At 43.0% G+C, this 108,910-nt stretch overlaps 1 protein-coding gene across 2 annotated transcripts; it reads right to left on the reverse strand.

Annotated features, from left to right (window-relative positions):
• Window positions 1-23,803: 23,803 nt before the first annotated feature.
• ldlrad3 (low density lipoprotein receptor class A domain containing 3) lies at window positions 23,804-96,581 on the reverse strand. 2 transcript variants are annotated; one of them, XM_062390229.1, is made up of 6 exons: window positions 96,382-96,581; window positions 70,423-70,569; window positions 60,053-60,178; window positions 58,335-58,466; window positions 26,966-27,368; window positions 23,804-26,305 (listed from the first exon to the last, which is right to left on the reverse strand). In XM_062390229.1, the coding sequence occupies exons 1-6, from the start codon at window positions 96,425-96,427 to the stop codon at window positions 26,107-26,109; spliced, it is 1,053 nt and encodes a 350-aa protein (XP_062246213.1). In that variant the 5' UTR covers window positions 96,428-96,581; the 3' UTR covers window positions 23,804-26,106. The 2 variants fall into 2 exon arrangements, with proteins under 2 accessions (XP_062246213.1, XP_062246212.1); XM_062390228.1 differs by having other exon boundaries at window positions 58,335-58,469.
• Between the last annotated feature and the right edge of the window lie 12,329 nt (window positions 96,582-108,910).

The raw sequence follows: 108,910 nt of genomic DNA on the forward strand, positions 1-108,910 counted from the left end.
TACCTTTCACAACTTGTGGACCATTGTGATGCAGCCTGGTTTTCCCCCAGTGCAGACTCTTGCCAACTTCAGTTAGTTTCAAGCAAATAAAAAAAACATCATAACAGCCACTCGAAAAACAGTCTTTCGAAGGAAGGCAATTGAGACGAAAGGAATCATTCATTATTGTTGATGCTACTCGGCTGTTTGATTGACTGAACCACTTTGATCCAGCCTTTATGCAGAATGTGTAAGGGGCAAACTGTGCCACTGTGATTATATACATTAGGATGGGTGTTTACTGCTTGTGTACTTAGACATGCCAAAGAAAAAAATATATAATTATCATCTATTCAGAGATTGTGTTTTATACCAATGGTTCACTTTTGGGCTCCTCTTGTGCAGTGGTATGCTATTAACATGACATATCAGAGCATGGTGTCAACATGTGGCACATTAGCGTATGCAGCTCCTCTCTCCACCTCCCTCTTGCCCTCTGCGGTTGATGGAGGTGATGTGAAAGTAGACAGATGGGGTTGGCAGCCAGACAACAGGCCCTGATCCTCTGCGTCTGTCACTGGCCTCTCTTCTCTCGCTCCCATTTTCCCCAAAGTGAAGCTTATTCTCCTTATTATCTCCTCGCATTTCCCCGTTTTCTCCTAGCTCTCTCGTTTTTTTACACCCTTTCCCTCGCTCCCGTCACTTACGTTTTTTTAATGCATCGATATTTAGTGTCAACATATTTCCCCTAATTTCTTTACCGTCCCCTCTATTTCACCCCCTTCCCCCCCACTCTCCATTCTTTTACCCAGCGCCATTATGGCCTCATGCTCACGGAGGCCTTCATTAAATGTCAATTATACACCAGAGACCACACAGTGGAAGGAGAGGACACAATGATTTCTGACCCCAAAAGGTCAGTGTCCTTACGTGCATTCAGCTCGTGTTCAACAGTCTGTCGACTCTGTGGTCGTAAAAGACTTGCAGGGATCTGCGATAAAGCCATGGACAAATAACACATCTATGCAAAATGTAAAAAAAAGTGTCATAGTGTTCTGCTTGTGAGGATTATACACAAGAAACACAGAAGGTGCACAGCAGCAAGAGGAAAGAAGGGCTGGATTTTCATGTTGTGCCAAAAGAAAAGGCATTGTGTCTCCATATGTGCACGGGCATGGGAATATTTCGATCGCACATCTGTGCACTCGTTGTGCTCCCTCGCGTGTTGCTGTGCGCGGGTCTCACACCGTGAGGAGGACCAGGCCAGATGGTGAGAGTTGGAGGAGGCGGGGGAAACCACATGTTGTGAGTCTCCATTCAGACAAGCTGTGTGGTGTGGACATGCCCCCAGCTCTAAATAAACCTGTGGCAGCACCCAGGGTGGAGCCTGTGTAGCCCCATGTGCGGCTGATAGGAGGCTGAGATGGAGGATTGAAGTGAGTGAAGGGATTTCACAGGGGACCACATAACAAGGGCCTGTGTGTTGTTTCGGGTGGACACTGTGTGTGCTGTCATTTATATTGTCCTGAGCTCCATGTTGCTCTTTTGTTTAGTTTTTACCTCGTTGCACAGAACAGCACGGCCCTGCAGTTCTGGACATCAAGACTGAAGGTGATGGGGCTTTTGTGGTCAGGGCCCCTCGGCTCTGGAACTCGCTGCCCAAGGATGTAGGACACAATCAATAACTTCCTTTAAATCAAGTCTTAAAAAATATATTTTTTTTAATTGCCTTTCATTAACTATAGCACATGCACACAATGCACAGATGTGTTATTATAATTTTTTGGTTTATCATTGTTGGAGGCTTTCTTCCTTCTATTCCTCTTTGTATCTGATCTACTGTTTTGTTTATTGTTCATTATTATTATTATTATTATTATTATTATTATTATATCTACATGACCACCCCCATCCCTGACCCTGCCTCAACCATTTCTCCCTTCTCTTTATTATAAATCCAAACGAGATGAGAATATTTGCACAACACTTTATATGTTTGACTGAAACGGGGGGGAAGTGGTTTGCATTCGCAGGGAGACAATAAAAGTGAGGAAGCGATAGAAAGATGCCATCTGGCAAATTTTAACTGGCTGCTATGACAAAAAAAGGGGGAGCAAAGACAAATTCTGTGCACAGCCCTGAATGAGTGTAGGGTATTTCTGAAGGAATGCAAACCATGAGTTTCACTTAATTTCTGCCACAGCAGGCCGTATCTAGATAAGAGGACCTCTATCACAGGAAAGAAGTTCCGTTGGGAGGTTATTTCTTTTTTAAGCGAAACTTCCTGGGGCACATGCAAAACCAACCGGCACAGCAGTTTTATCTTTTCCCCCTCTTTCCAGGGAAGGGCTCCCAGTTTGCTAATGCATCTCCCTGTCAGCTAAGGGCTGGAAATAGGTGAGCACTGACCCATTTAATCAGACTTGTGCTGACCCCTAACTGAGGTGAGAGCAAACGTTTGGTCCGGAGCTTCAGCGGCAGCGGCTCGGATCGCATGTGCCCCGTGGTCTTCCATCTGAAATTAAAGGCAGGCGAAAATCACAGGTAACATGCGAATGGGGGCTGGTTGACTTTGGGATAATCTAATGTTTCAACAGAGAGGTCATGGTATCCCCTTTTTCAACACTTTCCCACCCGCGCTGCTCGTTTCAAGGTAGATCGTTTGTCCTGCTAACTGGTTTAGCGTTGGCTGAAAGGTGGACAGAGAGTGACAGAGGGCCAGATTCTCGTGGGAGACTGATGGTTAAGTTCAGCTGGCTCGTTGACCCACGTCCACCCTCGGTATCTTCCCCTGTGTCCTGCTCGATGCCCCTTTGTGGGCCCCCCCCCGGCCGTCACCTCTGGTCCTCTGGCCCCTGACGTCCACCCCCAGTGTGCTCCTGTCCACCCACTGTGTCCCCCTTAAAGAGCCCCGGGGTCAAAGCGGCAGCAGCGAAGGTGAAAATGCAATCGCTTCCCTGGCCTGTTTGTTCAAGGCTGCCATTATGCGGTGAGTGATCAAGCAACCCAAGTTCAGCTCCAAGATAAAAAACCCTCACCCCCACCATTATACTCTGTGTATCCCCAGGGAAATACACCCCCAGTGTCTTCTCTCTTTCATTGCAGCCCATCTCTGGCACTGGACCTGCTCCCCATTTATTCTCTTTTCAATACCCCCTCTTTTGTATCATCCTTGCAGTTGCTCTTATGCCACCACGCTCTTTGCGCTGTACTTTTTCTCATAACCCTCAGCTCTTCCTCCTCCTCTTTTCTCCCCAATTTTATTTCGGCATGCCTCTTTATTTCCCTTCTGGTCTTTTATCTTAAGTCTTCTGTCCCTCTATCTCCTCTCTGATCTTCTCTCCACCGTCCATCTCTCTTTCAGTGTGGCCCGAGACGCACCACAGTCTGGAAACCGGCCCATCCCAGCCCTGCCCCTGAGGCCCTCCGCACGGCCCCGTGGGTAATGGGCATTGTGTATTCCCACTGATCCCTGACGGGGCCATATTGTGCCTCGGCGGGATGTCAGGAGCACAAAGCCAACCGGCCTGCCACATTGTCTCACACTCCAAATGAAGAAGTTCCTCCTCTGGCTCGCAACACAGCCTTGAAATGTCAGCGGACAGGGAGGCGGTGTCGGCTGCTGGTGCTGGTGGTGCTGGTGGTGGTGATGGTGCTGTGTGTCTGTGAGGGTTTTTGTTCGAGATGAGGGTTTGTATGTTACTCATTAATGCACCAACACTCCACTCATTTGGATCCAAATCCCACAGTCAACCCCAAGACAAACACACACACCCACACACACTGATCCACACACACACCCACACTCCCACACATGTAAAGGCTTACGTACATGCAAATGTCCACATGCACACACATGCACAGGCTTTAATTCATGAATGGTACTAGTTTCTTCTGCTTTGCAAATGTTCACGTTAAAAAAAAAAACAGCGCATTTTCTTTCCACCCGATTGGTTTTTCCTCTTGAACTTGAGTCGCAAGTTCATTGGCAATTTGTCTGCTCCCTCCACACAGACCCGCTGGGCTGTCACACTGACATACACTCACTATCTGCTGGAGGATTCTGATGCTGATGTGCCGCTAGATAAATAGAGATAAGGAGCTTCCCAGGCAGGTCTTCACCTTCCCAGCTATCATGGAGCAGGAGTGATTGGGAAGAGACGTGCCGATCGGCCTTTCCCTTTACGCCTGTTTACGTGTCTGTCGAAAAAGAGGTCAATATTACTTGTCTGGAGATAAACTGCCGCTTCAACACGGCCCCTGATTCTAATTTCCTGTAGCTTTTATACGTGTGAACTAATTTTTCCTTGAACCAGATTACGTTCATCATTCACTGGGGCACAAACATTATTTCACTGTCATACATGGGCTTTATAATGAGCAGATCTTATTGAAGCCCATCAGCCTGTGATTGGTACTAAGAGTCAATTTGTACTTGTATCTTTAACCCATGAAGACAATCGACCCCTAAGTCATCAAGGAGCTTCTGCTGTTTAAAGGATTCCTTCTCTCAAATCAAACACAAAGAACCCCCAAAAACAGATAACCTCTCTATGAAATTTGGGTTAAAGTAAAAAATATGTTCTCTGTGACTTTATGATAGAATAATTTGGTAGATATTACTTCCAGGCAAGAGTAATCTAAGATCTTAATTTTTTCTTTTCCATAAATGTTTAGGTTTCAGAACATTCTTTCTAAACAAAAACAAAAAGCATTAAAGTACAATATAAAAGTTTATGTTTCCACTCTGGAGCTTTCAGTCACAAGCCAGGGGTTGGGGACAATCACAGGATAGATTTGAAAATACCAATTTATGTGTAAGCATAAAAATAACACAAATGTATATACAAGATACAAGATACAAGGTACATTTATTGTCCCACACACATGCACACACACACGACATGCAAGGGGGGAAATTTGTTTTCTGCTATGACCCATCTGGTGTACACAGGATGACACACAGAGCAGTGGGCAGCCATGGGGAGTAGGATGCCTTGCTCAGGGGCACTTAGACAGTGGGGAACAGATCCAGGTGTTGTCCGTCCAGGTATGTTGTTTTTGTTGTCACTCCGTGTGGATGCTTGATACTACACTTCAATTCATTGCTACTTCTTAAAATCTCTGAACAGAAGACGAGAAGCTTTTTGAGAAGCTACTGATGAAGAACATTTATAGCTGATATACACTGAGAAAAAAAAAGTCATCTTAATCACATTTTCCTTTATTCAAAATGTACATGATATATCTCTCCAAACTATACATGTCCATCATTTGTATGTAATGAAATCTAATTTCTACTCATTTTATTGTCAGTCCCATGAAACCATATATGAACCTCTATTAGATAAAATCTCACATGTACTGGTTCTATGTCATTTAAATAACTTCCAGTATTGTAGGAAGAGATTAACTCTGCTCTGGAGCTTCATGTCTTTTACTTGCCTGAGTGCAAAATCAGCAAAGCAGCCTCTTAATCAAATTATAGCTGCCTTGTTGACATTGCACTTTGCTCTGCACAGGAATGTTGATCTCACTTAAACATACTCTCACATACTTACCATAGTTACATTCCAATTAGTCAATTAGTCACTTAAACAGGGCTGATGTTTGTGTGTGGACGTACGTTCCTTGTGCGTGTTTGCGTAGTCTTAGTAAAATCCCTGTCGTAGTTAACCAAACCAAAAGTACATGTGTGTTTGTGTTTGTGTTGCAAAGTGCTCCCAGCATAGTGTTTCAAGCAGCTTGATGAAGTGGGGTTCTCTGGGTGAGAGTGTAAACGTGTGTGTGTTTGCCTGCCGGCTGGAGCGGCCAGGTCAACATGACGTCTGAGGGTGAAGCCTGCAGGTTGAGCAAACTGCTCCCTGCAAGTCCAGTGTGGGAGCTGTTGACGGTGACCACAGTCAGATTAGCTGTACTGCAGACATGGTCGGGGCTGAGGGGTCGAATCCCAGTCTCTGCCCAGTCGTTCAGATGCCCTGGAGAGACCACGTCTGCATGTCTGAGCTGAAGAGCCATAATCCTTTGTAGCACCAGCCACACCAGAGCCAACGCTCTCGAACGTCAATGTCTTTTTTTTGTCCCTTATAATTTTTTCTGCGCACTTTTGGAGTACCGTCTCTCTACTCAAATCTTAAAGTAATTTTCCTTTTCTGAACCAGTTCTCAAGACTTAGTGGTTTGAAAGGAAAGGCTCCACATGGGCCTCCAGATTAATGTGACCTTGATGCAAGGGTGGGGGACATTTTCCTATAACATGAATTGCTTGATCATATATATATCACACTTACCTCCAAAACAATTTCTAGAACTGTTTCATGAGTCGTCTGATGTCAGGTGGTAGTGGTGACGATGATGCTACTTGCAGCTTATTTTAGACAAAACTATTGTTTTCAAACAAATCCTCCCACCTTTGGCAGTAACATGCATGGCCTCCTTTTAAACAAAGTCAGGAGTGACCCTGTGCAATAAAACAATAGCTTGGGAGGTGTGTCGATAAACGATTGAGTTTTTGTTGAGTTTTGACGGTGACGCGAAATCATTTTGTTGGAAACAAATCTCACAACTGAACGACTATGGGAAGGGGATGTAATAATTTTTCAATTTGCCCTTTTTCATCTTCCAATTAAGTTGAGGGGTTAAGTTCCTTCCTGAAAAAAGGAAATATGGGGAAAACTAAAAAAATAAGTCTTGAATTTTTATAGAATTATGTGATGAAAATCTGTGCAAATACAAGGGGAGAGTGAATGTGCTGTGAGAAGTGAAATATGAGAATTTCCCACTTACCTCAGCCCTTTTCTCCCTGAGGCTCTGATCGTTATCCATCGTTCTTCGCTTACATTCTCTAAGTTTGTACATAAGCACAACCATGTCTCTGTTTTACATTTCAACTCTCCGTCTTCTCCTTCTCATCCTGTCTCTCTCGCCTTCTGTCTCCCTCCCTTTTTCCCCCTTTTCTTTTCTCTGACTTATCTTTCCATTCTGCAGTAATGAGCGTGCTGTAGCTGCAGGCCTGTCCGCTCTCTGTGTTAATCCTTCCTTTCAGCTGGAGGGCCATTTAGAGTACAAGCACCCACAGCCTGTTCCAGACTTTAATTAAACATTCTTGGTGTCGCTGTGTTACCTTGCACTCATGCTCTCTCTCTCTTTCAGACATGCACACGCATGTGTGTACTGTCTTTCCCCAGCATGCAACTAGTGGAATTAATGCAAGTTTTATTTGCTGTGGAACCTGGCAGCAGCTGTGCCTCATACCTGTCTGCCCGGTTGATAGGGGCAGTCATCTATCACACATTTCATATTTTTGGGGTTTTCAAAACAGCAACAGTCAGTGATGCAGATCAGGTTCATCAGAATGTGTCAGTCATTCCCCTCACTTACTCAAATATGTATTTGACTCCTCTCTGGCTGACATGTTAGAGATTTGCAAAACGTTCTCTCATGACTCCGTTCAGACAAGATGAAGTATTGCAAAGCGGTTATGTTATTCTTCTACTTAGTGATTTGAGGAGGGCACGGTACAATTTATTTGACTTTGAGAAATTTGCTACAGGCGTCTCTGTAACCTCAAATGGCTGATACAGCCTGAACTCCATAAATCAACCGGTGATATCGGGCTGCACAGTTCACCAATGAACACACAGCTTTGTCTACGCACCCTATGTTCATGTATGGGACACTCGCACAAGCTTTCTCTCAAATGGACAAAGCTCTATGAAAAGTGGCATTTTGGCGGGCTGCCATTCAAGTTATGTGATTTTGGCTTGGTGAATTTGTGTGTATGTGTGTGTGTGTGTGTTTGTGTGTGTGTGCTATTTGTATGTGTCTTGGCTCAGACTCCTTCTGCGAGCCTGGTTCAAGTCTGGCAGGTTGTCATGGTATAATGACTAAAATCCTTGCGCTCTAAAGGCTTTCCCTGCTTGCTGCACACATGCATGCACAGGGAGACATGCATGTAAATAGACATGTTCTGTGCACACACAGATACACATCATTAATGCCGATCGGCCAATCACCACAGTGGCTCGGTCAAGATAAACCATTTCTCACCAATCAGATGCAGAGGCAGGCTGGAATACACAGCGCTGGTTCCCCCCCTCACTGTGAGTGAGTGTGTGTTATCTTCCCTGGACCAACAGAAAGCCTCATTCATACTCAGGTCTTTATAACTAGCCAAAGAAAGACTAATTTGGGTGGAGTTTTTTTTTTTTTTTTGGCGGAGGGGGTAGTGTGGGGGAGCTGTATTGTTTGCCTAATCCGCAGTGACTGCGAAGTTGTACGCTGTGCAAATAACGCATATTTGAGCAGCTCTGCTCCAGAGTAAATCTCCTTCCCCCCAAAATCGTGAGATAAGCAATGGGCTTTTATTTTTTTTATTTAGAGAGCACTGCTTTAACGGTCAAATATGTTTGTCTCCCTCTCTCTCTCCCCCTCTCTGGCTCTCTCTCTCTTCTCTGTCTCATGCCATTTTGTTTTCCACCACTGCTGCACAACACGTCAGATCACATTGGAAGAAACTGGCATTGTGTATATCTTAAATCACAGAAGAAATTGTGGAATTCTTATCTTGTTGCTTACCAGCGTCTGTGTCTGTAGAGAGACGGGACAGGATGAGTTATGACATTCTTCTTTCAGAGCAGACAGAAGAGATGCTGCTGAGTGATGAGGAGACTGTCACATCTCTTCAGAGATTCTTCTTCTGATGATTTCTCCTTTCTCCTTCTCTTCCTCTCTTTTAGACGCATCGCTATCATTAATTAACTGTCTCCAAAATGTCCTGTATATGTTTAGACTTGTAGTGTTTAATCATTCAATAAATGAATCCATCAGAAATCCATCTATCCATCCATGAGTGTCTTATCGGTTTCTATATAATATATTATGTTGAATTTAATTATTCCATCCCACATACATACATTTCACCAACCAACCCCTTAAATTCATTCGTTCCCTAAATGTGCCAGAATTTGTTCTATAATCTTTAATATTACTTACAAACAAACCAACAAACACGGCTGGTTTGACTCATCCAAACCAGTGAATGAGTCGAGTACTAACCAGTAGTCAGTGTGTTGGTGAGGATCAGGTCCAGGTCCATCACTCTCAGCATTGGCAGAGTGAAACACCCCTGTGCTGCACTAGATATGCCTTGTCCCCCCTTTTCTGTTTAGGATGATGAGACAGTAGACCCTCACTGGTCATGTGCTGTGTTCATGTGTGTGCCTGTGCGTGTGTGTATGTGTGAGACGGTTAGCTGGCTCACTCGGGCCTCAGTGAAATACTTCACAATGTTTTACGTAGAGTGTCCCGGCTGCTAACGTGGCCCTGGGCCGCATGTGTTGTGTTTTGACGATGTGTCGTTGTAAATCTTAACCTTCTGACACATCAGCAGCTTCACAGGTTTTCCCTTCACATGGCCCAGGGCGGACTCAACTACCCTGCCCACTATTTGACATCCAGATCAGTCAATCCATAACATTAGCGATGGTTCTCAAACACAGGAGACTCTCTGGCTTGGAGCACATAAGTCAAACCGAGTGCACCGAAGAGGGCCTGATAAGGAATATGGGCTAAGAGCTAAATCCGCTGTTTATTCTATAGCGATTTAAGGCTCAATAAATTCAGACAGCTGCAGCAGTTAGTGCCATTGTGTCACCTTTTGAATTACTGCGATAGATCTCGGTATCAGAACTTTAAAGGCCCTGTGTAGTTCCGGGCCTTTTCCCCTTAATCTCCCAGTCATCTGCATGGAACTGCATAAAACTACCTCACACAATGGCCGGCGCAGATCAACACCAACAAGGCTAACGTGTCCAACAAAGTGCTGCTTTATTTCAGCCACCCTTTAAAACACACAAGCGATAATCTAGGGGGGGAGTGTTTGGATTTGAGGTCTGAATCTCTCAAAAGCAAAGCAGTGCTCCCTTTCTTCCCCTTTTTGCTGTATTGAGGAATTCCCTTATCTCGCCCCACCAGTGGCGTCGCACAGAAAAGAGCAGGCCGCTCCATTGTCAACCCCTTAGAGTCCCAGTCTTGTTTGATAGTGTTTTCTGCGGGTCACTTGACACCCCCCTCCTTCTTTTTTCTCCCCCCCCCCCCCCCCCATGCCCCCTCATTGTTTGCCTCTTCTATTATTCCCCCTAACCAGATTCAGGGTGTTTTGGGATTTTTTCTTTTTTTTGAAGGAGAGTTGGGGGGGGTATTGAAAAGTAGGATGAAGGGAGGATAGGGAAGTTTGTCATCATTTTGAAACAGTGAAAGGCCTCAGTCTGCTTGCAGCCAGTCAGGGTGAACCGAAAAGTCACGGAACCATATGGAGCCTCCAGACAATCAAATTACCGTTTCTCTCCTGTCCTTCTTCCACCCCCTCCTTCTTTCTTCTTTTCCCACTTCTTAAAGAAATTACCACCGACCCCTGCATCAGTGGAATATGTGGCCCGAATTCCACCGCTCCTAATAACTTAATGAAATAATGAGATCATCTGTTGTCCATCATTCCCTTTAGAACTCTGGGGAAAAAGCCTGGCTCTAAGCGACCAGGTGGGGGCCGGGGTTAGGGTAATATATTCTAAACTTCGAATTTCAGTCGTTTTTAGAAAAGGATGTTCAGCATAGGACAATGCTCATGTTACATAACTTACATCTAACATGAGCAATAGCTGATTATAAAGTCCATTGTTGCTCCATTCGAGTCTACATCTCTTGTGCTGCTAATAGTTCTGTTAACTCTCTGCAGTGACAAAGTCAAAACACTGTTTGGATATTTGCAGTTACAGCTGCAGACAGAATTACAGCTGATGTGAAGGATGCATGTTTTATCTCCTGTGGAAAAAAAGGTTGTCACCATCTCCTCCAGGATTCACTTCTATTTGCCATGGTAACCCCCCCATCACCACCACCACCACCACTCCATCCATTTAAATGGCAAGGTGAGTGGCGAATGGCCAGGGGGTGTTCCCGGGAGCCGAGAGACACACACGTGTTTTGGGGTAGAACTCACGCCAGAGTCAATGCCTGGGTGGCCAATTAGCAAAAAGGAAAGAAAAGACCCTGTGCCATCGACCAATGGCGGCTGGGAGAGCAGAGAACGGGGGGTTGGGGGTGGTGGGGAGTTTTTTTTGTCTGTTTTCTTCTCCCTTTCCTCCCTCCCTCTGTTTCTCTTTTGCTCTCTAACTCTGTCTGTCAACTTGGTGTCCACAGCAAAACTCCGTCGGAATGCCCAATGAGGATTACTGGACTGGAAGCAGTGGGATTTCTGGAGTTGTGTATGTGTGTGTGTGTGTGTGTCTGTGTGTGTTTATGTATGTACGTGTGGCTGTGAGTGTGTGTGCATGTGTGGGTGTCTCACTTGTTGGTGGAACAAAAATGTCCTAGTGTGTCCTTAGACAGACATTTGGCTGTGTCCCATTGGCCATAGAGGATTACAAACCCTCTCTTTGCCTCTTCACACTGGCCCACAGTGCTCCACTCCCCCCCCCTCCCCCTGGCTAATGACCCAGTGAGACACATTCATTCCTTCAAACAGGCCTCAGATCCGGGCTCATCCCTGATATTTCCCCTACATTACACATTTGAAGACCAGAGGCTGATTATCAGGAAATCGCAGAGATTTAAAATATCCGGTCTGCAGATTCTCGTGCACCTCCTCAGGCTACTGATCCGAAGTTCAAGTTGCAGTTGCAGAAAATGGCCACTTGGCTTTGTTGACCAACGATTTCCGAGTCGATCTAACCGGTGGGATTTTAAGGGGCCATACAGCTTAAAACTTTATCTGGAATGTAAATGGCTACAGGTTAATATAGATGCTTAAGTCATTAAACATATGATTGAGCCTAAACCACTCCAGTTGCTGTTGGGCTCTGTGGGCATTTGGCTTCTCTAAGACATCAACAAGGCGGTGGTTTAGCCTTGCTCCTCCCAGGCCCGCTCATTAAAGACAGGGGAGTGGATGGAGTGTGAGACAGACCTGTGGCAGCCTGTCTTTGTCTCTCACAGGTCTTTTACTTCAGTCTTCATTTTCTCGCCCGGCCCCTTCAGATATTCTCCCTGAGCTGCTCCTCCCTGACGCCACGCCAAACCCTGAGCACATTACTCGCCCTCCAGCAATACAAAACTATTTATACCCGCACCAGGGAAAGGTCTGGATATGGCGGGCAGAGCTCAGGGCTGCGAAAATGAGTTTTGATCAAAGTGGGTTCGTAGTAACATTGAATGTGAATGTTCAGATTTGTTCATACTTTGAATACTTTCGATTGTTTTTATTCATGGCAACAGGACAGGTTTCCTGCACATATGACCGGTACACTGCCTTACTATAGAGACTGATAATTTATATAGTTTTATTGTAATACCCTAATTAACCTTCCTTTCAGAACAGATGTAAATGCATTAAATTGTAGTGCTGCACTTACAGCGAATGCATTAGAATGAATGTGTCTGCGCTTTTGGACAAACAGTCCACTTTTAATGACTCCAGGCCTCGCTGTTGAAATTGAGAATAACTAATGAGTGTGTGCCAGTGGGTGTGCGTGCGTTTGTGTGCAAGCATGCAATTTTGTGTGTGTCTGTGTGTCCGGGTGCGTGTTGAGGATCGCAGGCCTGGAGTGGGGTGCTGCTACCGCATTCGGGTCTTTGTGGCTCTCTGTGAAGCGGGGTCGACCTTGTGGGGCTCTCCTCTGGGGCCCAGACAAAGCCGGTGCAGGATTATCCACCCCGGGACAAAGTGTGTGATTACCATGAGAAAACAGCCAGCTCCAGCCCCATAGCCAAGGACTGCCAGGCCTGCTGGAGAGGTGGGCCGCCACTCATTAGCTGCAGGGAGAAGTTGAATGCAGGCACACACTCACCGCCTTAGACGCACACACATGGAAACACAATGGCACACACGCACATAGTGATACGCATGCTCATACTCATACACACGTACGCGAGAACTCACTGGTTTGCAAAAGCTGCACCATTATGAACGTTTCATAATTTGTGAACAGCACGCCTCAAGTGAGCTGGTATTTGTATGATGGAAATAAAATTGAGTTATCTGGACTGAACCAGGTCTTTTGTACAAATCCAAACAAAACGGACGGAAAACCAAAGTCAAACTTAGCCAAGCTTAAAGCAATGTTACTTTCTCATTCATTCAAACTTAATCAGAAAATGTTACCGACCACAAATACACCAAATACATTCTGAAGATAAACTGTTAATTCCACGATGCAGAAAAATTGTGGCATTGTATTGATGATATGACGAGAATTTGTGCTTTTTGTAAAGAAAAAAATCACAATGACAAAAACTAGATGGTAGGATCAGGTTTGGGTGATACTGCAAGTATTTCTGTATATGTCACCTTTTGTTTTAATGAAAAACCATTGACATGATCATAATTTATGACTCTGTTAAAAAAAGTTACGTAGAATGTAAGGGGTATACTAGCAGTTCACCCCACTGAGCAATGACCAGTTTTCTCATGTAATTCATCACACGTTCACCACATCGTTATAAGAGTCCAACTGATATGGACTTTTGCCAGCTGATGCTGATATTAGATGACAGTAAATATTTTATATGAACATATCGGCCGATGTTTTTGAAAGTTTTTCCTTCTCCTATGTCGGGAGTCAGGCACAGAGGATGTAGTACCTTCTACAGATTGTTATTCCTCATGAGGCAACTTGTGATTTGGGAATAAAACATTTGACTGATTGACACGTATTTTAATATCTGTGGCAATGATTCCTCATACTGGCCACGAGGGTCCTGCCAATAATCAATAAACCAATAAATCCTTTTGGCTGCACTCATATGTAAACAAATTGGAAATATGTTTGATGTAATATTGTGATATTGAATTAGACCACCTCGATATATCCCTGATGTCAATATTTGTGTTTCTGTGCATAAAAAGGCTTAACCATGTACGTGTGCATTTCTTAACGGACATCAACACGTGGTTGGCAGCTACAAAGTGCACAGAGTGTTAGTGTGTGCTGCACAATGCACAGGCAGGGATTGATTTCCCCGGCCTGCTGCGACGACTCCACACACGACCACAGGTCTTTTGTGGAGTTTGCATTTTAAGCCCCCAGATCAGTGGATTTCGCACCTCTTCACTGAAGAGTGTCTCTGTCTACCCTGGATTAAAGGGATGAGCTGATACTCTGTCTCCTCATCCCTCTGTCTCCTCGCAGGAGGACGAGGGGACGATGTCTTTTGTTGGAGGGAGAGGCAACCCCACTCGAGTGGAGCTGGAGAGGCCTCGGCGATGGAGGAGGTCTGGGAAAGGAGCAGAAGGAGGGAGGATGGGAGACTATTATTGATGAAGTTTTCAAAAGACGCCTTCGAGGAGGCTCCTCACTCCAAAGGCTGCAGAAGACAAGCGGACACGCTGCGAGCGAGAGGGAGAGATGATGAGCGTCTTGTTTTAACGGGGAGGCCTCTCTCCATCATCGGGGAGGTCAAGAGTTCGGGCCCCTGCCACTTTGACCCCTCACTGTTACAGCAGTTTTTTGTGTAAAGCCACTCTTTTCTATGTCTTTGTTTTTTTACAACTTTGTGCTATTTTATGATCTCTTTGTTTCCTCATTGTCGGGAGGAGTAGAAGTGGCAGTGGGCAGGACAGGCTGAGCTGGTGGGGAAATATATTGCTCCAGACATATGCCTTCCTGAAAATGACTTCTCCTGCTTTGTCTGACGTCATCTTTGTTTCTGTGGAGCCATTGTCTCCGTTCTGTCTTCTCCTTCACTTTCATTTATCTTTAAGTGGCTTCTGTCCCTCTTTCAGTCCAACACCTCTCCCTTTTTTCTGTTCCCCTCTTCCCCTCCAGGGTGGGAGACAGGTCACAGCTTTAGGGGGACGGTGAGCCTGTCACGCGTGGCTTTGTCCTCGGCCTGCACCAAAACATGCCGTCACGAGTTCCCCCGGCAACTGCCTTTCCTTTTCTTTTTTTTTTACCACCCTACTGTAGTTTGGTGGAAATGGCAACATTCCTCCTCTGTCCGGTGACTCTCCAGCGACTCCCCCCAAAGGTCACTGTGACTTTTAATTCCTCTCCTGTGGGTATGATTCATGATTCGCTCTCTTTTCGCCGGTTTGTGTTTCATGTTTTTAAATTTGACTTCCAGAAAAAAGCCCAAATAAATTCCAATCGGATCGGGCACTCGGCTATTCATCTACCTGGAGAAGGTTGCCAAAATGCTCTTCGCTGAAGCAGGAGTTGTTGAATGTCACGGGAGAGAAATGAATCCTGGTGCATTGCTCTATAAATATTTGACTCTCCTTTCTCGAGCCCTCACCGCGAGAAGAGAGGCTCTGCCTATTCCTGCTCTCCTTACCGGGGGGAGCAGGGTGGCACGCCGTCTGATTAATTGACTCCAGCAAAGCATATATCATGTTTTTTGGGAGACCTAGAAAAAGTTTGGGCCTCTCCTCTGTATCCTACAGAACATCTTATTCAGCAGTTAATTTGAGCGTGTTATCAGTGAAACGCTGCCTGGCCTGCTTCTAATCCCACTCTCCTTTGCAGTCTCTTTTCAGACCCGAGTTGTGTGCAGCTGTAGTATCCAATGTATTTCATGTATAGATGTATAGATATCAGAATGATCTTAATCATGTGAATAAGAATCATATTCAACAATGTTCCAAATTTCATCTTTAGTCTAAGACCTACATTTAGATAATATAGGTTGTTGGAGTTACTGATTTAACAGTGTGGGAAAACCTGTGAATATGTTGCTTGTCTTTGGAACATACTTCCCAAGAGAATAGCTGTGATGTGTGTGTGTGTGTGTGTGTATGTGTTTGCGCCCTGTGAGATCATCTGTGAGTATCACAGATGGCCTGGGGTCCCTTCGCTGACATGACTCTCATTTATAACCATCAGGGGTGGATGCTGCACCCTTGTCTCTCTACTGAGCTCATTCTCCTTCACACACACACTCACACTCTCTCTATCAGACACACACACACACATAAACGCACACAAACTATGGACTGGTGCACCCTGCCTAGCAACGCTGGGCACTGGAAGGCATCGCACCGCTCTGTGGTCCAACTCTATATTCAGCTGAATCAATGGATGGTTGACGCTTGAGGATTTGGCCGCTGTCCACAAGGGGGACTGTTTGTCTTTGCTGGTTTGGTCATCGCAGTCAACACAGAGTTATGTCACTTTCTATTTATCAAGCCATCCACATTCAGAGGAAACATAGCTCTAACTGAATATTTCTTGTGATTAAATTCTTAAAAAATTATATTATAAATATTCTTTTTGAAACCTTGGCTTCGGTCTGCTCAACAGTTCCTTGTCAATTTGAATTCCTCGAGTAAGGGAACTCAACAAGCTGTTACACACACACACACACCCCCCCCTCCCACCGTTTCAAACCATCTACAGCAACCAGTGTTCAGCGAAGAAAAAAGGATCAGTTCCTTCTGGTGTGTTCCCTCAGTCCGTTTAGCATAGGTCCCCACCCCGGGGCCTTCAGGCATGGCTCGGTGCCCTGACGCTGGAGTCTGGGGGAATGCACACCCTGCTGAATGCTTTCTAATGCCTCAGAGTGGTCTGTAATGAGCTGGGAGATGTGGCGCTCCGTATGGCGTAGTTCACCTGGGAAAATCACAATCTGTGCATCGGACACAGGCCTGTGTTCCCCCCCCACCCCCCCCCCACCACACACACACAAACATAAAAGCAGAAACACATTCAACTGGGGTTTTGCAGCCTCAGCACACTATTGTCCGTTAAGTGAATAGAGCTGGAACGTGGTCAGTCACGGTTCCATTAGGGTGTGTTGTGTGTTTGAGGACTGATGTGTGCTCTGTGTGTGTGTGTGTGTGTATGTGTGTGTGTCTTAATATCATTCTATGGTTTACATCTAATTTTGTGCTTGTCATCTCCAGTTTTGCACTTGTTCCTCTGTTATCGTCCTCTTCATCTTCAAAGAATATGAAGAGGACAGAGTGTTTGATTAACAACAAATATGCGGAATGTGTAAAGCGACACCAACTTACCTCCATGCTGGTGCTGGGCCCTAATTAACAATGGAGGTGCCACATATAACCCCCTTCGTTCCCTCTCTCCTCCCCTCCAGCCCCCTCTCACTTCCACCAGTCTCCTCTCAGCCTCACAATTCTCTGGGGCCTCATAAACTATAGCACACTGAATTTGGACAATCCAACATTTGCTTTGTTTCCCCTGACCAGGGCTTTTTCCTCATTATGAATTCCCTCGTCTTGTAACCTTTTCTGCATGAACCCTTTTCCTCAACAGTTTGCAGGTTCTCTATAGATAATATTTTTTTCAAAATTTCGTTTTTTTTTCCACCTGTTTTCTTTATGCCTTCATGTGAATACCAGTTTGAAATCAAGGATGTCTTGTGTTCTTTTCTTTCTCCATCCTTGCCTTAAATCCATCTTTTACACTGTACATCACTCTCTTTGTGTGTGTGTTTCCCCTCCATCACCTCCATTTGTGTCCATACAGCTGCAGGGCCTTCTAACATCCATGACCAGCAGTGAGAGGTGTGAACGTGACCAAGCGGGGACGGCCCTCTCTTCCTTGGGTCACAAAGGCAGGATGGCCTGCAACAGAACATCAGCACCAACAGAAAGGCACCCGCTTTTGTTTGCACTTTATGGATGCTGCCCATTCACTTAAACGCTCCCCTCCTCACTCTGAGCTCCTTTTATTTTTTCGGTTCGGTCTTCTTTTCTTTCTTTCTTCTTTCTCTGTGCCATCAGAAATCCAACCGGTGGTCTGGCATCAATACAGTTGAGTGAACATTTCACACAAAAGTCAATGGCGTCTTTGAACCTATGTAAATCCTCCACTTTATCCACTTCTCTGTGAATGCTCCCTGCAGATGTGCACTTAGTCCCCCTCCTCACCTGAGCTTCACTGTTCCACTTCACAGAGCTTCTGTGGTCAGGTCAGCCGACCACGGTGAGCCTCTGACTTGTGGGCCCCTGAGTCAGGAGTTCAGGGTCCCTACTGCCCCCCAGAGGGAGTGCCTGTGGATGCAAGGGGAGGGCCAGGGGTGGCCCTGTTTGACAGCTCAACACACAGGGTCTGCTGGTGACCAGGGGGCCATCGAAGGGGCCTTACTATGCTGCTTTAGATAGAACCACACCCCGGTTCCATCCCCCAAGCCTCCAGGCTGTTGTTCCCCCAGAGAAGAGGGTGTGTTTGACGGAGAGACCAGGCGAGGAGAGGCAGGGCCCGGGACAAAAGACGGTCCTCGGGCCAGCACTGTTCTGCATGGTAGCGGCTGTATTCTTCTCCCGTCTTTTTTTGCCTTTTCTTTTCTTTGGGTAGCTGCCTTTGTGGGGACGCGATGGAGGCCGGGGGGCAGATATGATGGATGGAATTGGAGGGGGTGCATGGACAAGCTGGGGTCGGGGGGGGCACTGGGCCTCAGTGTCGTGCTCCCTGTCTGAGAGGAACGTGCAAGGCATGGGGTGGCCCTGGGTGGTAGGCGGACTCGGGCTGGGGGGGTACGGGTTTCTCTCTTTCATTCCGAGGGAGTGTGGATGGAAAGAAGGGGGAGGACAGAAGCCTCGGTGTGAAGAAGTGTGTGAGAGATGTAAGGGTCTGTGCAGGATATATGGTGTGTGAAGAAAGATGTGGTTGCAGGTGGGACATTTCCTTGGAAGAAGGAACACGTTGAGCAAACAGAATCACTTTTTAGCCTCGTGTGGGATCCAGCTCCACTGATGAATCTGCAGGAAAAATCCAACAGAGGCACAGACGACCACAAGCTGCTTAAGTGTGGTTACCATCACAAACATGTTCTAAGAGCTGTTTCTTATCTGATGCAATTAAACATCAAATATCTAATCAAATTTTCCACATAATAAAAAATTGGAATAAAGGAAGCGACCAGAGATGGGTGCATAACGTGTGTGTGTGTGTGTGTTGCACATACTATATGGAGCTCCACTCTCTTGGGGTGAAAAGACAGATGAGGATACAGAGTTGGGATGAGGCCACAATATTTCATCATAGACAGTTTAGAACCAGGGCTGGATAAGTTGTTTAAAATAATCATCTCATGGTCGTCTTTCGTCCGTCAACATATAATACCACACGCAAGGTATGAGACACTGTCGTCCATTCTGAAGCTTCACTCTCTTCTTCCCCTCTCTGCTTTCTTTTGTAATCCTCGCAACATCTTCCTCTTCACATCATGAGGATTGGAAATAGTAGTTTTCCCGAGGGATCGACCTCCTCCCTCTCTGCACCTGCACACTGTGGAATGTCCTCAAAGCAAATCAATGAAGGCCTGCTTCTCGGCTTCCCTCTCCCGCTGTCCACCTTGCATTGAGGAATGCCCAAATCCATAGAAATACATGAGCGAGCACTTCAGAACCACAGGAATACCTTTTACCAAACCCCCCCATTCACCCAATCACACTCTTTTTTTTGACAAGCACTTTCAAAACCAAACATCACATCAAGAGATCTCCTATTATCGCTGGCCGAATCAGCTGTTTCATTTTCTTGTTTGTTTACAAAACTTGTTCGAAATACTTCGGATTGTTGTCGAGGTCCTTGAATGGGGCTTCAAGACAAACAGTAACACCTCATACCACTCGCACTGTTGTCTTTCAGATGAACTGCGGCTCTTTGTTGACACATGCAGACCACCTGCTGCATGACAAAGCGCCCCTACGCCACACTTTCACTCTCCCCTCACCGGAAAGAAGATACCAAACCTCCTCCTGGTGAGGAAGAAGACAAGACAAAAAGGAAATCAAGGCTCACGCCAATCTTCCGCCCATCAGATACCAATCAAGTCCTGGCAACCTGCTGGCATCCCTCTGGAAGACTGAGATCACTATCTGGCAACATGCTGGTCGTCCAGTAGCAGGCAGCCTGGTGGCTGTCACCCAGTGCCCAGAGAGAGACATCCTCTTAGGGCTGGGACAAAGGTGGCTGGTCCTCAGGGATTAACCATTAGCATGCTAGTCTGTGTGTTTAACACTGGCCTGAATGGAAAGGACAAGAGCCAGCAACCCAGTCTATTCTTAAGCAGGGAAGTGTTACTGTTTCAGCTGCTAACGCTGCTCTGACTTATGCATATATACGCATACATGCATATATATGAGAGGAATATTTGTCACCATCGGTATTTCTGACTGATTTCATGACAGCTCTGCTTTGTGAAGTGAAATGTGAAGTTTCAGTTAAAATTACTGAGATTATAAAATGAAGACCTTTGTATCCAGCTGAACATGTTTCTATCATTATCATTATATCAAGGATATTGAGGCTCAAGACTTTAAAACCTGTATCTCATGTTTTTGACATTGTCCGAACAATGTGGCTGGTTTTGAACTTCTGCACTGGGCCTCATCAGACTGGGACGTTACAGTTTTTTATAGCAGCACCTTGCTCAGGAGGAGGAGTGGATCGTCCTCTAACCAGGGGGTTAGTGGTTTGATCCCTAGCTCCTCCATTCCACGTGCCAAAGTGTCCTTGGGCAAGATACTGAACCACAAATTGACAGCTTTGTTGACAGTGATGTGTGATAGAGGAAGTGATGAACAGAGATTTATGTGTGAATGGCAAAATCTTTACTATTGAAGGTAATGTTTACCCAGATATATCAAATTCACTAACTGTCTTCTCAAGTCTAAGTCCACAAAACACTTTAGGAGTCTCAGGGGTAAACTGTGTTGCAGCAGAATCCAATACAATTGAAGTAACTGGTGACCAATTCTTCAGAGTTAACAAAACAACAGAATAAAACATAAGATGCTCCATCCTGCTCGTGTGGCGTCAAACATTTTTACCAACCCCTCCATCGGCATAGGGGTGAGAAGAAAATGAGTTAATTTTCATTTTTCAGTGAACTATCCCTTTAAGTGCTTTGATTGGACCAGATAAGTGCTGTGTAAAAATGTATATATATTTTTTTTTATTGTCAGATGTGCAGAATCACTGGGAAACTGCAGAGATGCAGGAACCAGAGTCTGATCCGCTTTGGGATTCTTTCGACTGTGTGAGGAGACGTGGACGTTGAAACCAGGCGGCAGGTGAAAAGGATGACTGCTCCTCTACCTCATTGAAACAGACTCATTTCTAAATGGTGATTCAATGATATGTGTGTGTTTGGGTGACCACAGTTTTTGTACGTGTCAGCCCTAATGATGTGCAAAGACGCCTGTATGGAAATGTGTATTTGTGATCCCCCCTCTGTGAGTGTGTTTTTGTGTGTGTCTCTTTTGCGTGCTGCTGTGTGTGTGATTATGTGCTCAGACTTGCTGGCTGGTGACTGATAATAACACAAGAGGCCGTGTGTTTGTGGATCTCTTAGCTGAGGAGATTCCCACCGTGCTCAGTGTGTCTGGGCCCTGTGTGTTTTTGGGGTTGCACGCGTGACTCCGCCAGCTGTTCTATTCTCCTGTTGGCCCCCTCACCCCTGCCCAGCCCTCGTCCCTCGCCGACCCCTCCTTCCCTCAGAGGCGTGCTCCTCATCTGATAAGGGCTGCGCTGGCCACCCCTCAGCGGAGCTCCTCAGAGCCCCTCAGAGCTGCTCCACGCTAACAATGCGCCCGCCTTCCCCTCCACGTTCACACCATTTACATTTGAAAACACTGGGTCTTATCTCCAGTTCACTGGAGCTATGGCACAACAGCCAAGTGAGTGTGCACGTTGGTATATGTGTGAGTGAAAGTAGGCTTGAGAGAGAGAGAGAGAAAGAGAGAGAGAGAGAGAGAGCTGCATGAGGAAAAGCGAAGTGAACAGTGAAACACTCATGAAGCTAAATCTGTATTTATGTCCCTACTTGAGCTTTAGTTTCCTTCCTTTTTCCTGTAAGGGAAAAGAATGATAAACTAAACAAACAAATTCAATACACAGCAAGTTTTGCCGAGCCCTAGCTGAAAGAAATAAAACCCTTTACTATAAGTAGGATATGAAACTGCACTGTATTCAATAGCTAGTGGCTACGGTAATGCCAAAGGAAAGACCCCTGTGAGATCTCTGATCCATCACCTTGGAATATCGCCAAGGTGTCTGTTAACTACAATCCTCATCTGCAAGAACATGTCACTGCTTCCCTAGCTGCACCCAACACAACTACTTTCAATCAGGCTTTACTTGTAGAGCCCATATTCACCAATCACAATTTGAAGGTCCTCTGCCATCAACCCTCAACTCAAAATTATTATGATGAAAAACTATGGAAGGGATCCCAGTCCCAGGCTGTGGCTCAGGAGGTACAGCGGGACACCCACTTTCCAGAAGTCAGCAGTTGGATCCCGGTCTCACCCCTTCTGCATGTCAAAGTGTCCTTGGGCAACATACTGAACCCCAAATTGCGAAACTTTACAGCAAATTGCTTTGAATGGTGATCAAGAGTATAAAGCACATTAACATGATAGCGCTATTGAATGTCATAGTCTTATATCTGGGCAGGCATACTCTCAAGCTATACTATTACTCCTTTTTCTCTTCTTTTCTTTTCTCTGCATGACTGAAAGGTTCACATCCTCATCCTCTGGGCCGGTGTCAAACCATATCACAGCACATGCAGAAATGCCCAGCTGTCGAGCACAGCGAGCGAGAGAGAGAGAGAGAGAGAGAAAGAGAGAGGGACAGACGGCAAAAAGGGAAGCGTGCAGGCTTTTAATTAAAGTCTGCATAGTTAAGGGCCCGGGCTAAGCAAACATGGGCCTCCAGCATATCCAGAGTTTAGGACGAGTACAGAGAACTGCAGTGTGATGAAAGACAAGCGGCTCCTCGCATTGAATAAAGGGAGGAGGGGGGTCAGGGGAGGGGAAATAAAAGAGATGCACAAGGGTGAGAAGATAAAAGATGAGCAGCTCGGGATAAAGGAGAATTTGGAGGCGAGGTGGCAGGTAGAGTGATGGGACGGACACGAGAGGGGGTGGGTGTGTGCTGTCAGAGATGCTATCACACGTTTATCTTGTGTATCATTATGTGATACGGATATTGGGATGGGAGGGGTGAAGATGAGATCCAGAATTGTCTGTGGTGGTGGGGGTTGGGGGGGGGATCTTTTCCAAGAAGGAAAACAATTAAAATCAGAGGGCGGAGGGCAACTGGTGAGATAGTATACAATCAGAACTGGGCGTCAAAGATGTAGATAGTTGCCATGAACCAAGATATAAGCAGATGTGTACTTGAACACACCAGTAGCTACATGACCAAACCAACACTTGATGATTCCACAAATGCAGCAGGACACACACAAAGAGCTTCAGTTCATCACTGGTCAACTTAGAGCTGAGCTTTTTCCATGATGGTGACAGGGTGACCTCTATTGGTGGAAATGTAGAACTACAAGGGTTTTTTCAGCTGCCAAAAACACGTGTGGAGGGGAACTGTGAATACTTGAGGGACTCAAGAGCTACCAAGCTAAATGATAATTACTATAATGTACTGCAATTTACGAAAAAGCAAATATATACACTTATACTTCCAACACAATAGAGATTTCCCATCTAAATGTATATCCTCTTATCCCCACATGGTTCGATTTAAGCTTCAAGAGACACATCTGACGTTCACCTTAATCCCCTATTTCATCGGGGGAAAAAAGTCCAAAATATGATTAGGGTCCCAAATTTATTTTTTGTAGATGCGGATCTGAAAATGTTCCATACATCCATTATCTATACTGTTATAGTAACGAGTAATGAGGAAACACACATTGCCATGCTGCCTGGAAGGAGGACCCTTTGTCCAGATGACCTCAGAGGACCTGGTTTGGTATGTGTGCAGGATTGGAGAGATGTGCAAATATATAACAAAGATCATCGTTTAAAAGATTTACCAGAGACTGAATAAAATCATCGGAAATGAAATATATAGCCTATCAGGTCATTTTATTTTGCCATATCGGACTGAAAGAGACATTCACGGGAGAGACCCACTCATGCACATGAATTCTGAGTCAGAATTTTATATTACTTTAAATATAAAGGATACAGGGATAAAGAGATCATGACAGGCAACATTACAGACATGTGAATATCTAACCTACAGAAAACAAATCAGAAAAGAAAATATAATTTGATCTTAAACATTCCTTTAAAACAAAACTTATATATAAACAACCGAGCAGATAGACCGATATCAATCTTCTCCTGAGAAACGTTTTCCAGTATTTCCAGCAAATAACACTACTTCTGTTTAACTCAACAAGCCTTTGCACATTTTAATAAAATAAAGGATTTTATATAATGGAGGTACAAAAATTTGTGACACAATTATTCCTTTGGAGGTCAACATCGTAGGAGAAAGGATCAATAATGATTATCTTTGGTTTGATTGTTTTTTCAACGCTGGCTCTAGAAGAAAAAGTAAATATGCAAAACATTTCTATGTTGCACGTGTCACACATTCATGTCTCACTTTAAGATCTAAAGATGTTCTCTACTTTTTAATAGATGTCTTTACTTTAAAATCTCCTACGTACCATGTCATACAAACACCTTTGAAAGGAGCAAAGATTAATGGTACATGTGTAACACAGATCCTTCAGTTGTGGAATGGATCATTCTTTTATTTTTATACTTTGGAAGATGATTTCCCCGAACGCCACACAGTCAACGTCATATACATGAACTAAGATCAATCTCAATATGAACAATCAAATCTAAAATGAGATATCGCAAATGTTTTCTTGTAAATCTCAGACCTGGCTTTAATACGATTTTAATTTCTGTCCAAAAACATTTCAGAATAAAGGCACTAAGAGCCATTATGGCAAAGAATAAAGGCCTCAACTAAATCCTTTGAATGTATTTCTTCTAGTTTTTACATAAACAAACATTATTGGTCTTCTATTCAGACGGAAATGTTATAAAACAATATTTTCTTTGCCAGCAGAGGAATGATATCATGTGATAGATTGATATATATCTGCTTAATGTTATTTAAGCAAAACTCAATGGTCCTTTTTACTTTTTTGCTGGAATTTAACCAAATAACGACAAAGTAATAATTTGGAAAAGAATAACACAAGAACCATTGCTCTAAAAGAAATATCTCTAACTTTAAGTACCACTAAAATAATATGAAACAGTTTTTACAGGCATCATTTATCGGTTCATCAATGAAGAAACAGGTTCATTCCTATCTGTAATGTCATCATTCTTTCATCTTCTATTTGGATAAATCTGAAAACTGAATCCACTTCAGTTACATTGAGGCAACCACAGTAATTCATCAAAGTAAAGTGACTCAAAATAGCAGAGATTTATCACCAAATGTGGGCAGACTTTGAACTTTTCCAACCGGAGAAGTCGTAAGGGGTGAACACCAATGTCCGATCGGTTGAACTGGGCATTAAAAAGACCTGACGCTGCCAGCTCCACGCTACAAAGTCCTTGCAATGTCCGACTGAGCTGATGTTCAAACAGATAGAGGGCTGAAACCGGCCGACAGTACACACAAAATACAAATACATTGTCCCCTACGTCTACAATTGTTCACATTGACAACACACAGTCCAGCCATTTATTTGGGTTTGACCTCGTCTTGTTATCTAGTATTCAGCTATTTTACAATTTGAACACGATCAAGATCTCTCATGAACCTAACTGTGGATAATACCGTAGATGTGAAATGTAAAGTAGCGTGAAGAGTATTTCAAAAACGCTGTGTGATTTTCATTCAGCACTCAAGTGCTCACACTGAGAAGAATAAACCCACTCTGACCTGATTATACTGTTACACAATGGTGCTGCTACTCTTTGCTAGCATTATATATGTTGTGTTAATGACTTGAAATGTGCTCCTCCATTGACTACGTATTATACACAGTTCTTCTTCAAGGTGAGCACAGGTCACCGGCACTGAACTGACGACAAATCACTGAATATGTAACCGATTGAAGTGCAGTTCAGCCACGACCCCAGCAGGGTGAGCCAGCACACAGGATCAGTCTGGAGAGGCTGATCTCAGACCAGTGCTTCACTCAGCCGATGTGTGGGAGGCGAGTTAAGGATGCTGTTTAGTCTCTCGGTCCCTGTTGAATAATCCTCAGCATGTCTTTGTTGTGGACTGTCCTGGCCTCGAATGACCCCGCAGCCTGGTCCTTCAGTCTCGAAGTACCAAATATGATCAGTTCACAAGGTTTGGGGGCGGGGTGGGGGCGACTACAGCTGCTCGGACTCTTCTCTGGAGTACGGCTGTGAGCCCGAGGCCCCAGTCCGGGGTGTGGAGGGTGCAGTGGGACGCGCTGGCTGGTGGCTCAAAGGCTCTCGTGGGGCCTCGTACTGAGGCAGCTCGTCTGCTGACGGAAGCTCCCGATCGGGGCAGTACGGAGGAGGAGGGAGATCAAACCATGGAGGCCGACTGAGGACAAGCAGAGGAGGAAATGATTAGAATATGATGTCACATTCACGAGGTGTTTTTCACCACCAGCAAGCGAAGATTCAGGATGTAAACAGCTTTCTTTAAAAGACCATCCTTAATCGAGTTAACCCATTATTATTTGTGGTTCACATTTTTATCATTTAACCCAATTCACCCTTTCCATGATGTCATGATTCACTTTGCCACTTATTTTAAGCGGCTCTGAAGATGACAAAAGCAACTAATTGTTTTAATGGGAATTTGTAGAGGTATTACATTTTTGATTAGTCTTTTAAACAGCAACAAACTGCTTCTATTAAGTTAATGAGTAAATCTGTATAACAGAGTATGTAGAGGATAAATTGTAATGTTATTCATTATAATGCTGATATTGCCAATAGCATAATTTACAGCAGATTTGGTTAGTGAATGAAAGATGACGGTTTGGGACAAATTTGATTAAAGTAAATGATGTCGCACCTTTTTCTGTCATTTAATAATAAATGAGCTTATATTTGCTAGAGTTGCTACATGCAACTTTCAACACCACTGTTTATGTTTCTTACTTTCATACTGGTTTACAGTGGAAATTGTACTTTATGGCTACAGACAAAATATTATACATCTCCATACAAGTGTTACTATCATTATTCCTCTCACCTGACATCCAGAACAGCTTGTGAGTACGATGGAGGTGAGTCCATGGAGAGTCCGGAGGGATAGAGAGTCCCTGAGAGCAGCTGCAGGGCTTGTGCAGTGGAGCTGCACTGGCCTGCTGTGGTTGGCGAGCCGGGGGAGAGACCAGGTCCTCCGGGATGGACGTGGCCCCGGTCCAAGATGACCAGACGGGACAGCAACAGGGGCTGGTGGTGGTGGTGGTGATGTGAGCTCCCTCTCACGCCTCTGGGTAGCAGGACGCTACGCTTCCTCTGGTGGTGGAGCACCAAGGCCAGCAAAGCCACCACCAGAACGAAGATGACGGCACTGCCGATGACGGCGTAAGTGATGCTGGGGTAGTAGCGCAGACGGTAGTCTAGTGTCACAAAGTCCTGGCCAGGGGCTTCTGCAAGAGAGAGAGGAAGGAAATAAAGATTGATTGAATGATGATGTATGTGTATGGGGAAAAGAGAGGGTGACTGATGGTGTAGGAGACAGAGGGGAGTGAGGAATAGACGGATGTAGAGGTGGTAAACAATTTAAGGGAATAGGAGGTTGAGTAAACGGCAGGATGAGTTGTGGAGTTGCAGAGCCACGGGAGTAGATAGAGGAATTGAAGTGGATGGCTGTGAATATCAAGCAGTAAATTTGTTTTCTGGTTCATTTTTAAAATGCATTCTATATGATTCAATAGAGGCAGCCTCTCTAGGAGATGAGAGCGCAACATAATAAGCATGACAGCAGTCAGCCTCTCCCCGAGAGCTCCCAGAGATAAGGAGAACAAATGGAGCATCGTGTAGAGTGCAGAGGCTACTTTTGAAAAGCAGGGGCTCAGTTTAAAATCATGGAGCCCGCTCTTTTATTGTGAAGAAAGAAGAAGAACAGAGAGGGAAAAAAATGCTTTATGAGGGCGAAACAGCTTACAGCTCCTTTAGATAAAATAGGCAACTTGATGCTTGGTGTTGAGCATGGTGATGAGAGAAGGCAGAGGAACACCAGGGGCCTTCACTGATTACCGGGCTTGTCGAAGGGAAAAGGGGGAGAGTGCAAACTACTTAGTAGTCCAGGGAATGTTCACGATGGGAGCCATGGCGAGCAGTAAGAAACTCACAGCAGCCCACTGGTCGGGCTGAAATGAGGAAAGGGACGACTGTAATGCCAGACAGCAGTGCAGCTTATTATTCCAGATGGGATGAGGGAAGAGTCCCTAAACATTTCCGCTGACTGATGTTACACTGTGAGAATTTAAATCGGGGTACTTGGGGGTGAGGTTCATGTAAATGGTGTTTCAGCTGCTTACCGGCAGACAGTACTGTTGTACTGAGGAGAGCAGGAGGGAGGGAGGATGTAGGGAAACCTATTTATTATGGATGTGCAGAGAGACTGTGCTAATGAGGAATGGGTTTCATAAAAGTATTTTACAGTTGCTGTTTAAGTTCAAATTACACAAAAGCCTCAGGGGCCCTCTAAAGCTCAAACCTCTGCGTGCCTCATAAATAGGTTCAAAACACTCATTGGGACTTCTTCTATGTTCTGGGCTGCTTCACACACTGTGTGTATTAAAGCCTAATACTCACAACAACTCACGTCTCTCTCCACTGGCTGTCCCTCTGACAGTTGAGGATATTGTGCAGAGAGCTTGTCTGGAAATGACCAGATAATGTATCTTGGGGATTAATCAAAAGTCAGAAAATGCTTCATTCTGTCAGGATTTGAGCTCCTGAAATCGAAAAGCAGGTGAACCCTTCTGTTGTTGTTGAGCTTTCTAATGTTTTTCAGGCTTATGTAGACTTACAGGCTCTTGGGGGATATTGTATTAAGCAAAGGGATAAGATTCCCTTCATATGTACAATCCGGAGCCACAGGCGGAGAAGAGTCAGGCTGAACGTTCACGAAAAAGACAAGTGTGAAAAGTCTGTGTGACCATGGTTAAGGAAGTTACAAGTGTGATCCACATTGACAAATAAAATGGCTGAGAGAGGAAACCCTTTTTTTTTTTTATTTGGATTAAAAAACTGACTTCAAATGTTCAAATTCAGATTATATTACTGAAGCTATCTCTCTCCCCTTGTTTCCAGTCTTTATGCTAAGCTAAGCTAACCAGCTGCTGGAGTTTCATAATTAAAGACTGACTGGAGTGTTGATTTTTACCTATAAATTGGTTTTAATTATCCAGACAGAGAGAGTATCAAGTGATCGAGTGCATGTATCTGTGGGACTCTGCCTCCAAATTAAGTAAATTGCAGAAGGTGGTAGAGTTTGTATAAGGCTATTTTGGCTTCATTTCTAGATAGTGGGATGATGTCGAGACATTTGTTCCTTCTTTATATCCAGTCTATGTTCTGCTTTCAGTCTTTATGCTAAGCTAAGTTAGCAAGCTGCCGTAGCTTCATAAACACAAGTCTTGTATATCTCCCAAAATGTCAGACTTTTCCTTGAGGACAAGATGCTGGGTGACTAAAGAGACAATAACAGCTCAGATGAATGTTTGGGTGAAAACACAAGCGATTTATCATCATAGGAATTTTTCTCCCAGCTTGTTCTCTGCCAGCTGCAATGCTACATGTTTTCCCTGTCTACCTGACCTTGAAGGCCTATGGGAGTATTCAGCCGCAAACGTATGTGCACATACCGTTGAATTCCCCAAAACAACCATCCTGGCAATCGGCCTATTTATGTACCAATGTGTAGTCAGGAGGCCCCATGCCTTAATTAAAACTAATCTAATTCAGATGCTCCCGCACGCTGCCCCAGAGCAGCCAATAAAACAAGGCCCCCTCGACCCCTCCCTTGGTTTCAAAATTGGCTGGTCCTTCACGGTACCAATTAATTATGAACTGGACCATCAGCATAGAAAGGCCGAAACAAAGAGGAATTATTTCCATAATTACATCGTGAAAAAGAAAGCGCCAATAAAGAGATCCCACCACTGTCACCCTAGGCTGCCTATCAGGTTTCAGTGCAGTCTTCTGGGAGCAGAGCAGTAGCACACACAAAAGGAACTAATGCTGTAACATTAACAATGGGAGCCTCCTCGGTATATTAGCAATTGAGGCCTGAAAGGCTGTTTCAAATCACACAAGAGATGAAAAGACAGGGGAGAAAAAAAAGAGAAAGAGACTGAAACAAGCTCTGTCAGAGGAGAGAGGTCCTGTGTGTGTGTGTGTGTGTGTGTGTGTGTGTGTGTGTGTAAGCCATCACCAGTCAGTGTGTGTGATTGAGCACAACATTCTGTGTTACAGCCAATTTTGTGCTGTTTGTTGTCGATGTGGGACAAAGAAAGGTGTGACCATTACACGCAACAAAAGGTGAAGGGAGGTCAATAACAATAACAATGGGAAATGTGATTAAAAAGGAAAGAGTCCCAATTACACACCAGCACCTTATGGCCACACACACACTCACGCACACACTCACACACACGGGATACATCCATTAGTTTCTATCTGCAAATCAGAGGGTTCTATTTTTTTTATAGTAACTTTCATCTTTGTGAAGAATGGATTCATGCATCAAAGTCCTGTACGGCTGAGCCGGAATCGGACGTTGTGTTTATAGAACATCAGAGGGAAAATCCACACACTCGTATCTCTGATTCAGTCTTTCCATTTTAAATCCTATATGTTAACATTTCTGCCAAATTTTACTGATACACAAATTTTTTCGCTCTACACCACATGCATCCATGCCTGGTCCCACTCACATCTCTGACAGGATTACTTTCTACTGAATTTGCTCAATTGAATTATGAGGATCAAAGTTGAACATCAAAGTCCACTGCAGGCTTTTCCTGTCTTGTCAGACTTGATATGAAAAGATCAAATATATCCATCCACACTGTTGACCAGGGGCAACGTTGCTTGGACACCGCTGACCTTAGAGGGAGCAGAGCTCAACGTGTCGGAAGCTTTTTTTCTACAACTCATTCGATTTGATCCAAGTCTTGTGTGGCATGACAGAAACTGAAAGTAAAGACCTGCTGCATGGTTTGTCATCAAGCTGAAGTTAATCTGGGGTTTTTATGGCTACTTGATGCAATTCTAGTTGGAGACTCTTGTCCGTAGGTTTGAATGTAAGGTTGGATGGTTGCTTGTCTCATCTAACGACGCACAAAGGATAAGAGATACATAATGAATGGATGGACGATCTTAGGTTGTGGATAAATGGTTAATAAAACAACATTATGGGTAATAGGTGAAATAGCTTTAAATATACATACATGTCTGCAGTATCTAATGGATAAACAGTACACAGAGTTACCCAAACACAATCGGGACACTGGTTGAAATAGTTAGCTAAAAGTTACAGTAACCAACTCCAAGTAACAGTAGTAAAAAAGCAAATGTGACTAAATTTACCTAAACACTGAGAGGTCAATTGTGCGGGAACAAGAAGGAACAATCTCAATTCTTGAATTTTAACATTAATTTCCTTACATTTGGACATTTTAGTCCATTGATGCAGTTACGTGTTTAGAATTCTGTAACAACATCTCCAAGAGAGAAACACTGCCCCCCTCAGGAAACGTTCGGGAAGTTCACTTAACGGTAAGCACATATATGCACTTGGGTTCCACGCAAATAACCTCACAGTGCCATTCTCCCGGTGGCTCTATACGGTATTCATGAACTCATAAACCTGTTACTGTTCGTGGAGGTTTAGAGGGGAGGAGGTAGGGGGGCAAGGTGCAGCCTTTCAACTCGGCCACTTTAATTACATGAGAGTGCCTCCTCCTCCTCCTCCTCCTCCTCCCTCGCCACATCTCTCACAATCTCATTCTCCCCTGTCCTTTTCTCCCCTCTTGCCTCCAATTTGCTCCAGCCCTGCTGCGGCCTTTTGTTTCCAAGTCCTCTAATATCTCCCTCCCTCACTATCAGCTTACCAGAGCTCTTTGCTCCCCTCTCCACCCTCTATCCCAATCTGCTCCCGTCTCCTTGACAATTTACTGACACGAGGATGACATGTACCTTGTCTTTGATACACAACAACTGCAATCAGCCTGGATTACACACTATCAGAAGCTGATATAGTTTCTATTGAATCTTTCTCCAATTTCTCTTACTCACTATTCCACTCTGTTCCCCTTTTCACCGTCTTTCTCTCTTCAATAGTCTACTTCTCTTTTTTTTGTATTTTATTATCTTGGCCGCATTTTATTACCCCTGCATGAGAGGAGAGAATTACAGCGAGACGTCAAAGGCGGCGCAAAAGTGGACAGAGGAGAGGAGCTGAAAGACGAGAGAGCTGCAGACAGATGTGGATGTGTTGAATGGGAGGGGTAAGAAGCCTTTGTGTCATTCGAAGTTACATGTGCACGCATCTCCTTTATCATAGTCCAAGAAAATCTCCATCTCCACACACACTGCACAAAACTACAGTTACAAGGAGCTGACTCACACAGACCCCCTGCTGAATAGGCCTTCAGCACCAGGCTGTCCCGCTTTCTGCCTGCCCCCCCTACTCTCCTCTCTTTATGTGCCATCCTTTATCGCCCGGACTACCAGCTCTCCTCTTCTTTGATATTTTTTTTCCATTTTGTGAGAAATGAAAGGAAATCCAAACCTGTTGGGGTTCAGACTTTAATCAAGGAGTTCATACCTATCTATGGAGGCCCAACAAAAATGATACCAAACCAATACCTTAATTATCGTGTCTTAAATTATACCAGTATATATATATATATATTTTTAATGCCAAATTCAAACGCGTCAGTAATAAAGAATTATTGTTTCAAAAATTGTTTGACTTCTTATTTGGAAAACCCAAAGATTTACATTACAGTGTAGCTGAGCCCACGCGTAATAAGAGAGGAAACTTTCACATGAAACCATTTCTTAGTCGAAGTAAAACGAGAACAGAAATCCATCGAGAGATGCAGAACAAGATGACACGGAATACACAACCACAAACACAGCTACTGTACGCAGCAACTGAAGCAGAGCGAGGGCCGATGTGAGTTCACAACGGGCTATTGAGCATTCAGCGATTAAAACAAGCTCTGAAGCACTCTGTTGTTTGTCTTTAATCAAACTACGCTGCAGTTCAACAGTCGACACGCTGTCAGGTTGCAGAGGATACAAAGCGTTTCCATTTTTTTTTTAAATGGAGGAGCACATTCTTTTATAATGATTGGCTACCTGGCACTGAATATGCAAACCCACAACTGTCAGGATACGCTTATCTGGGTTCAATGAGCAAAATCAAATTAAAAGAAATCGGGCTAATAAAAGACTCCACATATCTTAATTGCAACACTTAAATCGCTTCATAATAAAAGGAATGGAGATTCCCTCCCGCCCCCCGGCTCAGTCCTGAGGGAGAAGATACAGGCTGCGCAGATGTGCTGTACTTTCCCTATGCACTGGAGACACATCTCCCATTCACAAAGTGCCGTCTTTGAAATGAATCCAGACTGGTAAGGGGGAGAAAAAGTCATAATTCCTCGGCTTCAGCATTCCAGGGTTTGCTGCTGCATGTGGAGAATCTGTCCATCTTCAGGAGGTCAGTCACAGCACAGCTTTGTCTTACTGCCTCTTTTTCTCTGATGTTAATTACAGGATCGGGTTCACTTGGACGCCCTGTGTTCCACAATCACACCTCTTGAAGACACAGTGATAAAATGAAGTGCAGAACCTAAGGAAAGTGACAAGTGTTGGGGAGAGAAGAGAAGAGGACCACTAGGGGGCAGACAATTCACACTTTTACTTACATGTACATGAACTGTACACATGCACACACACACACACCCACACACTCCATCTGTTATCATGGGGCGGGCATCCAGAGTAGTGGGAGGGCATGAGTTGGGTTGAGGGTTGTGTCGGGGGGGCATGCCACCTGACTTCTAACATTCCGACAAAGAGATAAAAACATGTGCCATTAAGATCCAGTTTCTAAATACAGAGAGCACACCAGCCAGGCACGTACCTTGCATTAAGTTCAAAGGTACAGTTCAAACACATTTGCGCACACACACACACACACACACACACACACACACACACACACACACACACACACACTCTGCTTGCTGAAGTAAAAACCCGCCAATACAAGCAGAATCCCAGAAAGCCTTTCATCCAGGCCCAGCAAGCGCGAGCTAAACCCATGTCACATGGTGCAGAAATCTGAAAGATTTTTTTTTTGGGGGGGGGGGAACAACAAACAGCCACTTGTGGGTTGTTTGGTTCTCTCCTCAGACGAGGAGTCTCTACCAACACACATGGAATCAAGAGGGTGAAAAACAAACTCTTAAAAGTGAGTCTGGTGGATATAGCCAGGACATTTTGTTTTGCTAATGAAAGGATTTTAAGGACATCCAGCTTTTACTGTCTTACTGACTTCATTTACATCTGCTATTAAAGTTAAGTCTGCATGAGTTTTATAATGTTAGTTACTTATTTCAAGTATTCTTATTGTCTGGATTCTGTGTGCTTTGCATTTTGGTCACATTTCTTATGCACACAATGCCAAGCAGGTGAGAGGCGTGACAACTGGGCCCCGAGCTGAGAGGGGGCCCCCAAGAATGGTTGATTACAAAAGTCCAAACTATTTTGTGAGAGCCCCCTTAAATTCTATGACCAGCTGTGTACAGGAGACGACAATGACGCCATTGTCGAAAACCCCCTAATGAGGCTCCAAGCCACTAACTTTCAGCCCAAGCCTCACAGTGTCTGAGGTTTGGTTGAAGACTGAACACCAGTATGTGCTTTGTTTGTCAAATAAAGGAATTGTTGAAAAGGTTGGAATGATAGAGTTTGGCATCATGTGTTTCAACAACACAGGTGAGGTGAGGACACGAGACAGACAGACATGTCTTTTTCTTTCTCCGCAGGAGGCCTTTGAAAACCAGAATCTGAATTTCACAGCAACTGCTGCAACCGTGCATGTTACATTGTTTTCATGCTGATATTGAAGATGAGATTTGTCATTTGTTTGATTTCTCATCACAACTAGCAGCTGTGATTTTAATTCTGACCCATGGTGGACACTGTAATCTAATCAATCCAGTCTGATCAACACCAGCAGTGTTCTGTCTGATCCAGTCACATGGTTATGGTGTCTGAACACACCTTCACCTTCCCTTAACATCCAGTCGTATTTTATGTCTTAAGACACCCAGATCTAGTTCGAAATTCTTTACATGAATGGGGTCCACACCTCTTCTCCATCCCACCCCACATTTTCACTGTTTCCATTTGATGCATGTGTCCCCACAACCACCAACCTGTGAAACACCACAGTGTAATTCATCTATAGTAGAGACCTGGAGACTCTTTTTAAACAAAGTCTGCACAGATCCAACGTCCTCTCGGCGAGGACAGTGGATTTTTCATTAGGTGGCTACGTGCTTCACACAGTTTATTTGCAGCGAATTAAAGACTTTATCGCTCTGACCTACACCCACTGTTAAAAGCCCTTTCAGCAATTGCCTTCGTGCAATCATTTCAGACCGCCTGCATTTTAAACCGAGAGAGAGAGAGAGAGAGAGAGAGAGAGAGAGGGAGAAGGACAGTTTCCTATCAACACAATTCCTTTCAGAAGCAAAATTAAAAATGGACTGGACTGCTTGAAGTCTAATTTAACAATTTCACCTACATTTTAAACCTGCACTTTATCTCTCTCTGGAGACCTGAGGGGGTTTGGACCCTCATTGTCCACATTGTTGTGTGTTATTGTTTATGTGAATCCTTGCTGCCATCAAACTTGCCCCTGGTGGGACATGAAAGATTTGCTTGATTGAAAGCTGCTCTGCCAAGCAATTCTGGGAAGCGGAGCAAGTTAACTGCTCTGCAACGGGACTGTTCCAGGTCCCCTCGGCGTCCCAGAGTTAATATTCATGTCCCATGCTGTCACCCCGTTCCTGTTGTGGTGCCCTGCCATGTATTATATGTCTGTTCTCGTTAGCATGCACAACGAAATAAGGCATTTATGTGCAAGCCCTGTGTGGGTTTTTGTTTGTGTGTGTGTGTGTGTGTGTGTGTTGCATTGTTAACCCTCCATATCTCCAAAACAACTTATGCATGTCTTTATGATGTTTTGGAAGAGAGCTGTACAAAACTGCATGAATATTTGTGTTGAATGTGTTTGCATGTGTTTTTCGTCTGTGTAAGCGTGTGCGTGTGAGTATCTGTCTGTGTCTGTGTGTGTGTGGCGCTTTGGGGAAAGGAGGTTGTCATGCTTCATCGGCCTCTATTTGCCTGTCCTGTAATAACTTGTCCGCTCCATTGCTCGCCACTATCAGACCCCCAACCCCCCCATCACACTCAGTCACAGCTTACTGTGGGCGGCCAGAGGAGTGTAAGGGAGGTGGGTTAGAGTTAATGGATGTCTTCAGCATCAGGAGAGCATCCACGGAGCGGAGAGCAGGGAAAGATGGAAAAGAAGACACGGACATGTAAGGTTGAAGGGCGGGTGAAAGAAAGACGAGTTACTTGATGCATTTATGCAGCAACGATTGTATATGAGCGGGGGTTAAACGCTGACTGTGAAATAATAGAGAGGAGAGCAAGGTTGAGGTTAGGAAAGAAGCATGGCTTATAAATGCAGTAGGTACAACTACAAGAGGTATTTCTAATGACAGCACCGTCAGACCAATCTAATAACCAGTGACGATGCTGTTACTCCTACTGCTTTACACTAATATCGATATTTGTATGAGGAAGACAGCACAGAGGGCAGCACAGACAAAAGCGAGATATAAAGAGTTATCTCTTAATATTTAAAGATCTTGTTTATTATGTAAGGATACAGAAGCTGTTACAGCGAGGTGTCAAGCTATTCATGTATGTTAAATGTTTCATGTATGTATGGATATGTGCTTATGCAGTGCAGCATGTGTGGGTTTAGAGATGTACTTGTTTCTGGAGTAAAATAAAATGTATCAAAGAAAAAAGAGCAAAGAAAGAATGAAAATAATACATAAGATTGATGCTAAGTGGATGTATAGTACAGAGGAGCTGCTGCTGATGAGGGACAATGGCAGAGAAGTGGTTAAAAAGGCCTTGGAGAAAAGATGGGCTGTGAATATGACTGTTGAGAAGCAGACTCAGTTAGTAGCTGCAGCAACAACGACGTGTCACTCATTGTTTGACTCGCAACGTGTCGCAAACTTCAACGGAAGCACACAAGTGGGAGTTTCAGCTCTTTTCTTTGTTTTTTGGAAAACCTTTGAGTCGAGTATGGCTCTGAAGGCCAGGCCAGTTTCTTTTCCTGGAGGACAAGGACGAATGGGGAGGGTGAGAGGTTCGCTCAGGACTGCTGAGAGGCCGTCCCGCCAAACCTGACGGGTGTCACCATGGCAACTACTCTTTGGGGGACGAAAGGTGAGTGAGGAACCTTGAGAGCAGACACAAATAGACTGACTCTCACTGCACACACACACAGATTTTTGCAGCTATCCTTATTAGAACTTTCAACTGATTTCCATTTATTGTGGAAAGCCCTAACCTGAACCGTGACCAGTTCATGCCTGTAACATACAACCTTAACCTAACCATAATTAACAACCTCAGTAATTATGTTTTGGACCCTGTTGGTTCCCATGAGGTCAAGGTCAGTGTTAATGCTGGAAAGGGTAACAAATATGAGCATACACACACACACACACGCACGCACATATGCGCACACACACACACACACACACACACACACACTGCCCAAAGCCTGGATGTGATGGTGATGAGTGATAAGACCGTGGGATTAAGAGTCTTATTCAGGACAGTGTGTGCATGATGTGCAGGGATGACATCTGCAGGCTACAACCAGCCTCCCCAGAAGGGACAGGAGTCTATTATAAATTGTAGCCTGCAGCTACACAGCAGGCAGAGCGACACGCAGGAGTCAAAGAGGAGATGTGGACTCATTTGACAGCTTGAGTGACAGGAGGATGATATAGAGCGACTGGCTGCTGAGTGTAAATTGGATTTGGTGACTTATGAAACTTTCATACAAAACAGAGGTGGCACTCGTTGAGGGTGAATGTTGAAGAAGAGCGCTGGCTGACATTCATAGAGAATTAGGATGTTCATTAAGCTCAAAAGAAAAAAACCCGCATGTGAATAACTCATGAAAATCTGTGAATTTCCTTCTTCTTGTTGAAATGTCTTCCTGCCAGCAGAGTGAGTTAGCACCATAAAGTACGCCATAATCTGTTGAAATCAGAGGGAACAGAGTTATGTGAGCGCAGCGCTGAATTTAAATGCCCTGCTTTCACATTTATCTGCTTTTTGTCCTGGAGGACAGAAACAAGCTGTACAGAAATATTTTGTAGGGTCTGCAGATGAGCATCTTTCACCATGATGCTCCCGAATCATGAGTTAAGCACCACATTTTATATCCATTACCTTCAGCCTCTTATATAAGGATTTATTAGATATAAGATTATAAGGTATGATGACAAATTAAATGGTGCTAGAGGCAGCACGGCAAGAAAACATGATGCAGAGGAGGATGAGGCTGAGCTAATCAGTGAATAGTATTTCAGAAGCTTACAGTAAAGGAGAAAAACAATTAAAAACTGAGTCAAATGACTGACGGTCAGTAAATTAATCTATCCCTTCATTAAAACGCTGACATTCAAAACATGTGAGGCATCCAGAAGCCATATTGTCGGGAGGAAAAGACTGAAAGAAGCCTGAAGTGATGACATGACAAGGAAATTGGGGATATTGTCATTTCTCCCCTTATAACATTTGCATTTCAGTGGCTGACTCATATCACCAATGTCACAGCGTCCTTGAACACATAATTGACGTAGACTCTCGTTTTGCAAGGAAATCAATCAAAAATGTGTTATACTTACAAAATGTCACTGACACACACAGACGTGTGTTGTTCTCCACGCCACTATTTTATGTTTTACTGTCTTTGTTGCACAGCTGTTTCAACATTCAGAGATCTGTTTTATCAATAAAGTGCTCCTGTTCTAAACCGACATATAAGTGTGCAGCTCTTTCCAGAAATGTGAAAAGCAATTGAAAGTATGATAATAGTGGTTTTGAATGTTTTGATTCAATGCCATGTTAAAGTTCTTACACTAATTATTATAATTATTTCCTTCTCTTTTATTGTCATTCCCTTGGAGACAGAAAGCCCATTTGGTTTCTTTTTTTTTATAATAATTTAGTTTTATTTCTTAATGGTGATTTAACTGCAAAAATAAGTTTTCAAATGTTTCTGTTTATGCAAAAAACTCAGGTGCACATAGGAGAACTGAAAAAGTTTTAACTTCGTTGAGTAATTCGTCTTCACAGGTGTTATCAAAATGTTTCCTTTTAATGTATTTTATATGCAAGTTATGGGGAATAAAATACAAAGTTTGTTTTATGCAAATATTTAACATTTATCTGAAGCTTCTATGAGGCTCCAGCAGCCATATGAGTTGTCTAGCTAATAAAACCAAGAGGGTGAATTCCAAGTTCCAGTCTTTTTATTATGTCATTCCAGTGTAGGAACAGAAATAAACTGAGAAAATTTGCACAAAAAATGTAACCATGGAAGATATTAACTTGATAAGTCAAACTCAGACGTCTGGAGCCCCACAATAAAATGTCGATTTTCTTCTGAGTCACCTTCTTTTTGTTGACTGGGGCCATTAGGACAAGATCTTGAAATGGCCACTGATAATTAGAGGAATGATGACAGATTACAGAACTATTGTCAGTCTATCACTTAATTTAAACACGGATAGAAACCTGTAGTGATGAAATGAAAAGGGCATTTTGAATATTGTCATTTCTTCCATTATAACATTGGCATTTCAGTGGCAGACTCAAATCCCCAATGTCACAGCGTCCTCCAACACATAATCGACCAAGACTCTCGTTTTGCAAGGAAATCAATCTAAAATTTGATATGCACACAAAAGCACTTGATAGGAATGAGTGGTGTCCAGGAAAGACATACAAATAAAAATAAAAAAAAGACTGTTATTTGGAAAATCTTGCTGCAAACGTACAAACAGCATCTGACACTGTTGTCACAACACAGTAGTGTGAGTTAGACTGCTAGTACTCTCTGAAGACATCTTGCGATCAAGCTAGTGCACATGTACTGCTGCTTGTTTTAAGTTGAGTGTGTGTATACGTCAGCTCTATTGATCACTTAAGTGGCAGTTAAGTGATCAGTCATTCTCAAGCTGTCACTCACAGTTAAACCTGCTGACGTGGTCACAAAGTGCCCTGGGGGCTGGCAGGTCTGCAGATGAGATTAAAGCTGGTTAAAAGGGTCGAAGTGCTGCAGCTTATTGTATCACAACTGAAATGATGACACTTGTTTTTTTTATCTATATAGTGTTGGATTCTGGGAGAAAAATGAATCCCTTTGTGAGCAATTCGTGACATATTTTTAACGCTTGCAGAGGAAGCTGAAATACTTTGAACTGGGAGTGAACATCTAATGATATTCCTATTAATTTAAGTTATTAATGTAACCACATTTCAGAATGTGTGAAAAACAGCACTTGATGTTTCCTTTCCATGTGCAACTCTGACATGAACACACTCAAACCTACACACACACACACACGTACACACATGCCTGAGCAGTGAATTCCTCTTGGTAACCTTATCTACTGTGAAGCGGTGGTGACAGGAGAGTGTTTCAGAGAGTGAGGTTCCAGTTGAAAGCATTTGAGTGTGTTTTCAGAGCAAGAGATCATAGCTACACAGACAGGAGTAATTACGGTGTGGTGGGTAGACCCTTTTTTTCTGAATCACCACGTGGCATATCCACTGCGGTAGAACAATTTCAGCCTATTTTCTATTATATTTTAAAATTTTACATCACAAAAACCTAAAATAATTTACCAAATGTGTCCATCAAACCTGCCAATAAGAGACTTTCTGTCAGACTTAGTACTTAGTAGTAGAAAATATACCCAAAACTCGAAATAAAAACCATATGCATGCAAAACCCTGGTTGAGTAATGTGTGTGTTAACAGTATGTTGTATGTCTGAGTCCGTGTGCATCCACTGTTCTGCACAGGGGAGTAGGAATGTCATTCAAGGCCAAAGAAAACCAAGGACAGCCTGCTCAAGACTCACCTGTTGAAGGTACATTGAGCAGCAACTTCCTCCCACACAACAGGTCCCACGTTATTCTGGTAAGCCACGCTACGATAGGTCTGAGCTCAGATAAAGGAGAGGGAGTGTGGGGGGGGGGATCTGGCTTCAGATCAAGTGGGATAAACCCTGGAAAATTACACACAAAAAAGTCTGCAAAGAGCATTACTGCCTTTCGCAGCCACGCAGATACAAATATCAGTGCCCCGCTCACAATGCCAGTCCTCCCCTTGGCCTCACTCCTGCCCTGTTCTTCTCCTGGTTAAGAAACAGAGCGAGACCTCTGAAGCCCACTGCACCATCTAATCCCCTCTCCTTCAACAATACAGCTGGTCAGGCTGGTGGAAGCACAAGGAGCCCCGGCTTCTTTTATCAGTCAAACAACAGAACAACACGGCCCATTGTGGAAAGCCCCTGGCCCCTGCTCATATCTCCGTGTTCAGCTAGAGTGGAATCAACGGGCTCTGTCTGAGTGATAAGAAGCGGAGCATGATGGTCAGCTGGGCCGCTCGTACATATTTACTCCAAGTGTGACAGCATGGGTTGGACGAAGCACGGAAAGATTGGGGATCCGTGCCTAAAGGGAGGCTGGTACCTGGAGGTCAGAGATAAGGCTGGTTCCAGTGCTTCCTCTGAGATAAGTGTGTGAACTCATGACGTCCTGCGTATATGAACAAAAGGCAGGGTGGATTTGATCAGTGAAGAATAGCGGTCATGCATTCTGTGCGGTCTGAACGAATAGCAGGGAGCTGCGCTGACGAAAAATGATGAAGCAACAGAACGAAGTCCCAGCAGGAATCTCAGTTTGCCTCGCCAGAAGGTATACTGAGTAAGTCGTATACTCTTTGTAGTATTTTGCACACTTGCTAGCTGGTCTTGCATCTCAATCTTTTCCCTTGTATGTCAACTTCTTCTCCTCCCTCCATTTGCATCTCCTTGCACATCAAGTGAAGCGCACGGCTGGAAATAGCTGACTGACATCTCCAAGAAGACCAAAAACGACTCGACAGCGACAGAGTTCGATTAAATTGTGAAGATATGGTGAACGGTGCATTCTTTGGCACCTCTTCTCCTGGCTATTTAAATCACCACGGCCTCATTATCAGGGAGAAAATAGAACAAAACTGCTCTTGTCGCTAAAGGGAAAGACCAATTACAATGAAAGCTTCTAAAATCAATTATGCATGTTCTGTACAGCAGGGGTTCTCAAGCTCATCTGTCCTAAAGACCACTTCAGATTGCTAAAAAACATTCCGAGGACCTTCCCAAATAAATATGAATAATGTATATGATGATGCAAAAGAAGAAAAATGAAACCGGGCTGTTAATATTGTGTTTTGTCACTGTCAGCTGTAATGACCAAAATACAGCTGCCTACCATCAGTGAGACATTTGGGCTTGCTGCTGGGAAGTAATGAGATCGAGACGGGGTGGGATGGCTGACTTACAGGGGGGGGCTTTCAAAGTCGCTTTCGGTTTATTCCTTTGCCTTTTGATTTTGTGACAGTCACAGTGGAATACCCTGGACATGAATGGGCAGAAATGATTGGGCAGGTTCCACAGAGAGAGTCCAAAATCCAAAGGTGTCCATGTTGTAGATTGTTTAGGACATATACATAAAAACAGCTAGCTTTGTAAATGACCAAAATGTTATTTCAACTCAGTAGTGGCAGTACAGCTACCTCCATGTCTCACTCTGTGAAACTTTGGGCTACATCCCACTGGTTGAAAGACTGCTCCACCACATCTTGATTTTCTCGTGGCTTATTGGCTGAATTTAGGCAGCATGGCTCAGTGTGTGTTTAGTTTTAATTGTGTTAAATACACTACTCTCTTCTCCCCTTGCTGTACTTGTTCCTTCCTTCCTTTGTGCTCTCATTCCCCCACTGCCTCCAGTTGTTTGTCCGTCTTTATTGACAGAATACTTTCCATCGTTTGATCACTAAACTTTCAATGAATGGTTGTTTTGCTCTCTGCCTCCCTGATGTCTTTTTTTTGTTGTCTCGTATCAAACATCTGCGTTTGATACGATGTGGTCATACTCAGCAGGAGACTTTTTTAATGGGGTACACACAGGGGCGGACTGGGGGAAAAAAGTGGCCCGGGAGTTTCTGTCAGACCGGCCCACTCAATACACGGCGCGCGGCCCACTAAGTAGCCGCGTTGCCCACTCAATGGATCGCGCGTATCGAACAGTCAGTGGCCTTCTGGGAAAAATACCCATACACTTAACATTATTTTGGATGATTACAAAGAAATTACATCATATATGTATGTTTGTTTTTTAATAACATTTGGATCCACCAATTTGCCTGGATGGACACATGCCTGGCTCTTATCTTGGCTCTCATGCCCCTGGCTGCTGCTTCCAGCAGCTGAATCATCAATCTAGATAACATATTAACATTTTGTTTAATATGTTGTGAAATGCATGCTATACTTGGCCAAGTCAACGCCTCTACATAACATATTAACAATCTAGATAACATATAAACATTATTTATAATTTTAGATTTTAGCATAACAAACTAGCTGGTTAACTTATTTGTCACAGGTTAATAGAAATTATAAGATTGTCCTATTTACAACTACCACCATGGATAGCTTGCTCATCAATTGTAAGCCAGTGACTACGGCTAACATGTTAAAATAGATAATCTAGATGTTGACAACAACACCAGCTTGCTTATTTTACCAGATCATAACGGTCTATGGGGTTAGGGTTATCTTACCTTTTCACTGTCACCAGTCGGTGGTTTTCCAAAGAAATTTGATATTTTTAAATGTTTTGAGGCACCTTTCTCCAGACATTTTTTCTTTTTATCTCTTAGCTTTTCAGCTCCACCTTTTCGTTTTGGTGCCGACGGCATGCTCTCGCACTCTCCAAAACAACGAAGGCAACGAAGAGCTGGGCCTCATGGGTTGTGCGCATGCGTATAACTGGGTGCCGCGTTGCGTGTATGTATGCAAATCCAAATTCTCTACACTTCGGCTGTGTAAGAACCAATTTAGAGGTGTTTATTAATAAGGTGGAGATCTTTTCTTACTTTGGACTTCCGAAGTCTGTAAAACACATATTAAAAGACACTTAAAAAAAAATCGAAAAATAGTCACCATGAGTGTGAAGACCGATTGCGAGTAGCAGTATAAAACCAGTCAGTGCGATTAGATAGGTATAGCTCTTGGAGAAAATTACGCTTGTGCCGCTGTTTCAACCATTGTAGGGCTGATGCGATGATGGGCGTGGGCCGGTACATCATAGTGATGGGCCGTTGGATTTATATTTTCGGCCATCGGCCCACCGGGGATGTCCCCGGTATTCCCGATGGCCAGTCCGCCCCTGGGTACACATCCACATTAATGGTTGGAGGTTAACGCACAGAGCTGCATCTTTACCAGTGTAATTGATCCTCATCCATTCACCCGCTCTTTGACACACACTTGTTTCCTCCATATAATTATTGCTTCTGAAAATATGTACAGTTATTGATGATCCCCGTCCATCAGCTCCAGGCTCGGGCAAGCATGCAGAATGTATAACGAATAAACACAGTCTCTCGCCCACACAACAGCAGATGAGCCGGACCACATATCGAGCTGTGCGATGCTGTGTTATGAAGGGGGATCATGTAGCATACCGAGGAAGGGAGTTTGTGTTGTGGTACAACTTTCACAGATGCAATAACAAAGCACAAAAAAAAAAACAGGAAAAGCACAAAGGCTATTATTCATCTTTATTCTCTATCTCATTTCTTCTATTGATTTTGAAGCAGGGTACTTACAAATTTATGAACCAGTGCAATGACAGATAACAGTCAATTAGTTATTTTGGAAAAATACCCACAATGGTACAAAGTGTTCTTTCAAATAATGCTTAATCTTTGTCCTCCTTTACCCTTTTTATTCTCCCTTAATGCTTTCACGAACTTCACTTTGAATTGTACGTCTTAATGATCAGCTAAGAGGTTAGTTATATTTATTGGTGATGCTAAATGAAATGTAAGGACATTACTACAGTAAATCAGTAAATCAATAAAACTACATCGCATGAGGAATTTGATTTAACAGCATTTAATCTGAGGTATTTCATTTTGAACCACAGTTCTGGACACGCCGTCAGACATGGCTGTTATGGAAATGAAAAAAATAAATGAGGGAAAGAATGACATGACATAAGAGTTGAAACATGATATGAATAATAAAAAAGGCTATTCTACTTCTTAAAAGATGAACTCATACATATTTTGTGTGCTATATGCTAAATAACCCCGTTTTTTTATTACTCCTATAATGTTTCATCAAATTCTTTGAGAGAAAATGAAAAAATGAAAAGTTAGAGAGAATTACAGCCTCGAGTTCTGAAGATATTTCTATGAATACCGACGCAGATACAATGTTTCCCAGTAGACTGGGAGAACTGGAAGAGGCTGCTTTGAGAAACTAGGCTAGCGACTATAAAACATCACTGGAAAGCCTTCCCACAAGAATACACCCAGTTAGTCTAAACATGGGTACATTGAGCATCATCTACTAGGAGATCACCTATAGCTCAGTGCATATACAACAATGGATATATCTGTGTGATTTTAATAATTGCTATAATGTGCAATAATAATCCCCTCACAGGACAGAAATACACACAGAAATACTACACCATGCTTTAGATTCCCTAGCAGAGGGTTATGCAAAAACTACTGAACATATTTCCACAGAAATTGAAAGGATAAAAAGAACCCATCATTTTTGGGGTGGATCCAGGATTTCCTTTCCACTTGATTTAACATTGGTATTTTTTGACATTTTCACAGATTTCCCAATGGAAAAATTCATAATTCATGGCTTATTAGGAAACGTATATGTATGAGTGTGTGCAATTTGTTGAAGCTTGGTTGAATTTAAGGGGACTGTTGGGCCTCGGCTGAGGTAGTAGCTCTACTAAGTGTCATTCTTTAGTCAGTATTTATCCTGCAAGCATTGGGGAAATTCTCCACTACAACTCAGTAGCGCCATCTACTGACAATTAAACTGAGCAAACTCAACTGCGTCACATCAAAATTCCCAGTAATGTAACTTTGATCGATTAGCAGTGGGAGTGCACAACATCCATATACACGTTCCCATTCTCATTAAAAATCTCATATGCAAATGTATGATGCTTATTTAGATGGAGGTTGGGGTTGACAATTAAATAAAAAACATTAAAAATGATATTAACTAAATAACAATTTGGTGCTTGGAAGGTAAAAATGTAATTACACATAAAAGGGACATATAATTGTTATTGACTGGGTATTAAACTGCAGACACAGCCAATAAAATATTTAGTGCTGTGTTCAGCTGTTTAGAAATTCATCCAGTTACCACATTCAAAATGTAATGCAACATATTCATTGACAGAACTCATTTTCAAAACCCAGGCTAGAGTGATTCACACAAGGCAGCAAAGTGAATTCAAGCTCACTTGTATCTCTACAGGCTCCGAGATCTGTGCTCGTCTCAGAGCCAGAGAAGCTTGTGATGTGTTTTTCAGATAAGAAACTCCAGCTGTTTGGAAGATTATTATTCTAACAGTGACCCATGACGACCAAAATATACTGAGTCAGACTGATCACTGATTAGATGTCACTACAAATGGCACATGTATGTTTAGCCTCAAGTTAAAAACACTGTGAAGGAGATATGTATGTGATAGCAACACTCCATATAATGATATGGGTTTATGTTGTTATCCAAAGATTTATGCATTAATAAAGATTTACATTTTCCTAAGTACACTGTCCAAGGTAAGATTTAGGAGTTGATAGTTGTATTTTTTCCTTTTTCCATCTCTGTCACATCCATGTGGTGTAATTGCATCTACCCGGCAGTTAACACACACCACAGATTAATACACACACACTTGTCCTGCAGGCACACTTGTCCTTGTTATTTCTACATTATACAGCCACCAAACAAAGCTGGCTAAGAGAGGGCCAAAGGTGAAAAAAACTCCTCGGAGATCTCTTCATTGTTCGCTCCAGCCCTCCCTCTCCTAATCTCCAGCATGGTTTTAACATGCTGCTGACATGTGGGCGTCCATGCGAGAATATTGAACAACGGGAACAACACGGAGGGAGAGGACGGGTGAGGCAGAGACCACAGACAAGCAAGAGCAGGGAACAGAGGCGAGCAGAGAAAGCCTGTGATGAGAGGAGACAAGACAGTGGGGCACGAGGAGGTGAAACTGTAAGAAGAAGTGATGAGGAAAAGGTGGAGACGGGGCCCAGACATCAAAACTGTGAGACGCTGATGGGAGGTTAATGGTACATGAGCGGAATGAGTCAGACAGCGAGAGGAGAGAGGCCAATGTGAAAGAAAAGGAGAGACTGCAATCGAGAAAGACTGTGCCGAAGCCAGTAATTACCATGAATCAGATCACGGTGTGAGCTTCAAGTATGACCTCCATCAAAATATCATACCCTGCAGTTCATCTCTCATCCCCGCGCTCCCCAGTCATCATCCACATCCACTGTTTTGTTTGCTGGTTTCACCCACATTCTCTCTTTCTTCCTTTGTCTCCCCTGCTTTGTTTCAGTCCCACCTCAGCCTTCTGGCTCGACTTCAGTCGTCCTGATCCCGCTTGATCGCTTTGTTGTCCCCCCTTTCCCCAGCGCTCCTCTCTGTTCTGCCCGTACCTTTGCTTCCTGCACCTGTCTCTCAGCCTTCCGCCTGCTTATTCTGGTCTCTGAAGAAGTCCTGCTTGCTAATCTTTTCTTCCACCGCTTTGTTTCTCCCTTTACCCTCCTTTCCTCCTTCCCTACCAGCAGCCATGACCCATTCCCCAGCAACTGTTTCCATCTCTTCTGCTTCTTTATCCTCTCCCTTGATTCCCTGTCTTTCTACACAATGAATGCAGAGGGTTTTCATCTTTTTTTCTTTTTTCCTCAATGGCTTTGCCACTCTCCCTAATCCCCCATCTCCGTCAGCTTCCCTCACGCTCTCCATCACTCTCTCCCTTGTGCTTTCCTTCCCTCTTCTGCTCCGTTGCACCCCCACCCAAATCGTCCTCTCACATTCCTGTCTCTCATACTCTCTGACATGCAATTCCTCTTCTCTTTCTGTGAGGCACTTAAGCCTCCTTTCTTTTTGTATTTCCCTGAAGAACACATACACTTGAACACACCAAGCTCATACAGGGACCCTCTAACCTCCAAAAGACACACACACGTACAAGCACCCTCTCTCACCTTTATCACCGACCAATCACACCTTGATGGCAGTCGATTCTTCTCTGTCGAGCAACGCCTTCGGCTCAACCCTCACATGTGTGAAGGCACACTTAATGGTATTGGCAGACATTTGCATAAAAATAACCTGGCCCATTAGAGTGAGACCTCGACTGACAACTAATGCATCACTCCAGGTTGTACATCTGTTTACTCCTAATAGCTGCACCCCAGTTTGATCTATGCCACTTTAGTGGATGCACGGGTATAATGCAGCACCTCGTAATTAATACTGCACGAGTTACAGCCCTGACTAACCAATAAATAGACGTACATCATGGAGAAATAATGCATGGAGTATTGCACTATTCAGTACTGAGACTAAAAGATGTAATCCAAGTGCCGTATAATTCATAGCAACCTGACAGGCAATCAATGGGATTTCCTAGCCTAAAGGAGTTGCAGAAGTGGGACCTACTGCTTTTTATAAGATGCAGGGGAGCACCTGATGCTTGAGTTGATTTATTGTTGATTTATTCATAGTTAAGCCACTTTTACATGCTTTAAAGCACTAGTTATCTAATAATTCCAGATATCTCTGTATGTCTGTTGCCCACATGCTGCATGAGAAGCACTCATCTTATCGCCTTAACACTTTGTAGTGGTGTTGATAAGGGCACAAGGAAGTGACGTATCGGATTTGCTTTGATTTGGACACGTCATATACATTCAAAGACTCGCAAGTTACATTGTCGATCACGATAACAGCACATTCAGGACTTCACACAGTCTGTCTTTACTTGCCAGGGCTCAATCATTTTAAAGTTTCAGAAAGAAAGCTGCAGCATTACCATAGGCCAAGAAAGCCCATTCCAAATAGGCAGATTTAGAACAAGCACTGCACTAGTGATATACTGAAGCCGACTAGAGTTTGTCATGCTTTTAAGTGTTTCTGCTTTAATTGATGGGTCTGCTATATATTATTCTGAAGAACAGATAATATGGTCAAAAAATTGATTTGGGGGAAATTAAATCAAGCTCTAGGGCATATAAGGCATCGCCTAAAAGTACTGTAGCTAAGTTTTGCCAACATTCATCAAAGCTATCCAAGAGGATGAAATCCATTTCAGAGTACCTCTTAGCTCTGGATTCACACAATTCTCCATTCTCAACTGAGTGCAATTAAAAAAAATGCAAAAACAGCATTTTTCTCTTCTCTTAGGCCACAACGAGCCAAAAGAGATAAAAAAAGAGTCTCTTATGCAAACTAATGGAAACATTTCATAGAAAAAAACTAAAACAAGTGGTGATTACATTTTTCCTTTTAAAGTTTTCTTTTAGTACATGCTGCAGCCATTTTAGTCTTAATTAGTACTTTCTAAACTTTTGCAAAAAGAGAAGTCAAACTATCTGGTACCACTTTCCAGCTAGTGAGGACGTTAGCAGGGAGAATAATGAGCTGTGGATATCTACATTGGTGCAGCCTCAACACCTCTTAGTTTCTCTTTAATGTGATATTGCTCCAGACGGATAATGGCCTTGTTAGACCTCATTGGAGTCTGCACAATACAGAGTAGGTCTGCACGTTTTTCTGAAAAGACTAGTTTATTGTGGAGAGAGCAGTGGTAGAGACGCAGAGATGAAAAGGAGAAGACTTTAAGAGAGAGAGAGAGAGACAGAGAGACAGAGAGAGAGAGAGAGCCTTGTTTAAAACTGCACATTTTACACTGAGATCTCGCCTCCTTTCTGCTGTCAGCCAACCAGCGTGCACACACTGAGGGGGCCACTGAGGGGCACGTTTTTCAAACCAAGTGTCCATGGAGCAGGGAAATGCAGGAGTAGAGGCCGGGGTTAATACACTCTGATGCAAATGTGACGCTCATAGAAGCACAAATCAGCGAGCTGACAAGCTCGTTTTTGTCTTATTTGGGGAATTCCATTTTATAGTGTCACTTAAGCAATTGTGTGGTTCAAAATGAGACCACAGAACATGATTCAATGCTTTTGGCTGCCTCATGGGGCCTCACAGACCAAGCCAGCTCCACCACAGTTTGACACTTTGTGCTATATCACCCAATTAGCGCAGAGCCAGACTTTTCTCTGGATTCATCAAGGCAAAAAAAACTATTAAAGTAGAAGTGTGGGATGAATGGTTCCAAGAAGTGATTGAAAACAATGGCTAGTATACCCACTCCCTCATGCACCCACATACATGAACACACACAAACACAAAGGGACCCTCACTCAGAGTATAACTCCACCCAATACAGACAGCACAGCTTTTGTTCTGAGCCGAATTCCTCGACTAGTCTGTGGGTGCAGGTCGTCACTTGACCACCATCACCATGGTGACTGAACGGAGAGACGTTGTTAATTTACAGGAGCAGGGACATCAACGGCTGACTGGTCCTGATTCAAGGACGGGGATGAATCATACAGACTCCGGTCCCAGGAGTGGCCCCCTGGGCGGCCAGCGCCAATGGCAGCGAGGCACTTAGACAACAGGGTTTCTGAAAGGACGGACACTTGGTGAGGGAGAGAGGAGGAAGGAAGGACAAGTGATAAAAGATTCAATAAGTGTGGATATATTCTCAGATACAGCAGAGATTACACACAAAGTAGGATGCATCCAACATTTTGATTCTAAAGGTTATTGACAGACCTCTCACTCCTGCTCGGCCTTCTTTTACTGCAGACCAGCAGCCAGGATCCCCCTCAGCTCTGCTTTGTAAGCATGCTTCAGGCAAACCAAAACAAAGCCTGAGTTCAAATCCATGGGCGGTGACAAGTGCACGTTCCCTAGTTGCGCCTGTCAAGTGTGCGTTGGCTCTGATAAACTGGCAGTATTACACTCCACTCCCACACCTCAGTCTACTGCCATTATGTGCCCCTACGCCGTTCCACGCTCCCACCCACACCTTTTTCTCTCTGCCAGTGCTCAGAGTGCTACTGGCGAAGGGCATGAGCAGATCAACATTTCGTCACTTACACAAGAATTGAACGTGTATTGAGTTGTCATTTTAATCTATAGAAGCTTTATTATTCAGGCCCAAAGTCTGGCAGCAATCAGTGGGGGAGGATGTGGCTGTGCAGAAAGCTATTAGCAAGCTAAAGGCATAGTAAGTGCAGACTAAGGGACTATTAATCACTTGGGACTTCTTTGTTATTTGTATATTTGACTGACACTATATTAATTTCTAGTTGACTGGTGATGCTAATAGAGAGGCAATAGTTACTGTCATGTCAAAGGACACACATACATAAATACAGCCACGTCTGAATTACTAATATCTATTGGCCCTGTAAATGGTCGGGCTGTGAAGACAGGTTGTTGAATACATAGTGCTTATGCAAAACAGCAGATGCACCGCTACTGGATCTATGGAGTAGCTCTTACACAGCCTTAGGAGGATATAACAAATAGAAAGCTGCAGATTACTCACTGTAGGAGGGGAGCGTCCCTGGAGTCTGAAATGAGGGATTTGACTTCTCAGAGACGGAGCCTCTCCGTACACAAACCAGAGAAGGTTAGAGCTGCATATTGTGCTGGCTGTGGGAGGCGAGAGCGCCTGTGTATGTGTGTGTGTGGTGCTGGCCAAAAGGGTATATCATTGTTTTATTGAGCCGGCACTGTTAAAAAAAGACATATTCCCCTGGCCCTGCGATTTTCGACAAGAGGTTTATTAAAATGTGAAATAAAAAACAGAAGTGGAGGGTTTAAGTATAAACACACGTGGTCCTCGTCTTGGTGCCACTAAGATCTGCAGACTCTGGGCCTGTGGGTGGGCTTATTTGCATCAAACCAATCAGGGTCAGGGGTGATGTCAGCTGCCAATGTTTTAATGATATAATCATGTTGGAGACTAACAACACTGCTGCCATCACCTCGCTCTGACTGACAGTTCTCTGAGGACCTGAAGGTCAATCATTACTCTGATGGGGTCGTCAAAACCATTACAAAAAACAAAAGTGGAGACAGCCTGGTTTCCGTCTTCTGTTCACTATGCCTGGACGATTCCCTCTTTGTAAGAGGGATACAAGTGAACCCCTTGAGCCGAAAATAATTGTTTTTGTTTACAGTGCGTTATAATTGAAATCACATGTACGTGGTTACTTCCAGTGATAAATGTAGATGTAATCCAAGATGTGTCGTATGGAGTTTTGGTCTGGAGAACTGATATTTGCCCTTTATCTTCTAATCAGCCTGATTGATGTTGTGAGGCTTTCAAAGGCATAAGGAACCAAAGGCTGTGCCGTCTCCACCACTTTAAAGATTTATTTCCCTATTATTTGTCCGCTCATTGCACCAATATTAAAATAAATGGCGTCTAGAAGAAGTGAAGCAGGTAGAGCATAAATCTTCTCTGTGTGATGTTGTAAAGTGAAAGTGCATAACGACATTTCACATATTCTTTTATGCAAAAGGACAAAACTAAATGTATTAATTCAATATTTGTGTGTTGTAATTGAAAACTAATTGCTGTGGATCTAAATTTGTTTGATTTGAACTGAAGTCAAATGAATTACAAATATTAAATCCTTCACAACAAGGGTTAAGGGATGAAAGCAGAGCAGGGATTTAGCCATTTAGCAAATTGTGCTCTTTAATACTGTCATTGTATTTCTATATGTGTAGCCTATGGGGCTTTTATGAGAGCTGAAAGCTGCTTTTTTTCTATGTTTTGTAAGAATAATGTGAACGTAAAAACCCAGCTAGTGCTGAAAAAAAGTAATAGCTATAAAATATCCGTGCAGCACATTAGTTTAATTCTCTAAGTGGCACTATGTTAAACTGCGTCGGCTCATTAAAATACAAATAATAATCAATCTGAGTCCCAAAACCAAAGCCTGGGATTCATGTGTCAACAGAAAACATACCTTATCTTGAAAAATGCACAAAGCCGGCAGAGAGCTTCTGAAGCCTTAAATCCATCATTTGTCCTCAAGAGTTTCTCCCTCCCCCCCCATCATGTACACGTCCCCTCTGTTACCTCTCAGAACAACTCCACTTTAGATGAAGAGGAAGAAGAAGTCGCTTCTCTTATTTCCCCCCCGGTGAGTTGTGTTCGATGTCACTGAAATGCCAGAGACTGAGAAGCTGTCTCACTAAAAATTGCTGTAGCACTTTCTTTCCAAGATGTAAAAACAACTATGGTATACAAAGATTGAGATTCATTGCTATTTGCACACCAGTGCTGGGAAATTCAATTTGCATCATAACGTCATGCAGAAAAAGTACAAAAAAAGAATGAATAAATTAGTGTTTTCTCCCAGGTTTCATTTACCAAAGCTGGTAAAAAAAAACCATTTCAGACAAAAGCCAGACGCTAGTTGGTGTTTTTTTTTGTCCAGTGGAAAAGAGGTTTGAGATTGAGTCGTTGTGAATCATTGAATCACTTTCACTCTTCCACGGTCGCAGCACCATCTGATACTCGTTGCTCGTGTTAATTAATGTGTAATGAGACAGGCTGATGTGTGCATTTTAAATCACTTGCATTACTTTCTCTAAATGGCACTAAGGGAATTCTCCCACACTTTTACAAAAGATGTCAGCCACTTTTTCTAGCGCTGTATTAAGGTTTTCTCCGAGAGTTTACAGTGTTGTGTTGTATTAAGTAGGAAGAAAATCACTGTCAGATGTGCTGGAGTCACTGAGTGTGTTGTCTGATTGTGTGTATCTGCTCATGCATTCGTGCACATGCTTCCTCGGATATTCAGAGTGGTTCTCTTGTTCTCAGCAAGGACTCCGCCAGCAGTTAGCCAGCTCCTGTGCCCTGCGGCTGTGTTTCAACAACAATTCGTCGCGGGGGCAGATGCGCCCTGTGTCACTGAACCCTCTATTTCCTGCCACGAGCCGACTGGAAGACCAGAGCCGGGGGGAAGCTCGGCTTTGCAAAACTAGCTTTCATGTCATTTCTGTTTCTGGAGTTACATCGCTCGGCCTCGGGGCTCGACTCGAAAATAAATGCTCCTCTCATCCTGTCATGAGCTTATCGCTGCCCCTCACTCGATCCAAATCCCTGCCTTTCTCTTCTAAATCACCTAACTCTCTATGCCCACCTCCATCTTCCTGCCCACTGCTATTCATTGCTCCCCGCAACTCCCTTTTCCTGGTTTACTATTTTATGTTTTTATGTTGTGCACTTTCAATTTCTTTATCTCTGCTCTCCGTTACAGCCTCCCCATCCGATTGCTAATATGTTTCCACGACATTATTGCAGCAATGGGTTTATAGGAGATTGCGATTGTTACATTGCAATGTTTGCCACTTGGCCAAGCCCTCTGCTATTTCAAAAAATCCATTACGTATCAAATAAAACCATAAACAGAAAAGGCTGCTCTGTTCTAACTGAGCTAAATTGTCTAAAATATCTCAAATGTAAAAAATAAAAGCACCTGGGATAAAACAAATTGATGGTTTGTGTAGATCTAATTGTCTGACAGCCCTGGTGGGATAACCAATTGCTGGTGGATCCATAATGATCTGTCCGCTGAGCTAATGTCTTGAATGTTCAGGGGAGGCAATTGTGGACACACCGAGGCAGGTAATTATGGGTAAAGAGGAAGAGGAGCTGAGCAGAGGAAGAGCAGCAGAGAGAGAGGACAGAGAGCGAGGCAGGTGATGCTGTAGTCAGGTGGCTTTGAGTGGATATTGTACATCTTATCTGTCACCTGCAGGACTGTGCTTATTATAGAGAGAGGGGGAGTCAGAGCAGAATGTAAGGTGAGTGTGAGGTAAAGTGTGTGTGTGTGTGTGTGTGTGTGTGTGTGTGTGAATGAGGGAAGAATTAAAGGTAAATGCAGAAAAGCCATCACTTCCTCCGAAGCACAGAGGGTGATGAAATAAAAGAAATAAAGAAAGAAGAAATTAACAAAAATATTGTCTGTTCTGAAGACCAGAGAGCTCAGACCTTCCCAGCACTCTCAGTATATTTCCCAGCTCTACACACAGTTTTTCAGCTGCCCGTCTTACATACTAATATTACCTAAAAATCAGTGGTGTACAAAAATCATGTCTTCAAAAAATCTTTCAATCAGTCAGTAACATTAATTATCACAATAAAAGTCACAGGATTATTTCTTTTGAATTTTAAGAGTAACTTAAGAGTGAAGGTTGTGGTTATAAACTTAATTTGCAGAGAATGACTAACACATAACTGATATATTTGTAGTTATTTAATGTGTACTTTTGAGTTTTTATTTTACCCCATGTCCCATTTGCTGACATGGAGGAGGCAGAGTTTATTACCTTCACTGCAGTCAGCCACCGGGGGGGGGGGGGGGGGGGGATCAAGATGACTGGGCTTCACGTTTAGGGAGCTGTCATGTCCTCTATCTTTATAAATCTTTATCAGAATAGTAGAATGCTTTGATGATTACATAAACTGCATAGTTTGTCAGTTGTGTCTCATCATAAAAACTTTTTTGCAGCCGAGCAACATCGACTAGATAAATGGTGTTGAAACCTTTCACAGGGATCTGCTTTCCATATTTTCAAGTGTACTCTGCGACTCCCCTGTTTATCAGATACGTTCTGCCTCTTGAGTTTCGATCAAGTTTCTGCTGACTTAGCCTATCTTACTACTGGTAATAACATTACTGTCTCGTGGGCTATAGATGCTGATGGGTTATTGTCGTTTTTTTTCCCCTCTGTACTCCAAACTTAGCCTGTTCTGACAGACATTTTTTTTTTTATCTTATAGACTAAATCAATATAGCTGTATCAATTCCACACAAGAAAAAAAAAACAGTAAGAGTCCACACATCGTTGCCTTGGGGTTTTACGCACATCAGTGTTGGACTGCTGGCAGATATCAAGTTGCCGTGCTGTCGGAAGTGCAGCTGAAGTGATGACAGAAGCCGTCTCTTGTGCCACACTGACAGGAGCTGCCTCTGAGAAGTGGAGCTGCCAGTGGAATTATCATCATGGCATCCCAGATGTAAGTGGGACCAGCGAAGACATCACACTCACTGTCAGGCATCATCCTACTGCTGCTTTGGTTACAATACAAACCCCCAATGTCATCAACAGCATTGTGCTTCAAACCAGTATGCACCTGATGCCACGGGCTGTTTCCAAAATCACCCACTCACAGACTGTTCTCTACTCGGTAGAGAAAAATATTGTGAGCTTTTCAGCAAACAAAAAAAACAATCTTTCATACAGTTCTCGGGCAAATTTTCTTTACACTGGTAATCATTGTCACAGGATTATGACGTACAACCACAACACTGGAAAAAGCACTTTAAATGACCATGTTTGAATGTAGAAATAAATCAAGTTTCCCGCAGTTTGTCCTACTCTGTCCTTATTACATCTTCTAATAGCTCAACTAAGAGATTTGTCTCATGCCGGTCAAAATAAAAAAAAAACGATAAACTGACTAAAAGATAGAGAAAGACTGTTCAAACCAGTCAGCGTAAATGTCGGCAAATACAAACCTGTCTGTCTTTATCCGCATGATAATTCAGATATTTTTGATGAGAATAAGGAGGAGTAGAATCGCTTGTTAAACTAGCAAGACATTGTCAAATTGTAAGTGAAAGGATGAAGACAATGACAAAGATGAAGAGTTTTTTTTTCAGTATACATGTCTCTCTGTATGTTCAACAGACATTGGAGGGACTGGTCTTCTGATTCAGCAGAATTAAATGACAGCGGCCTGCGTCTCCATCAGCATTACGTTAAATCTGCAGTGGCTTTGCTGTGTCTTTATGAAGCACACACTGTAAAATATACTTCCCAAGTGATGCCTCCACATATAGCAGATGATGAGAAACAAGATAGTCAACTCCCTCTATCGTCGTTTCATCCAAATAGAAAAGATAAAATGCTGTTATCTACAAGCCAGCACCTGTTCTGAAACCTGCTCTAAAGTTCACTGCCAATATTTCCCACAGACACGTTCCTGATCAAGTGAAAAAACTCTGGTTCATCACAACGGATGAAATGACAGTGGCTACGTCTCAGTCTCATTTTGAAATCGTTCACATTTCTGTTAGATTACGAATGTACTAAATTAATTGAATGAAGATAGAGATGTCTATTTCGAGACCTTTACTTTTTAACTGTGGGAGAAAACGTATCTAACTCAGTCTGTATAATTGGTCTCTGCAGCTACGTCTGCCAAACCACAGCATGTTGAAGCTTCTCGAGTTTCACGTGCAGTCTTTTTCCCAATAATTGGCTCCAAAAAATTCCCGAATGATAATTATCTACATGACCAGTCTTGGTACAGCGTAATAACAGTCCACGCAAAAGTGATGACTAATTACCTTCTACACATCGAGTGATGGCCAATTTGGATAGCCATTAGTTTTATTAAAATGATTTATTCTTCATGAAATAAATGCATTGTGGGTAGTTTTTGTATCTTTTTGTTTTATCTATAATACAATATATTATACTCTATTTCACATCTATGAAACCCATTCTGTGCATATGTCATCTATTACTCTAAAATGGATGTATACACACTTTTTGGTGTATAGGAGTGGTTAAAATGGGGTGGTAGGCCCCTCCTGGGGATTATAGAGCTACTGCATCGGGGATGTGGATGACAAGGTAAAAAGTGAAATCAATTTGAATGAATATGATATATGTAAAGAAAGCATTTGCTGATCTTATCGTGTTGACCTTCATTTCAGGAAAATGTAACATTGCTCCTTTATAGTTATGACTTCATTGTGTCCTTGTTAATAATTGATCAAGTCCATGTGGTGGGAGTGATCTTTTTGGGCTTCTGATCGGAGACCAGCGTCTTGTACTATTTTTGCACCGACTCTATCGTTTACTGCTTTTGCAGTTTATGTTTTTTTGTAGTATTTGATCACCTTTTGCCCTTTCTACAACATGTTTTAGTATAAGTGTGTCAGTCAACTAAACCCAAACAAAAATAGTTTACTATGAGGGTTATGAGGGTTACAATGACAATCAGAGGGATGAAGACTGTCTTTGACCTGCTACAATTCACTGATCTGTGTCGTAAAGTCAACCTCAGTGTGACCCGGTGTCTTATTTCCAGGGCCTGGGTAGATGTTCTGCTTCCAGTAATTAAAAATAAATCGGCTCTGGAAACTTTGTGTTTGATTTAGTGACGTACCTGCTGTGGTCAGGCAGAGCTCCTCGTCACTGTTGTCCTGGCAGTTGTCCTGGCCGTTACACAAGAAGCTTCGGTCAAGACAGCGGCCGTTCCGACACTTGAAGCGAGACTCTGAGCACACCAGTGGGTTGCCTGCTGTGGAGTCAGAGCACAGGTCAAAGCTCAAGTGTTAGTTAATACAAGGTTTTTTTAGTTTAAAGTTATGTGAGAAACAAGAGCACCTGTCTAACTTTGCCTCAAAGCAACAAACTTCAGAGCATCAACCTTTATACTATGCACATTTCATTATCATTCTGTTTCGGTATTGTGTGCATTTTGTTAGAAGTCGATTCTGGAAACCTGTTGACTGTTTCCCATCTATAACACGTGGATATGATTCCAAAGAAATCATTTTGGCAGGGATTCGAGAGATAAAAATGAAAAGCTAACACGAATTTGATCTGAGGAGTCTGATAACAATCCAGAAAACTAAACATTCAAAATCCTGTCGAGCCCTTACCACTTTTTTTGGCACCTTCGCATGTGTCTGTGTTCTGGTTTATACCAAATGAGACAGTATTATCTTGTGGGAAGATCCACACAATTACACAGTTGTGATGCAGTATCTGCTGGGAGTGTGGAGCAAAGCCCCATTTAAATGGCTAGATTAGATTTGTGAGTGTGAGGCCCCGGCAGGCTAGGAACACTGCCTGTGACAATGGTGAGTGATTGGCTTGATGCACTTTCCCCACTGGGGAAAGCAGCAATAGGGTCAAGTGAGGACAACGTATACATCCCTGATAGCACAGACCACAGCTCCAGCTCCAGAGAAAAACATGACTCTCTCGTTCATTTTCATCCACGAGATGAAAGACAAAGTGAACCAGCTCCAGCTGAGCTTTGTTTTCTGAGCCTTTTCATTTATTTGTTCACAAACTGACACAAGGAGAATTTGAGAGAGTGAAAGAATAAGAGAGGATTCGAGACAAAGAAATGAGAAACATCTGTAGATGTGTAGCAATTGTTTTCTGCATTTGTCTGACTATTTTGCTACTAACGAATTAACGCATTTAACTTAATTACTGTGATCTTTCCTCATTATTGTGCACTGAAGCAAAAACAATTAATTTGTTCTTTTTATAGTTAATTAATGAAGCCAGTATTTATCTTAAAGGAGCACTCCAGCAAGAACGTATTTCTTTTAAAATTACATTGGATGACTTGAAATAGACAGATTAAAAGAACATGTGTCAAAATTGACAAATCAGAGGCCAGGCTATGCTCTTTTATTTGTGTTAAGCTAATAGACAGTTTGCCTCCTGGTGGCACTGTGAGGAAGTGGAGATGTCTTCCATCTTTATATACATTCTATGGTTTTGCTCCAAAAGCATTTAATCTTACATTTCCCACCTAATCTTCACCTTCACTCCAAACCTTACCTAACCCTAACTCATCTACACACCCATTGTTTGTAACTCTGTCTTTATGTTGTGTTTATTTAGTTTTTAATGTGTTTTAGTTATCGTCTGACATGATGACTAAAGGGACCGATTTCTGTTAAACTGCTGGATTGGTTCTTTATGAGGAAGTACACATAAATACTCTACCGTCCTCTGACTGTATGATGAGAAGCTGCAGTAATAACTGTTATGACCGGAGGACAGTACATCACTGACTCACGGGGACCACAGCACGAGACAGATTGCTTTTATTGGACTGGGTTGCTGTGCGAGACTCACTGCAGTTCTCCTCGTCACTCCCGTCAGGACAGTCGCTGAAGCCGTTACAGCGGAAGCGGCCGATGATGCAGTGGATGCCATTAGCGCAGGCGAAGAACGTCGGCGCGCACTTCGACTTGACCTTAGCTGCGAACAGATGGGAGGAGAGGGGGAGGAGGAGCAAGAGAAGACAAATGGATTATTGTCTGTGCGTGATGGGAGGAGGAAACCGCTAATTTCCAAACTATACATCATGTTTTATGAGAGAATTAGCCTTTGCTATAATGCACAAGAGGAGAGAGGAACCCACAAATAAGGCCGGATGAGTTTTATTAATTTTTTATGGCAACATAACACGACTGTATGTTCTAAAATTAAAACAGTGAACCATTCAACCAGGGTTTAAACTGCTTAACAGCTGCTTATTGCAGAGGCCAGTTAATTATTCAGCTTGTTTTGTTCTGTAATGCTTAGCTTCAAGTTCTCTTAAGTATGACAAGTACAGGGTGAGATCGCCAGCACAAAGTACTGATAGGCCACGAAAACAACTGAATTGCAAAGACAAAGAGAGCAAATTGTGTGGGTGAGTGCTCGTATGGATTCTGCCATTGATCAGCCTAAGCAGGCTCTGGGTCTTATCTCACAGGACGGGCCTTGGACTGAGTGACGATGCTGCAGAACATCAATGTCTGGCGTCCTCCGCTTATCACTGAACCCCTGGCTTTAACTCAAACACATTGATCTTCCCCGGCAGGAGGAAAAAACAAGATCCCAGGTAGATGCAAGCAAAGACATCACAAAAAGAAGAACTCGCTTTATCTTAATATCGTCTCTGAAGTTTTCAATGTGACGTCAAGAAGAAAGAACCGGAGGCCTGGCAACTGTATGTACAGTCGGAGGTAATGAGATACATCTGTGTGAAATACAGAATTAGGTCTCAGACATCTGTTTCACGACTCTGGACTTGGTTAAACTACTCGTGGATTATTCCACTTCTCCTAATTTACATTAAAATACAAAAGATCAAACTTGTACATGTGGCTTTGTGGGAGAGCTACTGCTGAGTCCTCACTGAAGACAGACAAAGGAAAAGCTACTAACAACAGCTTAGACATTCTTATGAAAGAAGTTAAATAAGACTAAACGTTAATTCCAGTGAGAGAATATCATTATAAACTCTGTATCAGATGAACAACAAAGGGTTGAAAAGAAGAACAACCCACACATGTACACACACAAACACACACAAAGAGAGGGAAGGGTTTGTTGAGGGGGTGTTTGGGCATCTAGAAGTGAGCCACCAAACAGTCATTTTTTTTCGTTTTTTGTCTATGCTGAACACAAAGGGTGGAATTGGCCTCCTCATAGGTTGGCATTGTGCCGTCTCAAATGCCAGGGGTGCACATTTTTCCCTCTACAATATATTGTGGTTGGCTGATTTATGAGCTCTTTCAAGCTGCGGTGATTATGTGTAGCGAGGGGGGGGCGAGGCATAAAAACCACGAGGGTTTGCAGCGCCCGTCTCCAGGATGAAATGCAATCCGCTGAACGTGGGAGGGAGCTGGGATGATGCCCGATCTCTGTGTCTTCAGTCTGGGAAGCTTTTGTTTACCTGGACAGCAGGGGGGCCTGAACCACCCAGAGCTCATTTCGCACGGTATATCACAATCATTAAATCCAACGGGAAAAAAACAAAAACAAAAACAGACATGGCTTCGCGCTACAGCAAAAAACATAAAAGAAAAGATACAAAAACATTACTACTGTTGAGGGGATACTTACATTGAATTTCATTTGGTCAAAAACAGGGAACAACATAATCCTTTACTCTGTATTTGAATTTATTTTCCATGTCTTGAATTTTTTTTTTCTATTTCTAGATTATTTTGTTATGAGACTATAAAGAGAATTAGTGGAAATGTGTTCTTGTACACATCTTACAACATATGCAAGGCAGCACAAAGCAAAGTGTCTGTTAGTTTCAGACCAACGCAGAATGGTGTAAATGTGTCTTCAAGTTCCATTGTCTGAAGCGTTGTATTGGACTGTTGTTTGAAGGCTTCATTGTCAAGACAGAAATATTCTTCTTACATAAGCTACTGTCTGACATGCACTGACCCCTGCATATTCTCTGCATATATTTTTAGGGGGCTGTATTTGAGAGTCAGTTGCCCTGAACCATGTTCCTGCCATCCCCCCTCGAAATGTGCCTGAAAGATCTAGGTGGGCGCACGATAATGACGTCAATGTCTTTTCTAACTACAAGAATTAAAATATATTAGGATGAAAAAGAGTTCCCATTCACGGGAGATGCACACTGATTGGTTTATTAATGGTTACATCCAAAGCACACCCATTCTTAATCAAGAGATTACGCACCTTGTGCATCAACCTTTATTTTACCTCTGTTAAACTTGTAAACGTGGATTTGAACGCGCCCTTACTGCACCAACACCAAAAGATGAGATTGTTAAAATAGAGGCAATAAAGTTTCTTATTGGAAATACACAACTTTCTCCTCTGTGCAGACATGGACTGATTCATTTATTTGCTTGGCAGACTTGGCAAGAAAGACAGCTCTGTTATTGCTCTGACATTCCTCATTCACGGCCTCCCTCCTCCGAATCCTCATTACCACTTCTACCGCTGGCAGAATTCATCTGACCCTGTGTTTGTTTTCCAAATGAGCTCAAAAGTCACATGAAGGGCAGGCTCGTGAAGGGAACTTCGTGGGTGGGAGAGAAAGATGGAGCTAATGTGCTAAGCTTTGTTTTGGGGATGCGTGGCCCTTTATAGCCTGTGCTGAGCAGTTTTCGGAGCTAAATTAATTAGAGGGAGCAAGCTGAAGGTGGAAGAGAAGGTGGAAACACAGGCTTTGTATGTTGATAATTCTGTTCATTAGATGTCCAGGACTTTCAATTTGAAATATCAATTCCAGCACTTCTGCCTCATTCTTCAAACATTACCAAGAATTTCATCTTATTTTCTTTCCCCTCTGTCGTGCCTCTGTTCCCGGGTTTGAGGTGCTTTCGTTTCTTGCCAAATTTTATTCCTCATCTCTGAGCCTTTGTAGAAGTTGTTTACGTAAAGCAGGCAGGGTGCTGGATGAATTCCAAACTTAGTTCCAGTGTTCACTGAGCAGCACAAATGAAAACGAATGACTTTTGCAGTGGAGCTGATTCCTTCAGGTGAGACTATCACGAGCAGAAAAACCTGGCTGGATCCCACAGAAATGCGCAGCTGGAGGACACACAACTTAGAGAACAAAACCAGAACCCTCTTTGTCATTGTCTCCTACACATTTACAGACACTGCATAAGAATTCTGCCATAAGAACATCTATAATTGAGAATACTACTCAGTTTTCCAGCATCCATTTGAAATATTTTCCATTATTTTCGCTACTAGTTTGGGGTAAAGTGTAACATGAAGCAACTCCTGTCTCTTCTGCCCTGTTACTATCTCCCTAGTGGCTTCAGCATTCATGTCACCCTGCTTCCCGACAGCAAAGCTCCTGTTGCAGATTGCTTGCTTTGCTCTTCCACCGTTTGCACCTGGGTGCCCTTCTACTTGCTTCTACCCCCTTTTCTCCCTCTCCTTCGGTTCCCCGGAGAGCGGCATAACTTTTTCGGCACAGGTAGCCCAGGTCGTGATGGGCATGCATGATTGGTAGAGTGAGGAGAAGGACTTGAGGAATGGACCATCAAGAAAGAAAACAGTGGCGGGGGAGCAGGGAGAGAACAGAGGCGGTGAAAGAGCAGAGACAGCTGACGACTTCAAAGGTTTCTCTGACCTTGCCGGGCATTTCAGAGAGGGAGGAAAATCAATAGGTAATGGAGTCAAGGAATAAGCAAGAGGGGCAGGGGTAGATTCAGTCTAGAGGGCATAGGGGATCAAAACAATCATTCCACACATTTCACTGTCTAAGTCCTGCACTGCAGTCGTACATTTACAGCATTCACACGCCAGCGGCATTCTGCATAACCATCAACCTTCATACTAGCTGAGGAAGCAAATGTGGCTGTGCGGCTTGCGCATGTGCAAAATATCAGTTATATTTTAATGACTTTCAATAAAGGGGGATAAAGGGTAGGAAAGGGTATGGGATGAAAAGCAGCGAGTGATTTCTCAAATAATAACCCGGCTGCAATATTCATCACAGAGAGTAACTTACAGCAGAAATTGCCTTGTTTGATCTGGTAGTGCTCAGTGTTGTATTGTATTGTTAAAATGATGAGACAGCATTTCTTATTCTTTTGAAGACTCTGAATGAATCACTTTGTCTAATTGGTGACTATTGATGGAGAAGTGTGTCTGAGAAAAGAAGAGACAGAATCAGAGCAAGAGACTGTATGTTAGATCCTAGTCAGTAATTGATCCACGTCCCCTGGTATTAATTACACCCGCTCATTGATCAGTCGACCATTAAGCACATGTGATGCCCCAGACTAAGTCCTATTAAACCTTCCCCTGTTTCCCTCACTGCTCTTCTTACTGTTCCAGTGTCTCTCTGTTTTTCTCTCTATTGGTTTCTCTTGTCTTTTTTGCTCTCTTCACAGTTTTTGTCTGAGCAGGGGTTAAACACACACACACACACACACACAAACTGAGACATGGTCCATGGTTGTAGAGGGCATACCTTCACCAAGGCTAACGCCCTATCCTGCCATCTCAAAGGAAGTGCATTCCTGGATGAGCCTGGTTATCTGGAAAACTGAATTGCTTCTTCCTTGGGTCACATCCCATCCTTCCACTAAGTTGCATGTAAGTCAGTTAAGTGGATTTTTGCGTAACCCTGCAAACTATCACACAAACACAGATGATAACAGAACACATCTGCTAGCGGAACGTGACTCTTTGTGATGGCGTCAGTGCATTGGTCATTGTTCTTATCATGCACACTCTCCTAATCTCAGCAACCACTTGCCTCCCTCACCCGTGGCTGGTCTGGTGAAGAACTGGCAGTGTGTGTGAGCCTTGATATCAAAATCATAATCAATCTGTCTCACGATTCTTTTAAGCAGTTTCCACTCGAGCTCTCAAGCAGAACTCTGCTCTCATGAGCTTCTTGAGGAGGTCAATACATGCACAAACCCCCCCCAAAAACATTAGCCCCATCGATGTTGCTCCCGGTGTTTGGCTTTGTTATGACTGCAGAAAGCAATAATGCAATAATATTGGAGTAAACCAATAAACTGAATTTACTTTGCACCTAATTGTTATGAAGAGGTAACGGGATCAATAAACACTGCATCAGGTAATGAAAACTCTAAATGGCTGTTTCTCTCAGTCTGATGAAGTGTTAATAGACTTCTAAAATACCAGAAATAACATCAGCCCTTGTGTGAGACTCACACTGAATGTGATTGATTGAAACAGGCCTTTACAGTGAATTCCACATTATGTATAAATAGATCTAAACTTGCAGCAAAACCCTTAAAGTATAAAGGGTTGCTTCATTTTACTCAAACTAAAACAGTTACTCAGCTTTTCCTCCTCATATGAAGAACACAGCAGAACATTGTCCAGATTAGATTCAAAACAAAAAGAAAAAGGCCAGAACATTCCGGCAAGCGGTTGTGCCTGTGTAGAACTTGGAGGAGACAGAACACAAAGCACTCCTTCTTGCCAAAAGTTCTCAAATATTCTCGTCTTTCCGAGTTGACATCCTTGTCGGCATCTTCTACGTCTATGACTCTCCTTTTGCATCCTGAAATATTATGCACGAGTCAAATGTGAGAGATGTCTACAACACTCCCACTCGCTCGCTTAATTCTCGATGGGCTCACTCTGACATTTTTCTGAACGTTTTCCTAGGGGGCCGCTTTGAAAAGTTCCAGAATTTATCCAGAGCAACTGACTTAATATTTTCCTTCTCACAGATTGGAAAATATCAGTTCAGGTCTGAAAGCAAAACTCCCTAACATCATCCACAAAAAGCTCCTGGACATGCAGACAAAATAATGCTGAAGAAGTAAAACCTCAGAGAGCATTCAATTGAGAAATGCTGCATTTGACAACTTGTGAAATCAGCATCTCTTGAAGTGGAAGATTATTATTTATTTCTCTTCTTATAGTTTTAGTTTAACACCCAGAGGACCGAAATCAAGGAATATTTCACAAGAAAAAGAGACTTGTTAGAGAGACATAAAGAATAAATAAATACGTTTTTTTCTTAGAAAGATGTTTAGAGATTTGTCCATTATCACCACAATTCTGATATTTTTACATAAAACATGGTCTACAGTATAAAATGGACGGTTTGCCTTGCTTCATGCTGACGTGAGAGCAATTTTAGTCTGAGCATTGCATGAGGAGAGAAGCAGCCTCTTTGTGTGGTTAATGTAATGTAATGTAATGTAATGTAATGTTTTCTGATTGTTGTTTCACCAGGAGCCACTAACCATGCTGAGAGTCCCTTCCAATTAAAAGTTAAAGCTTAACTTTCTCAGGAGTTTCTAAGTGTATATTTCATAGAGGCCACAGCCTCAGCCTGCAGCACTTCAACTAAAGAATAGTCATTACATTGAAATGTGCCTCTGTTGTTTTTTCTCTGAACAGCAGTTCTGCCTCCCCCACCCCCGTCTTTGATACCTCATGTCTTGCTTGACACATCACGACCACTCACCCTCTCACCCCCGCTATGTATCTCTGCTCCTTCGCCTGCTCGTGCCCTGCCCAGACAAGGGCAAAGAGGCTAATCCTGGCTCCGAGGCCCAGTAAGCTCAGTCAGCTCTGCTCCTTCTCTCCTCTGTCAGTATGCATTTTGTCTACCAGTCTCCCAGGCTGTCGTTATGGACACCAGAGAGCAGGATGGTACTTTTGACCTTTTTGTGTGGGGAATTAGTCAGCAGCCTGTCTCTGAATCATGGCTTGAATTCCCCTCAGACCTGGAAACACGTAAACACACACAAGTGCACCCACACAGAGCACATGGGGATTAAATTTGTGAAATAAATTAATTATAACCATAGATTGTCATCCAAAATGTAGTTTAATTCATGTGGCGCAGAGTAGTCCATAGAAGATAGACTTGATAGAAAAGGATCTGAAGGGGGTCCTGGCCTCTTGCAGCAAGACAGTAATACAATAAGCTGCATCTTTAATGCAATAAGACTCAGGCTGGAGCTGTTGCCTCACTTCTTACAGCCAAGAATGTTATTTAAAAGGCAGCAAAACATATTTACATGACTCAAGCTGACCCTAGTGCCAGAGGGGACCGGAAACAAGCAACAAACAAGAGGGGAGCGGAGGAGGAAGGGAGGAAGGGAAAGTCAGTGGCCTGGACTCCCTTCAGTTCCTTTTTATCAAGTCTATCTTTTATGGACTACTCTGCTTTACATCAGTTCTGGATCATGTCAGGAGAACAAAACTGCTGTTCTGTTTATCTCCGTAGGTGTTTCCAGGTGCAACTACAAGGTTGTATCACTTTAAATGTTGCTGCGGCAAAGAAATGTGGGGCAGCATTTCTTCTTTCCTTTCATAAAGGATGGTCCGATGTTTCCGCTATGAACCGATGACGCTCCTTTCCCTATCCTTTAGAGAATTCCAACAGCTGTTACTATGGCGGACGCTGAAATACCTCAGGGTCATTTCACATAGTTTGGAAGGTTCCTGAGCAAAATGGACTATTCAAACGCACCCTGTCTTTTCTAGATAAGGAAAAATGACTAAATAACTAAATGAGGGGCAGAGGCTAAGAAAAGTAGACCAGGTTTGCATGAATCATTTATGAAACCACTGGAAGTACAGGAATAAACGAAACTGTAAGAAATGAGAATCTGCCAGGGAGTGCATCACAAGTTCCCGTGTGGGTGGTTCTATCTTCCAACTCAATTTTATACTGGTTTTGACACTTGCACCCCCATATGTGCAGGTGAGTGTTTTGAAGCTTTTTCAAATTTAATTCAGTTTCCAATGAAAATGTATTTTTTAAATGACCCACCAAGCAAAATGGGTTAAAAAAACCATGTTCTCGAGACAGAGGTTAGTAAAGTGTGACCTTTACTTCGAGCTCTGCAGACGTTCTCCTCATATCAGAGACACATACATCAGCACAGTCTGCTTAACAGGGGATCTCCACTCGCTAACTACAGCTGTCCTCTGGTGCAGACTTGTGTGGTAAAAATAGGTACGGGTCCCACAGCAAAAGATGTACCAGGGAATTTCATGTTCCCACAAACATATCATAAATAAATAGGAATATTATTGGCTAAAAAGCACAAACATCAACAGAAAAAAAGTATAGAGAGGGGAGAAAGGAGGTGTTTCTAAAAATATAACACTTTAATTATCAACAGGACAGTCTCATTACTGGCAAATTACAACTTGGCTAATTATTGAAAGAGGTGGAGGCAGACTTTAAAAAAAAAAATCTCCATTGATGGTGAATTAAAACAAATGTTCTGGGAAACCTCCAGGCAGCAGCCAAGCGCTCATATTACAGATGGGAGGAAATTTAATATCCTGTGGTGGTCAACACTGGCCGGCCTCCATGGTAATGACTGTGATCACAAAAGAAAGTGGGCAGACGTCCTCAGATACCCAGTGTGATTTCATACTAGGTTATATTAAAGTCAGTCTGATAGTCAATCCATCCTTCCAGTATCTATACTGCTTATCTTTTTAGGGTCACGCGGGGGAGATGGAGCTAATCCCAGCTGACAAGGGCGCGAGAGGCAGGGTAGTCTGATAAGCAATATTTCATGAAATAAAAGTCATTTTCTAAGACATTAAGACAGAGCTCCTACTGTAGCAACTAATGACTCCTCCTCTCTACCTCCTTCCCTTCGCCTCCTCACTCCCTTGCTCCCCCCGGCCTCCATCTGTCAGTCTGTCCCTGCAGTGCCCCTAATGGAGCCAGAGGTCCGTCCGGGGACCCTTGTGAAGCCGTCGCCAGAGATATCGACTGAAAAATAGCCGTCTAGCTGAGAATAATAAGGCCCACTTATGCCAGAGCAGATAACGTCAGCAACAATATATTAATATTCTTCTGACAACAGGGAGGCAGGCTGAGCATCTATGCTTTATGAAAGCCTTTCATCTATAGCATTATTGCATGTAGTGTCAACCAATAGTAAAATTACCGTTTAAAGCAGGTTCAAAGGTGTTTCTGATTGAAAACGTAGCAAACTGACACTTAAACTGCGTGATAACATAAAACGGGAACATTTTACTGTGTTTAATACTGATGTAATTTGTCTGAATGCATCTGAATATCATTATCTCTTATCCAGGTCTGACAGTTGTCGACAGTTTAAGGTCACCGAGTGATGAAAATCTGCGGCACACAACCCATCAACTTAAGATGTTTGAACGTGTAGAAAGCTTTTACAGGAACGTCAGTGGTAACCGAGTAAAGAAGACAGGCGAGGATAGCTCATGTCCCCTTGGTACATACAGTGTAACCAAGATGACCTAGGCTGTACAAACTACAGAGATTGATGACTACAAAGTTTGGCTATAGAGTTTGTGTGTGTGTGTGTTTGTGTGTGTGATGGTATACCATGGAACACAGCTTCGTCAAAAGTCTGCTTGTTCCCTGAGCTGCCAACCAGAGGCAATAATGAGAGAAGTGACGGCAGAATAAAGAGAGGAGCACGAGGAAGAGGCAACACATTAGAGGATAAACCATTGGAGATATATATTCTTTTTTTGCTGAGGCAAACAAAAACTCTGCAGTATACATTCGCAGCAATATGCTTTTCTGACTGAAATCAAGCCTCAGTGAAGCAAGTCACGAGCCAAAAGCCAAAAATCATCAGATGAAATAAAGAGAGGAGGTGTGGAGTGGGGGGAAAAAACAGGAGTGGGAGACATTAGAGAGATGAACACATCATGTGGGGTTTCCATTCAGTGTGGCAGGGCCTCAAAGTCAATCTTCATCAGTAATCGCATCTCTGTACCGAGCTCTCGCTGAGACGTTCAGAGGAGAGGGAGGAGCAGTGGAGCGGGGAGATCAAACCCCACTTAAAGTGAGGATCAAATCTGAACCATTACTTTAGCCTTACAGTAGAATTATGCATGTGCTACTATTTCTGCACACAGAAGTAATCGGCCTTTGCTTTGATGGTATTAAGTTTTGCCCCAGTGCTAAACTGGGGCCGAGGGTCTTGCAGGGTGGAGGGGGAGGGGGAGGAGGAGGAGGAGGAGGCTGTGGAAGAGAGAGAACTAAGGATTGAGGAGGGAAGTTCATTTAAGTTGGCAGAGAATTAGGTTTAAATGGCCCTTGTGGCTCTATGGATGGGGAGGGGAGGAAAACCTCGACTGCGATAATGCTCAGCGAGAGGGGAGTTCAGGAGCTGAGGACACGTGACTGAATCCTTTAACGCACAGATACCAGCAACAACATTTTTTTATAGATTTGATAACGGAATCTAAACTGGACTTACGACAGCCCCTCTCGTCGCTCTTGTCAAAGCAGTCGGGCAGTCCGTCACACTGCCAGCCACCGGGGACGCACTTCCCATCTCCGCACATGAAGTTTCCAGGGATGTTGCACTCCGTGGTGAAGTTATTCCCTGGAAGCAGCTGGCTCTCTGGTGGATACATAGTTATAGGAGAGAGAGAGAGAGAGAGAGAGAGAGAGAGAGAGAGAGAGAGAGAGAGAGAGAGAGAGAGAGAGAGAGGGGAGGTGGACAAGAAAAAGAAAGAGAACAAACTATTACATTCTTACTCTATAACTAAACCAGACAGGTAGTGGGATATTGCATTCCAGTGATATTCATCAGCACAGTCAAAATGGAGGACCCTTATTATCTCCGTCCCGTGCTTTATTCAAAAAAGCCATATCAATCTGTGGGCAAATAAACAAGAGGAAGATCCCATGAATACAAACGCAGAGGAGGTCATTCACTGTTAACAGCACTGTGGGCATATGCGTTCCTGTAAAGCTGGGTAATATCATAACAGGGGTAGATAAGGATACAAAGATATACAAACAAAGCAGTTATTTATGCCATGGACACAGATGCACAGATACACACAGTTACAGAGGATGTGTCCGAAACTAGCTCAGGGCACGTCGGGGTTGACGCAGTGCAGCTGTGCCATAATGGGTTGGAATGTGAAACAGGGCCCGTCAGCTGAGGTTTGACACTATGCAGTGAGAAATTTTGCTCGTGAACAAACCTATAGGGCAGCGGGACGCGGGCGTTGCACCTGCTGCCAAGTGGCGTGGACCGTTAAGTCTTCAGTGAGAGTGGGGTTTACCCAAAGAGTAAAGTTTCAAAACAGATTATTCTGCAGGACAAGATTTTGAGGGCTTCTGGTTTCTGCTACTTATTGGACCAATCACATTTCAGCACGATTTGATTGCCTGCAGGTAAACCGTCCATTTAGAGAGCAAATTCTGCCTTCATATGAAAATAGATTGTTCACAAAGAATAGCCAAATTCTGGACCTAAAACATCTACACAAAGTATCAGTGTTTGTGTGAAGAAAGGCAGAGTCTTGGCCCGGATACCCAGTGTCTACACAGGAATCTCCTCCAACACTGCCCCATCAGTGACTGTGAGTGACACACACTGATGTATCCAAACAAAATATGTCATAAAAAAGGGATTGAATGTTCAAACTATCCGAAGCTGCGGCTGCTCTCGAAGTATTTCAAAAATAAATCAGATAAATGAATTCACTTTGTGCGGAAAGAAGCAGGTTTTGTTTTCTATATTTAATCATTACAGAGACGCACTCTTGACAAGGCAGTATTCATTACTGTATAATCTATCTCACTGTGAAACAAATAAAAAGTTTTGACCCCCCTCAAAACCGCTTGTGAATTCCTAACCAGCGATGGCAGGTTTTCGACGCAGATCGTTGATATTCAGTTAGCAGAGTGTAGCCACTTCCCAGAGCGCCGCCGAAAAACTGGCATGCGGAGATCATCTGTTCTTACATCATCCTTCTCCTGCTGCCCTTTTACCTCAGCAGGTTGGAGGAGAAGCAGGAACAGATCCTCGTAAATTACACAGCACAACCCTGCTGAAGCGCTGCGGGGATGATGCAAAGCCTTCTTTTGTCTCTAGCAATATAGAAAGAGGGGGAAGACAAAAAGGCTCTTGTAATTTATGAGGACGGGAGCTTTTTCGATGTCATGTCTGCGGACCTGTCAGATGCAACAGTTGAAGAAACAGATGCAATCCGAACAGATGTCACCTTCACAATACTAATTCATCTTCTTATCCGCGCGACAATATAATAAGAGACCTTTACATTTCCACAGCACCTTATAATGGTAAGCCTCTTCAATACACAATACAAACAGCCATGCGGGTACATAGTGTGTTTGAGAACTGAAAAGTAATTTTTTTTTAAGATCTATTTGAGAGAACAGCCTCATCTCCCCTGGCTCCTTCCCTGCCATCCTTGTTTGTTCAGCTCTTTTTGACAAAGACACCTACACACACACACACACACACACACACACACACACAGGGACTTTGGAGAAAAAAAGAAAAGTGCACCGACAAAGCAGCAATGCAAAAAACAAACAGAGACTGCTGAGCCGCTGGGGAAGCTTAAAGATACGGTTGTGCTACTAATTTCAATGAAAATTTGATTAATGTATGTATTAATGTATATAGGAGAAATGTAGGATATGATTAAAAGCTCACACTTGGTGCGTTTATCGTTATCCTTCTGGTATAAACTACATTACATCTTTCAGATTGAATTGTGGGTCCATTCCGACCGAGTAGAGTAGGAAGGACATCGAGGCGCCAGTGGTTCACTCGCGGTCTGAGAGGCATCAGGTTAATTGGAGAGTTGCTTTGAGACCCTTTGACAGAAAGAGGGAAAGGACAGGAGGAGAGGACCGTGTGTAGTGTGTGTGTGTGTGTGTAATGTGTGTGTGTGTGTGTGTGGGTGGGTGGGTGGGGGCTTTTGGGTGGGTATGCGTTTGACAGACAGCTCATCTATTCCCACGAGCCTCCAACGCTGCCAAACCCTTTGCAGCACTTCTCACGTCCAGTTTGCGAGTCCCCCACTTGGCAGGCTCCACACAATTCATTGCACTGCCCTGGTCATTCCATCGATACAGTAATAAGCCCCAATACTAACACTGGTTTACCATTGAGATAACGAACAAGCCCCCCCCCCCCCCTCATTACCACAGAAAGTGTGGCTACACAGCTCATTACAGGCTGCTCCTTTTCAGCTTGTTAACGGTGTGTAATAACTCTCTACAGTAACTCTACAGTTCTCTGTTGACTCTGCAACACTCTCAAGGTGACCTGGAGAATTTTAATGGACGTGGCAGCGTCAGTGCGCAGTAACTCAACCCATTGATCTACAGGCTTTTAACCATTATGTTGTGGACAGCTCGGGCCGTTATCCACAGCTGCACAACACTGCTGCTTACAAACTGTGGTCACGCAGTGGAGAAGGAGAGAACAGGAGGAGATAAGGCAGAGATAATGCGGGAAGCTTGCGTATCTTGCTGGGAGAAGTGTAGCCCAATTGCTTAGGGTAAATGTTGACCATGCTATCCTTGCCTGTGAACACACATGCTCTGCTTCCCACCTTTTCCCAGCCTCTGGGGCAGTAGCCAGCACAGACTGCATATAAAGATGGACAACATGTCATCACTTCAAGCAACTATCCAGAAGTGAAGCCAAAGCTTCTCAGATTCAAATGCTATCATGTTTTTGGACCCACAGTCATTGATTACAATGGTGACTTGGGGATGGAGCATGTGGTGTAGCAAAGGTGTCAATGATTTGCCTGCTCGACCAATAGTGAGTCAGTCTCAGCTGTCAATCATGGAGTTTCACCCTGTTATTAAACCATCATAAACCAAACAGACTTATAAATGAGCACTTGTTCCATTACTGACAATAACACCTCAATGTGTTTTTCATTGCTGCTCCCTTCATCTCTATCAGACTAATAAAAACCTCTGAAGTCACTGGTGCTGTATTTCCCTGTTATTTTAAAGGCACATTATCAAAACAGTAGGAGAAATCACTCTGACTGGTGTGTAGCATGTTGCGCCTAAATTGCACCCATGATTATAAAGACAGTAAGTACAATCCTTTTGGACACGGTGCCTGACATAGCAAAAACTGTTTTTCCCTCTGCTAAAGTAGGAAAAACTGAATTTTTCCTACTTTGATTGTTAAAATCAAACTCACAGGATTTCCAAAGGCTCTGGATGGATACTTTTTGTAATTAGCAGTTATATTTTCTGCAAGAAAAATTTTTCACATTGTCCCTCTGGGAGAATTCCCTCCCTCTCTATACTGTATTTCAGCTCAGCTGTTGTTACAGAGCTCCTCACCTGCATGAATCATCATTTGATATTAAAAAAAGTAAACTTCCTGCATAATCAGGGGTCTAATTAGTGGATCTGAATAACACTGAGGTAAAAAGTTTACTTTGCAATATTTTCTTTAAATCATAAGTGACATGCATCACGAGTTGGTCTGTTGTGGAGTGTGAAATGTATTCAGAAGATCAGGACACTATGAAAGCAAACATCTGTTGTATTTATTCCAAAGTTCAAATATCCCCTCTGGTCATGTTTTAAGACATAAACACAAATAATTAGAGTTGCATACTCCCTTCTTCAAGGTGTGATGTGATGTTAGAAAATAATGCTCACATGTCCACAACAACACACATTTTACACGAGCTCAGAGAAGCTTCCAACCATCAGCAGCAAACTCTTCAGATCCATTATCCTTTGTGATATAGGACATTAAGGGTCTAACACCCAGGTGAAGCTGGAATGAGGCATAACACATTTAGGTTTGAGTGGAGGTCGACTATAAAAGTACCTTGTTAAGCTTTTGAACTGAGCTACCGACATGTGCCGCTATGAAAACTTTTATCCTACAAAATAAACAATGTTAAAAATGTGCCTATTTTTGGCAGCAAGAATTCAGTCAGTGCATAAATGGGAAGCTTCCGACTTTTTTTCTAAGATTTTTAAAGGCTAGCAGACTTCAGTGCACCCTAAGCTATTCTCTGCACATGCAAAGATAGGCCAAGCAAACAGCCTATGGTCCAGCAGCTCACTGTCTCCCAAGTCTTATGAATATTTTTCATACCAGATGTCAGCCAGATGTGAGCACACCATGCCAACACTGGGCAGTTAATTTGGCAATAAAATCTATATGACTCTCGACAGGGGGTATTGAAAATTTAATAAATCCTAAAGCGTGTAACCCCTTTAAAGCCCTATGGGGAATGTCGAGGCCTCGGGTTGTGCAGCAGAACTCATTAGGGCGATGGTGAAAAGTGGTGAGCTGTCGGGTAAAAAAGGCCAAGAGAGGAAGGAAAGAAAAAAAAAAGACTGAAAGCTCACAAAGGAAAATGGGAGGAAAAAAGATGAGAAGAGGAAGAGCAACAATTATGAAGGAAGATCAAGGTCCAGCTGAACATGGGGACAAATTAGAGGGGTAATTAAAAAACATATTTTGCTCTCAGATTCCCAAGTGTCCCAAGAAACTTCTATACCCTGAGCTCTGAAGGTCAGTGAATCTGTAACTGAGATGACTTCTGGCGCAGCTGCTGCTTAAACTCCATCTTCTCCAGCAGAGTAACGTATCTGACCTGCATTGATTAACCCAAGGTGAAAAGTTGAAGCTAAGAATGAAACAGCTCCAAAAAATTGATTTTTACAAGTGAGAAATGAAAGTTATACCAAGGCTGTAGATGAGGCATCGCGATAAATTGTTTATAGGATTACAATGATATAGAGCTCTCCTGAGGAAAAATCATTACAGGTATTCCAAAATTTTCATCAACCAATCTCTTTACGTCAGGTTTGTCTCCTCAATAATACACCACCATGCGCGAGTGAACAATGTGAAATTCTGTTTGAAGCTGAGGAAGAGAAAGTACAGATGATATCAATGCAAGCAGGTCAGCTCACGTTTGAGGACAGAGGAGGAGAGAATCGATACAGCCTCGCTCGGAATGAAAATCAACTTCTTCAGGTTCAAGGATAGAAACTTATTTTTCAATTATACACGTACCCTTAATAGGCTGGCTATACTGGCTGTGAGGAGAGCAGCAGGAGAGTGGGGGAGAGTTGGCTGTCTCTTTCATTGTGTGTCTGTGTGTGTGTGGTGCAAAGAGAAAGAGAGAGCTTCCCAGAAAGAGGAAATGCGCTCACTGAAGCACCCAGTATAAATAAGCACAAGTGTAAAGAGCCTGGTCTGCATTAATTAAAGACACCCTACGGACAGACAGACAAAGAGGCAGGACAGAATAAGCTCAGATCAACAGAGCAGGCAGGGCCTTAATGGGCAAAGATTGAGAAAAGAGCAGTCATGCAAGGAAACAGTCAACAAACAGAACGTGACACCGGATACAATTTGGCCTCTGCCTCTTTCAGTTATTGTTTCGCCTTTTTCCGCCTCTGACGGCCACACAGAAACTGTTTCCTGGGAGGAATCAGGGTCATTAGGCAGGTAAGGCCAAAAGAACTCATCACCTTTAGCTTCTTATGACAAAGAAAACCAGTAGAATATTTCTTCCTTCCATTGACTATATTGGTTATTTGCTAAAAAAGTTGCAGGTAAAGTTGGTTTGTGATCATATTCTAAAATACTCATGCATGCTTTGATAATTTCCATCACTTATTAAATAACCCACATCAGAGTCGACCCGAATGAGAAGATACAAAAACAAAAGCCTGTTATGAGAATGAATAATGCAATCAGCCTTAAAGAAAAGTGAAAATTCAAATCATTGTGCAGATTTTAAGACCTTGAAGGAAAACACTTAATATTAATCCATGTAGAAAATAGCAGAGAACCATCTGATAATGTGATTGGCTGTTCTATAAATTACCTTGAAAGTGAATTACATAAACCATCACTGAGGGCATCATATAATCACCCGTGTCGGTCAGGAATATGCAAAAAGTATAGATTTTTACTGAACTTTGTGGAAGGGATGGAAAGAACTCATTAAAAATGTGTGCAGATACAATAATATGTAACTTTGGTGTTCATGGAGTTGAGATGAGATGTTGTGTTTACACAGTTTGGTACAGAACCGCTTAACAATCCTGATGAAGTGTAAGAAAATGGTTGGCCAGTTTCATGTGGTGTTCATAAGCTCATTTAAATCACTAAGCTGTTTTCAATCTTTTTGAAAATATTCTTATGACACATTTACATGTTTGATCCCTTATTCTTTATTAAACTCACACACGCTATTGTTGTTACGATAGAATAATGCTCACGCTCCCTGCATGACTTCTTTCAATCATTTAAGACCATTGTTTCATTTGTCATGTATGCACAATACCACATGTTCCAATTTCCATGTATGCACAAGGCTGACTCCCTTCTATAATGCAAAGCTGTGTATGTTTATACCATCGTGTGTGTGTATGTAGGCCAAATTTTTCATTGTAGATTTGACTGTGATGCACACACCCAAAATAAGACCTCCCTAAAAGGGAATTACAGTAAGGGTGTTGATGTGAGTCAGTCTTTATTGGAACAGCCTCTGTTGTTCCCAGAGCTGAGAAACGTGGATATGAGAGGCCAGGAAAAAGCTAATATCTTCCCTGGTCCATATTCCTCTGATACACTTCTGACGTAGAAATCACAGAAGACTAACTTAACTGCATCCTAGGACTGTGCGAATGATGATATATATTGAGTGACAATCGAAATATGTATTTTTTAATTGTACCTATCATTAATTTCCTTGTTTCATGGCAATATTGTCTGTCATTTGCACGGCACACAAGACTGGTTGCTGTTGCTTTGTGTGCTCTATGCATGTGGATGTCAGAGCATATCAAAGATATACGCGAAAGAAGAACCACCACTCCGTAACACGCTTGTACACGCAGGAGTGAATTGAGTGTGAACAACAAACTTTACACAGTGAGACATATTTTTTTCTAGTGGGTCTGGTCCAATCAATGTCAGTGGTGACGTTCTCCCAGCTAAATCAAACAAACCTCATCAGGATATCACTAATAAAAACAGTTTGAAGCAGAAATTATTTTAAAAAACCTAGCCTAAACTTCCTATTCTATAAAAATACTCATGATTGAAGTATCCGTGTATCCTTTTATTAAGGGAAATCACATTATTTCATAATTCGTCCCCAAAGTTCCTTCACCACTCCTGAACTGAACTATAATATATTTAATGTTCACCTTAACTTTAAATTCCAGATCAAGTGCCTTGCACGTTGACTTGTTTACTTGGGTGGCTGTGGCTGAGGGGTCGTCCCCCAGCCAGAAGATCGGTGGTTCAAACCTCAATCTTCACTATGTGCATGCCGCAGTGCCCATGGGCAAGATCCTGAACCCCTAAATGGCCCCTAATTGTAAGTAACTTTGGATAAAAGCGTCCGTCAAATGACATGTAATATAATGTTTAAATCTGTCACAACAAAAGGATCTGAGTGATCAAATTGGGAATAATGGCAAAAACCTATGAAGACATTACTTCATAAAAGCACTGATCATCAAATCTCTCAAGCTCTAAATCATCTTTGCCTGTGGAAGAGTTGTATTTGAAGTGGTTGTAGTGAGCAAAGTTTTTTATGTAATCCTAATAAGTTCTATACTAAAATTGAGAAAATGAAATTGTGAAACAGCTGCGTGGTTTGTCACTGTAAATCAGTGACAAACTAACTCTGGAGGCTCTTTTAGATTGCTAATGGAGACATACATCGATCTTCCATCTGGATATCATCTTTTTTCATTTACTGGGGACAGCTAAAGTCAATTTGTAAAACACCTTGAGGATAGATTTGAAGTTATAATATACTGTAGGCTCACGTTAGACTAATAACACAAGTAGATTTCTACAGCTTTTTGACAATTGATGATATTGGTGACAGGGAAAATATCTATAATGTTGTTGTTCATCTGAAGGGTTGGTTCCATCTCAAAGCTTATTAGTGATTGCTTGATCCAATACCAGTGTGACATTAATGAAATCTATGCTAGAGTCTGAGCGAGTTATCAAAGTGGCCGATAAAAAAACGGCCAACATGAGCCTTTCACAAACACGTCAGGGTCTGAATTTATGTTTTTTATGTATATAGAAACTTTTGTTTTACAGGATGAAAAATAGCTTAAAATGTGTGCATTCATGTTTACACATATATTTGAGTTGTTTATATATTTATTTGTTTTCTTTTCATTTATAGCTATTTATAATGTTCATAGGGTTTGATAACATATTAGGAATCATTACCATTTTTTTTTATATGGGTATTGGAACATGTCTGTTTGGCTCTTCTGTGTGTCTCTGAGATCAGCCTGTGAAAGGCAACATGATGTTTGACTAAAACAAAACCACTCACACTCTCTTTACTGTAGGTGAACCAGATGTTGCTCATTGGTATAGTATAGTTATATATCAGTTTCCTTTCTGTTTGACATAGAAGTTGAGCTTTCCTGTGAAATGGAAATGTCTGCATCATTCATACATTTTATTTTAGTCAGGGTACTATACACATACGCAACGAGTCACAGAGGTATAAACAGAGCGGGGGAGGTACATAAGCTAGAAAGTTAAATAAACACGACATGAAAAATGCATAAGAGAGTAAAACAAAGTGTAAGAATCCTCCATCATTAGTCAGTGGCAGTGTAGTGATGCCACCATTATCCCCATGGAATTTAAAATGTTCAAACGACAAAACACAACCATGCTTTCTAAGCTGCACACATTTGTTTCTACTACTAAGGGCATGAACAATTCCGTGCATACATATACCAACATCCTGGAGAACCTGATGTTAGTGAAAATATATCCACCCACTCACTCCCTTGAATTTATCGGTAAACAATCTCTACACTACATGCAAAACACATATATAATCTTAAATTAAACTTGAAGTCTGTGTGACTTTGTTAGCTAGTTACTGTGCTCAGAGTTTAATCAGACCAGTGGCACTACAGGAGTGGGTGTGTGACGCAGCACGCTACAGCACCCAGAGACGTACCTAAGTTTGCATTTTCATGGATTGGGGAATTTTTGATCTGGACAAGGGGGTAGATTTAATTTCAATCCTTTGCAGCAGTTTATTGAATACGTTTTACACAGGAAAACATTTCAGCCAAAATATTACTCAGTGATGAGTATTAAAACGTCCCTGAAGGGGATTTTGACCAAATTAAATAACTGAGGCCGTCACCGTGTTTAATCCAACTTTTAAAGCTTCAAAACGACAAACAATTTATGAAATATTCCCTAACCACAACTTGGGGTAACAATTTGTGTGATTGAAATTAAACAGCTTGTCAGGACCAGATCAAAACGACCAGGCGGTTCGCTGCCAGCTCCACAACCACTAGAAAAGGAATTAGAGCCCATGAGGTCCCAAAACCACCGATTGACAGACTGAATCTATAAAAGTCTTTAATGTCAAACTCAGAAGGAGAGAGTGGTTCGTGTTCAACATCATCAGCCGCAGCAGCAGTCAGCTCCCACAGGTTGTGGCATCTCACGGGTTCCGTTGCTTTCATTTGGAGGAACAGATAATGGAGCTTGTCCTCTCCATTAAGCTAAAGGAGGATTAGTCACCATCCATGCAGCAGATTATGAGGCTATTGTTTGGCTTGTGGACTTAGTTTCATCTCTTTTGTCTTTCTTAACTTTAACTTTTACAGCATTACCCTTTTGGGAGAAACAGTGAATACTCTTATACTCTACTATTCCTACTCGTCTCCAGACTCTCCCTATAGTTTCTTGTTCTATATTTAATGGAAGACAGAGGAGCTATAGGTTGTATGATATCTATATTTTTAAAGCTTTTTCCTTTGTTAGCAACAGATTTAGTTTGTGAACAGTGATGCCCAATATGTGAACGAATAGATCTTGATGACCACTCGTAGCACTAGATTTTCCATTCACCTATTCACACACACATTCATACAGTGCTTCTATGTGCAGGCCTTCATCACACATCACTCATACACTGTCGGCACAGAGGGGCCATTTGGGAAACGGTATCTTGCCCAAGGATACATAGAATGGGAGAGCCTGGGATTGAAACGCCGACGTTCAGGCTAGTGGATGACCCGCTCTACCTCCTGAGCCACAGCTGCACATATGGGAGAATATCAGTGTATCAGAACAGTTTCCAGTCATTGCTTGTTATAAAGATGCTATTTTATTGTTTCTGCACTGCATCTTTTCTCCAAGACTCACATCAAACATTTTAGTCAACATGGCAGTATAAAGGATTTCTAACCTCATATGGCATCTTCGCATCAGTCAGAAAACTAACACCCTCTATTCCTCACGTCCCGTTCGTAACTAATACAAACACAGACGTACACACACACACACTCACACAGACGTACACACACACACAGAATAAGGCAGGCTGCACCGCTTGGGTTTTGCCTGAAAGGATAGTTCACTGACAGTGTCGCAGTCGCTTGAGGCTTTCTGGGGTCTTCTGTCGTCTGCATAGAATTGTAAACAAAATATGTTCAAGTAGAATACGAAGTTAATAGAGCAGTGGAGCGGCGTGGTGTTTCCTTTCTTGCTTTAGTTCATCTACGCCTACAGCTATGCAGTCAGTGCTCAGCTCTTTGCATCCCTGGCCAGACGGTGACTTCTTGCCCGACCAGTACGAGGTGCGTTCCAGCATTGTTGGGGTTCAAAAGAAAACGCCTTGATTTGATACAAATTTATTCTAAAATGCCGGCTAACGGTGGGGTTTATTTCTGGGTTCAGCAAAAAATCGAGAAAAACTTCTCCACGAGGATGTGGCCACCCAGAGTCTAGCAGGAATCTAGACGGGAGGGGCACTGAAAAACCCTCTTAAAAGCCTCAGCCTTGTTAAAGGAGCTGCATTATTGATAAAGCATATGCGGCCTGAAATAGCACCAAAGTGAGAGAGGAAGAAAATACTATAAAGAGACTATGAGAGAAACACTGTGGATTTTGAACAAAGACCAGTTGCTGAATGTGCAGATTTCAAAGGTTCAATTGAAATAGTTGGTTAATATAATACATACATATATTATATGATATATGATATATTATTCAGGGTCAGTGGAAGTCTCCTTTATATTATGAAATATTAAACAACGTCTGCATGTTTAGATTTATCATTTCTTTTGAATCGTATAATCTGCTATTACTTACTTGGTTGTTGTTGTTCTGGGTTTCAATCTTTATGGTTGAAGGTACTTATGTAAGTCGCTGGGATAAAAGTGCCAGCTAAATGTAATGTAATGTTAATGTTTGCTTTTGAAGAGTTAAGTGTGCAAAAAGGTAAAGGACATATTCAAGCCTGACAGTTTTCTTGGTTGGCCAAACTGTATGGAAGTGCTGTAATTGGCAACAGAAGTGCTACCCTTCAAAAGTGAAGTCTTGCATATGACACATGTCATTGTTTTATTTGTGGGACTTTCCATCATGAAACTGTCATATTGGCCACGTATTAGCTTCCTGTGGCTAATGCTACACACCAGGAAATCAGTTCTTTGTTGATCTAAAACATTTTTTAAGAGTCGCTGCAGTGCAGCAAACTGCTGTTTTGGAGCATCAGTGAAGAAAAATGTATTTTATCTGGGTGGAACTAATATACATTCAAGATGTATGCATAGTAATTTATCATCAAGTTTATTATTACACTGTAAAATATCAATATATATATAAATATATTCACTCCCTGATATCGACATTGGCTCGCCTAAAATCCATATCACTCGGGCTCTAATATATATATATATATGCGTTTGTTTGTATAACACAATGTACAGTTCTCTGTTTAAGTAATTATATCCTGGAGCTATTTCTGTGTCCTTATGTATGCATCCATAGAAGTTATTGGAAACGTAAAAATGCACACGTAGCAAACAAATAAGCACACACAGCTCTCAGGCAACTTGAGCACAACACTGGTTATTTCATTAGCCTCTGCCCTTATTATTATGCATTCATTTAGCGGCCTCTCCTTTATCAAATAAGCCTTGAAATGACTGCCTTACACCACCTTAGGTACTTTAGAGCGGTGGCTGCTCAAATTAGCCTGGCTTGGCAAAACAAGATCCAATTAATCATACATTGTTCCTCCATTAATCTGGGATCACACATCACATTGAGCCTATAATCCCATCGCATCAGTTTATTTTGGCTGTTTATGAGTCCGTCTGCGCTTCATTAAAATGGAGATTAAAACATACAGTAAATGCATTACAGTGGAGGCCCAGTATTGAGGACATAAAAGCCAGCACAGTACAGCTTAGGGCACAAAAAGCGCCTTACTTGCACAGTGACTGTACAAGAGTTGTTTTGTTGGCTGGGGTTTCAGGGAAGCAATTGTCCATCTAATCCTCTAAGAGATGACAGTGGCATTTTCAACAGCATCCCAGACGATTAATATCACCTTGGGATTACCTCCACAAAGAGGAGCGGAAGGAGGTGGGGACAAGGATGAGGAGGAGAAAGATGACTCAAATAAGATTTTGTTGTTTGCCAGCTGCTCACAAGTCAAAATCGGACAGAAAAGCCCAATTGCTTGACACAAACAGGAAAGAAAAGGGAAAGAATGGCCGGACTGTGACCACAGAGATGGCCGCTCATGTAAACAACGCCCGTGAGACTCATATCTTCTTACAGGCTTGAATTCTCCATCAGATCTGAGAGGGAATTGCTTCCCCTGTCAAACAAACAGATCCATCCCATTCATTTTGATTCCGCACTTTCTCCCATCAGCAACACAAAAAAATAAATGACAACACTCCCCTGCAACCCTTTCATCATGTGGTCGGCCGCTGCACAACACACCGGTGAACAGCATGCGCACACAGTTCCATCCGAATGCCACGCCCTGAGACACTTTACCGAGAAAATTGGCATTTCCGCAGACCTAGGGCCAGCCAGATAGTGAGAATTGAAGCAGACAGTGGCACGGAAGGAAGCTGCCAGCGCTGACCTTATGTTGCACCTGTGAGACCCGTGTTTTGTGCAGTTTGCTTCTCGTCACACAGCCTGAGCACTGAACATGATGGGAAGAAAACAACTGTGAATAAAACCATCAAAGAAAAAAGTGGAAAAAAGGAAATAGTCAAGTAAACAGAATTCATGGAACGCTTAAGCTTACCTGTTGCTAAATGAGCCAGAAAATGGCATTTGGAAACTCAAATGCCACATGTGTTGAGAGTTAATTTAATTTAATAGGATTGATGCTCTGGCGAGTGTAAATTGAACTACTAATTATTGTTAGCACACACAGGTTCATTATACATATGATGTACTACAGCAGAGGGTGTGAGGAAGAGGAAAGTGAAAGGGAAAGCAGAGAAATTGCACAAATTACTTTAAATAGTGCCGGGGGGAATGGGAGAGAGAGAGACAGAGTGAGAGAGAGCGAGAGAGAGAGAGAGAGAGAGAGAGAGAGAGAGAGAGAGAGAGAGAGAGAGAGAGAGAATAAGAAGCAGAGAGAGCACGTCCAAAAAAAAGCACAGACTTCCTTTTGTCTGTCTCCTCGTCTGTGTATTAGCAAGTAATGAGCTCCTAATTGTGTAGCCAGGCCATGGAGTCCCTGCAGGGGTTGAAAAGCAGGGGGAATTAACTTTATCTGCCAAAGAAAAAAACAGCGGGGCATGAGAGCGATAGAGAGACACAAAGAGAGAGAGCACAAGGTGAATTGGAGAAGAGACAGAGGGATGTGACATAGAGACACTACCTTAGAGGAAGGGGGTAAAGGGGAGCTGACGGGGGCCATTACAATAGAAATGTTTGTTTTGGCAGAATGCAGATGAGGGAATAGAGGGCCACCTTGCCCTGTGCTTTCTGTCTCTTCCTCTTCATCCATCTCCTCTCCCTGTATTGCTCTGTATAATATAATATTTACTGAACTGAATGGAAATGAGTCGAAATGGTGATAAGTATAACGGAGTGTCTTGGCTCAAATGTAGCCGGAGTATGAATCGTTGGCAGCTGACGTTGTGACGAAAGGTCCAATAGGATTTGTCAATGTGCTATCTGTAAAAACGCCAACGCAGAAGAGTCGTGGCAGGAAAAAGACATGCGCGCCACTGAGAAAGGTCATGAGAGCACTGGCCGAACCTTCTTTCAAACTGGTAATTACAGCCACGGGGATGAGTTCATACAATATGGATATCTCACTCCTAGTCTCCGTTAAGCTCTTCACTTTCCTCCACGCAACAGAGTGTGGTTTGCGTGGGAGACATTCATTTGTGTTATTCAGTGCCTTCTGTGTTTGACTGTGTGTTTTAGCTTTTGTGTGCACAGTATTTGCTCGTCTAAATCTGCCTCGACGTGTTCGCAGCCTCGACTGCCACCATTTTTTTCTCCTGGCTGCCGCTTAATTCTTTTCGGCTGGTAAGCCTGCGTCATCCGGCTACACTTCCCCCTTTGAGAGATCGGCCGTATTACTCACACCCATAATTCTGTTAAACCCACTCACACACAGAGCTCCAGACCTTTATGTTGTCATGGTAATGGCTAAAGTGTACTCTCACACAGGACTGAGGAAAAAGCCTCACATGCTTGTCGGGCTCCTGTGATGAAAGCCATTTCCATCTCTCTGCATAAGATCAGCACTTGTGATGTCCATGCCACGGAATCACTGCCAGGGCCACGGTGCCTTGAAGCTTCCATGCACCTTTCCCTGGGTCAATATCAGCATCTAGTCATTGTTTCTGACGGCATCTGGTCAATTTCCAAGCTGGAGAAAATGCAAAAGCAGCGCTACAGTGACTCGCTGAGAAGAAGATTAAAAATGCATCAGTCTGCAGCAGCAGTTAGTGCCATCGGTGCCGTTCACCTTATTTCTCCTCTCCACTGCTTCAGCAGTACCATCTATGGTGACAGCGACAGGCGCAGTGGATGCAGGTAGAAGTGGAGTGGGCTGCTCTAAAAGACAAACCAGGTAGTTTGCTGATCTGAGCTCAGCTAAAAGATGGTGAATTAAAAGCAGCACCCCACTTCACTGCATCGTCATATATTGTGTGTGTGTGTGTGTGAGTGTGTATGTGTGTAGGAGTGGGTGAGTGGCTGCAGAGGTCAGTCAAGGAGGAAACTATCATAATCCATTATAATCCGTTCCAGACACATGGTGGATATGGTGAAGACGAGAATCCCATGAGGTTGAAATTAATTATTTTCCAGCACAACTGGTTTGTGCAAAAGACACTTGCAACTCTATTAGAAGATACATGGTCGACAAAAACATCCTCAATAGCGTGTTGATATTATGGAAGCACAGGATATTTTTTTCCAGCAACCTTTGCCACATGATTTGTGTTTGTCCCTCTGTCCGTTTGTTAGTTTGTTGGTTGGTTTATTTGCTTGTCCGCAGGATTACAGAACAACTACAAAAAACAAAACCAATTTTCCTGGGAATAATTAATGGATCTTGATGAAATCAATCTGGTGTGTTACTTAGGAAATGCTCAACTGTATCTGAAAGATCAGATTAACACTCAGTGCATTTGGCAGTACTCAGCATTATTAACGAAAATATGTACAAAGGGAGCACTCATTGGTCTTCTGTCTTCTCATTTTGTTAAATAATTCTTAGTGGCATGGCCAATTATATATCTTTCCCAGATCAATAACAGAGTCTCAACTTAAAGGAACTCTGGCCTTAATACAAACAGAAATAACACACCACTTTTGATCAGTGGTGCAGTGCACTGTCAGGACATCAAAAGCCTTGTAATGTCATTAAACAAGCCTCCAGAGTGCACTAACTCTCCAAGTACAATTACACAAAAGCCCTGTCCATGTCTTTGAACATTCCACCAATCCTTCATTAAGTATTGGGAGTCATTAGGCTCAGAATGGCCAAGCTGACGTTTCATCCTGGGCATATAAGAAATTAGTCAAATCTTAGCAAACCTGCAGCTCCTCATTAGAGCAGGCTGCACAGTGACAGACTCAATTACCGTCGCTGACACACTAGACCAAGACGGAGAGTTCCTGACCATGATGACTTTTGCCCTCTCCACAACGAACCAACCTCCACTTTCATTTGCCAATCCCATTCATGTACCTTCTTGTGTCATCCTGCCTGGACAAGTTACTTTTCTTTTTTCATTTTAAATTACGTATGTGAAATTTTACTCCATTTCTCAGAGTTATTGAGATATTCACCTTTGTCTTATTAGTTTATTAGCTCCCATGTATACTAAATTGTGTATTTGTCCCATTCAGTTCCCTGTTATGTTTACCTTAGTTGTACTTGTTTTTGCCCTTGTTGCTCATGTTATCTTGTATTGTGACCCTATCTGCACCTTGAATCTGAAAGGTGCTTTATAAATAAAATTGCCTGGCCTTGCCTTTTCCCTGCTGTTTATGGATTGTTAGGATTCTCACCTCTTCCTTAAGGATTTGTTTTCGGACTACCTTTGCTGCCGTACTGCCTCACCTTACAAGCCATTTCTTCCTCTTTTTGTTAATAAACCACTGACCTACTTTCTGCTTTGCCTCAGTCCCGCGGAGAGACTGTACTGTAATAAGACTGTACTGAAGCAGGCAGGCAGAGAATCATTCTTGAAACCATGATTGAGAAATTCCACACCTGAATGGATTCAAGACTTTCTCGACACCCCTGTGTGCTAGCCTCCTTTCTGCACCCTAGTTGGCAATCTTTCAGTGGTCAAGCCTCCAGCAAAGCCAAACCAACCAGGCTCTTTTTTTTTAGATATCTATTGGTTGAATCCCCAAGAAGGACGCATGAGTCTCCCTGCAACCCCGAGCCTCGGCTACCCAGTGTCATGATCCCAGCCAACATTCTGTCGGTTCCCTGGTTGAAGGTCCTGTCTGCTTTGTCAAATTTTGAATTTGGGTCCTATTCTCTGTGTTTTGGTTCCCCCACTTTCACCAGTTGTCGCACTTTTGCTCTTCCTGAGTCAAATACGAGTGGGTAAAAATGTGATGCATATACAAGGTGTATTTCTTTGCGTCTTTGGTATTCATTGAACAAGGCCTATTGCTGGGGGCTGCTGCCAAGCCATGGTTGACAGGGAGGCGGCATTAAGGCAATTAACATGGGCTTTGCATTTGATTTTGGCTGGCGAGACTGCTTCTGTAAACAGCAGGAGGGACCGGGTGATTAGTTCCTGTGAAGATGAGCGCCTCGCCTCCCCTGGTCCCTGTCCAAGAGAGGATTACCCTTTTTGCATATTGTGCATACACACTGCACCTTAAACATACAGTGCACAAACACGAACATGCACAGTGACTCAAAGGCACAATCTCTGTAGGAGGAGAAAGAGAAAAAAGCACTGGCGAATCAAGACTGTGCACATTTGAAGCAAGAGGCAGATGTCATGTCCTGTTCGCACATTAACCTCCACCGTGTGCATCACTTCACCTCTTCTGCCTCAAACAGACAGGGGAATTATCCCTGCCCGTCTTGACCCTTTTCATCTTTCACCCATTTAACACACTGAGTAATTCTTTGAATTCGGCTCCACTTAATGAGCAGGTTTTCAGGTATGTAATGATGGGAAATTCAATATAAATATCAAGGGGTCTTGAATCAAAGCTCCGAAATTAATTGTGACAAATAGGCAATTAATTCAAGTCAGCCGAGTTGAGATTGATCTTATTTGTTCATTTACGCGCTTGCCTGGAGGAGTAGCTTCAAGTGCATAATAGCTTTACCTTCCTTTGATTGGAATTCCACCTGAGAGGTTGCTAAATCAAATAAGTGTCTGTCTCGGTGAACACGCAATAATAGGGGAAGAGGATTCCAATGGTACTGTCAACTAAATCTCAATCTGGTGCAAAGAGAAGGGCAGGTCACATCTCTCCCATCTACTTTGTCCTGACGACAGGGGTAGGCCTTTAAGTTACTGAGGTTTTATCTGCATTCTACTCTGGATCCATTAAGTCTTGCCAAATACCCTTGCTCTCAGAATTATATACTGAAATGAGGCACATAAAGACATGCAAATGTCTCCATGGTGATAATATCACCCGAAAAAGAATCTGTCAGAATAAGACATACAGCTACACCATGTTCAGGATGGGGGATTCAGAGTAGTTGGCACATTGCTGAAATTTCACTCTACGTAACCTCAATTATAAATGTGATTTTCCCTTCAGCTTCAGCAGGATTGTTTCATTAGCCAGCATTGAGGGTTGGACTTAGTCTCTCCCAATGACCAATGTTGAACAATACTAAATCATGTTTTTGTGTAAAAGAAGCAGTTCCAACAAAACTCTCCCTAATCCTAAAGAAAATTCTAATTCAGCAGTTAAATACATCAGTCGCAACACTTCCACAAACAGATTTCTATTATATTGCTAAGACAATTTGCATGACACTGAGTGCTCGCGTAATCACACTTGGCACACAAACAAGGGAAAAATGGAATAGCAAACGTCAATGTGATTGCAATCAAATACCGTTTGGTAAAAATAAAATGTTTACTACGATTGCATCTAATTACGAGGTTCTCAGCTAGTAGATGGAGCTGGGCCACTCTCTGGAATGCTGAAACTGCCAAGGGTGTATCACTATGACAGAACAATTATACATGAGGCTGCTGCATAATTGTCACCACAGACTTTTGGAAGCTGACAAAAACAGCTCCCAATGCATAAATGATGAAACACTTGCTTCAAGTGAATGATCTGTGAATGTACAAATATTAGGGACGACTGAGCTTTTGAGCTTTGTAAAGTTAACATCTTTCTTTGCTCATTGCCTGCAAATAACTTTACTTGTTTGTTTTGATGTATCTAATCCATATCATTCATAGTTAATCAATAACACTTTATTTTGCCCTCATTTGTTCATTTGTCCATCAGTCAGTGGGGCTATATGCAAACAAAATATCATATCCTGGATTCCCTATAGCGGTGTTTTCATATCCAGGTAACGATACTTAGAATTTATCAGTATACAGTATCGACTGTACTCTTGTGGCTCTCTACTGCACTGTTTGGCATGATTCTCGTGTAGTTTGTTATAAGTGTTTTGGTGAGTTTGAGTCTTTTGTGCAGACTGGTCTGAAGTATAATTTCCAAAGCCCCCCTGCTGTCTGATCTCTTTTCTTCATCCCCAAACCACATCCGTGAGACGGAGGTAGCTCCTCTTTAATGCCGAAGCAAGTCAGAGTCCTTTCTTGTTGGTTAAGTTTCCTTCATGTAAGGATATATTGCATATTTCATATTGACATAAAGAGTGGTTTGCAGAATTAACAATGATACATATATCTTCATATTGCACAAATTATTTGAGTGTCGATCATTTGAGTTTCTTGAAAACATCAATTTTCAAACCCTTGGTCATATTGGACATCTCAAGGTAAAAATCAAAGTGAAATAAGATAAATAGAAATAACACCCGATATATAATACCCCTGTATATTTTCAAATCGGTCCACCAACAAACAGAGGATCAGCTAACCTGATGTTATCTCTGTTTCTCTCTGGGTATTTGTTGACCTTTAAGGTGGCGTTTGTTTGGTTTGACAGAGGGATGTCGGAATTTCAGACCAAAATAGCCTGTCAGTGTCCACACTGGCTGCGGCAGCGGCTGAGAGACGCAGCACAGCAAATGACTGCTGATCATGGGGGACAGCGGGGGAGCCAGCAGTCAGCCTGCCAGGGTCCCTTCCCTGTCTGACAGCAGGATAAGCAACACGAGGGAGACATACATCGGGTCGTTCTCTTCTCTGAGGAGGAGACATGGATGAAGATAAAATTTGGGGAACCAAGGTGACTGAGCCATGCAAAAACAAGCAAATGTGCTGTGTAAGCTCTAAACAAAGTAATCCATAACTTAATATCTGAGTCGCTTTTTAAGGTTCGGATCCTTCAAGGTCTCCGCTTCTAGACTGTATCATCATGACAGCTGAACAACTTCAAGGTCAACCGTTTCACATGCTTGAAAACATTGGACCAAACTCAACAATTCAACAAGTGATACAGATCTGTGCAGAGTCTGCATCTCAAACTACATCTGAACCATGAATTCATCACAGCGGTAAAAAGACATCAATTATTTTAAATGCACAACTGTCAGATGTAATTGGGTGTTGCATTGTGATTTTCCCTTTGACAATTTGAATGCTTGCAATCTACAGCTCACCAAGGAATTATTCCTACCAGCTCATGCATTTGAGCAGGTTTGTGATCTTTGAGCAATTAGCTGTAAAGACAGTCTGAATTGACAATTTCAACTTTGGTTGTTCAGTAACCACAAAATATGGTTTAAATCAAAGTCACTGTTTTGTGAAAGATGGAAATCAGCGCTCAAAGACCATGAATAATTCGGGCTGACACATCGGGAGACGGGCATTGATTTACCTTGACTCAATGACACAGGGAACAAGCTTCTGCCAATAACATTGTGGCCCACACCCACAGTGATACATTTTTTGTAAACATTAAATTGGACACTGGGGGTGAGAAGGAGAAGAGAGTAGAAGCGAGAACATTGCTCATTCAACTGCTCTAATGTACTGTCAATGTTGGAAGTTGTTTCTGGACCACTTGAGATAAAGATGATGGGGTTGTACTGACCTGCATTAAACGATGATTCCTTTCAAGGTGGTTGAATAGATTTGCCATATCACTTACTAGGGAAGTTCCAAACAAAGTTTAGAGATAACTTTGCTTTGAGAAATATTTGGCTTTGCAATGCCGAACCAGTGCCACACTACTGATGTTGAGCCCTTTGTTAGTACTAGCTCTTCATCTGCCCTATTGCAAGTTCACGCTTGAAGTACGTTACACATGAGAGAGATTCTAATGTCTAAGATTGAGACATGTGATATAATTTGGCCAATCAGCACACCCTTCTAGTAAGCGATCATTTGGAATTTATGTGAAAATGGCATGGATCCAGTTTATTAGGGTCGAGCTAGTGTAAATGATCATGAAGCCGTTCAAATCATGATAAAACCATACAATCATCAGATCCTTTCTGGCTCAATTCAAAACCAATATGCAACTCAAACTCCTGTTATTCCTCTCTGTTTCTTTATCTCTCATTCAATTCACATGTCACTATATAACCACACTTCATGAAACATTTCCTCTCAAACATGGCCTAAAGATCAGATATGCTAACCTACATACCACACAGAGATAAACACTACATCATATACATAATGGTCAAAGATCCTACTAAATATCCGTTACTGACCATGTTAATGTGGAGTTACATTTGACAGATAAATGTTGACATAGGATCTATACAATTCCGTGCTTACAGTAGTTAATGCTGCACTGTAACCGAGGACTGAAACGTGACTCCAGTCATGTGGGTTTGTGTAACAACTCTGGCAACTAAAGCCACACTGGCCCTTAATCCCCAGCCTTCTCTGTTCAACTATGGCTGGAAGCATTTCAACCATGTCAACAACTCTTTCTCCTTCTGTCTTTCTTTCCTGTTTCAAAGACACAAAGATGAGCACAGAAACACAGACATTTATTGGTCCAACTGGACCGGTCCCTGGGAAGAAGCCACAGCACAGAAATTACAAAGCACAATAAGTTGGAGACAATGAGATCCTGTCCCTTTGTTCAGTGGGAGAAATGAGCCGGAAGGTTTTTGGTTATGAATTAAAATATCTTACCACCCAGCCTGTGTGTGTGTGTGTGTGTGTGTGTGTGTGTGTGTGCGTGTGTGTGTGTGTGTGTGTGTGTGTGTGTTTGTGTGTGTGTGTGTGTGTGTGTGTGTGTGTGTGTGTGTGTGTGTTAGTGTGCGCATGGCCTGGTAACACAGGCAGAGTAATGAAGAACACATTTATGTCGAGGAGACACTTTTACCACACAGGGAAAACAAAGTATCTTGGATATTAACCTTGATAGGTTTCATTCAAAATTCCTCACTAGAGCGAGACTGTAAGTTGACTTATTCATGAAAGGGGGAGACAAGTCGGGAGATAATATTAATACAAACGTATGAGTAGTTTTGAATCTTAAACACATGGAGACAAGCTGACGTCCTGCATCTCATTAGTGTGTATGAATCAAAAGGAAACGTCCGAGCTGTGTCTCTAAGCACTTACACACATATAAACTCAATGCAACAGACAAGGACATCCATTCTGAACTGATCAATCTGTTGAGGGACCAAGGAGAAAATGAAGCAGAAACCAAATTTAAAAGCTTGCGAAGAAAATGTATATATCATATTTGATCACCACACACATACAGTATCTTTAGAAGATCTGCATACAGACAGTTGACCCCCGCACCACAGGGCTAGAGAGCAATCTTATCAAACATTCTTTAAAGTTGGCATTTACACATATCAAGACGCTGCTCCTTAACAAGCAATAATCATCCCCGGGTGTAGTGGGAAATAACCGATGCAAAGCTAATTCATCTTCCTAACTTGCTCATTCCGTTTATTCATATCAATAATTCCCCTGGTGTGCAACATTCTATTGTCAGTGGGTTGTTTGGCTGAAGCTCATGTTACATTATAGGACCAATTTATCTCTGAAGGCGAGTAGAATGCAGGGATACGCCAATGGTCCAGCGCTCCCAGTGTTTAACTTCACTCCTAAGTATGGAACAGAGGGTGTATGAATTGGAACAACGTTTTTATTAACCAGAAGCAAACATTAACCAGAAGCAAATACAAATGCTGTAAATTCATGTGAAAGTACAGGGCTCATTTTCTTAGAAAACTTGAAGCTGTGCAAGTTATTGAGACATTGCTGGGAAACTGCATTAAAAAGTCCTGGAAACATTTTGCTGAGTGTGTCAATGACTCTAATTTCAGCTATATCCATACTAAGACATTTTCATTTCAATACACCGTTTTAAAGAGAAAACAACTTCCATCACAAAGAACAAATCGGTGCCTGTACTACCACTTCTGATTATGTACACAGGGCATAACTATAAACAGGGAGCTGGTGATCTAGTTCGCAGTTGGTTCTTTGTTGCAGAGATTACTATAAAGAAGAATCGGCAATGAGGATAGGTAAGAGCAGGGATTTCTGTATTTGGACTGACGACGAGATGGAACTTACTCAAAGAGAGTGTTTGAAATGCTTTGCATCCATCACTAATAAACATTAAAACCCAAGCAGGAATCATATGTGGGCGACCGCATCCTTGTTTATCAATGTCTCCATTTCCACTAACAACGTAGAGTTAAAGTTAAAAAACAACATGACAGCATCATATCCTAGGTTTTTCTACTGTCGGTGCTTGAAAGCTATAATAGTAGTAGTAGTAACAGTAGTAGTAGTAATAATAGTAATAGTAGTAGTAGTAGTAATAGTTGTAGTAGTAGTCGTAGTTATAGTAGTAGTAGAAGTAACACTTAAAAGTGAAAACTGATACCTGGTAATGTGGATGTAGCCTAAGTATGATGATTCCTTGAGTCTGAATGACACCTTTGTTATAGTTGGTGTAAAATTCATCATGAGGACGATTGTGTGGAAGACATAACATCTGTGCATCTGCCACATTCAAGGTTACAATTATGTAGGTATGTAGGTGTAGGTAGCAAAATATTTATTCTTATAGTGCATATTTGGAGAAAACACAGAGGCTTGTGCAAACATCTCACCTACAATGGAAATTCTACTCCATTCATGCATATTCCATTTGTGGTATTATTTATAGCACTGACTCAGTGTGGGGTGGATATTCTGCCAGTGTCGCTTGGCATATCTTCATATGTCAATATTGGGATCATATCATCCAGGACCCAAAACAGATTTAGAAACGTGTTAGACCCTAATGTCAAATTAAATTCACATCATTCTGACAGAACACTCAATTTAGGCCGAATATTATTGTTGGCTAGAGTAGCAGCAACATCCTGTGAGAGGACACTTTTAGGCTGCTAATATCTGTGCTGTATTCACTGATATACAGACGTGGACACAATACATCACACATTCTGGTTGATTATTACCCTGGTCAGGGGGTACGAGCTAATACAAGACTGAAGTACAACTTTATTCAAGGCTGACAACACATAAACAGTACTTAAGTACGCAACCTACAGTGATATTATGACATCAATCATGTGCACAGGCTCTTTCAATGGAGAAGAATGAAGAGGGGGTTTGGCAGCCGACAATAGAACTCTGCTCCACACCTAATATAATGATATTTATGCTTCACTCCCACTGACAAAACTGCCTTTTATGTTTGAGCCTGTGCCACATGGAAGAAACACTACCTTCCTGCAGTAACTGGCATGGACAAGATTCACACCAATAAATGTGAGGACAGTTTAGGTCACTGCAGGTGATTAGAAACTTTGTCTGTCCTCTGTTACACTCAGAGACTGTCAATAATGGGCATGACATCTCCACAAGAGTGAAGCCAAACCAGCGTGATGGCCCCCTGGTGGCTGGCTTCAGTATAGATCATGAACCCTGTCTCCCCCATGTTAGTTGATGGAACATGGACTAAACTAAATAGTCAAAGTGCATAGACACATAAAAGTTTTTTCTCAAATATATTTTCGGTCATTTTACGCAGCTCTTATTACACTGATGAATGTCCAAGGTTTTAATTTACAATAACATTGGTTTTATTTAGTTATTTAAAATGCTATGAATATAAGGTGAAACATCATGATTGACAGCAGAGTCAGCAAGTCGCCAAGATGCAGACGCAGATGCTAACATCCACTGACGCCAAATTGCGTGAGTTTGACATTTGCTCAACGCGCTCACTTAACAATGAAGATGCTGTCATCATCTGTATTGATAATGTATATAATGTCAATATAAAACTTGGTGAAATTACTGTTGTTTATACAGCGATAATACCGATTGCAATGATAATTCTGGTCACTATAATCATTAATATAACCTTTCCAGACTCTGGTGGACAGTAACAGAAACCGATGCTGAATCCAAGCTAAGTAAACTGAAGGGTAGCGGAGGAGCCAGCTGGTTGACCCGTGTATTCGCTTCCACCTCCGGGGCCACCACAGCTGCCGCGGCGGGGCCGGAGACCAGATTGACTTGTCAACACGGTCCTGTCAACAACATAACGTCCCGGTCATAACCGAGCCCGGAGGAGGCTACAACCTCGATCCGGTCAAACAGGCAGTGGATGGATAGAGCATGGAGGCTTGTATGTAACAAAAACATTATATATATATAAATATAAATATATATCCTGGGTGAGAAGAGGACGTGCAGCCACTTCAGTGCTCCGGCTCCCGGTTTCCAGACAATACACGGCCCCCGTCAGCCGAAGTGAAAACTTCTCTCCATTGAACTTGTTCCGGAGACTCTGAGCGAACTCGGGCAGAATCAACCCGAGGATTGAAGCTCGCACCGCCGCGGAACAGATTTCACGCTGCCCCCTCTTCCTCTTCCTCTTCCTCCTCCTCTTCCTCTTCCTCTTCCTCTAACCCACCGTGCTCCCATGTCCGCGCCGCCACAACAACACCACTTTCCGAATAAAAATCCAACTTACCAACTGTTCTCGAGCCGGAACCAAGCAGAAGGTACCAGATCCACATCGTACGGTCTCCGGTCCGCCTCCCCCCGGACTCTCCGAGTTGTCCTGCCCCGCCGCGGGGCCACAAAACTGGGGGCGAAAAAAGAGGACAAACTTCTCGTTCCTATTGTAATTTCCACAACTTTTTTTCTCTTTCTTTCGCCGTAGCGTCCGTTCGGCGTGCGGGAAGTGCGGGTTCGAGTCGGGGCAGCCGAGTTCAGTCCGGGTTCCAGGGTAAAGGTCTGCGGGGGGAGGCTGTGCGGGCTGAGGCTGGAAGGGGCTTCGGGGTGGCGGCAGCCTGGCGGGGGAGACGGTCGCTCATGTGCTGGAGCTGAGGGAGAGAGGCGGAGTCGGAGGCAGAGAACCGGAGACCAGAGGTCGCTCGCTCCGGGACAGAGAGTCTCAAACTGCGGGCACGGGACCGTCCACGGGGCTCGAGCAGTTCCACCGTTACAGCAAAGTCGAAACGGCTTCACTGTTATTTCATATTCAAAGCAAGAAGAGGAGAAGACTTAAACAACTGTTTTGCTTTAGTAAACTGTGAAACCAGGGTCAGAACTTTTTCTTATGGTTGAAATATATGATGTTGTCCTGGTTGAGAACAGTTTAATTTCTCCAGGCTCAGAACTAACTGATCCAGTTTTGAACTAACAATAGTGTTAATAACCATCTAAAGAAGCAGCAGACATCAGCGTTACAGGTTAGTAGGATCAGGCGTGAGAAGGAAATGAGAGAAGAGTTGTTTTCCATTTCATTTTCCTGTTATCCATGCATTTCGAGAATAAAGTTGAATCGTTGAGAATAAAGTTCAACTAAACTAAAAGGGCGTTTCGTAAAGTGCATAGAGGCCCAACAGCACCAAGGCCAAACAGTCCCCTTCCAAATCTCACACATTCACAGATATCAGAACCCTGAATTATTATATATCCAAAATGTTGAGAGACGCCAATTTTTTCACAATGTTGAAGTTAGAGGGTAAAAGTTACTGGACCTGCCCCTGATTCAGACCCACATATTTAATGGTTTCTTTCCTACATTTTAAATTTTTTTATTAACCTATATATGATCTCACTGTTGGTCTCGTAAGAATATATATTATTTTCATTAATCACGAGTGCACATATATGTGTCTTGTATCAAAAGACGAGTGGTCTATTATGAGAAGTTTCTGAGCTGAGAAGGGAAGCGTAAACAATTTACAATTCCTTCAGGTATAAAAAGAGCCAGTTTGGGTCTACTACAAAGCAAGTATAGTGTTTAATGCAAATTCTTTTTCTACGAGATGTTGCAAACCCACCCTGTGTTAAGATAAAACTAAAAAAAGCTTTGTATGGAGCCAACAGATGGAAGGTAAAAACTGTTTGGAGCAATCCTTCAGCAGATGGTTCGTCTTGATGAGAGTTAAAAGATGCAAATACTTGTAGAGAATCAAAGCCTCAAATAACTTTAGTCGTCGTTTCCGAAAATAAGAACAAACACAAAGAAAGAGATGTATTCACCGATAGTACTCCCGGTGTCCATATGCAGCTCAAGTAACTTTGACACAGGGTGGGGAATTTAATATTAAAGAACTCAGATACAGCATTGATACACAGCACAAACATACAGAGATAAGGGAGCGATGGATGTGTGCAGTCAGACAACCTTCGAACAAACCCCCTTCTTTTGATAGCACGCTAACCTGGAGGCATGCGATTGGGACGCGGCCCAATATCAACCTCCTCCAGCTCCCTGTGTAATCATCCACCCGGCGCCTTATCAAACCCAAGCTCCATGCAGACTCAAACTCCAGGGGAGGGGCTCGGCATGTCAGTGGGATCTATTAAAACTTCGTCGCCGATTTCGGCTTGATAGCTCCTGCAGGGTCCCAGTGTCCTCAAATCCCTCCCTCTCAAGCTCAATACCAGTGGGGCCCCATGTTTGCCAGTCTGTGATGAGGGGTCTGGATGGTCTACGGCTGCACTTGTGCGTCTACAGTTGGCAGATATAAATATTCTAATGATCTGCAGAGTTGACAAAAGGAGTGTCCTCAACACAAACCCTGAATACAATCAGCGCTAATCAAAACCAAATGCTTGTCGAGGAGGAAGAAGATTTGGCAGTCAATGTGAAATGGATTTTACTCTGCTCCCCTGGAGCTGTCATTAACGTTAATGCTGCGCAGTCTCACAAATTATACAGACGGATCCACAAACCAAAACCGTATAATCTGTATTTTCGAAACATGGCTGCAGGTGTTTAACAGCAAAGAACAAGGCCTTAGCGTCATTACCGACTGACGCACGGTGTTTCAGGGATGCCCATCATTCAATGTAAGCTATCTATGAACAGATCAGCCCTAATTAGCCAATGGCCAACAAATGGGCTCATTAAGGTACATTAAACTCTAATATGAAGGTTGTTATTAAGTTAATCGCAGGAGAAACCCAATTAGTGGCCAAGTTTGTAAAATGACTCTGAGGTAGCCAGATTATCTGATTGGCGAGGAGGAGGAGGCTGGAGGGTTTGTGTGTGTGAGTGTGAGTGTGAGGGGGGTGTAGCAAACTGGGATGACTTTGCCTGTGGGCGACTGGTGGTAGCGAGAAAAAAAGTGAGAGTGAGATCCAGCCAGAGACGCAGCGAGAGCTACGTGTAACAGGATGTGTGTGTGTGTGTGTGTGTGTGTGTGTGTGTGTGTGTGTGTGTGTGTGTGCGTGTGTGTGGAGACGGATACCAACACTTCCAGAGGAGGCGGGAAAGAGAATGAGTCGCCTTAGGAAGCCAGGAGGGTTGGATGAGGAAACGTCTGTGAATAAATAATCAGGGGAGATATCGAAATAGAAAGACATGGGGAATAAGATTAGAAACATTAGTCCTTGAATGCGTCCCTCATATTACAGGCGAGCTGAGGGGTATCACTGAAAGTAAATACGAGCGGCAGAGTCACACAAGGCTTCGCTAGTACATCATTTAATCTAGCGGTGCCCCTCATAAGAGCTTCAGGATGACATGTCCTTGTCACGTCAGACCCTCAGTCGAGGAAGCCTGTGAAATGCCAAGGCCCCTGTAGGACCGGCCGGGGCTGTTCATCATGAGCCTCTTGACATTCATCTTACGATTGATAATCAGCTTTCTGATGTGAAGGACGTCTTTGTTTGTGTGCGTGTGTGTGTCAGAAAGACCAGAGCAGGGACACATCGGGGGACAATGCGTCAATAGTTTTCGGCTAATGTTTCTGCCGGCCCCATTAAGGAGTTGACATGCTGGTGAATATTCGGAACGACACGCAAACAACGCTCCGCTGACAATGCCGCACAATTACATTCAGGCTCATGTGACCAGTCATATGGAAACACATCTACAAACTGTACTTGCAGAACTTTCCCATCAGGGTCTCCTGCACACTCCTCTCTAATGCATTAATTGAAACGTCATTCGATTACGTGATCAATGCCTTGTTCCTTTGACTTTAGTTAGCACAGCTGACACCGTGGTGGCACTGCAGGGACATTAGATCGACAACTGAATCAGAGGGAGATGGAAAGGGTAGCTTGTGTGTGTGTGTGTGACTGTCAATCTATAAGGCCCAGGCAGAGCATCAATTGAGGAAGAGATATTGATTTGGGATTTCAGAGGCAGAGGTGAATAACAATTTGAGTCAGAAATGCCTGAAGCATCAACAATGGCTTTCTTAAAGGTCGCATATTTTAAACTTGTCGTGTGATTAAGTTCTGTTATCCATAAGAAGATTGTTGTGGATTTTTTAAGAACCAAAAAGCATCTCAACGTATTTTATCATCTCTGCTCTCCAGCTTCTCTGTGCAGCTCTGGTGAGAACCGGATGTGTTGCATCTGTCACGTGAGATGGTTCTCTCAATGGTTGATACAGGTAAAGGATTGTAGGCTTCTATTCCCTGATTAAATACACGATGGTCAGCCAGTGATGAAATGTTTCTAGGATTTGGTCAATTTCAGACTTAAGTGCTCTTGTGTTTCAGAATTATTTTTAGCCACTGATCTTTAATAATAGGATCCTTGGTCCCCTGACATCCAATGTTTGAGCAGCGTTTCACAGATATTTTGTATGTGCTAGCACAACAATCACTTGGTGTTTTCTTAATAATAATTACAAAAAAGTCTTCACACAGAATTGCAAATTACAAGCTTGTAGTAAATACAACTGAATAAGAATTATAATAAATAATATTGTAATGGACAAAACACAAGGACGTCACTTTCAAAAAGGTTCAATCCCAGTACTACTAAAGTAAAAAGCTTGTTGCTGACGCTCCTGTGCTATTCATATATTGTGACTTAATATTTGCTTTGAAGATGGCTCATAGATAACTAATCATATCATAAATATAAATACCTACAGAGGAAGTGGAATTAGCTTATTGATTAAATGTAATGCTGTACTTCATAACATGGAGACAGAGTAGTTTAAGTGGGGACGATACTCAGTGTGGTGAAGCAGCTCTGAAGGCCAGAGTCCTTTATCACATCTGGTTTTCAAACAACAGCTTCAAACGAGGTCAAATCAGGCCGAGCAACGGGTCATTTTCTCTCACCTAAACATAGTTAGTGGGCTGTGAGGATTTCATCCCTCTCATTGTGTCACAATATAAACAGTTGCTCGATGTGACTTTGTATGATGAAGTCATCATCACTGGAGTTTAAACAACGGCTGATTGCAGAGAGCAGACGCGGTTCTTCAGCATGTCGGAGTGAGACTGTCGTCTGTTAGGCTCCTCTCAGGCACATTGGTGCTCCGAGTGAACCGAGGCATCTGGGAATGTCATTAGCTTTGCTGCTATTAGGTCCGAAACCAAAGCACTGGACAAAAATGTTAATTCTGCCCAGAGGATAACGGCAGATGAAAAGTCTGGGGATCTGTCCAAAGTTTTTACATATCATCGTTTGAGCAGAGTGAACGTCTGAGCTAAAGGTCAATGCCACCCAACTATTGTGACATTTCATGCTGGATTAAAACTGTTAGCTTGCTGGTGATGCCAGGTGAGATGTCAGGGGACCACCAAAGACTGTCCTGTGCTAGGACCAATGACTTCCTGTACTCGGTGGGATGTGGTGTGATGTGTTTCTTGTCTCTTCTTGCTCATTTTACTACGGATATGCTTCTGCTGTTCTTCCAGCTTTAAAGATCCTAAACCATCCCTGAATCACAGGTGACGTGTGACCTAATTTCTGTGGCTTTACATTTACATATAAAATGTGTTTTTCTTCGTTTTCACCCAACACGTGACGGCAGGTAAGCCTTCAGCTGTAGCTTAAGACCTTTAAAGGCTAATAGGATTATGCAAATATGGGGTTTACCCAAATTTTATCTGATAATTGTATCATAAATAAACATTATCTTCTTTATTATTGGAAACAAATTTTTTTTAAAGTTTGATATATTGCCCGGCCCTATATTCAAGCATATTGTTGTTGAGCCATTTCACACAAAATTTAAATAGCTGACTTCATTATGAAAAGAAAAAGTAAACCAAAGTGTTTACGATTCATTCTGTGGGGTCCACAATTGTGAGTGACTGATATCAAAGTTTGCCTCTTGTTCCCTGTCAGCGTAGATTCCCTTAAATAAAGTTTGACAATAAATATGCGAAAAAATGACAGTTAAATTATTTTGTTGTTCTACCTCCACAGTTCCCTCTCTCTTTCTTCACCTCTCTCTTTCTTCACCTCACATTAAATCAATATTCTGGTTCATTGTTTGGCACAAAATAAATCTCATTTTTTGACTTACTTCCTGTGATTTTGGGCGCACATGAACAACTGCACAGACAAAGATAATACAATATTGGAAAGTAGAATAAAATAAATACTAATTGAGAGACTGAGAGAGGAGGAAACCAGCGGGACAGCAGGATCAGGGTCAGAAGGTCGCGTGATGGAGTTGGGCCAGGATTAAAAGAGGCACCAGAGCTCCCAGTTGGCTCGGCCCGTTTCATGGCAATCATTTTGCTGTGGCCCAGTGCTCACAGCCCGGGGCTGCCTTCATTTAGCAGAGCACCAACTGTCACAGGTGGTTTTTTTATAGGCCAAAGTGGGACACTGGTTCCCTGCTCCCCGCCATGCTCTGGCTCTATTCTGCATTTTTCATCAGACTGCTCCGTGCTCCAGGCTATATTTGTGTTAGATAAAAAGACCCAGATTTGCGGGTAACATTGAGGGTGACCTTGAGAATATCGCAGCAGCGTGTCTATGAGATGCCAGAGTGAGTGAATATGCACAGCGCCCTTGTGTGAGTGGCACATGAGAGCTATTGAAGCATGAATTAGAATAGAAGGAGCAGCAAGCAGCAGTTTCAATCAGAGAGAGAAAGTTGGTGCAAAAAAAGTTGGTGGTTCATGCTTGAGATTCTGTCGTCAAGTGCATAAATGTAGACAGGTGTTTGAAAAAGGGGGGGTTAGGAGGAAAGGGAGCATGACATATCTTAACTACACTGAAAGTTATAGGTGTTGAGGGGGATTTTTGTCTGGGGCATGACAGACTGCATCATGTGTGAGATCAAAACTGTTCCAGGGGCTGTCTGTCGGAAAGGTTTTCAGAAAAGACTGAAAGAGATTGTGTAAGTGTGGGTGCAGCGTGAGGGTTTAAAGAGGAAGTTGGGTTTGAAGGGGTAAAAGTCTAGGGACCAGTAAGAGATCTGCAAGACTCAGGGTTAATGAGCAATGGTGCCATGGGGTTATGACTCACGCCTGGCTGCTCCGGGCTCTGATTGGAGGAGCTCGAACAGGGGAGGGAGGGAGACATAAGGGGGAGTGGGGAGAGGCTGGTGGTTGGGGGAGCGCACTGGGAGCCGGGCCTTTGATCACAGGGTGAAGAATTACCAGCTCAATACCACAGCGGCTGGACCCGAGCCCCAAAGCAACAAGGGAAGTGCTCATATTCAAAGCGTACCCCTTCCTCGCTACACATCTGTGATTCATTCAGTGGCACACATGCACGCAGACAGAAATCCACACTCACAGCTCACACACCGACAAACAAACATATAAACGGCTGTTTTGTCTTGCCCACGTCCTTCGCGACCTCTCATGAGACTCCCAGGTGACACAGTCGCACACATCTATCCATCCGCCGAGGCCCGACACAGAGAAAGGCCGGGGAAAAGAGGGCAGGCGTCACAAGCGTCTCAACAATAGCTAGAAGGATGTAAAAAAAAAAGTGGAACACAGTTGAAATATAGGACATCTTTTGAAGTGCGAGGATAATGTGGTTCAGAGACTAAATACGTCTCGGGCTGAGTGACACGGAGGGAGCCATTCCAATTCCGAAAGGATGACGGGGGGGGCCGTGAAGCAGCATGATTCACCTGGAAACGAGTCCCCTGACAAGCACGGGACCTGGCAACACGACACAGCCAAACGTCCCGAGGATTTACGAGTGGTAATAGAAAGTTTCCAAGCAGTGTTTGGTTGCATATCGCCCTGCCCTCTCAAGCATGCCTGGAGCTTATCCTGCTGGCTGATACAGAGGTGTGCGTGTGTGTGTGTGTGTGTGTGTGTGTGTGTGTGGGCCGATGGGGGTTTTCCTGGCTGTTGTTAGGAGTGGAGGAAATGTGAGTTTGGAATGAACATAGCTTTGATCATTTATAATCCTCATAGGAAGTGTGGGGGGGGGGGATGGGGGGCACTTCTGCACATCAGCAGGGGAAACGCAAATCCAAGCGTTTAGGAGGAAGGAGGTGTGTCGGTGCGTGTCTGCCGGTACAACAGCTTCCCCCCCGCACACTTGAAACGGCCGTAGAGCTTCAGGAGTTTGCGGTGATCCTATCGGAGGAAGTCGGGGAACAATCCCTCCTCTGTAACGTTTGATGAAGTTGGCAAACTACCGTCCTAAACGCCTCTGAGACGCAGCGTGTGGTCGGGGGTGTCGACTTGGTGGGGGGCAGAAAGCAACGGCCTCCATCTTTGTTTCCCCTGGGGATAATTTAATCGAAAAAAAAAAGTCTCATTAAGAAGCGTCACTCGTGGCGCCCGGGCTCAGACACATGCTGGGCCTGACCTTTCATCATAAGAACAATTACCACCAATGGATGCTCGTTTAACCAGCCCCGCCGTTTTATTATCATTATCTTAATGGCAACTCATACATCACGGTTAACAAGCCCCATTCTCAGAGTTTTGCCCCCACCGCGTGACAAGGTGGGCACAGGGTTAAACAGCTGTGATTTGAGGCCAGATGTTCAAAGCGTCATCTTAAAGGGAAAGCGGAGGACCGAGAGGAGACGTCATCCGCTCGGTTGTACACAAAAGCTTTCACGAGGAGGAGAGTCTGCACACAGGGTGATTATGACTCGAGTGCAGAGTGAATAAACAGATACTGGCTCTCAGAGGCAAGCAGGATTTTTCTTCTCCTCTCTGTCATCAGATAGGGTTTCTCAGCGAGGGCGTTCACAGTCTCTTCCCCTATTATCTGCCACGCGGGGGGGGCGTGGTAACACAGATAGAGTGGTCACATTTTAAGTGGTTATGTGCATTTTCAGAGATACCGACCTTTGCAGGCGACAAAGGGATGTGTGAGGAGGCCGGAGAGGGAAGCAGGGAGAGAGCTCCCTGTGCAACTTTGTGTTTATACGAAGTCGTGCAAGTGCATTCACAGAGTCGCTTTTGATATGCCACCCACAGGTAGAGCTTGAACGGCCACTCTGCAATAGCCCGGCACCCACTTTGCGGTCCTTCTGTGCACTGGGAGACCCTGCAGGGCACTCGGAGGGGTGGTTAAAATTGGAACACATTCATCTCAATCCCCCCCGCTTGCCAGCACTAATGGACGCTCGCCTGTTTCGGAGAGACAATGAAGCCCAAAAGACAGAAAGACAGGATTTCCTGTGGCGTTTGTGGACATGAATGAAAAATACAAACACGTCTAATCCCTCTGTGCCGCCGCGTGTGCTGTACGGGATTCAAATTCAACGACAGCATCTTCTTAGCCCCGAAACCCGGAGCCTGCTTCCCCACGTTTGTTTCCCAGTAGCCCTGATGTGTCAGTTCACTGCTATCAATTCAGGGATTAGAATTACTTTTCATTCTGCTCCATCTCCACTCTGTCTGCCATTTGTAATGTCCCATATCCCATTTCCTCCACTACAAATAAAAGATGCATCAATGGTTTACAGGAACGTAGCTGCCCACGGCTGCAGTGTATTGAATAAACCCGATGCTGAAGCTCGTCGAGTGTACTTGTATTTATGCTTTATCCTCACATCATAATGCGTTTCCTCTCTGAAGCAGTGGAAGAATCATCTGCCTTCATGCTTTTTTTGCACTTTTTATTTCCCCTGTTCTCAAGCTTTTCAAACTGCACCTCAGTTCACAGGACTTTTTATTACGTTTCCCTCTGCCTCCGATGTATTTCCTTTTATTTCTGCAGTACAAAAATCTGCCCTCGAGACCACACACGTATATCGTTCTGTCTCACAGAGCAGAAGCAAATTCAAAACATTCACACATCGAAATATGCATTCGGCAAATTCCCTTCATCAGTTTAGGAGAAATCCATTGACTAAAAGTGCGATCTCCCTTGACAGAATACGAAATTCACAATTTCTCTTTCATTCTGTCGAGTTTCTCCTCTTTTAGCTCATACATCTGTTTGTTATTTTACTCTAGTGAGGAGATGTCTACGAGGAGCCCGTGGGCTACACATTATCCATCCAGAAAGACTATACAACATTGTCGTGTTATGATTGTGGTCTCTCAGCAACACTATCCTCATTTCAGGGCAGAGGAAGTGTTGCTGCGGAGGCAGAAAGTTCAGTCTCCCCTCGTGTTGAATAGAGGTCATTAGCACATCAGCCGAAATACCTGCTAGTGCTGGTTGTACGTGACGGTGCCTGGGAGTGGAGGCAGAGCAACACCAAAGAAGTGAGAGACGCATCAACAGGAAACAGGGAGGTGAGAAGAGGCTGAACGTGTCAGATAAAACAATATAGTATGTTTCCCGTTTTATGGTTCGGGTTAGGGGGTTAGGGTTTAATATTCATCTGAGAGGGAAATAAAACAATGTGGGAAAGAAATTAAATAGTTTTTTGAAAAGGCATTAAAGAGCGCATGTTAGTTAGTCTTATCATCGCTGCATCAAATTAGGATCTGATATTTAAGCTGCTTGTCATCTCGGCTAAGTAGTCACCACGGGGAGTCTGCAGAGGAAACATTCAGTGGAGGCGGGGAGAACAAGGACAGACGGTAATACAACATGTCAGTGAAGAACTTACTGGAGAAAATCCTGTTTACTGTGCAAACGCTCACTGATATTGGTTTTCGGCCTGGCTGAAGGAAATAGCTTTTTAAATATCTGTCATTTCTCTGTCTCAATCTTGAGGACATTCAGAATCGCAGGGCTTCTCACAAAGAAAGCTTGCTTCTGCAAAACATGTCTGGTTATCATTAGTCTTTAAAAAATATTGAAACAAAAATGCTCTGCTGTTAGTTCTTGATCATTTTTGCTCTACAATCAAATCAAATCATAGAATGAGCAGTTTCTCATTCTCACAACCACGTTTGCTGGGAAAAAAACGTAAAACTACATTTCTGTCGTCCGCAATGAAGGGAATGATTTCCCACAGACTTCTATTGAACCCGGAGGAAGGATGGGTCGTGATTTCACCGTGTTGCCTAGAAGCACTGACTAATACCCACACCCACAAAACGTCCACCTGTCTAAACAGCCACTGTCTGGTACAGGTCATGAACCTGAGTCATATCAAGCAAACAAAGCAAACACAGACTCTGCTGCTTCTCATGGATTTATCATTGATATATCACCGATATGTTTCTGACGTCTTCTCTTCTCTTACTAACTCTTTCTCCGTGGAAAGAGTTTTCCACGGAGATTTGGTGTTTGCCAAATCTGTCCTGGTTTACATTGTTGTACTTAACTGTCATAGTGTCCAAAACAGTATGTGATTTTTTTGTACATACTTTGTTTGTGGGGTGAGAATGGTGAGGATATACTTTTACACTTTAAATGTTAAAGACAGGTAGGCTATCCTGGGATTAAATTAACTGATAAAAGAAACGTTTCCAACATTCCTACTAATCCTGGCAGCGGCTTTTGCAAACCTGAATTTGAGCATTTCTTTTCTGTTGCGCTTCATTAATCACAGCGAAGAAACTGTCCTCCGGATCTGACCCTGGAACACTCTTTAGCGTCAGTGGTCAGCTGTGTCGCAGCTCTAAGGAACCAAATCCTGTCCTGAGGCCAGTGCATTAGTCAAGGGCAATGCTAGGTACGTTTCTTCCTAATACCTTGTTATTTAAGGAGTCCTTTAATACGGACACATCCCAGTTGGCCCAGCTGAGGTTCAGACCAGGGGCTGTCTTACTGTGAAGACACAGTGCTAACCACCCACCTGCCTAAATCTCATTTTACATTACTGGGTGATATTATCTCAGAATCCCAAACTTAGAATATCCACATGTCGAGAAAAATTCTGCAAGATATACTTTCTGTATTTAACAGATCCAAGGCAGCCTGTTAAATAAATCACACTGTGTCATTCTGGATGTTTTATATATAGACATCAAATGATCTCACTGGTTTTCCCCCAAACTCTGCTTTTGATTTATTTAGGATAATTTGCAGGGTAGAAGCTCTGGTCTTTCCCCAGAACAGCCTGATAAATGGGGGCCGCTGACACTAAGCTACTTACCGCTGGAAAGCTATTTGTACAACAGCAGGCGGTTAAATCCTGTGGACGGGTCGGCGGGATCTACAACTTATGCACAACGATGGCGTCTGATCTCGCTGCGTCAGAATCGTGAGAAACAAATAAAGTGAATGGATGGGTCCCTGTCTCTATTAAATCGCTTTTAATCACACACGATGGCCCGAGTGAGCTGTCGCCGGAGTATATCACCAAGCCCCTTACACCCGACTCCTCTGAACAGGCCCTGCAGACGTGTGAGTCGGAGTTTCCTACATGTTCCCAGTTCAAAAAAATGTGATAGAGCCTTGGTGATACTGGTTCCTTGGCTCTGAAACCCCCGTCCACTGGCCATCAGGTGGACGGGGGTGCTTTGGCTTCACTTTTCTCTTTTTACAATCTATGTTACGATCTCATCTATTTCATCCTAGAGGGTTTTATCTTTTATTTTCTTTCATTTCAAGTTTTCAAATTATGACTAGGATGATATAATTGAATATTGAACATTAAATGTGTATTGTTATAATTGTTATCATCATTTTTATAAAGTGTCCCTGTTAAGTGTCCCTGTTTTAGGTCAAAGGTTATCACAGTGTTTTAAAATCAGTTTTCCAGCCACCGGTGAGCTACACAAGCAAAATATTTGACAGCGCCACAGTCAAACCTGATGAAGACAGAAATACAAGTTTGACTGTCGACTCTGTCCCTGATAAAACTACTAATGCCATCCATCTCATCAAACATGGAAGCTTGTATCTAATCTCACAGCCTTGGGGCAAACCCGGAGGCCAGACGGCCGCACCCTTCCTCTCCTCAGGCCAGGCCAGAGCAATTACTACTGCTGCTTCACAC

Source organism: Platichthys flesus, chromosome 6 (genome assembly GCF_949316205.1).
Source record: "Platichthys flesus chromosome 6, fPlaFle2.1, whole genome shotgun sequence".
Lineage (NCBI taxonomy): Eukaryota > Metazoa > Chordata > Actinopteri > Pleuronectiformes > Pleuronectidae > Platichthys > Platichthys flesus.

What these genes read in the sequence shown, in the direction of transcription:
- ldlrad3 (XM_062390228.1), bottom strand. Translation starts at nt 96,427, where the DNA reads ATGTGGATCTGGTACCTTCTGCTTGGTTCCGGCTCGAGAACAGTTG. An exon ending in GCTCTGCCTGACCACAGCAG is followed by an intron (nt 27,369 to 58,334) that starts GTACGTCACTAA and finishes TCTCTCTTGCAG; the next exon opens with AAGCCCCTGGCCAGGACTTT. An exon ending in CAAGCTGTTCTGGATGTCAG is followed by an intron (nt 26,306 to 26,965) that starts GTGAGAGGAATA and finishes GCTTGTCCTCAG; the next exon opens with TCGGCCTCCATGGTTTGATC.